This window comes from Pteropus medius, unplaced genomic scaffold (assembly GCF_902729225.1).
Source record: "Pteropus medius unplaced genomic scaffold, Ma_sr-lr_union100, whole genome shotgun sequence".
Classification (NCBI taxonomy): domain Eukaryota; kingdom Metazoa; phylum Chordata; class Mammalia; order Chiroptera; family Pteropodidae; genus Pteropus; species Pteropus medius.
Genome location: NW_024342644.1, coordinates 2,816,395 through 2,960,573, shown reverse-complemented (window position 1 = coordinate 2,960,573; position 144,179 = coordinate 2,816,395). Strand labels below are relative to the sequence as shown.

Sequence of the window (144,179 nt, the reverse complement as noted above, 5' to 3'; positions counted from 1 at the left end):
AAAAGGCCCAGGGCACTCCTAGACCTGAGGATACTTGAGGCTGCTCATAAGGCTCATAGGCTGAGGGAGTCTCAGGCAGTACACATGTTGACTTGGAGTCACCAGAATGGGAAAGTAATGTTCCCCAGATTGGTGCAGATTCAGATTTGTTGCCAGTGCTAAGCCTGTGGCAATTCACAAAAATCTCAGCTCTCACCAAGGCCAGCTCTCGCTTGGGCCCGCACACTTCGGCTAGGGCCAGTGCTGGTTGCCCGCTATGGAAAATGTCTCCAAAGGTGCACAAGTGGAGGCCTGTTGATTGCTGCTAAGGAACCTTCTTCTGAAAAAAATGGAGTGAGTCCGATTTCCCAATAGCCACCCAAATTGTCACTGGAAAATTTGGGAGTTGGGTGGGGTGGAGTCCTAGAGAATCACCAGGGTGGAGCTAGTAGATCACACCAGGCCAGTGAAGATTCAGTTTTAGCCTCCTTTGCAGGCTGCAAAGGAGGAGGGCTCAACAAAGGGACAATGGCTGCAATCCCTCCAGCCCTCACCGGAAGCTACACAACTCAGTCTTTCTTTGTATGTTTCTGGCACCTCCCAAGCTGCTGTCCCTCTGTTGGAGCCCAGGGTGAGTGCCTGCAAGCAAGTAGTTTTGTATGCAAGCCCTTTAAGGGTATGATGGATTTCCAGCAGCCCTCCATCTAACCCGGATGGCCAGAATTCCTACTGATTTTCACAGCCATATTTTGTAGAGACTCCTCTTCCTGGCACTGGAACCCTGTGCTAGGAAAATCTAGTGTGGGGCTGGAGCCCCTTGCTCCTTTTGAGTGGGGACCTGTGCAGCTGAGATAAATCTCTGAGGCTCAACCACCACACACGAATGTGGGACCAGCCCATTTCTTGTCTCTGCTCCTCCTACCAGTCTCAATGTAGTCTCCTCTTTACATTCCCAGTTATAAGAGTTTTGTTCAGCTAGTCTTCAAATCTGAAAATGTAATTTTTTAAAAATTGAAGCTCATCTATTCCCTTTCACAATCTCCCTTTTAATAGGTAGTGGGATAAAAGGGGGGAAAAAAACACTAACTCTCCAATCATGATGAAAATTAGTCCAATCTGATCATGTAAACAGTTCCTTTAGCTAAAACTCTGTTTCTTTTAGGAAAATTTCTGTTTCTAGATGGTTCCCTGTGAAAGTTAATTTTATATGTCAACTTGACTAGACCATGGGGTGCTCAAATATTTGGTCAAACATTATTCCGGATATGTCTGTGAGCGTGTTTCTGGGTGAAATTAATTTTAATCAGTAAACTAAGCAAAGCAGATTGCCCTCCCCAGCACAGGTGGACTCTTCATCCAATGCATGGAAGGCCTAACTAGAACAAAAAGTTCTGCCTGCCTGACTTCGAGCAGGGCTCCAGTTTTCTACCTTAAGACTCAGACAAAAACTGCATCATTGGCTTTCTTGGGTCTCCATCTTGCCAACCATAGAACTTGGGGCTTCTCAGCATCTATAATCATATGAGCCAATTTGATAGATACTGATGCACAATCAACACACGACCGACAGATGACTTCCTATTGGTTTTGTTTCTGTGGAGAATTCTAATATACTCCCTTTGTCCACTTCTCTTCCCCAGGTAGTGCCCAGGTGCATGAGCCGAGTGCTGTGTGTCATAGTACAGGGAAGAGCCAGGTCTTTGAAGGCCTTTTGGGTCTGGCCTCTGGGGTATTATTCACTCATCCCCCCAGATCCTAAGCCAACTCTGTTTCTAGGTGGCTGCTGGTCTTTTTCTCAACTTGCCCAGAGCTTGAGCTTGTTCCTGGCTGACTTGGGCTTACATGGGTTTCATAGACCAAAATATCCAACCAGTCTAAAGGTCCAGGGGCCTACCACAGCCTCTCTGGCTAAGTCATTTGACCCTACCTGGGAAAACTCCCAAAGCAGGCCTGCTGGACCTCCATCCAGTGTTGACCCTACATGAGAACTTGGAATCAGGTAACAAACCTCAGGCCTCCATTGGCCTAACTGCTCACCTTGAAACGGTACAACTGTATTCAGGCCTGGGTCAGGACTTCCTGAGAGGGGCACTCTTCCCGGGGTCATAAATAAGGAGTCAGAATAAAGGCTTCTTTCTGACTTCCATGTTACCCTCCCTTATGAAACACATCTCCCCATCTCAGGGCCTGAATCCAAGGCCATCAGAACAAAGTGGTCAGAGTCTTAATTGCCTCATTATTCTCCCTTAAGTTTCCTTCTCACCATCACCCAGGGCTAGAAAAAGGAAGTCTTTTTACTTTCCCTATCTCATATCTTCCTTTTGCCTATCAGTGCCAAATGTTGTGATGAGCAGGTTCCTCGAGGATATATTGAAGAGAGGATATATTGTGTTGATTGTGCATCAGTATCTTCCCTGTACCATGACACACAGAGGTTTCCTGGAAAATTCCCTTTTGAAACCATAGTTTGTTTACTGTCCTGATCTATAATCTATTTTTTATGTCAAGAGCTGGAAATTGCATTGTTCTTTCCTTTGTGTTCTTTTATTTTATTGAGATATAATTGACATATAACATCGTATTAGTTTTAAATGTTCAACACAATAATTCGATATTTGTGCACATTCCAAAGTGATTACTACAATAAGTTTAGTTAACACCCATTACCACAGTTACAATGTTTTTTCTTGTGATGAGAACTTTCCAAATATATAATACAATATTGTTAACTATGGTCACTATGCTATACATTACATCCCCCATGACTTACTTATTTCCTAACTGGAAGTTTGTGCCTTTTGACCCCTTCATCTATTTCGCCAACCTCACTATACCCTGCCTCTGGCAACCACCAATCTGTTCTCTGCATGAGCTCAGTTTCTTTTAAATTACATATATTAATGAGATCATACACTATTTGTCTTTCTCTAATTTATTTCACTTAGCATAATGCTCTTAAAGTCCATCAATGTTGTCACAAATGGCAGGATTTTCTTCTTTTTATGGTTGAATGATATTCCACTGTGCATATTTTTGCTTGTGTGTATTACATTTTCTTTATCCATTCATTCATCGATGGATATTTACATTATTTCTATGTCTTGACTGTTAAAAATAATGCTGAAATAAACATGGAGTTGAAAATATCTTTTCAAGATACAGATTTCATTTTCTTTAGATAAATACCCAGAATTGGAATTGCTAGATCATGTGGTAGTTCTATTTCTAATTTTTTGAGGAGCCTACATATTGTTTTTCATAATGACTGAACCAATTTACATTTCCACTAAGAGTGCACAAGAGTTCTCTTTTCTCCACATTGTCACCAACACTGGTTATTTCTTGTCTTTTTAATTGTCATTTCAACAGTTATGAAGCAATATCTCATTATGGTTTTGATTTGCGTTTCCCTGATGATGAGCAAGGTTGAGCACCTTTTCATATACCTGTTAGCCATTTGTATGTCTTCTTTGGAGAAATATCTGTTCAAATCCTTTGTCAATTTTTAATTGAATTTTTTTTCTCTTGAGTCATATGAGTTCTTCATATATTTTAGATATTAACCCCTTATCAGATATATTATTTGTAAATATTTTCTCCCATTCCATAGGTTGTCTTTTTCATTTTGTTGAGTTACCTTTGCTGTACAAAGCCTTTTTAGTTTGTTGTCCTATTTGTTTAGTTTGCTTTTGTTACCTTTGCATTTGGTGTCAAATCCAAAAAATCATTGATAAGATCTATGTGAAGCACCTTACCCCAACGTTTTCTTCTAAGAGTTTTATGGTTTCAAGTCTTACATTCAGTCCTTTAATTTTGAATTGATTTTTATGTATGGTATAAGATAATAGTCCAGTTTCTTTTTTTTTTTCTTTTTTCTTTTTGCATTTGGTTGTCCAGTTTTCCCAACACTATTAATTAAAGAGACTATCATTTTCTTGTAAACTAATTGACCATATGGGTGGGTTTATTTCTGGGCTCTCTATTCTGTTCCATTCATCTCTCTGTCTGTTTTTATGCCAATATCATACTATTTTACATACTGTAGCTTTGTAATATAGTTTGAACTCAGGAAGTATAATGCCTCCAGCTTTGTTATTCTTTCTCAAGATGTTTTTGGCTATTAGAGGTCTTTTGCAGCTCCACACAAATTATATGATTGTTTTCTGTAAAAAATGCCATTGGAATTTTGATAGGGATTACGTGGATTCTGTAGATCACTTTGGATTGTATAAACATTTTAGCAATATTCTTCTAATTCATGAGCACAGAATATATCTCTATTTATTTGTGTCTTCAATTTCTTTCAATAACGTCTTGTAGTTTTCAGCATAGAGGTCTTTCACCTTCTTGGTTAAATTTATTCCTAAATAATTCTTTTGACGCAATCGTAAATGGGATTATTTTCTTAATTTCTCTTTCTGATAGTTTATTAATGTATAGTAATGCAACTGATTTTTGTATATTGATTTTGTGTCCTGCAGCTTTACTGAATTCATTAATTAGTTCTAATATTTTTTGGGTAGAGTTTTTAGAGTTTCTATATATATAATTGTGTCATCTACAAATAGTGACAGTTTTACTTCTTTTCTCACTTGGATACATTTTATATCTATTTCTTCTTTAATTGTTCTGGCTAGGACTACTAATATTCTGTTAAATAAAAGTGGTGAGAGTGGGCATTCTGGTCTTGTTCCTGATCTTAGGGGAAGTTTTCAGATTTTCATCATTGAGTATATATTAGCTGTGGACATGTTGTATTATGCTTACATATGTTCCCTATATACCCAGTTTGTTTCTATACACCTAGTTTGTATTGAGAGTTTTTATCATGGATGAGTTGAATTTTGTCAAATGCTTTTTTTGCATCTATTAAGATGATCATATGATTTCATTCTGTTAATGTGTATTACATTGATGAATTTGCAAGTGTTGAACTATTCTTGCATCCTTGGAATAAATCCCACTTTATCATGGTATGTGATCTTTTAAATGTATTGTTGAATTCAGTTTCTTAATATTTTGTTGAGGATTTTTGCATTTGTATTCATTTGGAATATAGGCCTATAATAATCTTGTGGTGTCTGCCTGGTTTTGGTAATAGGCTAGTGCTGGCCTTTTAAAATTAATTTGGAAGTGTTTTTGACTCTTCTATTTTTCGGAAGAGTTTAAGAAGAATTGTATTAAATTTTTCTTTTAAATGTTTAGTAGAATTTAACAATGAAGCCATCTGGTCCTGGACTTTTGTTTGTTAGGTTTTTGATTACACATTCAATTTTCTAACTAGTAATTGGTCTGTTCAGATTTTCTATTTCTTCCTGATTCAGTTGGTAGATTGTATATTTCTAGGGATTTTTCCATTTTTTTCTAGGTTATCCAATTTGTTGGCATGTAATTGTTCGTAGTAATCGCTTATAATCCTGTGTGTTTCTGTAGTATCAGTTGCAACATTTCCTCATTTCTGATCTAATAGAATTGTCTTTTTTTCTCCCTTGGTGAGTCTGACTAGAAGTTTTTCTATTTTGTCTTTTTAAAAGACCAGTTTTTAGTTTCGTTGATCCTTTCTGTTGTCTTTTTAGTCTGTTTCTTTTATTTCCATTGTGATCTTTGTTTCCTTCCTTTTACTAATTTTGGGCCTAGTTCTTTTTCTGGTTCTTTGAGATGTAGAGTTAGGTTGTTTATTTGAGATCTTTCTTGTTTCTTAATGTAGGCAGTTATCACTACAACCTTCGCTCTTAGAACTGCTTTTGCTGACTCCCATAAGATTTGGTATGCTGTATTTCCATTTTCACTTGTCATAAGACATCTTTTGATTTTCCTTTTCATTTCTTCTTTGACCCATTGTTTGTTCAGAATAATGTGGTTTAATCTCCACATATTTGTAAATTTTCCAGTTTTCTCCTGATAATTGATTTTTAGTGTCATACTATTGTGGTCAACAAAGATGCTTGATATAATTTGAATCTTATTAAATTAAGACTTGTTTTGTTTCCTAACACATGATTTATCCTGGACAGTATTCCATGTTCACTTGAAGAATGTGTATTCTCTTGCTTTCGGATGATTTATTACATAAATGTCTGTTAAGTCCATCTGGTCTAAATTCCTTTTTTAAAAATCCTATATTTCCCCAAGGCAATAAAACATCTAGCGCAAACCTGAACAAAGGTCCTGAATTCATAAAACAGAAAAGAAAAGATACAATAATGATTCTAAAATATTAACTTGCTTCATATTTATATGTGCCTAGAGTCATATCTAAATGAATATTTATTAAAAGAATATGAGTAACTATTAATAGTATAATTCTGGTGGGTTTTTACTTCATTTTGCTGATAACATTTTAGGGGTCTATAGTTTGTTCTTTCATTAACAATAGGTACTGATAAACCACTATATCCTGGGCACTTTTCTAGGTTCTGGAAATACAGTGGTTGTTGGGAAAAGGAAGCCATCAGAGGTCCAACATGACCCAACTTATGTTTAGAAGGAATTTCTCCAGCTGCTTTGTGAATAGAGTAAAGCAGAGCATGGTACAAGAGTGGGAAATTAAAAAAAAAAAAACAGAACTATCAGGAATATCAGCTATTAGGCTACTGCAGTGTTCACAAACTTAACAGGATCCTGGGTGAGATTTGAAACATACACAGAGGGCAAGGAAAGACTGAAGATAGAGGCAGATCACTTCATATTGGTAGATGGCAGGTTTAGTAAGAAAGGAAACTTACATATGAGGCTTGTTTTGGATGGCCACAAGATGAGTACATCTCTGCCCACCGGCCAGAATCTTAAAAGTTTATATGGGGACCTTAACTGAGCTCAGGCACATATACTGTCCAGATGGTCTTAACAACACATTACTCTCTCAAGGCTATTTCCTTGAAAACGACTCCTACTGTGGAAAAAATGATCAGTACATACATTCCAAGGACAGGAAAAGGACTGAGGAGCTCCAATCACCCAGGTCCAGCTTACAGGCCAACCCATGGTCATGTCCTCTTGATGATTTCCTCCAACAGAGAGAGAGAATGGTGACTTGGCTGGCCCCCCACAGTTTAACCCCATTATTTAGTTTCCTACTGCTGTTATAATGAAGTACCATAAACACAGTGACTTCAAACAAAAGTATTACCTTACTGTTCTGTAAGTCAGAAGTTCAAAATGGTTTTCACTAGGATAAATCAAGATGTTAGGCAAGGTTGAGTTCCTTCTGGAGGCTCTAGGAGATATTCTGTTCTCTTGCCTTTTCTATGCTTCTAGAGACTGCCCAAATTGTTTGTCACATGTCCCCCTTCCATCCTCAAAGCCAGCAACAGCCAATGGAGTCTTTCTTACACAGCAATCATATGATTACCTTAGATTTATCCAGATAATCAGAATAACCTCCCTATTTAAGGTCAATGATTAGCAACCTTAATTCCACTTATAACCCTAATTTCACTTTGCCATGTAACATATTTAGACATTCTGAGGATTGGAATATGGATAACTTTTCAGGAGGTTGGAAAGAGAGGTGGCAATCATCCAGCCTACCACACCCTCGCTGGCCAAACTCTCTCGTTAGTTTTTTTTTTTTTTACAAGAAAACTTTTTTTATGGAGATATAATTTTTTTTGTTTTATTATTTGAGAAACTTTTTCCCAGTTTTATTAAGGTATAATTGACATGTAATATTGTGTAAGTTTAGGGTTCACAACTGTTTTGATTTGATACATTTATAAATTACAAAATGATTACCACCACAGTACTAGCTAACACCTCTATCCAGTTACAGTTACCATTCATTTTTTGTGCTGAGAACATTTAAGATCAATTTTCTTAGCAACATTCAAGTTTGTGATACAGTATTATTAGCTATAGTCATAATGCTATACAGTAGCATTATTTTGTTTATTTTTAAAATTTTTTAAATTACAGTTGACATTCAATATTAGTTTCAGGTGTACAGCATACTGGTTACACATTCGTATAACTTACAAAGTAATCCCCCTGGTAAGTCTAGTAACCACCTAACACCATATGTAGTTATTATAATATTATTGACTGTATTCCCTATACTGTACTTTATATCCCCATGACTATTTTGTAACTGCCAATTTGTACTTCTTAATCCCTTCAGCCTTTTTATTCAGTCTCCCAACCCACATCCCATCTGGCAACCATCAATTAGTTCTCTGTATCTATGGGTTTGTTTCTGTTTTGTTTATTCATTTTGTTTTTTAGATTCCACATATAAGTGAAATCATGCAGCATTTGTCTTTCTCTGTCTGACTTATTTCCCTTACTATACTATCCTCTATGTCCATCCATATTGTCACAAATGATGAGTTCATTCTTTTTTATACCTGCGTAATATTCCATTATATATATGTATAGAGATGGACACTTAGGTTTCTTCCATATCTTGGCTATTGTAAATAATGCTGCAGTGAACATAAGGGTGCATATATCTTTCTAAATTTCTTCCAATAAATAGCCAGAAGTGGGATTGCTGGGTCATATGGTAGTTCTATTAACTTTTTAGGGAAACTCCATACTGATACCATGGTAGCTGCACCAATTTAAAATCCCATCAACAATGTATAAGGGTCCCATTTTCTCCACATCTTTGCCAACACTTGTTTGTTGATTTATTGATGATAGCCATTCTGACAGGTGTGAGGTGATATTTCATTGTGATTTTAATTTGTATTTCCCTAATGATTAGTAATGTCAAGACATCTTTTTAGATGTCTATTGGCCATCTGTATGTCCTCTCTGGAAAAGTGTCTTTTCAGGTCTTCTGCCCATTTTTAAATTGGATTATGTTTTTTGGGTACTAAGTTATATGAATTTTTTATATATTTTGGATATTAACCCCTTATCAGATATATCATTGGCAAATATCTTCTCTTTTTCAATAGGTTGTCTTTTTGTTTTGTTGATAGTTTTTTGGGGTTTTTTTGTTTGTTGTTGTTGTTGTTGTTGTTGTTGTTGTTTTTGCTGTGCAAAACTTTTTAGTTTGATGTAGCCCAGTTTAATTTTCTTTCTTTTGTTTGCCTTGCCTAAGGAGACATACAAAAAAATATTACTAACAGTGCTGTCGAAGAATTACTGCCTGTGTTCTCTTGTAGGAATTTCATAGATTTGGGTCAGGTCTTACATTAAAGTCTTTAGTCCATTTTAAATTTATTCTTGTATATAGTGTACAAAAGTGTTCTAGTTTCTTTTTTTTTGTATATATCTCTCCAGTTTTCCCAATACCACTTATTGAAGAGATTGTCTTTACCCCATTGTATATTCCTGCCTACTTTGTCATAGATTAATTAAATGAGACATAGGTTTATTTCTGGGCTCTGTTGATTTATGTGTCTTGTTTTATGCTGGTAGCATGTTGTTTTCTATACTAGAGCCTTATAGTAATGTGTGATATCAGGTAGCATGATACTTCCAACTTTGCTCTTCTCCCTCAAGATTTCTTTGGCTATTCGAGGTCACTTTTAGTTCCGTATAAATTTTAGGACCATTTGTTCTAGTTCCATGAAAAATACCATTGGTATTTTAATAGATTGCATTTAACCTATAGATTGCTTTGGGTAGTATGGACATTTTAACGATGTTAATTATACCTATCCATGAGCACGGTATATGCTTCCATTTATTTGTATCTTCTTCAATGTCTTTCTTCAATGACTTATAATTTTCTGAGTACAGGTCTTTCACCTCCTTGGTTAAATTTATTCCTAGGTATTTTATTTTTTGATACAAAAAATCCCGTTTGTAAATGAGATTGTTTTCTTAATTTCTCTTTCTGATAGTTCATTCTTGGTGTATAAAAATATGACCAATTTCCAAATATTAATTTTGTATCCTGCTACTTCATTTATTAATTCTAATAGTTTTTGGTGGAATATTTAGGATTCTATATATAGTATTATGTCACCTGCAAATAATGACAGTTTTACTTTTTCCTTTCCTATTCAGATGCCTTTTATTTCTTGTCTGATTGCTGTGCCTGGGACTTCTAATATTATATTGACTAAAAGTGTTGAAAGTGGACATCTTTGTCTTGTTCCTGATCTTAAGGAAAACACTTAGCTTTTCACCATTGAATATGATGTTAGCTACAGGTTTGTTATATTGAGTTATGTTTCCTCTATTCCCAGTTTGCTGAGAGTTTTTATCATAAATGGATGTTGAATTTTTTCAAATGCTTTTTTTTTGCATCTGAGATGACCATGTGATTTCTATTTTTTTAATATGGTATATCACATTGATTAATTTGCAGATATTGAAGTATACTTGCAGCCCTGAAATAAATTCCACTTGATCATGGTATATGATCATTTTAATTTATTGTTGAATTTGGTTTGCTAAAATTTTTTCGAGGGTTTTTGCATCTCTCTGTATTCATAAGGAATATTGGCCTGTAATTTCCTTTTGTAGTTTCCTTTTCTGGTTTTGGTATTAGGGTAATTGTCCTTACAAAATGTATTTGGAAGTGTTCTCTCCTTTTCTATTTTTTGTAATAGTTAGTGAATTATTGATATTAATTCTTCTTTAAATGTTTGGTAGAATTTAGCAGTGAAACTGTCTAATCTGGACTTTTGTTGTTGGGAGGTTTTTGACTACTGGATCAATCTCCTTACTAGTAACCAGTCTGTTCAGAATTTCTATTTATTCATGATTTAGTCTTGCTAAGTGGTACATTTCTAGAAATTTATTTCTTCTCATTGTAAAATTTGTTGGTGTAGTATTGTTCATAGCAGTATCTTATGAGTCTCTGTATTTGTGTGGCATTGCCAAGAATCATGAGGAAATAATGTTTCCAATTGCATTTTATGCACTGTTAAAAGTATTATAATTTTTCTCCTTTTTGTAAGCATATTAATTATACTGGTTAGTTTTTTAATACTAGATGAAGTTGGTCTTCCCAAAATAAATCAATCTGAACAAGATTTGTTACATTTTTTATATATTGCTCAGTTCATTTAGTTAATATTTTCTTTAGGTTTTTTGAGTAGATTCTTATAATGTTTTTATTATATGTAGTTTTTCTTATAATGTTTGTGTTTTGGCATTGGATATTTAGCTATTGGGGATATTGTTTTGTTGTTGTTGTTCCTATTCTCTAAAAGAGCTGTAAAAGTTTAGCATTAATTTTTTCTTAAGTATTTGGAAGATTTCACCAGTGAAACTTGTGAGCCCGAAGTTTCCTTTACAAGAAGGTCATAAAAATTATAGATCCCATTTATTTACTATTATAATATTAAATATTTATAATCTGATTTTTCTGTTTCTTTTGTCAGTTTTGGTTAGTCACTTCTGGTATGTTTGAGAAATGTATCAGTTTCATCTAACTTATCAAACTCTGTTTAAAACTATTCATAATATACTTGTAATCTTTTAAAATTTTGCAGCAAGATTTATAGTGATGTCTTCTATTCCTCATATTCGTTATTTGTGTTTTCTACCTGTTTCCTTTTAATCAGTATATGCTAGAGTTTTTTAATTTTAGTAGTCTTTTCCAAGCAACAACTTTTAGCTTTATTGATTCTATTTATTGATTGTGTTCTATTTTATTAATTTTTTTTCTCTTACCTTTACTAATTCCTTCTTTCCATCTTTTGAGAGAGTTTAATTAGTTTTAATTCTAAATTTTTGAGATAAATGCTTAGCTTGTTTATTTTCAGATCTTGTTCTATACACATATATAAACTTAAGGGTCTAAACTTTAAGCATGGCTTTAACTGAATCTCACCAATCTGTTTTATTACTAGCAGTAGTACCTTTGTAGCTTTGTATGCATAAGCCTATTTTCTAATCACTTACTTTAAAAATATTAGATCTACTTTTACTTATATCCATCATAAGCCTCTAAACTATTTTAAGTTATATGTATATAAATTTTATATAAAGGGGGAGGGATTTTGAACTTTCTATTTTCTAGAGGACAGATGAAAAAGATGTACATACATGCCTATACTCTTCATTTGATCCCACCTTCAGTCTTCATTCTCCCTCCCCAAATCTCATCAGCCCTTGAAGTTCCTCCTCAGCAAGGATCTCCAATCTGTCCCTTCTCTGAACTCTTATAGTATTTGATATCCATTTTATTCATTTTGACTCTTAATAATAAGCTTTCTTATAGTGTTATTGTTTCAAGTCTGTATATATTTTAATTAGCCTATTGTCATAGGTAGAGATCCTATATTTAAATCTCTTTTTAAGAACCTTTAAATTTATTTTGTATCTCCCTCAGCAAGTTGCATGGTACTAGACATGTGACTCACTGTCAAAATAGAAATAGGGAGAACAGGAGTATCTGTAAAGCGGACATGATCAGTGCCTACCCACATACCCAGCACTTGCCTTTTCTGTGCATGCAGCAGCTTCTTATTATGGTCCCCTACCCCTCTCTCCTGGGCCCTGTCTGGCTACTGAGCATGCTTGGCCTGCTTGCAGGACATACCACAGTGCTAGGGAGCTGTCTCAACTACAATAAGAGTTAGTCCATTAGTACCTCAGCCTCCTCCTCTTGTGGGTGGAACAACTCTGAGGTGTGCTCTATTCTGTCTCCCAGGAGTCCCCAGTAGACTGAGCCCAGTTGCCCACAGGGATATCCTACTAATTAATGCACCTTGTATTAGTTTCCATTGCTTTCCTATCTCAAATCCTCATTTCAAATCTTATATCATTTCCTAAATAAACTACTGTTACTTCACATGAAATCCCCACCTCAGGGTCTACTTCTCGGAAGACACAACCCAAGATCATCTCTTGGCCTTTCTAAATCATCCCTCATTCAGAGATTAGCAAGGCTGAAAAAATAAATTCTAACCCCAATTCGTTTTAACTAATAGCACAAAAGTTTTTGATATAATTTTCAAAATAAACTTATACTGTTTAGCAATACCAGACCTAAGCCTAAGATTGCAGGCCAGGGTTCCAATGCTGATGTCATCACTCACAGGATATATATCCATAGAAGAGTTATTCATCTCTTCAGGCCTCAGTTTCCTAACTTAAAAATGGATAGTAATATCTGGTTTTACTGACTTGGCATTGTTGGTTTGAGAACCAAAGGAAAGACGGTATGGGAATGAGCTTAACAAAATGTGAATTACGAATAAAACATGGGGTAAAATGGAATATTATCTCTTTTCATGGGATACCGAAACTATGCTTGTGATGTTTAGAAAATAAATCGCAAGAAAGAAAAAGAGAAAGGGAGGGAGCAGGGAAAGAATAAACTTGCCTAAAAGATATGTCACTTTCTAGCATTTTTCTCCATGACAGTGAAGCATAAACTCAATTTGTGAATTTTACCCAAATGCACTATTTTGTTGAGTTGGGAAGGGAGATATAAAAAGAAATCATTTACTGTATTGCTCCTCCTAGTAGTCTTAGGCCAGAAGAGGTGGCTGCCTATGACTCACTCATGCGTGTGAACAGGCATTTACTGTGCCTGTTGGACACACAGGAGAGCTTTAAATATTTGCTAAAAAATGTTTACCTATTTCTTTCTAAGTTCAAAACTTGCCTAACTACCCAACCCGAAAACTGAAATGTCAATGATGAAAGATAACATATAAAATGACTATATTTTCCTTTAAAAATTAGTCACTCAGAATTTATTACTCCGGAAACAAAATACCCCACAGTTACAGGCCAAAAAATAAGTTAGCTTACACTGGCACGACCACAGTCTGGGGAGCTCACTACTAGAAATAAAGAGACTCAAAAAAATGTGAAGGAAAACATCAAATTATATAATGTTTGAAGCAGAAGCAACCTTGCTGGTCAGCTTGTTTTATATAAACCGTTTACGGATGAGAAAATTGATAACCAAAATGCTTGTGTGGCTTTATATCACGATGACTTAATTATTTCCACTATACCATCCATTTCAGAAATCTATCAGCTTAATAACTCACATTATAGTTTAATTTATTTTTAACCCCACAATTCACACCAGCAAGTATTAGTATTATTCTGCCTAAGAAGAAAATTGTACTCAGAGTTGGTTCACTTTCTCCATGGTCACATAACAAGAAGCAGAAATAAGCTTAAATAAAGTTATTTTGCCTCTAATATCTCTACTCCCACCTGTTTTTGTTGTTGTTGTTGTTGTTTTTCCTAAGGTAGAGAGAAGACAGGGCAGTATTTGACCTTACAAGAACATGGTCACTAAAGTCTGACCTTGATTCCAACAGACCATCACCTACTGTTTAAAAGGAACACTAGAGAGGTTAAAGTGGCAATTGCAAGGTATTCAGAATGTGAATGAATAATGAATGAATGAATGAACAAACCAGAGAACCATCAAGGAAAGATGGTCAGAGGAACAAACATATGAATGCTTGGCTTGTAATGCAGTATGAATTGCCAGCAGTTACCTTAAATGTCCACAGGATGTCACTACCTTACACCACTTCAGAAAAAACATTCACATTCAAATCAAGAATTTTGATCTTTGGACAGGGAAATATGATTTATCACTTGTAATTGAAAGAAGTTCAGTCATTTCTAATACCTTTGACTGCTTCCTTGTTTTCTCTTAAACCTACTTCAAAAGGTACTGCAAAATGTAGATTTTTAATAAAGCATGGGACTTAATGCTCTAATACTAGAAAACATTAACCAAGAAGTCACCCAGGCAAAGGAGTTGGCAGATTGCTCAGCAAAAACAAAGGGGGGGCTGGAGACCTTGCATTAAGCCCTTAACTTGCTCATTTGAAAAGCATCTCTCAGCACTTTTTTGTAATTCTACCACCCTCACTGTTTCAGTCACAGGGAACAGTGATTCAGCAACATCCAAAGGCAGCACACTGGGGCATTTAAACTGTACTTTCTTCTTGAAATATTTCTCACACTTTCTTTCACCAGGACTGAAGTTCAAGTGACTATAGTGAATTTATGTGTCTTATGTATGTGTTTAATACATATGCATACATAACATGCATATTCCAGTTCAGGGCTATCCTGTACTTATTGGTTTTTTGTTTTGTTTTGTTTTTGTTTTTTTCATGTATAATTAGAATCCAGTTTGCAAAGCATTATTTCAAGTTTTTACAAGTTTTATAAACACCAAAATTATGTTAGCCAGGTTCAATATTTTAATATCAGCTATATTTAGCATTGACAAACCTTAAATTTATTTCAATTTAAATATTTTATTCATGCGAATTCTACTAATGCAAAATATGCTTATAGGTCGCACATTTTTAAAGGTCCCAGAAAGTTTTGAGGTTTTGGGTACTTTATTAATGTTCTTTGCTAAGAGTCTTTCTCCTACTCTTTTTTATTGAAATTGGGATGAATATTCTTCATTAATGGCAATTCAAATTTGGTGAGCCTGAGAAGGCAATGGACTCATTCTGTCAGAAAAAGAAGCCACTTGGTAGGTTTTCAGAAGATCATTCTCCTTTATAGACCAAAAGAGATGTTTTGCTTTAAAAGCCCATGTTTCATGTACAAATATATCCTATTCACCAAGAGGCTAGTCACTTAGCAGGTGGTTAGTTAATGGCTCAGTGATGCAGGCCTCAATTTCCATGTTCTGATGGATTGTGAGATATGTCAAAATTATTTCTTAGTAAAAATAATTTAAAGAGCTAAAGTTAGCAATTGATTTATCTTTTAAAAAAAATTTCTAGACCACATTCAAACCAACCGCCATTATGACCTCACTGGTTTTCATTCCTTGATGTGCTCACTGGAGCAGAAAAGAAAGAGATGGAAGATTTAATGACATGGGGACACGCTCACACTGTAAAGTTAAATAAAAAATTCCAACCTCTATAAAAAAGTATTAGACTTCTGTAAAAATAAGTACCTATAAAAAGAGCTACAAAAATATTTTAAACTACAAAAGAAAAACTAGAAAAACAATAAAATGTCAATAGATACTAGGATTATGGATGCTTTATTCTTTTTATGAATTGTTAAATTTTCTGGAAGGCATTTTTTTAAATGAAGCAACATCAATACCCAACACTATGGCACATTCATTCACAGGATATTATGCAACCACTAATTAACAACTTTTAGGAAGTTTGTAATAATATAGAGAAATACTTTAGAGGGAGATCTACTTTTCTCTGTATATTTTTGCATTAATGAAATTGGCAAAATATAAAAGTCTGGTAATAACAAATATGATGAGAATGTAGACAGAGAACTGCTATACTATATACATTGAAGATGAGGGAACAATTCCTGTAACCACATAGAGAATAGTATCACTCAGGCAAGCTGAAGTCCATTTCTTTATTCAGGGATCCTGCAATTCTACTTCCCCATATCTACACTATTGTCCCATGTGTGCACAGAGAAATACAAAAGGATGTTTGCTGCAGAGTAGTTTATTACCATGGAAATAATCAGAACAACCTAAAGGTCTGTTATGGGCTGAATTGTGTCCTCCCAAAATGCTTATGTTGAAATCTTAACCTCAAGTTCCTCAGAATGTGAATGTATTTGGAAATATGGTCTTTAAAAACATAACTACGTTAAAATGAAGTAATTGGGGTTGGTCCTAATCCAATACGACTGGTGCCCTTATAAGAGGAGGAGATTAGGCATAGATATGTACAGAAGGAAGACCATGTAAAGACACAGGGAGAAGTACAAGCCAAAGAAAGAGGCCTCAGAGGAAACCAATCCTGCTAACACCTTGATCCCAGACTTCTGGCTTCCATAGCTGTGAGACAATATATTTCTGTTGTTTAAGCCACCGGTCCATGATATTTTGTTATGGCAATCCAAGTAGACGAATGCAAAGCCCATCAGCAGGGGATGGATAAATAAACCCTTGGCTATGCAGGCAATGAAACACTACATAGTCTTTAACAGAACCACTAACTACCTGAAGTTGTAAAAGATGAAGGTCCAGTCAATCTGGAATTCAGTGACTGGATAACCCCAGGATTAGTTCCAACATGCTGATTGTACTCCACCTGGACCCCAGTGGCCAGAAGAGCTAGATATCTAGCACCATATTCAAGGGAAGGCCTGGACACTAAAGGATGAGAAAATGTGGAGCCTTAGGTCATTTCTAGGGAAACGTATATGTCTGGTATCTAAATGCAGGGGCCAGAACCCCAAAGCCAACTTACCTCTCCAAGGTGCTTCCTCTCCCTCATTCCAGAGAGAGAATTCTGACAGTGAATGAAACTCATTCATTCACTCATTTATTCAACCAACACTGACTCTAGTAACTCTTCGAGTCAGGTCCTTGCTAAGAATGACAATATGAACACAACTTATAGTTATCAGGCAACTGACAGTCTGGTGTGGGGTAGATAAATGAAATCAATTCACTCACAAAACAAGGTGTTGGAGATCTGTGAGCAGAATCCAGAGGCGAAAGCCGTATCTTGTACATTATATTTTCTCTGCCTGTCTTTTTTGCCTTGGGAACTACCTACTCAAAAAAGGCAGGTTTTTCAGGCAGCATCAATAAAAGGTACAAAGGCACAGAGCCACAAACACCTTAAGCTGCTGGGGCAGAGCTCTAAGTGGAGCAGCTGCATTGCCAGGTAGGAGGGGTGGACACGGTGGAATAAGCCAGTTAGAGTTGGAAGGGAAGGGAATGGGTTTCATGCTGTGGACAACAGGAGCCAACAGAAGTTTTTATGAAGAAAACTGCCTGATGGGCTGTTCAGGAAGATTCTCTGGCAGCTAGGAGAAGGACTGGAGGGAGAAGGGACTGGTGACCAGGCAGAAAACTTGTTCCAGCATCTGAGGCTTTTTCCAGGCCAGTGTATACAGAGAAACTTGCAATATGTACCGCAGCTAGAAATGCTGAAAGGTCATTTTGTCTGCGAAACACAGGACAATAGAAAGAAGACCCGAATGAATGGACAACTGTAGCCAGTAACTGCTTAGACAGTGTATATTTTAATGTCAAAAGTGCTTATGCCATATGAATTTTCTTTGAAAACAAAAGGGGCCATTTGATCCTCAGAGTTATGTGGATCCAGAAAGGCATAGAGAAAAGTGCTGCCTGTCCAGAATAGTGCTCCCCATTGGCCTCCACTGGTTGGATCAGCAGTTTTGAAAAAAACTGTGAGGGGGCCTAGAAGCTGACAGGCTGCCACTCGTGTGGAGAACAGCTGGTGTGCACAGATCGAGATCTGTGGAAACATATCCACAAGCTCATCTAGACTCTCATTCTCAGGCCTTAGAGGGGCATGCTCATCTGAAAAATGCCATAGAAAATTTAGATGGTCCCTTGTAGTCCCATTTGTGCCCACAAAGTGCACTCCACTGGGTATTAAAGCAAAGAGGAATGTGTATCTGTGGGAAGTAAACACAGCTAAGTCAAGAGATTTCACCTCTACCCTCAGCTCCGCAACAAAAGAGTTTTGCGGTGCTTTGGGGAATCATTTAAACTCTCTGGCCTCAGTTTACTCAGATGTAAAAAAAAAAGATTAAGCCAGTAGTTTCCAAACCTGGCTGCATATCAGAATCATATGAGAATGAGTTAAAAATATTTATTCCTAGGCATAACTCCAGACAAACTAAATTAAAAAATATGGGGAGCGGGACCCTGCAGTCCATGCATAACCAAATATCTATTAAGGCATCTGTTATCTGTATATCCATCCTCAAGGTCTCCTGCTTTGTAAGCTGTCCCTGTACTTAGAAATTCAAATAGGAAACAGAGCACCACTCCCAACCATACAACCAATATTTTGGCCAGTATTTTGGGGGAATTCTCACAGGATGCTTAGATTACTACTGGGCATATCTTGCCCCAGTCTCTATCTTATCAGTCTGTTTGTTGTCTTTTCTCCCCTCATTACTAGCCCAAACTGGAACCAAGTCTACCCTTCTTTAAGATTAAAAGTATCAGTAGCTATGGCAGTAAGAGAGGGACATTCTCTAACAGCTCAATAGTCATACACCTTCCTATTCTTTTTAAAAATTTTTTCTTAGTTTTTTAATCACAGTTGACAGACAAGATTACATCAGTTTCAGGTTTAGAACATAGTGATTAGACAATTGTATAACTTACAAAGTGATCACCCTGGTAAGTCTAATATGAATTTGACACCATAAATAGCTATTACAATGTTATTGACTATATTCCCTATGCTGTACTTCATAACTCTTTGACCATTTTTATAACTGGCAATTTGTACTTCTTAATCTTCTCACCTTTTTCACCCAGGCCCCCAACACTCCTTCCGTTGGACAACAATCACTTTGCTTTCTGTATCTATAAATTTCTTTCCGTTTCAGTTTTTTTTAGATTCATATATAAGTAGAATCATCTGGAACTCATCTTCCTCTGTCTGACTTATTTCACTTAAAATAATACCCTCTAGTTTCATTCATGTTGTTGCAAATGGCAAGGTTTCATTCTTTTTTATGACTGAGTAATATTCCATTAGGTATGTATACCACAACTTCTTTATCCATTCACCTATCAATGGACACTTAGGTTGCTACCATATCTTGGCGATCATAAATAATGTGGTAGTGTTCGATTTAACAATAGTCATCCCACTTATCCATGGTTTAGCTTTCTGTGGTTTTAGCTACCCATGATCAACTGCAGTTCAAAAACATTGAATGTAAAATTTCAGAAATAAACAATTCATAAGTTTTAAATTATGCTCTTCTGAGTAGTGTGATGAAATCTTATGCCATCACGTTCCATCCCACCCAGGATCTGATTCATCTTTGTCCAGCATATTCACCACTCATTAGCCACTTAGTAGCTACCTCAGTTGTTAGATCAGTTATTGGACAGAGAGACCACATTCACATAACTTTTAACAGTATATTGTTCTAACTGTCCTATTTTATTATTATTAATCTCTTACTGTGCCTAATTTATAAATTAAACTTCATCATAGGTGTGTATGTATAGAAAAAAACATAATAATATATGTAAGGTTTGGTACTATTCAGGCATCCACTGGGGGGTCTTGGAACATATCTCCAGTGGATTAAGGGAGACTGATGTATTATAAGGTCCACCTACTCTGATTTAAGCCAAACTTTCCAAATGTAGCTTTCATCAGTAATAAAATTGATCCACCTATTTGACCCCTGCATCTAATTCTCAATTAGTTTCTAAATTGGGTAGAAAGAAAAGGCATTTATTTCCTAAACATTTAATAGCCAAGACTGATTTGAGGGAGAGGGAGAGGGAGAGGGATAGGGGGTGTGTGTGTGTAAAAATAATGTTGTAATGGACATAGGGATGCAAATACCTTTTCAAATTACTCTTCTGGGATTTCTTCGAATAAATAACCAGAAGTGGAATTGCTGGATTATATGGTAGTTCTATTTTTTAATTTTTTGAAGAAAATCCATACTGTTTTCCATACTGGCAGCATGAATTTACAATCCTACCAACAGTGCACAAGTGTTATTTGTTGATTTATTGATGAGAGCCATTATGACAGGTCTGAGGTGATATCTCATTGTGGTTTTAATTTGCATTTCTCTGATAATTAGTGATGTTGAGCTTCTTGTATCTGATTTCATGCCAGTACCATGCTGTTTTATATACTATGTTTTGTATACTATAGCCCCATAGGATAGGATATCAGGTAGCATATTATGTCTTTGTTCTGCTTTCTCAAGATTGCCTTGGCTATACAAGGTCTTTTGTGGTTCCACATAAATTTTAGGATTATTTGTTCTAGTTTTGTGAAAAATGCCTTTGGAATTTTGATAGGTATTACATTGAATCTGTAGATTGCTTTGGATAGTATGGACATTTTAACAATGTTAATTCTACCTATCCATGAGCACAGTATATCCTTCCATTGTATCTTCTTCAATTTCTTTCTTTAATATCTTATAGTTTTCTCTGAGTACAGGTCTTTTTAACTCTGTGATTAAAATTATTCCTTGGTATTTTATTCTTTTTGATACAATTATAAATGAATTGTTTTCTTAAATTCTTTTTTAAAATCATTTTTTAAATATTTTTCAATTACGTTTGACATACAATATTAGTTTCAGATGTACAACATAGTGATTAGACATTTACGACGTGATCACCCTGATAAATCTACTACCCATCTGACACCATATGTAGTTATTACAATATTAACTATATTCTTTATGGTATACATTACATCCCCATGACTATTTTATAAGTACCAATTTGTACTTCTTTATATCTTCCCCTTTTTCACTCTTCTTCCAACACCCCTCCCATCTGACAACCATCAAAATGTTCTCTGTATCTATCAATAAGTTTATTTATTTTACTTAGATTCATATATAAGTGAAATGATACGGTATTTGTCTTTCTCTGACTTATTTCACTTAACATAATACCCTCTAGGGCCATCCTTGTTATTGCAGATAGCAAGATTTCATTCTTTTATAGGTGAGTAATATTCCAATGTATGTATGTACTTCATCTTCTTTATCCATTCATCTATTAATGGACACATCTGTTGCATATATATTTGGGTTATTATAAATAATGCTGCAGTGAACATACTGATACATATGTCTTATCAAATTAGTGTTTTAGATTTCTTTGGATGAATACCCAGAAGTAGAATTACTGGATCCTTCTTTGTCTCTTGTTATAGCCTTTGTTTTAAAGTCTATTTTGCCTGGTATAAATATTGCTACCCCAGCTTATTTGTTTCCATTTCCATGAATCTTTTTCCATTTCTTTACTTTCAGTCTGTGTGTGTCTTTTGGATCTGCAGTGAGTCTCTTGTAGACAGCAAACGTAAGGGTCTTATTTTCTTATCCATTCAGCCACCCCATGTCTTTTGGTTGAAGCATTTTATTTACATTTAAAGTAATTGTTGATAGATATGTAATTATTCCCGTTTCATTATTCAGATTTTTTACCTTTTTTCTTTTGCTTTTTTTTTTTTTTAGGTGAAGCAACCCTTGATTGACCTCACAGATTGCAAGGAACTTGTCGTCTTACAATCCTTATTTATTTATTTATTTTTTTATTTATTTTTTTTATGCCTACAGCACCTGGTCTTCCTAGGTGGTCTCCCATCCAAGTACTAACCAGGCCCGACCCTGCTTAGCTTCTGAGATCAGACAGGATCAGGCTTGTTCAGGGTGGCATGGCCGTAGACCTTTTATTTTTTCTTAGAGAAGTCCTTTAACATTTCTTGTAATACCGATTTGGTGGTGATGAACTCTTTTCGCTTTTTCTTGTCTGTGACTTAAATTCTCTTTCTGATATTTCGTTACTGGTGTATAAAACTGCAAACAACTTCTGAATATTAATTTTGTATCCTGATACTTTACTGAATTCATGTATTAGTCTAATAGTTTTTTGGTGAAATCTTTAGGGTTCCCTATATATAATATCATGTCATCTGCAAATACTGACAGTTTTACTTCTTCCTCTCCAATTCGAATGCCTTTAATTTCCTTCTTGTCTGATGGCTTTGGCTAGGACTTTCAGTGCTCTATTGAATAAAAGTGGTGAAAAATTCTTGTCTTGTTCCTGATAGTGGTGAAAAGCTGAAAGCTTTTTCCTTAATGAGTATAATGTTAACTGTTTGTCATACATTGCCTTTATTACATTATGTTCCCTCTATCCCCACTATGCTGTGAGTTTTTATCATCAGTGAATGTTGAACTGTGTCAAATGCTCTTTCTGCATCTATTGATATGATCATATAAGTTTTAGCCTTCATTTTGTGTATGTGGTGTACGATGTTAATTGATTTGAGGATATTGAAACAATGTTGTGTCCAGGGAACAAATACAACTTGATCACAGTATATGATCTTTTTAATGTATTGCTGAATTCAGATTGCTAATATTTTGTTGAGAATTTTTGCCTCTATGTTCACTTGGGATATTGGCTTATAATTTTTATTCTTTGTAATGTCTGTGTCTGTTGTTGGTAGTTGGGTAATGCTGGCCTTGTAAAAGAGTTTGGGTACCTTCCCTCTTTAATTTTTTGGAATAGTTGAGAAGGACAGGTATTAATTCTCATTCAAATGTTTAGTAAAATTCACTCGTGAAGCCATCTGGTCCAGGACTTTTGGTTGTTGGGAGGTTTTTGGGGTTTTTTGTTTGGTTGTTTGGTTTTTTATTGCTGATTTGATTTAGTTATTAGTTGCTGGTCTGATCAGATTTTCTGTTTTTTCTTGATTCAGCCTTGAAGGAATGTTATGTTTTTAGCAAATTATCCATTTCTTACAGGTTGTCCAATACTATAATTATGACGAATAATTATAGTATTTCCTTATAATATTTCATATGTCTGTGGTGTTAGTTGTCACTTCTCCTCTTTCATTTTTAATTTTACTTATTTAGACCCTATTCTTTTTTCTTGATGAGTCTGGCTAAAGGTTTTCAATTTTACCTTTTCAAAGAACAAGCTCTTGGTTTCATTGATATTTTATATTGTTTTTTAGACTTTATTTCTGCTCTGATCTTTTCTTCCTTCTACTTACTTTGAGCTTTATTTGTTCTTTTCCTAGTTCCTTTACATGTAATTAAATCGACATTTTTCTTTTTATTTGAGGTAGGTTTGTATTGCTATAAATTTCTTAGAACTGCTTTGGCTGTATCCCATAGATTTTTGGGTGGTGGTTTTCATTTTTCTGAAGGTATCTTTAGATTTCTTCCTTGATCTTGTTGACCCATTCACTGTTTAGTAGCATGTTATTTAGCCTCCACGTTTGTGTTTTTCAATTTTTTGTTATCGATTTCTATTTTCATACCATTGTGATTGGAGATCTTAATATGATTTCAGTCTTCTTAGGTTTATTGAGACTTGTGACTTAACATGTGGTCTCTCCTGGAAAATGTTTCATGTATAGTCTGCTGCTTTTATGTAAGGTATCCTAAAAATATCAATTAAGTACATCTGCTCTAATTTTATTTAAGGCACATGTTTTTGTTGATTTTCTGTCTGGATGATCTATCCATTGATGTCAGTGAAAGTCTCCCTATTGACTGTATTGCTGTCCCTCTCTCCTTTTATGTCTGTCAGTATTTACTTTATATATTTAGATGCTCCTACTTTGGGTACCTAGATGTTTGAGAGTTATATCCTCTTATTTAATCCCTTTATCATAATGAAATGACCTTGTCTCTTGTTACAGCCCTTGTTTTAAGTTCTATTTTGTGTAATATAAGTATTGCTACCCCAGGTTTTGTTGTTGTTTCCATTTGTATGAAATATTTTTTCCATCCCTTTACTTTCAGTCTATGTCTTTTGATATGAAGAGGGTCTCTTGTAGGCAGCATCTGCATGGTCTTGTTGTGTTTCCCCTCTCCCCCATTAAGTAACCCTATGTCATTTTATTGGAGAATTTAGTCTATTTACATTTAAAGAAATTAGTGATAGGTATGTAGCTGTCATTTTATTAACTGTTTTCTGATTGTATTTGTAGTTCTCTGTTCTAATTCTCTTGCTCTCTTATATGTTGATGGCTTTCTATAGTTTGGATTCCTTTCTCTTAATTTCTTGTATATCTCTTGCAGATTTTTGGTTGGTGTTTACCATGTGCTTCCTATATACCAAGTTATATTTATAGAAGTCTATTTTAAGTTGATGGTCACTTCGGTTCAAACACATTCCAAAATCATTACAGTTTTTACTCACGCCCTCCCCACCTTTATGTTTTTGTCCTTATTTTTTACATTTTGTGTATATGTGTATGTTTTTGTATTAATTTATGGTTGTAATTACACATTTCTTTAAAAATTCAATGTCATGAAAATGTAGATAAATGGAAAATGAAAAATGTCATGTTTTCTTTGTTGAAGTTCTCGTTGAATTCATATATTCTTCCCCTAAATTCATTGAGCATCCTTATAACCAGGGTTTTTAACTATCTGGTAGATTGCTTGTCTCTATTTCATTTAGTTTTTTTATGTTTCATCCTGTGCTTTTCATTTAGAATATGTTTGTCTCCTTATTTTGGCAGTCTCTCTGTGTTTGTTTCTATGTGTTAGGTAGATCGGTTATGTCTCCCAGTCTTAGCAGAGTGATCTCCTACAGTCTCTTTGGCCACCTGAGTGGGTACTCTAGCAATTTCCCTTGTGTGGGTTGTGTGTGTCTTCCTGTTGTAGTTGTCTTGATTGCTGTTGGCACATCAGTGGGTGGGATCGACCCTCAGGCTGACTAGCTATGAGGGCCGGCCTAGTAGATGAGCTGTTGTTCATGGACTGTTCCCATGGAGTAGGAGTTACATTAGCAGGGCTCTGGTAACAGCAGAATTTTCCCTTTGCATATGTCATTTGTGGTGCTGCTTGGATGGTGCTCTGGTGTGATCTGCAGCAGGTCATCCTGTGTGTTGGTTTTGGAGGTTCTTAGTGCAGGCCAAGGTCCATCACCATTTGTGCCTGGCATGGGGCTACCTGGTGGGAGCTACAAATTGATCTGAGTTTCATTGACACTTGTACTAGGCTTGAATGCACTTCGGAGAGGCTTTGATGCAAACCAAAACCAGCTGCCACCAGTGCCTGGCTGCGGGTAGTTGGTGGGCATTATGATGTGAGCTAAGGCCAGGCTTGGGGTGAAATGATGGGATTTACAGCACAAGTCAAGACCAATTGCCACTTGTGCTGAGCTTGGTAAGCAACCAGGTACAGGGCACACCAAGGGCAGCCGCTGCTTGTTTAGGGTCTGTGAATGATTGAGAGATTTTAGGAAAGTCTACAGAGCAAACTGAGGCAGGCCGCTTGTGTGGAAAAGCCACTGGAAGCTGCTCAACTCAGTGTACGAGTTGGGTGGGGTCTCCAGAAATCCCCAGGGCAGAGCAAATCATGTTAACCAGGGTAATAGCAGAAATTTTGCGCCTGACTATGCCTGTAGCCTGGTTAGGAGGAGTGTTCAACAAAGGAACAATGATGCCTGCTAGCAATTCTGTCCAGAGACAGTTGCCCTGACTCCTACCCCTTCAACCCTTGCCCTGAATCTAGTCATTTAGTTTCTCCCCATATGTCCTTGGCATTTCTTGAGCTGCTGTCCCTGCACCGGAGCCCAGAGCAAATGAGTTCTGGTGAGAGGGCGGGGGGGGATCCATGCATGGGCCCCTCAAGACAAACACCTGAGACTCCAGCAGCTGTCTCACTGGGATGCAATCCCCACTGTTTTGCACAACCAGATGTTGTGGTGTTTTGGGCTAGGGATACAGGTGTGGGGCTGGGATCCCCTCACTCTTTTGGGGGTACCTCCACAGGTGAGATATCCCTCCTGATTCTTTATTGCCACACCATGTGGAACCTACCCGTTTTGTGCTTCCACCCCTCCTACCAGCCTCAACATTGCTTCTTCCTTATAGGACTTCTACTAGTCTTTAGGTGGTTCTCAGTGATAGTTGTTCTATAATTTCATTGTAATTTTGCTCTGGTTGTGGAAGATGAGCACAACATTTATGTACTCTGCCATCTTGACCGAAGTCTCCCTACAGCACTCTACACCTTCCTATTCTTAAAGGGTGCACCTTTAAGAATAGGAAGGTGCAGGGTGCATCCTATTCTTAATGATGCACCCTGACCAATGTGCACCCTCCGAAAATTCCCTCTCCTCGGGCCCTCAATTTCTGCAGTCTCCTTCTTCTGCTCCTGAGTATGTATGCCTAGGTCCCCCAAAGTTCTGCTCATTTATCCAGCAAAGCTGTTTATCTCAAGATACATCAAGTACTTACAGTCCAGGCCAACCTTTGCATATATCAAAATGTGCTCAGGATATTAAAGATCTTTTAGGAGCACCAGCACTGACAGAAGCTTCAAAATACCTCCTCTTGAACAAAACTAAATGAGTTAGCTTCGCTCCCACCTCACCAGTTTGCCCTTCTAACCAGCTAGGGTAAAAACAAGGCTACCACTACAATCCATCGATAGGAATTCTGCGGCTCCCCTTAGAGGATAAAAATAGTGGCAGTCAGCATTTTCTTTTCAAAATCAAATCTATTTATTTCCCCATTTTCTTTGCATATTTAATAAGCTCCCCAAGTGACAGAGCAAGCCAGACTGCATCTGGAAACCACTGGACCAGGTGAGTTGTAGAGTTATTTTGGCTGTAAAATTCCTTGTCTTTCTGAAAACAAAAGTACTTTTGCACCAGGCAGTGAGTTGGCCAGACCAGGATTCAAACCCCAGCTCCTCCACTGACTAGCTGGGTGCCCTCAGGCAAGTTACTTAAAGTCTCTGAGCCTTAATTTCCACAATTGCAAAAAGAGGATAACAGTACCACGTTCACAGGCTGTATTCAAAATACGTGTGAAGAAACTGTCAATGATGACTAGCGTTCTTCTTCTTAGCATCTGGCAGGTGGTCTTCTGCAAAGTTAGGGAGGTAAACAGAGCTCATGTGGGCCGGGCCTTCTCTCAGCAAATACCTTTTCTCCTGGGCCTCAGGAAGTCATTCAGAGCCTGGAAACTTCACTGAAGATCCTCTTGGATGGGGATTGGCCACCTGACTACCTCTGTGGGCAACCCATGAGAGCACAGCCTGCTCCTTTAGGCAGCTACTGCATTAGCTGGTACTGACATTTTACAACATCAGCATCCAATTTCAAGACAAGAGCAGGCTTAACTCGGAAAGGACTGGACATGAGTCTTGGACATGTGGCTGGAGAGCAGTGATAGTGCTGTCCTGGGTAACCTGAAGGCACTGTGAAAGGAGGTAGCCCCAAACTTAGAAGAAAACAAGAACACTGGGGTTCTCCTGGGCATTCCTACAGCACACACTCTGGATCATGTCTTTCTGGTCACACTGTGAGTTCTTCGAGGGCAGAGAATGAGTCTTCAGCATCTTTTACGAGCATTGTCTAACAGTGCCAGGTCCAAACTGGACATGACAACATTATTAAATAAGTGAATGCATTAATTAATGGATGGACAAACAAAGGCAGTTCAGACTGGTTCTGTAAACTGACTGCCTGCTTGGTTATTTCACATAATGTGCTTTCAGAATTCCCTAAGAACACAAGCCTTTGTTTCAAAAATTAATTCTGGAAAGATGTTTCTCAGTGCAAAGACAACTCCGTCGAAACTGTCAAGTGCAATGATGCATTAAACTAATTCATTCAATCCCTCATTCATTCAACAAACACTTACTGAATCTTCATTACATGCTGGGCACTATGCCAAAGGCTAGAGACAAGAAGAGAAATAAAATGTGGTTCCCCAAATGACTGGGCATCGATCAATTCTTTTTTTAAAACTTCCTATGGGGTTCTAACAAGGACTCAGGATGGAGAAGGGCTGCCCGAGAAGGCCTTCTGCTCACTGCCCAGGGCCTGCGCAATAATGGGGGGCACTCCCATCCCATTTCTGGAGACTATCCACCAACTCCTCTCTTCACCTTCCAGTTTCTGCCATTTTTCCCTTAACCAGTCAGAATCTCAGACTGAATTATTTATTGCTTTTTGCAAATACTAAGTAATCTTCCTCTTCCTTATGGTTACCTTAAAAAAAAAAAAACTAAAAATATTTTAAATTCAGCTCTTTCAAAACCATAAAGTATACTTCTCTTAAACTGAAAGCTCACCAATCCAATACCTATTTATTAAATGTGTATTATATTTAGAACAACTTGGATCTCTAAGGCAATAAAGTCTGGACCTATCTAAACTTTGTCTCTAAATGGAAACTTTTTTCTATGGGCAACATTCTCAGGGAAGAAATGGTGCTAATCATTCTTCTTTGTGTTATCCCTTTAGTGCTGAATATAAAGCCTCACAGTAAGAAAGATGTGCCCGTGTGCTGAGTCCCAGCACTAAGTCCGACACGTGGCATCTGTAAGCCCGGACTCCAACAGCTTGGCTTTGACTCCGTTCTACGGAAAGAAATTTAACTGAGTGTGAACACACAGTGCATATGACGTACACGTGAAACCTATATAACTTATTAAGCAATGTCACCCCAATCAATTCAATTTTAAAAAATAAAAGCATCCACTGTACAAATTATAAAAAATTTGATTCTGGGCAGTCACTAGGGGAACCAAAGGTCCCAGTCTGCCCAGAAGTGGCTGGCAAAGCCAGATGCTAGTCATTCCAGTGATCACCTTTCCTTTTGCTACCAACGTTCTCAGAACTGAAGATACTTAAATGCAGTAAAACCTAATCATATATCATATTGAAATGTGAAATACGTCATTGTGATATGGATTATCTCATACACTTTATGCCAATGGGGATATATACCAATTTTGCTTGTGTGCAAGATGTATGGGTTTTTTTGGTCTTGCGCCTCAAAATATTCCTGTTGGAAACAGACCCTGGCAGATTTTAGGAAACTATGTTCCCTCTTCGCTTACCCACTATCTAATAGTCATCCTGGACAGCAAAATAGGGTTGCCCCCAAATTTCCTGGTTAAATTGGGTGAGCCTCATACACTGGCCCAAACGTGTTACTTCTTACCTTCCACTATTTCACACAAAGACTACAGTTCAGATTCTAGTACATTCCCCCAGCACCAGGACCGTAGAAACTCTTTAAGGGACAAGCACATCGTTTCACATTTCATTGATCTAAGAGAAGTACCAGCAGGACACCTACCTCATGGAAAGACAGCTAATGGCTTTCTTGGGACAGGCTTGGATTCAAATCTCAGCTCTACCACTAACCCTGTGACTGTGGAGGTGGTTAGCAAACCTCTCCCTGATTCTGCTCCTCATCTTATTTGCAAAGCTGGGAATGAAGATTGGAAGTCACACCAAACCAAACCCATCCAAATGCCTGACATTGAGGAAAAACAGAACATGTTGTAACGCTCAAGTTTTAAACAAGAAAACCTTCAGTTTGCACATATTCGTTCACACATACACACACACACTCATACACCGGAATGTCAGGTCTCTACTGATACAAAAAACAATTTCCTATTCAGAAATATTCCCTTTATATAAACACAATTTTTATTTCGTAAGAAATTTTTAACCTTCTGATTTGAACAAACTCTCTCTCCTCCCAAGGCATTTGATTGACAGCACACCATTGTAGCATATAATTTATTATCATCATTATTTTCCACAACATTTAATACCATATTTTTCTCCTACGTAGAATATTACCCAATAGAAGTCCCCCAAAGAAGCCACGGCACATTCCTAGCAAAGATAGAAAATTGTCTTTCAATTTTTGCTTTCCAACGTGATAGTTCAACTAATACAAGGTCAGATTTAATTAGCTGTGAAAGTGGAAAATGAAAGTCAGCCTGTGTGTACTTCATGGCCATAAGCATGTACACCTCTATGAAAAGAGCAAAATATCTGCTGTTTTTTATCAAACTTCTATATAACTTTACTTTTTTAAAAAATGATTTTCTTAGAAGACATTCCACTTCCTCTGATGGTGCGAACTCTGGGGTGTTTTCTCAGGGTCAACCCTGCGCAAGCAGATGGCACATGTGAAATGAAAAAACATCTGGAAAATAGCAGCCCTTCCTAGACTCCTGGTATACATGTACAGGAGACTTTCTGATTTCCAATCTTGGCTCAGTTCAGAAGAAAAAAGGGAAGAGATAAATCCCTGGAAAAAAAAAATGCAGCCTACTTTAGGGCATGCCTGACTTTCAGTCCATTCAAGTGTTCACGGTGAGTCTTCCTGGCTCATAGGGTTTTCAGGACCCTGAAAAACATCCTCCATGACCCTGCTCCTCCATGGTCTTCTGAGTGCAGTTACTGTGTTCAAAACAGTATGTCACAAGTCAAAGGATTCAAAGCTTCCCAAGGAAAAACCATATATGTGGGTATGTTCTAATTTAAGAAACCTATGACAAGGCTTCTCAGCAATCACCTAACTTCTGGAGTCCCAACATCCAGATTTCAGTGGCTGGAAACCATGCCAGAAAAGCAAAGACCCAGCAGCCCAAAATGAACCTTTTCTGCAGCTCTGGCACATTCTCCACACACCTCCACACCACTCAAATGTCCTATAAAATAATAAAATGAATCAACTGGACATGGCCAATTTAATCATATAAAAAGGCATTATAAAAATACTCCCTGCACTTAAAAAAAAAAAAAAAAAAAGATGCATGTAAACGTTGCCTCAGTCACCGGAGAATCCTCGAGCCTTTTCATCTCATCTTTCCAATGTTTTGTGGTTTTCCGTGTCCAGCTTTTCTTGGAGGTATCAATCTGTTTTTTTCTTAACAGAGTTCAGAGTCTGAGGCCACCTTTGAATATGAGCTTGTGGTCTAACTGGCAGAAATAGTATTATCAGGAGACTTACGATGTGTAAATAAAAGTACATGGACCTAGGGATAAAAACACAAAAATTATATTTCAAATTAGTATATAAATAGGAAACGTCACATGAATGTAATTACACCTGCAGTCTGGAGAGTGAAAGCACCACTTTTGGAGGAACAGACATGTTTGTAATCAGGCTCATCACGATCCACCCCACATGTAACTCCCTTTGGTGGTGGTGCAAGCCAAGGTTAGACCGAAACTGCAAAACCCAGCAGAGCAAACCAACCAGCCCATTTGTGGACAGACGCATGGTACTGTCCCACTGACATAATACACAGACTAAGAGAATGAACCCCACAAAAGCCAGAACACCCCAATATTCAAAGTCTTAGGATGCACAGGACCAAATTCAAATGCAGTACTATGTTCCCTAAACACAAATGCAGCAACACTTTAGCTAATCTATTCAAGTGTAAAGGGATCTTCTTAGATGTATTAAGAGCCAGAGGAATACAGATTTTGAAAACCTAATCTGCAACTCTAAAAGTAACTTTCATCCAAGCTAATAAGAAACAAGATTTGCTTTTGAGGTTTGTGGACTTTTATTGCCTAAGTGTGGTATTCAGCACACTGAGTATAATGTAGACACGCAATAAATACTGGGGGCTGCATTTGCACAACTGTTCTATATCCATTTGGTCAAGCTGAACTTATACCTTCTCCAATGCTTTCTGAATATCAAAGGAAAATAATGTTAAAGGGGGGAAAAATCCCACCATTGATTTATGTATCATTCCTCAGCTTCTATGACAAGGTCAGGCACGTTAGAATAGATAACTCACATAACCCCTACACTTTCCTTTAGCAAGAGGAATGGCCTCCCTGAAAATATCTACAGAACAGTCAAGAGATCTAATAGAAGCAAACAAATCTTCACTCATTTACTCTTTCAACAAGGTTTTACTGTTTAGAATGTACCAGTGAATTAAACTGGAAACTACAAAAAGGCTGAGCTGCTGCCCCTTCCTTTTTGAGAAAAGAAAACGAGGCAAGTACAGGAGTACTTGTGTTTTGATGGTCACTAAATTTTTATTGTTATTCTCTTATATTCTGCCAGCCACTACATACACTGTGGTGGGTTGGATAATGTCCCTTTAACGATATCCACATGCTAATCCTGGGAACCTGTGAATAGATTGCCTTCTGTGACATAAGGGACTTATGTCACATTTAGGAACTTAAAATGGGGAGATCATCCTGGATTTATGGGTGAGCCCAATGTCATCACCTGGGTCCTTATAAGAAGGATGCAGGGCGAGTCAGAGAAAATGGAGATGTGATGATGGGATCAGAGCTTGAAGTGATGTGCTCTGAAAATTGAGGAAGGGTCCATGAATGCAGGAAAGCAGGCAGCTAGCTGATACATCTCCCTTACGAATTGTTAAGGAATTCCAGAAACTAACTTGGTTTAAAGAGAGCACCTTCCAAATGCTAGATGTAGCTTCTCATTGCTCTTGATGTTGCTACTTGAGAGAGGACTGGGTGCTTGTTTACTCTGCACCGATGTCACTGCTGCTCCAATTCCCAGCACGGGCCACAGGTGACGTGGACTTCTGCTCCACGGCTGTGGCTCCCTTAGCTTACATCATATGCTCAGACATCTCCTAGAACTGTACACACAGGCCACGGTGGTGGGTCCTGAATATATGCAAACTTAACCACAGTCCTTTCCAGAACCAACCAAACCAACTCTTAAGTGCCAGTTCTGACATAAGCCAACAACTCAGGTATGCATTCTACCCCCAACCCCCCAATTCAGATGAATTCCATCTGGGGGCCCTTTCTTTCCTTTAGCTACCATCCTGGCCCATAGTAACACAGCTTCTGATATTTGAGTGCAGTAAGAGGAGATCAATATTTTGTTCTTAAAACATTGAAAGTTTTATTCTCAAAGTCTGGATTTTTCATATATCAATATTTTCCCAATACTCCCTTCATACCAAGAAATACTGGAAAAGAGCAACTAAGTTAATGATCATATCAAACATTTCTGAGGACAACGATTACCTAGTCACCTTATATAACCTCCCATGAGAAAAATCTGTTCAAAGTTTACATACGTATCCATATAGATAAGACAGCTAACACAATTTTTAAAACTGTTCCTCACCAGACATTGTTTCACCTCCTCACTGGATTACATAGCTCTGATCTCTTTCTTTCTCTTTCTCTCTCTCTCTCAAAGCTGACTTTCCCTGTTACTCTTCAATGTCATATATTTAATTTTAAAAATGTTTTTCAGTTACATTGAAAATACAATATTATATTAGTTTCAGGTATACAACATAGTGATTAGACATTCATATAACTCACAAAGTGATCAACCTGATGAGGCTAGTACCCTCCTGATACTATACTTAGTTATTATAATATTATTGACTATATTCCCTATGCTGTACTTTACATCCCCATGACTTTTTATGAGTGGAAATTTGTACCATTTCTTTTACCTTTTTCATCCAGCAACCCAACAGGCCTCCCATTTGGCAACTATCAATTTGTTCTCTGTATCTTTGAGTTTGTTTCTATTTTAGCTGTTCGTTTGTTTTTTCAGATTCACATATAAGTGAAATCACATGGTATTTGTCTTTCTCTGACTGACAAGTCATATTTCATTTCACATAAAGTCCTCTAGGTCCATCCATGTTTTCAAAACTGGCGAGATTTCATTCTTTTTTATGGATGAGTAATATTCCATGTTATATATGTACCACCTCTTCTTATCCATTCATCATCTACCAATGGACACTTAGGTTGCTTTCACATCTTAGCTAGTGAAAATAACCCTGCAGTGAACACAGTGGTGCATATATCTTTTCAAATGAGTGTTTTGGATTTCTTTGGACAAATATCCAGAAGAGGGACTGCTGGGTCATATAGTAGTTTTATTTTTAATTTTTTAGGAAACTTCCATATTGTTTTCCATGTGGCTGCCCCAATTCGAAACCCCACCAACAATGCATGAGGGTTTTTTCTCCACATCCTCACCAACACTTGTTTTTTAATTTGTTGATGATAGCCATTCTGACAGGTGTGAGGTGATTATCTCATTGTGGTTTTGATTTGCATTCGTGATGCTGAACATCTTTTCATATGTCTACTGGCCATCTGTATGTCCTCTTTGGAGAAATGTCTATTCAGGTCCTCTGCCCATTTTTTAACTGAATTATTTGGGGGTTTTGGAGTGTTAAGTTGTATGAATTCCTTCTCTATTTTGGATATTAACCCCTTGCTGAATATATTATTATCTTCTCCCATTTAGTAGGCTGTCCTTTCAATTTGTTGAGTTTGCATTGCTGTGTAAAAACATTTTAGTTCAATATAGTCCTATTTGTTTATATTTTGTCCTGTTTTCCTTGCTGGAGGAGATGTAAAAAAGTTTACTGCTTATGTTTCCTTCCAAGAGTTTTATGGTTTGGGGTCTTAAGTCTTTAATTCATTTTGAATTTATTCTTGTATATGGTGTAAGAAAGTGATAGTTTCATTCTGTTGCATGTATCTGTCCAGTTTTCCCAACACCATTTATCAAAGAAACTGTCTTTACCCCATCGTTGTATGTTCTTGTCTCCTCTGTCATAGATTAAGTGACCATATAGGCATGGGTTATTTCTAGTCTCTCTATTCTGTTTGATTTGTTTTATGCCAGTGCCATGCTGTTTTAATTACTATAGCCATATACAGTTTGATATCAGGTAGCACGATACCTCAAACTTTGTTCTTTTCACAAGATTGCTTTGGCTTTCGGGGCCTTTTGTAATGGTTTCACAAAATTTTGGGATTATTTGTTCAAGTTCTGTGAAAAATGCCATTGGTAATATGATAGGAATTGCATTCAATCTGTTAATTGCTTTTGGTAGTATGGACATATTAACGTGTTAATTCTTCCATCCATGAGCACAATATATCCTTTAATTTATATCTTCGATTTCTTTCTTCAGTGTCTTATACTTTTCTGAGTACAGGTCTTTTATATTCTTGGTTAAGTTTATTCCTAGGCATTTTATTCTTTTCGATGCAATTGTAAATGAGATTGTTTTCTTAGTTTCTCTGATAGTTCATTATTGGTATGTAAAAATGTAACCGACTTCTGAATACTAATTTCACATCCTGCTATTTACGTAATTCACTTATTAGTTTTAATAGTTTTTTGGTGGAATCTTAGGGTGCTCTGTTTATAGTATGTCACCTGCAAATAATGAGTTTTACTTCCTTTCTAATTGGATGCATTTTATTTTTTTTTCTTGTCTGACTGCTGTGGCTAGGACTTCCAATACTATCTTGAATAAAAGTAGTGAAAGTGGGCAACCTTGTCTTATTCCTGATCTTGAAAAAGCTTTCAGCATTTCACCATTGAGTATGTTAGCTCTGGACTTGTTATATATTGTCTTTATTGTGTTATGTTCCCTCTATCCCCACTTTGCAAAGGGCTTTTATCCATAAATAGGTATTGGATTTTGTCAAATGACTTTTATTCATCTACTGATAGGATCATACAAGTTTTAGTCTTTGTGTATGTGGTTTATCATATTAATTTGCAGATACTAAACCAACCTTGCATCCTGGGAATAAATCCAACTTGATCATGGTGTATGATCTTTTTAATGTATTGCTGAATCTGGTTTGCTAATATTTTATTAGAGACTTTTGCATTTACGTTCATTGCGGATACTGGCCTATAATTTTCATTCTTTGTAATGTCTCTGTTACTGGTGTCAGGGTAATGCTGGCCTCATAAAAAGAGTTTGGGAGCCTTTCCTCCTCTTCGATTTTTTTGGAATAGTTTGATAAGAAGAGGTGTTAATTCTTTGAATGTTTGGTAAAATCTAGCTATGAAACCAACTGATCCAGCTGGAGCTTTTATGTATTAGGGGTTTTTTCATTGCTGATTCAATTTCTTTACTAGTAATCAAATTGTTGATATGTTTTTGTTTCTTCTTGATTCAGCCTTAGAACACTGTATGTTTCTAGGAATACATGTATTTCTTCCAGTTTGTTGGCATATAATTGTTCATAATATTTCCTTATAATCCTTTGTATTTCTGTGGTATCTGTTGTCACTTCTCTTTCATTTCTGATTTTATTAATTGGACCCTATTTTTTCTTGGAGTCTGGCTAAAGATACATCAATTTTGTTTCAAAGAACCAGCTCTTGGATTCATTGTTCTTTTCTATTTGATTTCTAGACTCTTTCATTTATTTCTCTCTGATCTTTATTCCTTCCTTCAGCTCATTTTAGGCTTTGTTCTTTTTCTAGTTCCTTTAGGTGTAAGGTTAAATTGAGAATTATCTTGTTTGAGGTAGCCCTGTATCGCTATAAATTTCTCTCATACAACTGCTTTGAGACCCATAGAATTTGCACCACTATGTTTTCATTTCATTTGTCTCAAGGTATCTTTTGATTTCTTCCTTAATCTCATTAACCCATGCATTATTTAGTAGCATGTTATTTAGCCTGCACATGTTTGTGTTTTTCAGTTTTCGTCCTGTAACTGATTTCTAGTTTCATCCATTTGTGGTTGGAGAAGATGCCTGACATAATTTCAAACTTCTAAAATTTACTGAGACTTGTTTTGCGTTCTAACATGTAGTCTATCCTGGAAAATGTTCCATGTGCACTTGAAAAGAATATATATTTTGCTGCTTTGGGGTAATGTGTCCTAAAAACTATCAGTTAAGTCCATTTGGTCTAATGTGGCATTTAAGGCCACTGTTTCTTTGTTGATTTATGTCTGGGTGATTTACCCACTGATGTCAGTGGGGTGTTAAAGTCTCCTATTATTATTGTTAATCTCTCCCTTTGTATCAGTCAATATTTGCTTTATATATTTAGGTGTTCCTATGATAGGTACATAAATGTTTGAGAGTTATATCCTTTAGTTGGAATGATCCTTTTATCATTATGAAATGTCCTTGTCTCTTGCTACATACAGCCCTTGTTTTAAGGTCTATTTTATCTAAGTACTGCTGCCCAGCTTTTTGTTTGTTTCCATTTGCATAGATTAACTTTTTTGATTCCTGTACTTTGTCTTTGTATGTCTTTTGATCTGAAAAGGGCCTCTCAAAAGCAACATACGTATGGGTCTTTTTTCCCCCATTCAGCTACCCTGTCTTTTTATTGGAGCATTTTAGTCCATTAGCATTTAAATTAATAGGTATATATTTTCATTTTGTTTTCTGATTGTATTTGTAGTTCTTTGTTCCTTATTCTCTTGCTCTCTTCTCTTGTATGTTGATGACTTTCTATAGTGTATTTGGATTTCTATTTCTTGAATATCTCATAGATTTTTGGTTTGTGGTTGCCATGTGATTCCTATATACCAAGCTATGTTTATAGTAGCGTATCTTAAGTTGATGGTTGTTTAAATTTGAATACATTCTAAAATTACTACAATTATACTCATCCTCTCCACCTTTGTTCTTGCCATTATTTTTTCTTTTATGTGGGTGTTTTTGTGTGTATCCCTTAATTGTCGTGATTACAGATGGTCTTCCTACACTTGCCTTTTAACCTTTGTACTAGCCTTATAGTTGGTTACTCTACTGCTTTTACTAAGTATTTCCCTTTGTCAATGAGAATTTTTCTTATTCTTGTATTTTGTTTTTCATATTTTTGGTCTTCTTAAAGAAGTCCCTTTAACTATTCTTGTAATATAACTTTAATGGTGATGAGCTCTTTTAGCTTTTTCTTGTCTGAGAAACTCTTTATATTTCCTTAAATTCTAAATAATAGCCTTGCTGGGTAATCACTGTAGGTCTTTGTTTTTCATCACTTTGAGTATTTTGTGCCACTCCCTTCTGGCCTGCAAAGTTTGTTGAGAAATCAGCTGACAGTCTTATGGGTGCTCCCTTGTACATAACAAACTGCTTTGCTCTTGCTACTTTTAAGATTCTTTGTCTTTAACCTTTGACATATTATGATGCATCTTGGTGTGGGCCTCTTGGGGTTCATATTGTTTGGGACTCTGCTCTTCTTGGACTGGTATGTCTATTTCCTTTGCCAGGTTAAGGAAATTTTCGGTCACTGCTTCTTCAGATAGGTTTTCGATCCCTTGCTCTCCTCCTTCTGGTATTCCTTTGATATAGTCCCAGAAGTCTTTACTGCTATTCCAATTGGGTGTTTTCTGATACCCCATCTTCCAGATTGCTAATTCATCTAATTGATCCTCTGCTTCATCTAATCTGTTGTTGATTCCCTCTAGTATATTATTCATTTCGGTTAATCTATTTTTCATGTCTGACTGGTTCTTTGTTTTCTACCTCTTTGTTGAAGTTCTTACTGAGTTTATCCTTTAAGTTCATTGAGCATTCTTATAACTAGTGTTTTGAACTCTGTAGCTGGTAGATTGCTTGTGTCCATTTCACTTAGTTCTTTTTCTGGAGTTTTGTCCTGTTCTTTCATTTGGAACAAGCTTCTTTGTCTCCTCATTTTGGCTGACTCCCTGTATTTGTTTCTGTGTGTTAGATCTGCTAAATATCCCAGCTTTGTGTAGTAGGTGTCTGAGGCCCTGTGGCAACATCTCCCTGGTTACTTGAGTCAGGTGCTCCAGGGGAGTCTCTTGCATGGATTGTGTGTGCCCTCCTGTTGTAGTTGAGCCTTGATTGCTGTATGCACATCCGTGGTTGGGATTAACCCTCAGGCTGACTGGCTGTGAGGACTGGCCATGACTATAGCATATAAGCTATTGTGTGGGGGCAGACTCCACAAAGCAGGAGTCACTTTAGTGGGGCCCTGGTGCCAGCTGAGTCTGCCCTTTGGTGGGCACACTATATGAGCTAAAGCCAGCTGCCACTTGTGCTGGGCTTGTGGCTGCTTAGTTGAAGCAATGTTCCAAGCCAACACTGCCTGCAGCTTATGTCAGGCGTGGGACCCCCTGATGGGAATTACAATGCAAGTTGAGTCCTGTTGCCTCTTATGCTGGACTTAGGGCACACTGAGGTCAGCTGCTGCTTGTTTGGAGAACTTTGAGAGATTTTAAGAAAGTCTACAGAACAAGCTGAGGCAGGCTGCTTGTATGGAAAACCTGCTAGAAGTGACTCAGGTTGGGTGTGCAAGTTGGGTGGGGCAAGGACTCCGGGAATTACCAGGATAGGGCAAATGGTGTTAGCCAGGTTAATGGAGAGCTCAGAGTTGGCACCCACCTTACCAGGATAGCTGGGTGGGGTTGCAAAGCTCCAGAGAGAAACAATGGCACCTTCCACTGCTGCCATTCCTGGAAAGAGCTGCCCTGACCCCTACCTTTGCCCTTTTCAGCCTTTGCCCTGAAATTAGTCAATTAAATTTCTCCCCATAGGTCCGTGGCACTTTTCAAGCTGCTGCCCCAGTACTGGAATCAAGAGTGAGTGAGTTTATGAGCAAGCAAGTCTGTGTGCGTGAGCCCTTTAAGAGGATGCCTGGGATGCCAGCAGCCCTTGGTCTCACTCAGTTTTCACAGCCAGATGGTGTGGGGACTCCTTTTCCTGGCACTGGAGGCCTGGGCTAGGGAGCCCAGCATGGGGCTGGGAACCCTCGCTCCTCAGCGGAGATCTCCTGAGATATGCCTCCCAGGTGCCAGTTTCCTGTCTCCGCACCCCCTAGTCTCATGTCTTCTTCATATCCTTAGTTATAGAACTTATGCTAGTGTTCAGATGGTTCTCAATGGTAGCTGTTATATAATTTAGTTGTGGTCAGGGGAAAAGGTGAGCACGGCATTTCCCAACTCCACCATCGTGACCAAAAGTCTTCAGAGTAGTAATAGTAATTTGACTAGAAGACAAAGAACCATCTGCAAGTGACCATCTAATGTATTATATATATTGGGACATTACTAAGTGAAAAAGCTCTACAGACTAGCTCGACCAGTGTAAGCCAGAGGTAGCTCGTTTTTAGCTACTCACCTAAAATACACTTTTTTCTTGTATTTGGCTTTAACTGTTCATATGTAGCCAAATGTACATTGGGGCAATTATGTTAGATTAAGACCAAATGTTTCAGGAATGAAAAGAAAAAGTTTTTCAGTCCTCTATTCTGACATTCTATATTTCTCTAAAATTTTACAGACTACATGTTTTCATTATGGAAAAGCTCAACTAAATTTATTGGGCATGCTAGGAACTGAACTAAGTACTCCAGATACACAGATGAATAAGGCATGGTTCTTAATGTCAGGAATTTTGCTAACTGCAAAAAGTTCTACCCAAATTCTAATATTCTTACACACTGAATTTCAAAAAGTGTTATTTAGTGAGTCATTGTATGAGGATTTGTCTTTCAAAACTATTTCATAGAAAGTTTCTGCTATGGACTGAATGTTTGTGTCCCTCCAGAATCCATTCTGAACTCCTGATGTGATGGTATTTGGAGGAGTGGCCTTCGGGAGATAATGTGGTTTAGATGAAGCCATGGGAGTGGGGCCCCCATGATGGGATTAGTGCCCTTATGTGATGAGAAAGAGAAACCAGAGTGCTCGTGAACTGTATCTTCCCTGTCTTTTACCTCTGTCTCAGTCTATCTGTCTTTGTTTCTTCACTGTATCCCTCTTCTCTCTCACTGCCTCTATCTCTCTGCCACTCTTCATCTCTTTCTCTGTCCTCTCCCTCTGCCATGTGAGGACACAGTGAGAAGACAGCCTTCTGCAAAAGCAGGAAGAAGGCTCTCACCAACTATAGGAAGTCAATGTCTGTTGTTTAGGTTACCCAGTCTGTTAGCCATAGCAGCCCCAACTAAGACAGGTTCTTTCATAATACAGTAGCCCTCCTCCCTTATCTGCTGTTTCAGTTACCTGTAGTCAACAATAGCCCCAAAACGGAAAATTTCAGAAATAGGTTTTAAATCACAGGCCATTCTGAGTAGTATGATGAAATCTTGTTCCATCCCACTCGGGATGTGAAGCATCCCTTTGTCCAGTGTCTCCACGCTGTAGACACTCCCCACCTGCTAGCCATTCAGTAGCCTTCTTGGATTAACTGTTGTGATATCGCAGTGCTTATTTTACTTATAATGGTCCCAAAACACAAGAATAGTGATTCTGGCAATTTGGATATGCCTAAGAAAAGCTGTAAAGTGCTTCTTTTAAGTGACAAGTTATGTATATATAGAAAAAACATAGAATACACAGGGTTTGCTACTCTCCATAGTTTTAGGCATCCACTTGGGGTCTTGGAAATATGTTCTGTAGATAAGAGAAACTACTATACATTTAAGTGTTCACTTGGGGCTCATTTACAACTTCAAGAAGAAAAAATTACACTGAGAAATTTAAAGCTGAGATTTGAAGTCACTATAGATTAAAAACCGACTAGACATAAAAATGAAGCACATCTGAAATTTAAATGTTAAGCAGTGAAGGATAGACTGAAAAATGAATATGCATGAAATTGTGGTTCAATACCGGTTACTGAAATTAGCCCCAAGGAAGGAAAAGATACAGAATGCAACCAAATCCACCCCTACTAAAAGACCACGCAGTTTTCTTTTATCAGACTCCATGAGTCTCTTAAGAGATCATGAAAACTTTTTCGAGATGCAATCTGTTAATAGCCATTGGCAATATGTGGCTCCTTAAATTCAAATTAGATAAAATTAGATAAAATTGACATTTCAGTTTCTCAGTCATACTAGCCAGGTTTCAAATACTCAATGGCCAGTGGTTCATGTATTAGACAGTATTTGTCATTGTAGAAACTTAAACAGAGCTGATCTAGATAAGGGATTCAAATTATATATATGGGCATACCTTGGAGATAGTGTAGGTTCACTTTGGCCCACTACAATAAAGCAAATATTGCAATAAAGTCACAAATTTTTTGGTGCCCAGTACATATAAAAGTTATGTTTACACTGTAGTCTAATAACATGTCTAAAAACAATGTATATACCTTAATTAAAAAATACAAAAAATACTTTCTTGCTAAAAAATACAAATCATCACCTGAGCCTTCAGTGAGTCATAATCTTTTTGCTTTTGGTAGAAGGTCTTGCCTTCAATGTGTAAAATATGCAGTATCTGTGAAGCACAATAAAATGAGGTATGCCTGTGTGACTATGATAACACATTAGGTTGAATCATTTGAAATTAACAAATTTGACAGAAGTGTCAATTTTACCCTAAACGAGGGTAATATTCTAGATCACTTTTGGAAAGAAATGGAAATTATTTAAGAGTGATCTGGATTGCTAACTATTTGAAATTAGCATACTTTAGTTGGTGAAATGTGTCATCCCAAACAAATCACCATTTAACATGATCCCAAAGCAGTAATTTTCTTCCAAAGTAACTTCTACAGAACTTTTTAGAAACTGTACTATTGATCTTGCTGTTAAAGGAACTCTGTGAAACTCGAGTTAGGCACTTACTTGCTACGTTAGTTTCGTTAAATCACTCATCCTCTCTGAGTCTCTGCTTCCTCATGATAAACAGGAACAACTACCCAACTTCTCAGCTCACCTGGGATTCTGTGTTCTGCCCACAGTCATGTTTCTTGGATCTTCAGAGCAAGGAGCTTTCTCCCATCATAAGGGGGCTTTTCTCTGCTGTTCCCTGCATTTGGAGTACGGTCCACAGTGCTCCACTTTACCCACCGCCCTCACACACACTATGCCTGCTTTACTCCTACTACGCAGCCTCCAGGACTTAGCTCGAATGCCACTTCCTCCTCAAAGTTGTCCTGGATGCCCAATCTGAGTCAGACTCCTGTTACATGTTAAGTCTTCGTACTATTCACTCAGAGTACGATCTCAGTGTATATTTATAAATTTGACAATTACTGCCTGTCCCTTCCAACAAGTTATCCCCTCTATGACAGCAGGAATGATTTTTATATTTTGCTCACCATTTTTATCCCTAGCTTCTAGAACACTGCCCAGCACATTGTAGCTGTTAAATGTATTGAGTTGAATATAGCATTTCTGCTATAACATAATACATATTTTCCTGAAAAATCTCATATTTGGCAATATCCTGTGCTTAAAATACCAGGGCTCATGGGGGAAAATCATGTGAGAAACAGACAACTCAAAAGCTATGAGACTTTTAACCAGAACAACGAGCACCTAAGCTAACCACTTGGACAGCCCAGGCAGAGAGCCGCTCAGTAGAGCTAAAGGCTGCTGAGATGGTATAATGCAGGAGACAATGCCAGAGGGAGGGAAGGAAAAAGGAGCTGTGAGCAAGTGGAGATGCCCTGAGGGTGGCACTGAGGAGGTAAAACCAGCTGAGAGCCAGGATGGTGAGGCGGGGGTGCCTCTCATGGAGCCCAGTGAAGCGGTGCTCAATTTCAAGTTTCTTAAAGCTGAGTGGCTCCTATCTCTGCAGCGGCTGAACTGGGGGTTTTTGCAAGAGATTACAATTCTCTTCCTACTAGATTGGCATCTCTTATCTAGAAAAATTTATGTATTAATAAAAACCAGCTCAACTTCCATGTTATACTGACATAACTCCTATGACCTAATGGGTATTATAGAAACAGATTTTACCTGTATAGCTTTATAGTTCCCTCTACCATGTTTTCCTATAACCTAAAAAATCATCCTACTTATAGACATTGACACCTGTACTGAATAGTAAAACTGTCTGGATCATTCTGACCGGTACATCAATGATAAGAAATCCCCATTTACAAATAAGGCATGTTTGCATTGTTTATTTCTAAGTCACTTTCTGACCACAGATAAGCTCCAAGGTTAATCTACAAAAGCCTATGCAAACCATTACATAGTACAGGTTAGCATCTGAAAACAGACTATATGTCAGGCACTGGGTTGAGCCCTTTGCATATATACCTTATTCAATCCTAACACAGGTGATTTGAAGTGGATTCTAGTCTTAGCCTCATTTTACAGTTGAGAAAACTCAGATGAAAGAGGCTAGTTACTTGCTAAAGGTCACATGACCAGTTTACAAGAGCAGAGAAATTCAACTAATTCAACGAGTGAGACAATAAGAGTAAGCAAGAATAGGTTTGCAGTTCAGCGGGAACACTGGTGTTTGAATATAAGGTCCTGACACCCTCTCCCTAAAGGTCTCTGGTATGAACCATTTCCAGGATGACCATCTCTGCCTAAATCTATGGACATTTCCACATTGAAGCTATATATAGAAATTGTTAGTACTGGTTAATTCAATTTACCAACTCCAAAGAGTGAAAAAACAGACGAGTTTACTGAACAGCAATGGAACTTACTTGTATAAACTGATGGTCGGTTCAACTGCCAGCATAACAAAGGGTGCCACCGTGTATGAGACGGCCAGCTGAGTGACAGCCCAGGTGACCAAATCATAAACAAACTTGAGGGCTTTTGAAGAAAGGAAGTAATGTCTGTAGTTATTCCTCACCTGCAAGCCAAGGAAAGCAAAGGAGCGGGTAAAAACAAATCTTTTACACTGCATGCAAGTAGCATACCTCAGGAACACAGGCTATCAAAAACACCTACCAGCTGAGTTCTATTTTCAACTAAAAATATCATTATGGTGTTTCTTATTATATATAAAAAAAAAGTTCACTATAGAAAACTGTTTAAAGAACTAAAAACAGATATTTTTTTTCCTTTTTAACATCTCCTAGAGAAAAGCACTATTTCAAAACTTGGCACATATCCTTCCAAGCCTTTCTCTAGTCATACATACCCACATTAATATTTCCAATGGCATCAATATATTCTTTAGCCTGTTTTTTCATTTAGTTAATACACCACGAATTTTTTTCCACATCAGTTAAGTATTAATCACCAATACAATTTTAAGTCAATTATGGAAAAGTTAGTGCGTCTCCCACCCCCTGCGATTGTAAACAATTCTGTGATGCATGCCTTGGTAGATAAGACCCTGCACTCTTCCCTAATTATTTCCTTTGAATAACAATAAAATAACATTAGTAATAAGAGCAGCTACCATTTATTGAGTGCTTATTCTGTGCCAAGCCTTTGCTAATGCTTTACTTGTGCCATCTCTATTGATTCCCCAACAAGCCTATCATGGAAGCATCATTATGCCCATTTTACAGACAAGGAAACTGAGAAATTCTTATAGGTCTTTTAACACACATGACTAGATCCGCCTCCAGAAAGACGCCTAATTTCCAGATTGAAGAACCAAAGGCAGAGCTGAAACAATGGCTGGCTTATAGGTAGGTCAAAGCAGGAAAGGCTTCCCAGTGCTGTCTGGTAAGCTGACTCCTCTCCTTAGCCCTGAGTTCCTCAGGACAGAAGCTAGAGGTCCAACCATGGTGGGATTGGGGGCAGCATGTGCAGTATTGGGAAGCATGTAAGGGATTTTATTAAGTAACTTCCCAGGCCTAAGACACTTCATGACTATTTGAGGACATTCTCCTTTCAAAAAAAAAAAATGGGAATACTGCTCTATCGGTCCTCTCCTCTCTCCACTCCCTACCTAAATCATTTGTAAAATGATTTACAAAAGGTCACCCAAAAAAAGGGCTTTGTATAAGTCAATGTTTTTATGCCAGTTGAGATCAACTGAAGACATTTTAAGAAATAATATGCTGAATATAGTAACAAAATTCGGACCTTTGTTTCTTAATGTGTCCTGGCCTCTGTTTTTCAGTTTTCTTTTATAATTCCAGGAGGTATGTGAATGAGAAAATGCCTTCCCTATTTTCTGTGCACAAATATGTACAATATATACTTTATTTTTAAAATGTGCTAATCAGCATGAATAGTAATCAATTATCCATCTTTTTCACAAATAAATGCCAACAAATTTTCATCTAACTAAACGAAAAACTCCATGAGGGACTCTTGCCTTGTTCACGACGGTGGCCCAGCACCTAAGAAGCCGACTACATATAGTAGGGCTCTGAAATATTCATACATAGGAGAGGTGAATTACAGAATAAGTGAGTAGCTATGCTGGAGCTCCTAAATCCACATCCAAAACACAGTTCAACAAATGTCATTAAATGCTCTTGGCACCTTTGAATAAGAAAGCCCACAATCATTATCAAAGACTGAAATGAAATCAACTATGTACAAACTCTATATTTGACAATTAGAGCACATTGAATTGTAACTACTTATATTCATCTCATTCTTTGAGGGCAGGCATATTTTTTATTCCTTTATAATCCTGCTCTACATCCAACAAATAGTAGGAACAGTCTAGGACAAACTGAAGACTACCCGAAAAACCTAGAGAACCAAATTTATAAAATTCACCAGGGATTTTATACAAACTAATGCAATCGGATCAGACATGAGAGGTTAAAGCAATCTCTAACAACACAGTTCTCATGGCTGCCATTTTACTGGCTGCTCACAAACTCTGAATTATTTCTAGGCTTAGGATAATGAAATGAGGAATGAAGTGAAATATAAGCAAAGTGAAGTCTTATGAAGCCCACATTAATTAATAATCATCATCACCTGTGATTAATAGGTTGTATATATTTACAGCCCTTCGTGATTAAAAATGTTTCATCTCTTAAGTTACTAAACATTGCTCCTAAAATTCCTTTTGTTTTACAAACACCGTCTGTAAATAATATGTAAATAATATGAAAAATGGTTAACCATTTTATGACCACAAATTGCTATTTGCTTAAGTATTTCTCTAATGAGAAGACTGTTTGCTTTTTCAAAACATCACTCCTACCCCCTCATTCTCAGACTCCTGATAGGACTAAATGACAACAAATATACAGGCATCAGATTACTAAGAAAAAGACCCCATAACCAAAGGAAGCTTACCGTTCTGGCTGCTAGTGTGACAAGGGTTCCAGTTAAGAAGGTGAAATAGTACCCAGGATAGACACCATGCCACAGGGCAGACAGGATGAAAGTGAGCACTGTAGGGTACCAGGGGACCCGCTCGTAGCACACTCTGTAAAAAGAGGCAGGTCCAATGAGCCACAGGTCAAACACACCAGAAACTTCCAGCTACACTGGCATCTTTTTGGATCTGACCCGAAGAAATCATGTGTTCCATGCCTGATGCCCTGCCTGCCTGACCCTCTTTAGGGACTTGCAATGGATTCCAAGTAGTCTGAACTCTAGCTTTCTTGAACACTACTAGAGAAGCAATTTGCAGCTCCATCTTTGTGGGAGAGTATGATTTTTTTAACCTCCATAGAACTAAATGTTCTAGACCCCATCATCCTATGTCTAATAGAAATCTAAGTGGTCACTCTCTACTCAGCAAGAGCTTCTGCCACCAATGGCCTAAAACAGCAGGGACACTTATAAATGTGATTGACACTAAAAATTTTGGAATCAGGATATGGGCCTTTTGAAATGGATATACTCATTTAGTCAAAGTTAATTTATCTTTTCAACCTGGCCCCTATGCCTTCTAATACTGCAGTCCTCTTCATCTCTTTTGGCAATGACTCCAGCACAAAATAAATGTCAGTTATATGAACGTTTCAGCTCTCACTGTGTCCATCAGATTTCAATCCACGAATTTGCCTTAAAGGGTGATATAGTGTGGTTCTAGAAACTGTCAGCAAAATACTCTGGAGATCTCTGGCTCCTTGGTTATTAAAATAAAGTGATATGGGGCTTTCTCCCAAATCAAGTCTATGAATTACCAATGGCACCATAAGGAAGCCACTACATGGTTTACTAAATGAGAGGACCCCAATAGAAAATAAAATAGAAATTCAAACTGTTAACATCAATCCAGCACTGTATGGGTTGTCAAAAGTAACTGATTTAAATCCAAACTAAAGATTATGGCTCCTTCTTCCTAAGAAGAAAATGTATTTGGGGGGAAAAACATGGGACCAGGAACACCCCACTTATAATGTTTCTTTTTGAAATGAGAGGTAGTTTGCATATGTATTTCTTACCTTCTGTATCTTTTTCTATGAATAAAATATTACATTTTCAAACATGTTTTTTTTTAATATTCTTTCATTGTTTATGTATGTTCAATCATATTAGAACATAAACTTTTAATGGAGACTGTAGACTTCGGGTATATTGGGATTACTCAATATACAGAAATAGAGGTTTATAGTAAAATTATTTGCAAAATTAACAGCAATATTATTAAGGGCAAATTTTCAAAAATTGCATGTTTGGATCAATTTTCAGACAACACTATTGAGTTTACTTTAGGGAAATTACTATACATTTTCTTTTTTACTCCAATGTTTTCACCTAAGAAAAACACTACTTATCAAAAACAGAATCTACAGCTTAATATTTTTATACTCTCCCTGCACTCATGATAGCAATATTTACTAGTTTCAGGGATAGCGTATTATTGGTTTCATTAAAAATGATATTTCTAATTTTGGAATTTTGTAGGGATTGACCTGAGAATTAAATGAGTAGTAGCTGGTGCACAGGCAAGGCAGGATTAAGTGTCTGATGTATTAAAATAAATATGCTACATTGTGAACCTCAAACCAATATATTTCTACTTTTGCATTTACAAGGCAGAGATATTAATACAAAAGTGTCCGATGACATTACTGCTGACAGACTATTGCTATTCATCTAACAACACCCATCTAAACATATCCCAGTGCCATGAGCAATGAGGTCGTTTTTGTTTTTCTTACCGCTTTAGCCAAGTAGCTGTCTGAATATTCCAGTTTTCTAAGTACATTTTGAAACTTGTGGCAGTCTAGAAAGAAAAAAATAACACCTATCATTAGTTTTAAAAATACCCCGAGTAATGGAAAGTCCTCTCCAGAATTTCCCTGGCGGCAGATTAGATGTGCTATTTCAATAGTGATTACTCGGTCAAGACTATATCAGCTGTTCCATCATACGCAGTAAAATTCTGGTGTTTATAAAATTCACTTCGCTTGCAAAGTCTCAATTTTTCTCAATTTAATTTCAAATTACAGGAAAACTGAAGGAATGTTTTGTGGGTTTTCCTTCCACTCTGATTAAAAAAAAATTTTAGATCATCTAAATTTTAAAATAAATACTCCAAAAGGGGATTTACCATAGGAAAAGTTTAATCATGTTAATTTAGTGCCTTTATGGAGATAGATTGAACTTAATTGTCATCTTTTCACTATGTGGCCATCTATAAACTAGGTCAGTCCTGTGACATTACAAGCAGCTGCACAGGTTCAAATGCTTCCAATTGTATCTAGAATAGTAAGAGATTTTATGCATAAAGGAGTCACAATACAAAAGAGAAAACAAATATCCAACTGGCAATGACACAGGTAATCAACCACTGAGGAAGAGACAGTCCAAAATGAGCCATCAACTAGGTTTCCTCATTCAAAAAAAAAAAAATCTTTTCCAAGTCTGGTGGTAGAATGCGTTATACAAACATTCAAGAACCAGAATGCCTAAGGAAGGTGGAAAGTTCAAGAGTCACTTTTTTCTGTTTCAACCATAAAACCTCAGGCCGCACCTTGGCCTAATGTGTGGAAAAGAGAGGGAGAGAAGGAGGGAGATAATAGACAGATGGAAGATGACAGATGATAGACTGTGTATTATGAGTTTTTCTTTCAAAACCCTAAGTTTTATTTATACATGTCTTCCACAGCTAATAAAATGCTCTATGTACAGCCTCAAGGTACCTTCACTAAAACAGATTTCCTTGGTTTCTTTAGCTCTGTCTATAACAACTCTATAGAAAATGCACACTTTCTTCTTCTGGTTTTCCTCTATGATGAATATGTAACTAGCTCTTTACCCTGAACTTACGACCCCAGTGAAAGGACTCTGTTTTGTGGTGCCTAGCTGATGGCACTGATGGGCAGCAAAAGGTCAAGGGGAGACACTGTAAAGGACATTTGCCCACAGCCCTCCAAGGCGGCCAGCAATGGTCCAAGAGTTCTGAGGGAGAGAAGAGTTTTAGTAAGAAAAAGGAGGAAAGTTATAACATATTTGTACTCATTCTGACATCATCTACACAGAAAAGCAAAGCTTGTAGATTTTCTACATTGCTTTTCTAAATATGAGGAAGGTGGTTCTGGAGGCTGGAGCTGTCCATGTAAGATGAGAAAGGCCTCCAGTGTCAAGAAGGTGGATGGTATCCCCCCAACCCCCATGACTTCTTGTGGCCCAGTGTCCACCTAACTTGGGTGGCAGGTGGTCAGTCTCCACATCCCTGGCTTCTCAGTCAACACGCACATCTCTTTCTGCCCAAACTCTCTAATGGCACTCTGTCTGCCCTGTGGTGGGTGGAAGATCTCAACAAACAGTAAACACGAGTCACCTGGCTAAAGAACCAATACTCCTGTATGCTGAGAACCATGCCCTTCCTCCTGTCCTACTGCAAGGAGGAAAAGATCTGAGATTTGGTGTTCCTATCTGCTCCGAGTGCTGACAATGCCAAGGAAACCAAGAGTGTGGCCCCAAAGAGACCACCTTTGATGATGAGGACATATCAGAATTATGGTCCAAGAACTAAACCAGAGAAAGAAGAAAACCACATTGATTCTAGTGACTGAAAGCTGTGCACCATGACACTTCTTCTTAAAAGGAAACAGATTACATTTCCAAAGGAACCACAGCGAACACTTAAGATATTGAAATCTAAATACAAGAGCTTCCAGTCTGTGTTCCTGACCGAAGAAAGTAGAATGTGAACAAAAGAAAATGACATCTGTACCTCCTAGTTGAAAGAACAGAAATGTAAACCACAAAAAAGATTTTCCTGGCTTTTTCAAATTTTTATCATTATTCTTTGAATGATTAAAAATATCAAGAAAGGAGGTATCTTAAAAAAAAATAAAAGAGAGAGAGAGAAACACAATTCAAGATACAAAATGTCCAGGAGGTTGCTGGACTTGGCATTCCCTGATAGCAGCTTTTCCTTGGGCACTGATGAAGATCCCTGGACAATGCAATCGAAGCAAACCATTTGCTTTATTCACTATGGCAGCTTAATTCAGAAGCACAGTAGACTCACCTCAATTTTCCAGATGTTTAGATTAGAAAGCAGATCCCAACAGAAATTTCCATTCTTATCCACTCCGCTGAACCCAAAGCCAGCTGCATTATTCACTGCATCAGCTATGGTTTTTAAAACAACACATTAGGATATGGAACAAAAGTCATATTGCTACTTTGAAAGATACCAATATCTGTTTAGCTTTAGGATGGGGAAATGGAGATATGCAGTAGCTTCCTTGGAAAAGGAACCAAAAAAAATTTAAAGAAGCTGGTACCATTGTGTCTCAGAGAAACATTATTGGCTTTGGTGACCTCAATTTTTATTCATTTATTTTTATTCTTTCACTAGCATTTAGTGAGCACCTGCTAAGAAGTCGCTAGATACTCAAAGAATACAAAATGAGAATAAAAGAGAAAGAACCCAAACAAAGCAATAAAATGGAGGATTTAGTGACCAACTTGTCATAAGAGAAAGAGAAGTTAAAAATGCACATAAGCACAGAAGCAAAGACCAGAAGAAACAAGGGACCCCGTAGAAGTCCAAGAGCTGACATGTAAGATGGCAGGACATTAACTGGTAAGATCGCATTAAGTCAGGAAGAGAACCAGCTCTGAATGAGAAAATGGAGCTCTTTCTGAACGGATTAAGTACGACATGTCAGTAGGATATCGGCTGGGGCTGCCAAGCTGCAGTTAGAAAAGTCTGGAATGTAAGAAAAGGAAAAGAGTTAGAGATGTGAATTGGGGGGCAGCTGCCATAGAAGCCACATGTGGACACAATACCAAAGCCATCCTATCCATAAAGCCAGTCTAAAAACTCCTGTCGCCAACTTTGACTTCACTGAATGACAAGAAAATGTCCCCCTGCAGTGAGTATTACCTTTCTAATGAGCTCCTTAATGAAATTTTTGTAAACAAATATAGACCTGATAAAATCAGTATACTTTTACTATGATGACAAAGGGGCTAATTTTTCTCTTTTCATTTATCTTATTTCAAGTTATTAGAAGATTTTCTTTAAAAATAATCAAACTAATTAAATCACAGCATGGTAAAGTCTTAGATCGGAGATCTTGGAGAACTCTTTCTTTGCCGTAGCTGTATTCATTCAGGTTCCACAGGAGTTCAAGCCCAACTCGAGATGGACTTCAGAAGGACTAAAGGAAAACAGCCTGTTCTATGTCTGTCTCCTTTACTTCTGGCATAGTGGATAGTTTGTTGTTTATCTTACACATGGCTTCACTGTAAAATGATATGGTTTCTTTTAGAAGAAATAGTGAAAAGTACTGAGTCCTTCTACGCCATTCTCCCAAGCTGACTGGATGAAAACTCAGTGGGAAAAAAAAAGAAAAAGAAAAACAAGTGAGAGTGTGCCAGTTAAGAGACAAATTGTTTTAAATGTGTGGGCAAAATCTGTGAATGACAGGTCATTCACTGAACTGGAAGAAGAGCCCTTGAGGTCTCTGTTGACAACTAAAAACAGGGCTGGACTGACCATGCTGGGACCAGCATAGCAATCCCTGAATCCTTTCTCCCATCTCCAGCTTCAGCTATGACTGACCTGGCCAGATCTTAAAAAACAAACAAACAAAAATAATAATTATTGTGCGCACGTGCATTTATTATCTTTTAGGATTCTGTAAATTACAGGCATTTCTCATTTAACGTTTACAGTGGTGTAAAGATAGTCATTAAGGGGCGGGCTCTGGAGGCAGATCTCCTTGGTTCCTATCTCCACTTGGCAACAGAATAAATGCATGGTCTTGAGAGAGTTGTGTAACTTCTAGAAACCTATTCGTTTGAGTATAAAATGGCCATAATATGGTACCTATTTTAAAGGCATGTTGAAGAGATTAACTGGATTTATATTGTTCATGGCTCTAATATATTATTACAGATAAAATGATTTGGACACCCATATTGTGGAGTTTGTGATCTTTAGAACACAACCTGGGCCAAAGTTTAGTCTAACTAGTAGCGGAAAAACAACCAGAATTATATGCCAAGTCCAAAGAAAATTGCTGTATTATTTCAATATAAACAGTAACTAGAACTAAGCTATCACAGTACAGCTCAGCTGAGATTCATCAAGAGGCCAACTTTAAGGATTAAATTTATAATCATGGATAATTACTACATCAATTATATGTAAATGGTGTTTTAAGGAGCTGAATAAAACAATTATTTGGTTAAGTAGTTTAACTGTTCCCTGTTATACTATTCACTGCTTCTTTATTCATAAATAATACACAGGTTAATTTCAGATCAGCCCATGAAATCTAAACTGTAACGAACTTCAAATTGAGGCCATACAAATTAATGAAGTGCATCTACCGAAGCTACCAAAAAAAGATAGAGGAGTAATAAAGAGCCAAGTCCACAGAGAAAGCTATTCACAGAAAGGTTATTTCTATACTCCAAAAAGCTGGGATATTCCCCCAAAAAGCAGAACAATGCCAGATACCCCCAATTTCCTGCGACTCCCCCACCCCACTCAGGTCCCCTGCAGCACAACCCACCTCGTGTCAGATTTTCCCTATGAGGCCATGGAATAGCCTTTCCTCCTTAAATCAAGAGCTGATTTAGTCCAGAAGCCAGCCCATAAACCCTGGGATACAGAATATGGGAGCGGAAAGGTAGGGAGAGGGGAAGAGAAAAGGAGGATAAGTGAGGAAGAAGAAGATAGTAAAAGGAGTGATTCTCTCAATCTCTCTCACACACACACACACACATACACACTCAGGTTAAAGCAAAGTGAAAATACTAATGCACACGGAAAAATATGCCTGGTGTTCCAAGTAGGGTTCCAACCACAGCAGGTATAATGCCTACTCACTAAGGAAATTGTTTTGAAATAATATGGCAACTGCAGAAAAAGGAATAAGATACAAGGAGATTTTTGAAGGCTTCTCCAATAACCAGTCCATGTTTGTCGTCATCTTTGTATTCCCACCCTGGGACAGCTCTTGATGCGTACTGCCTAGTTGGTATGAACATACAGAGTGTAACAGTCTTGAGGGCAGAGAAGATGTCCTAACTTTGAATTCCTCATAGCACAGAACCTGGTACTCAACTGAATGTGACCAGAAAACAAAATCTCTCACACTGCAAATTTTAGAAGAACTCTAATTCAGACCTCTCTGGCTGTTACATAAATACCACGTTGGACTGAACTTATCCTTGAACACTTTGACCCTTAAAAATAATTTGGACCGGGAAGTGGGAGAGGTTGGAATGGTGAGTTATTACTGTTTAATGGATACAGTTTCTGTTTGGGGTGATGGAAAAAGTTCTGGAGTTGGAGGGTGGTGATGGCTGCACGACCACATGAATAAACTTAATGCTACTAAACCGTACACTATTGATGGTTAAAATGATAAATTTTGTTATTTATATTTTACCACAATAAAAAAGAAACATGAAAGAAATAATTTAGTAGCCACAAACTAATTTGGGGCGAAAGCCTTGGATTATGAAATGAGAAAAGAAGAACTCATTAAATGTTATGCCCTCACCCATGGAATATGGGCCAATAAGCACTAGAATCTGAGTTTAATAATCTATCCGACTGAATAGTCACTGCTCTGTGACATCAAGCCCTCGGTCTCTTTCAGCTAAGATGTTAAACTCCCATTCTTGGAAGGGTTCCAAATGTGAAATACAGCTGCCGTGCCATATCAAAATCCTTTACCATTCTTGATATGTAGAAGGGTTTATTGGTTTATTGTTCACTTTAGCAAAGCTTTAAACTTTTCTGGTCTAAAACTGTTTGCAAGGAAAGAGAAAACTTAATATTGACTAAGTTACCTCGTAAGAAAAAAAATGTGATAAAACCAAATTTAGTTGAACTCTCTACCTTAAAAAAAAAAAATCACTTGACGTCAGCTTCTAAGGCAGGCATAACAATTTCTTAAAGAAAAAAATACAACCTAAATTAGTACACGTGTTATTAAAAATTAATGTGCATCCTCTCTTACGCACAACCCCCAAAATTATCAGAAAGTCAGATCATTCCAGAATTTTTCCATAACTTTTCGAGGCACTAAATAGCCATTTGATTGGTGGAAGAAGCTTCCAGGGTTGGACGTCTGTTAATAATGCTAAGTTAATACAACAGCTAGGATTGCTTTTCTCTTTATCACACATAACTGAGTTTATGGACAGCAGGAAAGAGGAGTGCTATGTTGGGAAGCAAAAAATGACACCGGTTCAGCTGCTTTCCATTATGTATTGGGCTTTTTTTGGTTAGGTGATCCAAGCAGTCATTTTTTCCTCATTCAGTTAGGGCCACTCCATCGAACTTACCTAACGTCCAAGCAAAGTAATATTTGGGCTTTGAGGCTTGCATGACAACATATAAGTAGCAAAGTCGAGTCGGAAAGTTTGCTTTATGAACAAACCAGTCATCAACCAGGCAGGTGACAGGGAAGGTCTTCGTGAGTGTCAAAAACAAGAGGAGGGACACCAAGGTCATGCACAACTTACGTATCACAGCTCCCTGAAAGTGGAGAGAAATAAATCAGTTTAACTATTCAGAAGACTCCAGTCAGAAGAAGACAATTTTGGCAAGGGCACATGAGGAACAAGGCTGTTCCAATAGCTCCTTTGGCAATGTTCCCTAGAAGGAGTAACAACAGGCATTCTTTCTCATGACACAAATGCCATGATGGGCTTATGTGCTATATTTAGATGCAGAATATACCCCTGACACTTGAGGACTGAATGTATCTAAAATGGAAAAAAACTTTCACCAGCAAATACTACCAGGAAAGAGTAGGTGGTTTTGTTACCCAAAACATAAGAAAAATAGATAATATTACATGGTAGTAACTTCATCAGAAAGAAAAAAACATTTGCCTTCCACTTCTATAGCCAGCAGAGCCAAGAAAATGAGTTTGAATCGCCAGCAAAGAGGACAGAGGCTTAGTTAAGGAGGGACCTGGGCATTTGATTAAATGTCTGCACCAAGACATGGCAGGTTAATAGAAAGCTTTAGAAACCTTCCAGGATGGATAAATGTAGCCTGCTCTGTGGTTAAGATGTACTGACATTTTAAATTCCTCAGGATGGAGTGATTTTGCCCAGTTCCCCTGGCATTCCAGGGAATGTCATTTAACACCAACACAATTATAGTTCCTAACTTTATAAAAACAGACTACTTTTATTTGTAATATAGGGATAGCACTGGCACCTCCCCCAGAGGGTGGCTTGGGGTTTAAGAGAATATTTACAAGGTACTAAGAATGGTGCCTGGCTTCCAGTTAAATGTTCACCACAATTAGCCACTGAAGGGGCACCAACTCATGGGTGCCAGACCCCTCCCATCAATGTGTATTTAGCCAAAAGGCAACCTCACCACTTCAGTTTCTCTGCACATAAAAATGCAAGAATCTCCTTGGAGAGTGATGTTAATTAAGACTCTCTAATAATATTTTCTAAATAAAAGCATGTAACACACGAAAGCACTACTGTGACAGACACTGCCTAGAAACACTTGTGGTTACTTTGATGTCTCATAGCAATGGTGACTTCACTCCTAGATTGTTTCAATAATGCAGTCGGAACTGAAACATTTTTCTAACCATAAAGTGCTGAGAGGAGCCAACTGTGTCAAAACTATCTGAAAATTCATGCTTAATTAAAAAATCACTTAAATTTTCAAATACTTAATTTGCCTAGCCTTTAACTACCATTTATGAAATATTTAATTATCTTCATTTTCTCTCTTATCCAATTTTCCCCATTCCTTCAATGACAAATTTCCCTTAAATATAGGATATGATCTAAATAAATTTAGCAAATTTGTAAAGTTCAGTAAATTATCCTATTGTAGACTAACTGGAGATTAATAAAATTCAGATTAAAATTAAAATATTATTTCTAAAAACCATATTAAAGCTAAGCAGGGTCGGGCCTGGTTGGTACCTGGATGGGAGACCACCTAGGAAGACCAGGTGCTGTAGGCGTAAAAAATAAGGGATTGTAAACTGACAAGGTTCTTGCAATCTGTGAGGTCAACCAAGGGTTGACTCGCCTGAAAAATAAGTAAATACATACATACATACATACATACAAACCATATTAAACTCTCCCAAAGTCAATAAAACCAAGCTTTGGGCATGCCAGGGTAAAACCGGTTTTACCCTGCAATAAGCAGGCTCTGCAATAAAAAACATATTTATTCTGATTCCCACTTCCTCCCCCTCCACCTTTTATGACATATTACCTTTGGCCAAACGTGAAATTCTATTCATAAAGACAAACACTCGAAATTGAATGTGTTAACTAGTACAGTGCCGAGCACATCATAGGCACTAAATATTGGCTGGTTGATTAATGGATTGATTGCTTTAATCTCCCAGCCAATGAGCTCCTCTGGGAAATAAATATCTGCTGCTCTAACACAGAGAGCAAATAAAATACTGATACTGGTATTTTAAACAAACGGGGGACGGTGGGAGCAGGGGTTATTGGACAAATTTTCTGGTAAACTATTTGGCTTTCTAAATTAGAACAATTATTAGTGAGAGTCAGCCCTGGCAGCAAAACTATTTTCTGGACCTCTGGGTAAATCTCGGCACTAAAAACTTACAGTGGGAGAAGGTTCTGGCAGGCTGTGGAAATCTTTTTGCTTCCAGTTCACCTCTAGCAACTTCATATGTGTATGTCTCCCCTCAATGAAGGCTATATAGTCCTTGAAATTGTTACAAGGGCCAGCTATGACACTCATGAAGTTGAGAAGGTAGCTTAAGTATTCCAAAAAAGAGGGTTTTACTCTGTGAAAATAAAAGTAAAAAGTTAAAATGTCTCCAGTATTTAATTTTTCTTCCATACTTGCAAATAAGCAAATCATAAACACAGGTGTTATCTTTATAGTTTTATTAAACGTAACATGATCTTGTTCTGTTTCTCTAAAAATCTGCTTGAGCGAAATCTTAAATCTTGTTGAAAGTAAGTTAATGAGACCAGTGGCTCCGAGAAGGTGCAGCATTCCGTGGCGCCCTCTGCTGGCCAATCACTACTATACACACAGAGGGTGGGGTCTAGGGCAAAGGCAACTCTGAGGCTAGGAAATGCTTTCTCATCAACCTTAGCTGTCTACAGGAGAAAATGAAGGTAAATATCAGGCAGTGTGGGAACCTGACCTATTGTTAGTTGATTGAGATGCTTTGAAACGGGAAAACTACCTCCTGAATGCCAAAATAAATGCAAAACAAATGATGGGTGGAACCAGTTTCCACTTGAAGAGGCCACACAAACTACCGCTGTAGAGTCTCATCTGTTTTGGCATCCAGACACGAGGTCCTGAACAACAGACTAGAGTGGTGGCAGGGAAGAAATTCGGTAGAAACCAGATCTGTGTAGTGTTTTAATGGCATTTTAGGGGGCACGTTCTTCCAGCAGGCTAGAATTGTGGGGAAAGGCTTCCTAAAATCCCATGGAAATTACGCCCTAATAGCATTTACACTCCCATAATGCTTAACAAAGAAATTGATTCATTAGACTCTTCCAATGGTTCTCCATTGCTCCAAGTCCCAATTCCTTAATGAAGGAATGAAGTTCTCAATCTCCTTGCCTCCTGGGACCCACCCTCTTCCCAGTTATCTTCTACTACTCTCCAGTAGGAACCCTTTTCCATGGCTGCAGCACCATCCTCAGTATGCTGCCCCATATGCCATTTCCATTCTCATGTTATTTTCCTACTTTGTATAGGCTCCCTTCCTCTCCAACACCCACCCTCTTTCTACTACACATCATCACTGGCCCAAGGCCACCTTCGACCTTCAGCCTTCCTCCTTCCTCCTTCCTATTTCCAGCCTGTATCTTTTATATCGCCAGCTCTATTTCCTATCATTTTTTTCATGCCAGCATTTAATCATACTGATATGTATGTATCTAATTGTTTCTTGAGGACCCAAAGACACATCCCAATAAAAATAATTCTGGAATAAATATAATAACCCCAGTGAAGGAGAATCCTACAAAACTAATAAAATTACAGATCCATTTACTCTTTGGCCCAGTAAGCAATCCCACTTCTTGGAATCTATCCTGTACCTATGCCCAAACCCATTTAAAATGACCTGTGGATAAGGTTATTCACAGCTTACCATTTGCCAAGCCAAAGACTGTTAGACAAACCAAGTGTCCATCAATAGGAGATTCGTTAAACAAACAATACTGCATTCATATAATGGAGCTTATATGCATATATTAAAAATGAGGAAGATCTCTAGATACTGATATACAAAAGGCTTGAGAAGAGATTGTTAAACTTACTTTACAGCAAGTCGATGTTGCTCAGCAGAGAGGTCTTCAGCTCTTTGACCTAGTCCTATAGAAAAGAAAAAATTTAGAAATGAGATGTTTAAAGTGAAGTAGATAACTAATTCTAAAGGACTTATAAAGCTCCTTCAAAAAAGTTGATTGATTTTTGTTTCATAAATCATAAAGGATTCCCGTATTCCATTTTTTAATAAACGCCCTGATCAAAGGGCTACCCGTAAGTACAACATGTGAGAAAGTCTCTCCAGATTCTTATGGAGAGAGAAGAATTCATGGGTTACTCTGATTTAATTCGCACAGTATAGCATGGATCCCAGAGAACCCTCCACATCTGCTATAATCCTTACAACGCTGTATATGTTTCTGTTCCTACATGAGAGAAGTAAGCCTGCCTTTGCAGCCTGCATCAGCGTAAATACCGCTCTGATAATGCTCGGTGCAGACACCTGGTACAAGCTAAGAGCATGGGTGTAAAATGTAATGCGGAAAGGAATAGGGGCTTTCCTCTTCCAAAACCCAGGAAAAGTAACCCTGAATGCAGGGAAGACAAAAAAGAATTATCAGGAGATTTTCTTCTTTTAAAACTCATCCATGCCAGACAAACTCCCAACCAAATCACATTTGTGCTGCCCATAATATGTATTTGTTAACTTAGCATCAAAGAAACTGAAGTGTTATTTCATAAGCGTTAGAAGTCAACTTTAAAACTGTATGTTCAGCTAAGACTGATACGGTCACAAATCATAAAGTCAACTCAAAAACATGCCTAAGAGAAGGCAGAGTGGTTCAGGAATTTACTTCCTCCTTCCACACACAGGAAGAAAAGACAAAGGCAAATAAACATTTTGCTGCATGTAAGGGATGTTCCAGAAAACAGGGTAAACTGAGAATGCTTACAAAGGTAAATTTAGGCAAAAAGCCTTTCAAAAAATTTTTTAAATAACCAAAAGGCACTATTAAAAAAAACACACACATTTTTCTAAAATCTCATCAAATAGTACATCTCTGGAAATCCCAGAAATTACTTTTAGCTATTGATTTATGTCGCTAATGTTAGTCTACAACCACAATACTGCGAGTGACTTTTCAGATACAAAAACATCGACCAAATCACCCCAGCCTGCCCAGGACTTTCCCAATTTCTACAGTGAAAGTCTCACATCCTGGGGAACCTCTCAATTCTGGGCAAACCAGGACAGTCGACCACCCTAGAAAGACTCCATCCTTGGTATAAAATTACCCGATTCTCTACAGAATGACTGAGTCACCAAGAATGAACTAAGAATACACCAGGTCACAATGAAATTAAATCAGTTTCCAAGCTTTAAGGAAAAACAAAAAGACTAACAGAGGTTGTAAATCTTCTCAACCTGTCAACACATAAAGAAGTTTCACCAGTCAGAAAGCATTTGCCAGAAAAGCACAAATCCCCAGAATATACTTTTAGGAATTGCACCTGCCTCCCCCGGAACCCAGTTTTAAAAGTGGAAATCACCCTTTCTGGCCATTTTCAGGAAGGGCCTAAATAAAGAAAATGTTCAGTTTTAATACAAACAGAAGATCCTTTCTTCTTTCAGCTTTTTATAGATTATTTTCTAAACCAAAACAAAACAAAACAAAAAAACAAACCTAGCATCCAAAAATGGTTAACTAGCCAATGTTGCTTTTTATTACCTCATGAGTTCCTCAGAGATTAAACCAATGAAAAGATGCCATTTTTTCTTAACAGATTCCAAATAAAGAGCAAAGCGCACCGTAAATTAACTTAAATTTAAAACATTGTAAAAGTAAACAGGAAACCTACTGTTCTCAATGCACATATTTCAGCAAATGTAAGCTACAGATTCAGGAGGGAAGCAATAAATAATAGCTGGGAAAGTAAAAAGCTATGATTAAAAAGGCCTGCAAATTTTGGACAAGATATAGCAAGATCCGCCAGCGCTGTCTAAACTGGGGACTGTGTCTAGTGTATAAAACAAAGTCAGGCTCACACACTTGGAACAAAAAGAAGGGTCGTTTTTCTTACCATCATGAATTTGGAATGCCAAGGTTGTGATCTTCTGAGTGACAATCATCAGAGGCCTAAAAGGAAGAAAGAAAATAATCAAGATTGGCAGAAGTGCCACTGGAAAAAAACTTTTATTCCATTTCTTTGCATGATGATTTTTCCTTTTAGATTATTAAGTAAAATACAAAAACATTGAATTCAACATAAACAATTTTTACTTTCCTTCCAAATCACTTGAAATAAGTAGATATAACAAAACTGAACAACAAGATCACACTAGAAAGTCCCTCTTGAGCTGTCACTCAAAGCATAAGTTCCAGGACTGTCCCCATCAGCATGGCCAGCAGACTGTTAGAAATGCAGGATCTCACATTCCATTCCAAAACCAGAAATTAAGAATCTACATTTTAGCAAGATCTCCAGGGATTATGAATGCACATTAAACTGTGAGCAGCACTGGTTTGGGGTACATAATCCAGTGTCCTGTTTCCACCTGGATGAGATATGTATTTTGGCTCTAATATGCTCTGTTCTAATAAAGGTGATTCTTCCATGCACACATGGTAAAAGATACACTGGTAAAATGCAGCTGCCTGTAAATAAACCACTGAGTGACTAAAATATAACACCAACCTCAATTTGAAAAAAGCCAACATGGTTTTCTTGATATAACACCAAAAGTACAAGTAACAGGTATCATTAAAAATTTTTCGTACTCCAAAGAACACACACACATCAAGTGAAAAGACATTTCACGGAATGCATGAAAACATGTACAAATCATACATCTGTAAGAGACATGTACTAGAATATACAAAGAACTCTTACAACTCAAAAATAAAGACAAATAACCCAATTGAAAAATAGCCAAAAGATCTAAAAGGTCATTTCTCCAAAAAGATATACAAATGGTGAACAAGCACATGAAAAGATGCTCAACAGCAATCGTTCATCAGAGAAATGCAAATCAGAACCAAAGAGATACCACATCTCAAGCAATAGGATAACGAGAATCCAAAAAAAAAAAAACAAAAAACAAAAAACAACTATTGGCCAGGAGGTGGAGTACTGGAGTGGCGGAACCCTCATTCATTATTCGTAGAAATATTAAATGGTGCAGCTGCTTTAGAAACAGTCTGGCAGTTTCTTGAAAGGCTAAATATAGAGTTACCATATGACCTGGACCTTGAAGAAGCCAGACACAAAAGACCACATATTGTGTGATTCCATTTGTATGAAATGTCTAGAATGGGCAAATCCACAGAGGAATGAAGTAGACTGCTCGTTGCCTAAGGCTGGGGGGATTAGGAGGAAATGAGGAACGACAGCTAATTCATACATGTTTCTTTTAAGGGTGATGAAAATGTTGTAAAATTAATTGTAGTGCATGGCTGTACTCTGTAAATTTACTCTGTGAATTATATTAAAAACCACTGAATTGTATACTAAAATGGGTGAAATGTACAGTATGTGAATTGTATGTCTAATAAAGCTGCAATTTTTAAAATACACCTGTTTTTCCAATTGCCTACCTTAGTTTAGTGCCTTTAGTAGCTCTATTCTTGCCCAAAAAGACAAGATAAAATCCCATGGCTCTACCTACCATATTTTCCTTCAAACCTACTGGTTTTCTGATCTCCATTTTTTTATGGCTTCTTACTGAATTTGCCATTTCTGATCTGTATGAACTGATAGCTCATTTAAATGGAATACTGAGGCTTTGATCAATGTTCTATGGAGGTGTGCCTGGGATGACCCCAGGATGCCACACAGCATCTGTGCCCTGAGCTGAGGCCAGGTCCAAGTGTGTGGGAGGATGAGATCGGACACAAACCATCTTTAGGTCAAGTCTGATGTGTATTAATTGCACTTAGCTACTTCTTTGTGAGTCCATTTTCCTCTTTAATTCCTCTCTTAATTCCGATTTTCCATCTCTTTAAAAAAATAAGCACATAATTTCTTAAACTATCAACATAAGTTAACAAGATAAAGTATTTTAAAGTACCAACAAATACCCTTCAAAATCTGAACACCTACAACAAATTGTATATCTTACTTGCAAAAGCCCAGTGGCCAGTGGCATCGCTTGAAATAAGATTCCAAATGTTGTGTGAGGCTAAGAGAAGGGGAAATGAGTATGACTGCAAAAGGAAAGGGCACCTGCCAGGACGAGAGAGAAGTAAATGTGGCAAACAAGGAGCCTCCGAGGCGGTCATTCTAGAGCAGCAAGACATGCTCATAGCTAACAGTAACGTGACTACGCTCTTTCACATTGAAATAAATAACTGCTCTTCCAGAACACTGAGGTTTGGGTCCTAGAAATAAGGACTACATGGAAGCTTTCTATAAGACCAAGTTGGATATACCCTTGCAGCTCACCTTCTCAATACTGGCCAAGATCTCCGACCCATAATGCATAATAGATGCCAAGCGCTCTTTTTCTTGAAAGGGATTGCTCTAAGCATCACATTCAAGGTAGTTTCAAGGATGACTTTCAAAGCCATTCTTTCAAAGAATAGTTTTCTCTCCAAAGACTTTTTGCCTTCTTCCTCCCCCCACCGCCCTCCACTGAAAGTCCTAGGAATCAGTAATAGGACCTCGGCTCCCAGTCTCCCTTACACAAATGTCAAGTATAGAGTTTTTAAAATTTGAGGCACACTCTCTGGTGACTACACGATTTGCAAACCAAGTAAGTTTGCAATTTAATTCAATTTAATTCATAACTTCATTTTTAAAGGGCCTAAAAAATCAATATATCAACAAAGACCAAAAAAAATGTGTCATGGAATTCGCCTACCCTTCTGTCTCTATAGAAATATAGCATTTGTTTCCTCTATCTGGGGTTGGATTTAATATATTCTATAATTAGGCACACGTTCAGCAAAGCATTTGGTAAGCGATATTCACACATGCAGTGGCCATAAGAACACACCTCTCAAATTGGTTCTGAGGGAGCATAACTAACTGGCTCCAGCTGCGCCCTCTGATTCTACCACCTCATTTGCACTGAGCCCATGCCTCTAAGCTAATGACTGAACACAGCAGGGGACCCAGGCAGGACCCTCTCTACAAAGAGTGGTACTGCTATACCAGGGGAATTTTAGCTCAAAGACTTTCCCATTGAACTTGCCAAAACTTTCTTAGAACTGCATTGCAGTCAAGACCTCTCTTCCTTCCGTCCCCCTCTCGTCTCAGGGGTCAGACATGTATTCCAACCAATGGCTCTCCCACCCTCATCCAGGTATTTGCCTCCTGGTTTTCCCTCACAGGCATTTCACTCAACAAATCTCTTATACTTCTGCTCTCATCTTGGCATCCGCTTCTCAGAGAACTCAGACTAATGCAAGACATAATACTGACTATCTAGATCAATGCCCATAAATAACAATTATTCAATATGAAATCTGCAACACTGAGTCGATGTAAAAATTAAGTCTTTAGGAAAAAATGTCCCTTTTTGGAACGAAAATATTAGCAGCTATTGATCAAATATTGTTACATCATCATCCAGACTATACATTCAACAATACACTGCTTCTGTTTTAAACATCTAAAAAGGTTTCTAGCAACCTAAGAAACAACTCACACATAACATCGTGGCTTTATAAAACACAATACACTAATAACTTATGAAAAAGCAGATCTAAAATCCACAAACTAGAACTAGAACCCATTCACTGAAAGGAAAGAAGTTATAATTCTCCAACATTCTTACTTTTCCAGGGGCATTAGGAGGAGCACTCCGGGCCTTTGCTCTTGTTCAAAGTCTAAGATACTTTTTCACTGATCAATTTATTTAAACTTATGGCTAGATCAGATGCCAAACTGAGATCGCACAAGTTACTGAGATTCGAGAGTCAAATCTGTAGAGTTACTGACTTAAGATAAAACACAAATTCGTGTTGTATTTAAATCAAAACATAATATAATCTAATACATGTCTGTTGGTTTGTGGGTGGAGCTCATGCTTTCTTTTTGTGAAAATGCAAACCCAGCATACACAAGCACACACTACCAGCACAGGAAGGACACAAGAGGCTCCTTGATGCAGCCAAAGAACTTCCTTAGGACAATGAGGCCTCTGAACTTGAGCTACACTCAGATTTTCCACCTCCTGAGAAGTATGCCCTCTATCCTCAGATTTGTACATGCCCGCTGTCATGGGCCCTTTACTTGAATCCATGGAAAACATCTGACCAATCTGAAATAAGGGTTGAGTTCAGCATGGCTGAGGTAGGGCCACTCTGTTTTTGTCCTATGAATTTTTTTCGTAATTTAAAAAAAAAAGGCCAAAGAAAATCTTTTTTCTTCCTGCACCTATAATCATTAGTTGAATTTGGATAAGGAAATATAGGGGGAAATGAAATAAGTAGAACAGGCAGTTGGAGATGTGTTTAGAATCACAAGAAAGACAGAACAATGTCATCCCTCCCACTCCCACCCCAACACACACACAAAATCAATGCCTTCTGATACAGACTTTGGGCAATGTACCAGAAGTGGTACTCTTTATCCATTTCAATTCCCCATATCAACTCTCAACAAAAAAATAATCTGTCTTTAAAAAAATCAAACAAAACTCAGTTCTGAGCAATATTCCAAGGAGACCTACCTGTTTTACCTTAATCTTTGGACCTAAAGTGGTTAAGTTCTCTGTCCTGGTAAAGCTAGGATGGAACAATGAGATAATTCAGTCATCAAAAGAGCCAACTGATCATAGAGCTGGCTGGCCAGCTTCAAGCTAGATCTAACATTCAAGGATCTTATTTTCCCCAACCAGTCATTTTAGATCCAAAAAATGAGACTTTATATTTGTATTACTTCTTTGTCTACAATACAAATCCACATGTAATCATACTAGGAAAGTAAAGAGTCCTGCAAGCATGAAGTTTGGCAGGCTGGGAGAATATGAGCGAGAACAACAAACTTCCAATCAGCTGCAACCTAGGCTGGGACTGCCATCTTGCAGAATAACCAGAGGTGCCAAAGATACAATGCTAATTGTGCAACCCGTAGCTGTGACCCAGCCATGAAGGAACAGAGGAGTACCTCCGCACTCACTCTGCTTCTGCCCTGCTGTACCCCCTGCTTCCTGGATTAATGAAGAGGCAGGTGATGATATTACAACTTTAGGGCAACGTTCTCAAACTCCTATCAACTGTGCCAACCTTGGAGAAGAAAACAAGGAATTCCAAGAGTCACAGCAAAGGATGCTCTTAGCTCCATCAGGCTTCCTAGGGCTGCACCTAAAGGCAGTGGGAAGTCCTCTGGACTCAGAGTTCGTAGTATCTGTTCAGAACCATCCAGTGGTCAATCCGAGTAGAATGGGCTTTTCGTCTTTCCACTTATCTTTTCAAGGATTTCATCTCTATACTTGGCCCTCAACAACAAAATCACCAGTTCTCCATTTTAACAGAACCCATCAAATATACTTCAAATAACTTATACTTGTCTTCAAAATTAAACTCAAAGTGACTATGCTAATTATTGAAAAGCTGGCAGCAGCCTAACAGAGAAACATGAAATAAGCTAATCTTAAAATCTCTTTGCAATATTTTTTTTCCATCTTACAGAACACAATTATTTACACATACTGAGCTGGTTAGATGGAGTGATCAGAATGTCGTAACAGAGAAAAACATTTCCCATGGAACTAACAATACAGCAAATGATCACCACCACTAGCAAAAGAGTGCAGGCAATTGATTTCTATTTTGAGTAACAAAAAAACACAATAGAGGAACAGGGAACACAAACTTCTGTAAGCTACAGTTCACCATAATATGCATGCAAATATATTTAAATAACATTTAGGATTTCTCATTATAATCATATAAAAGAACAATTATTAAAATCACCAATAAAGCACCCCCTACAAAACCAGTCTTAGCATCTTTATTATTTCCTTCCACTCTTTTTCTACACGTCCTTATTCATAAAAATGTAATCTCAATACATGTATTTGTTTTGTGGTTTTGATTTTCCTTTCTCTTGTAAGCATTTTCCAGTGTCATTATTTGAAGACATCTTTTTCAATGGATGCATTTAAGTACCACCATTTAATCATTCACCTCTTTTGGACCGTTTAAGATGCTTCCAGTTTTTCCCTAATATTGACAACAGTTGAACATATTTATGAATAAATTTCCTTAAGGTCACTAGGTTCCTAGGATTTTATCCTATTATAGGATATGAACGTTTAAAAAATTCTTTTGCATGTGGCTTTCTACTTTTTCCAGCACCATTTACTGAAGATTTCTTTTCTCCATTGTATGTTTTTGGCTCCTTTGTCAAAAATTATTTGCCCATATATATGTGGGTTTATTTCTGGGCTCTCAATTCTGTTCAATTGGTCTGTGTCTTTCCTTTGAATTTCTGTAAAATCCACTGTAACTTCTCTTTTATTTCTGATTTTGTCTGTCTGTTCTCTTTTTTCCTCAGTGAGTTTAGCCAGAGATTTATCAATTAGAATGAAACTAGATTGCCATCTGTCACCATACACCAAAATTAACTCAAAATGGATTAAGGACCTGAATATAAGACCTGAAACAATAAATTGCATAGAAGAAAACATAGGTACTAAACTCATGCACCTTGGACTTAAACAGGATTTTATAAATTTGATCTCAAAGGCAAGAGAAGTAAAAGAATAAATGAATGGCACTATATCAAACTAAAAAGCTTCTGCAGAGCAAAAGAAACCGTCAACAAGGCAAAGAGGCAACCAACTGAAGATATTTGCAAACAACACCTCCAGTAAGGGGTTAATATCCAAAATATATTAAGAACTCATACAACGCAACAAATTCAGTTAAAAAATGGTCAGAGGACCTGAACAGAAACTTCTCCCAAGAAGACATACAAACGGCCAACAGACACATAAAAAATTGCTCAACTTCACTAGCTATTAGGGAAATACAAATCAAAACCACAGTGAGATACCACCTCACATCTGTTTAAATGGCTGTTATCAATAAGACCAGTAATAACAAATGTTGGAGAGGCTGTGGGGGAAAAAGGAACCCACATATACTACTGGTAGGAATGTAAACTGGTACAGCCACTATGGAAAACAGTATGGAGTTTCCTCAAAAAGTTAAGAATAGAATTACCATATGATCCAGCAATCCCTCTTCTGGGTATCTACCCCAAAAATTTGAAAACATTTATCTGTTTAAATTGCATCATTATTCACGGTGGCCAAGACACAGAAACAAGGAAAGTGTCCTTCGATAGATGATCAGACAAAGAAGATGTGGTACGTACAGACCATGGAATATTACTCAGCCATAAGATGAAATACTGCCATTTGTGACAACATGGATGAATCTTGAGATAATCATGCTCAGTAAAAGAAGTCAAAGTTGAGAGCCATATGACTTCAAGCTGTATGTGGCATATGAAACTGAAAGCAACAAATGAACAAGACAAACAAAAACTCATAGACACAGACGATTTAGTGGTTACCAGAAGGAAAGATGGGGAGGTAGAAAAGGGTAAAGGGGGTCAAATACATGGTGATGAAAGTAGATTTCACTTTGGGTGGTGAATATGCACTGCAATATACAGATGTATTATGGAATTACACATTTTAAACCCATATAATTTTATTAACCAATGTCACTACAATAAATTTAATTTTAAAAAATGTACTAGGCCACAAAAAATATCAATTGTTTAAAATGTATAGCTCAACTGCCTTCCAGAGGGTTGTACCAATTTATCCTCCCACTAGCAGTATATAAGAGTTCTCATTTCATAATGTTTTCAAAAACACATGGGCAACTCAAATTGCCAACATGATGGGAGAGAAATTATCTGCCTGAATCTGGCCTAGACTGCAAAAAGGAAGAGTTCTTGCTGCTCCCCTCAAAAGAGACTCGATTTGCTCCCTCTGTGAGAAAAAAAAAGAATCAGTTCAGTATCACGAACTTAAAAGGAATCAGGTACCAACTTTATTACAAGCAATTGTTGAGCTTCCTCCAGAAAAACGATACATGTTCTAATATCTTTAATAGTCCACATTCACAAAGAGAACATGGAGGACATTCACCACTACATGTACTGATATAAATTGTATTAGCAGCACTAATAAAAATGTATCTCTGTGCTATCCTCATCATTAACACCAGTCTAGCCCATGAAAACTTGATTACTTTCATAAAAACTTTCAAGCACCAAAATAAAGTACAAAGTTGTGTTCCTCCAAATTAAAAACGTGTGTGTGTGTGTATATATATAGTTTAACATAAACACTAATCTAATCTCACTCCATTCAATTCCTATGTTCTTATTCTAAAGGTGTATAACATATGCTAGCACTTAGGTTTGCATGCATGGTCAAAAGAGAATAACTACCACATCGGACTGCTTTAAAACACTAGGTTCAATTTCAGAATACTACTTTATTCTTCAACAGAATCCTAAATATTTTTATCCTGAAATAAATAGCAGTGTTAAATTCCATTCTGAAGGAGAACCTGTGGTTGCTTATATGCTTGCAATGAGAACAGACTGGTAAAGAATCTCTTTAATTGAAATTTGTAATTTAAAACATCTTGCCAATTTCAGGTTGTATGTACCTCTCCAGTTATGTTAACAGACATTGTCCAAGAAGATGGATTGACTTCAGTGAGGCACTGTGCATTTATGGTGGCAGAGGGAAATGCTGCTTAATAAGGCCCTATAATTTAAACAAACAAACAAACAAAAAACCACACATACCTCTAAGAATGTACAAAATGGCCACACAGCAATTACAGAACTAAATCACATGCAATTTACAGGTAGAAGATTTTTTTTTTTTGTATGCTTTTCCTAACAACAGTGTCCTTTCTAGTTTAAATAGTCAACCGTTTTGTGGGTAAATCAGAGATTTCTTAGCACAAGGAGATCCAAAAATGCCAGAGAACAAACATCACTTGAGGAAATTTATGACTGTGCTGCTGAAAGTAAAGTTGACAGGAACCGATATCCATCGTCCCCTAATGTCAAACCCCAAATCCACCATGTTCACAAACATTACTATTAACCACAAATGCCCTTTATTTTTCTCTTTGGTAACTTTCCACAATTGCGATTATACTAAAAATGGTGTAACAATCATTCAAAAGTTTATGGTTTTATTAATAAAACCAATGGAGAAGGTATGACAAGAGCAGGGAGAGATGTGACCAAAAGAGGCACCTTCACTCTGCATGATCAGGAGTAGGGGACAGTTGTTAGCTCATCACAGATATACAATCATGAAACAATGTGTATTAGTGTCCTACAGCTGCCATAACAGATTACCACAAGCTACGTAGCTTAAAACCAGAAACTTACTGCCCCACAGTTCTGGAGGCTGAAGTCTGAAATCAAGGTGTTGGCAGAATTGGTTCATTCTGGAGGTGCTGAGGGAGGATTTGTTCTGTGCCTCTTCCTGACTTCCTAGCTGACAGCAACCTCTGGAGTTCCTTGGCTTATAGCCAAAAACTCTCATCTCTGCCTCCATCTTTACATGGCCTTCTTCCCTCTATGTCTGTATCTCTCATGGTCTTCTTATAAAGACACCAGTCAGAATGAATTTAGGGCCCACCTTAATCTAGGTGTGTCCTCATCTAGTTACATCTGTAAAGATGCTATTTCTGAACAGGGACATATTCTGAGGTTCCGGGGGAATACTAATTAAACCAGTACATGATGATATGCTTACATCTGAACTTTCTATATAAATTTGAAATAGATAACTGTACATTCATTCTACAGTCTTTGCTCACACCTATCTCCTCTGTGTCAATACACAGGGTTCTTAATCGATGTCTGCTGAATGATGAATGAATGAACCTTTGGATGCCGGACCAAAGCCTTGGAGTGTGGATCTACTGAATGATAGCATCTCTCTTACATAAATCCCCATCCACTCTCTCCAGTCATTTCCTCTAACATGAACTGAGAAGGTAAAAGTAAAGTTACTTGCAAAACGATCCAAGTGCAAAACTTAATTTTTATAATCCTCCCCCACATCCTTTCAGCATTCTCACCCACATTTAATTCAACAGCTATTAATTTTAATATACTAACTTGTTTTGGTGGCTTTCCGAAGGACCCAACTTAGATTCAGAGAAACCATTTTCTCCCCTTTCATATATAATCAGTATATACACACACACACACACACTGTAATAAACAAGTTTGGAAATAAACACATACGACACTAGTTAAGCATACAAATGAATTGATGAAAGCAGAAGTTCCCATTTCTGCCAACTACAAACACTCCATGCACCAGGGTCTCAGTGAGTATGATTTAAAAGGCAGCTGGCAGCACCAGCCATTGAAAGCCAAGTGCAAAGTCCTAAATGCAGTAACTGGAGGTCGAGGAAGGGGATTGGGGAGGGGGTGGTGGCAATCAGGGAAAGCTTTGTAAAGCAGTAATCTTTTAGCTGGCTTTTGGAAAATGAAGTAAAAGATTTCCACCTAGACAAGGATGATAAATGCTCCTCTAATCAGTGGAATGAATAAGGCAGAGGCAAAGAGACATGGACTAACCTAGCATGTGTGTGGACCACAATGTTTTGGCATTGCCGCCATCTGCAGTGCAGAGTGGGAGGAGGAGACAGATGAGGCAGCTCCAACTCATGATGGAGTTTTTTTGATATTTTAGAACCTCATTCTGGTTGGTATAGAGACCAGAGGCCGGAAAAGGGGTAAGAAAAAGGATGGCCAGTTAGGAAGGTTACAGACATGTGGTGGTCCAGGGTGGTGGCAGTGGGCACATGTAGCAATGGATGGAGCATAGTGACAGCCAGCCTACAGACCTGATAGGACCTGGTGACATAGGATGTGGGTGGTAAGAGAGGGTGCTTTCTGGGACCTCCATAGGCACCTGTCTCACATTCTTGTGCTCTTGCAGAGCTGTATCCTCTGCCTGAATATCTTTCCTCCTGCCTAAATGTCTGTGGCACCTGGCATTGTACCTACCATACTGGGGACTCAAAAATTGTTGCAGAAATGAATGAATATATACTTTTGTGCCCTAAAAAGAAAAGACGATATAGATGAGAAATAAGTAATAATCTACTTTGGGCTAAAGTCAACATTTTTTGTTCAATATCCCAACCAATTATGACTGAGGAGCTGTTTGAGGCTTCTAGAAACACTGAATAAGAACTGAAATACTAAAGTATTTAATTCATTCATTTATTGAACACCTATTTAATGCCAGGAACTAAGTATTGGGGTGGAGGGCATGGCTCTGAGGTGAAACCCAAAAAATAAAGTTATGATCATCATTTAAATTACTTTTAAAGCTATAACTTCCCAGCTATATTATTATCTCTGTTGGGCCCATATTTTCCATATTTTGCTAGCAACACACCTTATTAAAAAATAAGTTTGTGAACTTATTTCAGAAAAATTGAAAAACTGCTCCACAACCTAGGGGAAAGGAATGTAGAAAAGAAACAACCCAAAGAGGAATAAGTAACATCCAGAGGCCTAAAGGTAAGAAGAACAGATACAGGAAAAGCCAGTCTGAGGCCAAACCATGGTCATGGGAATTTTGATGCAACAGTCTTTGTGTCCCAGAGCAACATTCTCTTGCCTTCCACAACTTGCAAAGTTCACAGAAATGAGCTGTGAGGTGTAAACTCTGTTTTTTACTGCCAATTCTCCAATAACTCATCCAATGAAATGTAGTTCAACCCGAGGGGAGAAGTCAGGTTCTCCCTGACCCTGGAGAACAGAACAGAACTCTTAAGAAAGTAATGTGGATAATATACAATGTGTTATGAGGAAAAACTCTGCTTTAGTATCCATTCCTCAAGACTCATGAAAAGTTGTTATTGAACAAACATCAACAAGACACAGAATTTTCACTGATCCATCCACAGTCTTCACCAAGGTGACCAATCAGGAAAAGGCTGGCCCATTAGGTTAAGGCCTGGTGACAGAGAACATGTTTACAACTAGTACCGACACCCCCACTGTGCCAGGCATCGCCTTCCAGTCACTGGGAGTCTCGCAGATGCAGGGAGAGCAGCCAGGAGGCACTCGAGAGAGTGGGGTAGCAGCTAGGATAGAAAAATTTCTGTATTATTAACTAGTAAAAGATAAACACCAGCCTTGTGTAAGGACCTTAGAATAGGGGTCAGCAAACTTTTTCTTTAAAGAGCAAGATAGTAAATATTTTAGGCTTTGCACAGGTCATATGGTTTCTGTTCACAATCACTCTGCCGCTGTTGTGTAAAAACAGCCAGAGAACACAGATAAATAAGTACCTGGTTGTGTTGCAATGTAACTACAAAAACAAGTAGTAGAAGAAACACGGCTCACAAGCTGTAGTTTGCTACCCTGCCTAACACAGCAGAGCTCATAACACAGTCCTAGACAGCAATCAAATCTTCACCCTTAACCTCATTACCGCAGTCTCACCAACTGATTTAAACAGCTACCCATGATTCTGATGTGCACACTTGATCTTTACAGACCCCAAGAGAATGCATCAATGCTGGCAGCCAGACCCGCCACCCCCCCCTTCCCCCGCACACACACACACATTAAGATACTCACCCAGAAAAATCTGTAGTGAGAATTCCATAGTGAAAGATGTATATTCTGCTGATGTGGCATATCGTAAGGTATCCCATTGCTACAAAAAAGGAGTATCTGAAAGCAAAAACACAGGGGATCAGATTATTATGCATGACAATATACTCAATTTTGTCTACTTCCCCTCCCTCACTCCCTCACAAAGTCCTGTCTGGTCTACGTACAGCCTAATCCAGCCCTCGCCTCACCTTCCCACCAGCTGCTCTGAGCCGTTCATCTCCTCACCTGAACCACTGCAGTACTTCTTAGCTTTGGCAGAATGGAATCACCTGAGGATCATTACAAACTACAGATGTCTGGGCCCCACTCCCAGATATTCAGGTTTAATTGGTACAGGGTGAACCTGGCAGATGTAATTCCAATGTGCTGCCAGAGTTGAGAACCACCAACCTATAAGGTCTTGCCCTCAGATTCTCTTCACAAACTGTATTTACAGGATGATCTTCATAAATGCAAGTCATCATCATGTGCCAACCACTCCCTTCCTGAAACATTTTGTTCTCTTGGCTTCCATTCTTTTTTTCTTCCCACTTCTCTAGTTAATTCTTCCAAGGCTCCAGCACAGCATATCTTCCTCCACCTCCTGGAGTTGGCTTTCCCAGTGGTCTGTCCAGAACCGTCCTTGTCCATGCCTGAGGCTTCAATTATCACCTACTCCATTATCACTACTCCCTACCTTCCTTCACAGACCACCCTGACCAGCCTATAGTATAAACGAGCAACATATGTACATATACATGTACACACACATATACATACACACCCACACACACACATGTCATTCAGAACATTCATCAATTTGTAATTATAAAGATATGTGATAATCTGATTAACCACTGTCTCCTTTGCTAGACTGAAAGTTCCACGAAGGCAAGAATAATCACGTGTGTTTTACCATAGCCACCTCCTGTGTGTCGAATGAACAAAACTAAATAAATGTTATTTGTCTCAAAAGTCTCCAATGGATCCCACTATCTAGTCACATCAAACTCCTAAACACAGCATGCAAGGTGCTTCCCACATTAAGCTCTACCTCACCCTTCTGGCCTCACCTCCAGCCACACTCCACATCCACCTTATGTTTCAACTACACAGGACTGCTCGCTTTCCATAATTATATCCTACATTTTCAGGCCAGATGTCTTTCTGCAAGCTCCTTCCTCTGCCTACAACTCCTTTCACCATTCCAGAGTCTATCTGAGAGCTGCCTAATTGCCAGATAAGGCGGCTGCAATGTCATCTGGCTTGGTCTTGCTCCAGATACCCCACCCCCCACTCCCAGCAAAATTCATTGCTCCAGTGCCTGTATTTCTCTAGGGCTACCTACTAGCATATATAATTATTACTAAAATGTGTGTGTGTATGTGTGTGTGTGTGTGTGTGTACACACATGTATATATATATATATACACACACACACATTTTATATATGTGTATATATATACAGATATATATACACACACACACACATACATATACATACATACATATATATATATGTGTATGTATATATCTGTTTCCCCACTCACTGTGACCTTGGGCATCCCAACACTTGACCGGACACACAAGAGGGGTTCACTACTATTAGTTGAAATGAACTGAAATGACTACATTAAGCATTTTCAATGGTTCAAGAGCCCATCAGAAACATGCATTCAGAAAGTATAACTTTTAAGCATATGTCATAAAACAGGAAAGATATGTATTGATATTAAATTATGTTGAAATTCGCAAATTCACATTAAAACAACTCATGAAGACTAGATCAACCTAAGAAACAGTAAATAATATAGATAATAAAAATTTATTTAAGTAACAAGAGAGAGCCAGATAATGAGTGCGAAAGAGTTCTGTAAGCTCTAAAGCACTATATAACTTTAGTTCTCTTTACCAATATTTGCAAACAAAGATGTTACTACACAACAGATTTTTCCATACCCTGAGTTCATCCTTAACCTTTCTCAAACCAGGAATATGGTGAACAAAGCAAATGGCTAAGAAAAAAACAACTCCCTCAACAGCTAAGCAGAATGGAGTCAGGCTGTTTTGCCTCCAGCACCTATTCCCTTTCTCCAGCCGGTTCATGAGGGTCAAGGCAGAAGCACAAACCAGTCAAAAGACAGATTCTTCCAGGACCATTTCAAATGCAGCCATACCTGCTACTGCTTCCGTTTTAATAGGAGCTAGACTCATACCTTCCCCTCCCCTACCCCACCCAGAGAGAAAAGTAAGTTCAATTCAATCGTTATAACATGATCCACCCATCAAGGATGGTGCCAAGTACTATGTCCCAATGCAACAGGGCAATGCATTCATGCCCTGGACAAATCTGAAGAATCTAAGGAATCCAGAAGTAGTAGAACATGTATTCTGGAGACAGACCAGCATGAGTTCAAATCTCAGCACTAGTGAAACTAATCTGCAGTGTGAAAAATTGGGATTTTAGGAAGGAGGGCTGTGGTAGAGAGTGGGACATTTGTAATGGTAATAGTCCCCTTATTGACCTGGGTGGTGGGCACATGTGTGTATTCACTTTGTGAAAATTCATCCAACTGGATACTTATTTACCTCTCTGAGCTTTCATGTCCTCATCTCAGAAAAAAAAAAAAATCTATCCCACTGAGTTGTCCTAAAAAGAATATATTTGCAACAGTAACTAACAATATATTAAATGATATACTAAATAAGTTTATACATTTAAAATAATGAAATATATTCTAAAGAGGTTGGCCTGGCACTGGGCACAAAACAGACACTCCAAAACTGGTGACTGCATCACCAAGTTCTCACACAAGGCCTTCTGTCCTAAGAGATACGAACTATATTCTGTTCCATTTGGCTAATTTATGGTAAATGAATGCCTGTTGTGTCTGCCCAGCATAGGGGCTTGGGAAGGAAACAGTTGGTGCCCCAAAGACTCTAGACCAATCTTGAATAACAATGGTCAGTCCAAAAATGGGTTAGTTCCACATGGCAGCAAATACTAACCTTCCCCTCCTCTTCCCAGCCATATGACAGGACCCTCATAACTGGCTCAGTGAAGGGAAGAGAACTCACAAAGATTCATGAAGTCCTGGTCTTGAAAAGAACTTAAGTTCAAACTACCACAAATACCACATTTGAGAGGTGGGAAACCTGATATACAAAGAAGCTGTGACTTGTCTGAATTCTGAATTCGCACAGATAGAGGCAGATTTCTTTACTCCTGGTTGTTCTTTCCTGCATCAACAAGAGACAACCTCCATCCACTGGGAACGGAACCACTCCCTACTTTTGCAACCACACAAGCTAAAAAAGAGGGGAAAAACTTGCTCTGGCGTCCTTTCTTTTTGGTCTTATGACACGGCTCTCTGCTACCACAATATTATTGTCTGCCTGTAAACTATTCAGCTCTGCCAAGGCTGGAGTATTCCATTCCCAGTCAGATACTAACACAGCAATCCTGGGCCTGGCACAGAATGAGTGTGCATGTCAGTCCTTCGCCCTCTGAAAAATAAACCACACCCCATCAGCATCACACAAGTATGGGGAGAGCTGACAAATTATTTGTAAGAAAATGTGCTAGAGAGATGCAACATTTCTATTAATCATTTCACTGCTTCCAAAATTAAGTTTGGGGAAAGCCAGCCATTTTTACTCCCCGCCCCCACCAACACATACACACAATTAAAAAAGGGGGGGAGGTGGATTTTTGTCATAAAAGAAAGCATTTCCAAAACCCATTCTTTCCCAAGTAGAAATGTGGATGTCCTACTTCCCTTCTGAATGACATGGTCCCCTTCAAGGAGAGCACTTAGAAGAGAGATGATTAGAATTGAAATTCTCAGAGCTCATTTGGATACTAAGTTGAATAACTACCAAATTTCAAAGCATGCAAAAATATTTTCCCTTGAAAATCAGAAATTTATCTGCAGTAATTATGACACACTGAAAATTTAATTTCGATGCTTTTAAGAAGGAAAACTATTGTGCTAATAGTCTTAATAATGAAAGAGCTCTCTGAAGCCAAAATAAGTCATCTGCTTTTTCAGAGATAACATCAGAAAAGAAGTCATAAAAGGATAAATGTCTTTTCAAAGATATTCAGTCATTCATCCATAAGTAATTATTGAGCCTTTATTTGTGCCAGGTATTGTTCCAGGCTCTGAGGCTAAAATAGTGAACTAGAGTGAAAGGTCTTTGTTTCCACAGAGTTTATATCTCCGTGTTACTGAACGGTGGAATACTTAGGGTTCAGAAATGCCATGGAAAATGGACACAACGCGAAACATATCCCAGGTATCTTACTTGATGATCTAAATAGGTAGCCTTAAAGGTAGAATGAAATTACTTCTGTACTTTGAAATGAAAATATTGTAAAAATATTTCTTCCTTAGGTTTCAGTGTACCTAAAGCATATAAAGTTCTCTCTCTCTCTCTCTCTCTCTCTCTCACACACACACACACACACACACACACCACCACCACCCACAGCCCAGCCAAATTCAAGATAACAGACATACACATCTATCATCCCCTAAGTTTCTCCATGCCTCTTTGGGATCCCTGTTACCTCTCCATGCACCACCCCAGCACTAGAAACCTCTGATCTGATTTCTGTCACCATAGATTAGTTTGTCTTTTCAAGAATAGAATCTGTGTGGCTTCCTTCACTCAGCATATTTATTTAAGATTCATCGATGTCATTGTGTAGATCATTCATTCATTCCTTTTTATTGCTGAGTAGTACTCCACAGTAGTGAACATTTGAGTTGTTTCCAGCGTGGGGCTATCACAAATAGAGCTGCCTAATTCTGATATCCTCTCTTTCCTCTGAGGCTCCACTTGCATCCTACCCTTTTTCATAAAGATTTCTCTGAAGACTCCCAGCATTTAGGGCCCCCAAGCTATCCTTCTTATATTTAAGGGAACCTGGGGTATGCACATCTGGCAAATAGGGAAAGTACCCTTTACCCTGTAAATACATGTCAAAGATCATGAATAACCAACCTCACCTTGCACTATTCATTCCCAGGGTCTTACCTGTGAATATTGGATATGCTTGCAGTGACCATGATTCCATAGCACATTAACACCAGCACAAACAGGTGTACAGAGTACCTTTAAGACATTGCAGGGGTGGGAGGGAGAACAGTGAATATATTTCATATTAGCATATCTACTGGCTACCCATACTGCTACTGCACCTCCACCCCATCAAAAAGCAAGCAATCACTTAACATGTTATGTAAGAGAAAAAAATCAAGTATTTTTGTTCTGTGGAATTAAGAACTCTATTATGAAATGATACTAGGAAGTCATGACACGGTCTGCCAACTTGTAGCACTAGCAATGTCAGGAATCCATAAATGGGATGCTTACACTTTTTTTTTTTTCCACATATACAATTGAGAGTCTGAAGAAGAGTTCTTTCTTCAGGATTTGTGATTTTATGTTAAAAGTACCAGGACCAAAACTGAGCAGCCCCTGACACCAAGACTTTTACCTATCTTGGTGGCTAATTCAAAATACTCATCCATCTTTCTCAAATTTTTTGTTGAAACTGGAGGAGCAGTATTCTAGTGCCCTGAACAAATTCACAAATTTCCTTTAGGTATAATTCTAGAAATGTTGGTTCTTAAAGCTTCTTCCCCAAGAACTGCCACTGCCAGGGTATTTGTCTGGCAGTGGCAGTTTATCTAATCTACAGGCTTTCTTAAAGAATGATTCGCACTCCCTAAGACCAGCACTAAAACCATTCTACTCTAAAAGCAGGACTAACACCAATATCTCCAACAACAGTGCAAGAAAAATACTGATATCTACAATAGTTAGGAAAGGTTCCTTGTCAGGAAATTAAACCTTAAAAAAATCCATTTACATGACCAAGGAAAAATCGGAAGTCTTAACTTTAAGAAAAATTCACCAAATTGACTTTCAGTGGGTAGTCGAGTTTATTAATTCCAGGTTCTTACAGTAAATGGAAATTTCTGTAATAAATCTCCATTATTTCACAATAAGAGTAAAGATATATTTCTTTCCTTAGTACCTAGCAAATGCCGAGAACATTGCTACGAAACACCCCGATGATAAATATTAGAATTTATGAAGCTCATACTCACCATCCAAAACAGAAGATGACAAAATAGATGCCAAAAATGGTGGCAAATGCATGCCGGGCCTCGGGACTGGTTTTACCAGGACTTAAGTAGATACGAAACCAGAAAGCGGCAAACAAAGCAACGAGCTGGCATGCCACAAAATTCACCTGTACGGGGGTGGGGAAAAAAGAAAGAAAACCTTTACTCTTTTGGCCTGTGTGAGAATGGTCTCGACTCTTTTCAGATTTCCACATCAAGGTGCATCTCAGGCTTGGATTTGGATTCTTCCACAGTGGAGTGTTTGTTTGGGGAAGTGAAGGACTGAAAAGAGAACCCGTGCCCTCCTCAACTGGTATAAGAAGTGAGGAGCCCAACACAGGCATATCTCATTTTATGGTGTTTCACAGGTGTCGCAATTTTTGCTAACTGAAGGCAAGACCCCTCACCAACTAAAAGATTCTGCCTCCCTTTACTCCCTTTACTCACTTTATTATGGCGGTCTGGAGCAGAACCTGCCATATCTCTGTAGTTTCTTTTCCAATCTTTTAATACTAGCCAAGTTTGCTTTCCCACACACAAAAAGGAGACTTATTAATATAAAGCCCTTAGCAGACTGTGAGGTCAGTTTGCTAGGTCTCTTCCTCCTTTCCCCTCCAGCACTATCCTTAGATAAAGAATGTATTCAGAGATGCAAATGAATCAAATTAAAGAGGCTTCCCTCATCTAGTACCTAAGAAATCAAATGCTTCTCCAAAGTAATCAGCTGTTTTCTGACTCTAATTTTTCTCATTTTAAATTAACAGCAAATAAACAAGAGCATTGCTCAAATTCAAGGTTTGACACAAAAAAAGAAACAGCCCTGCATTAAACTTTCAGTTCCAACACTGTCCAGTTATGGAAAGCAAGCACCAAATTTCCTTAGAAAAATTGCAGTGATCTATCTCTCGAAAATGTTTTATCCAAAAGAAAACATAATTCCCTGACACTCATAGGAAAGACTGATTTAACACAAAATCAAAATACATTAAGTGGTTTAACTGTTAATGAAAACTGGGAAAGCAGTGTAATCTTTTCAGAATATTCAGAACGAAAACCTCACTATCAATTTGTTTTTACAGCACCCTTAAATGAGAAGGGATTGAGGATATAAATATCTGAATAGACCCTCAACTTCAGCCTCGGCAGTGTTTCACGCTACAAAAAGATGTAGCTCTTAGTAAAACTTCATGAGGGCTCGGCTCACAGGTAGCACTCATAAGTAGCAGGCACCAGCTCTCCCTTTTGGTTTCCCAATTAAAAAAAATATATTTTGGATCCCTTATAATTTATATAAAAAATAACACTTTCAGAGTATTTTTTGCTTTGCTTTTAAAAATTGACCGTGCTATCTCTCCTCTATTTGGAGATCATTCTTCACCAGTCTTTTCAAAAATGTATCCCCACTACTGCCCACCCTCACTTTATACCCTGAAAGGCATAGGGGAGGTGAGCTGTGATCCTATCCTGCATGATTTGGTCATATCTTTTTATACAGCCTAAATACACAACCACCACCACCACACACACACACACACACACACACACACACAGAGGAAAATAACCATCTTAGCAAGGTTCAAAATATAAAGAAATTGGCAACTGGAAAGTCAAAGTTGTGATCATCTGTAGGTGATCATTAACACGTTCTTTCATTCTTTCAACTCAGGGTCCAGCCTGCAGCCACAATGGAACATAGTTACTCAGGAGAGAACCAAAGGGAAATTTGCTCCATTCTTTTTGGTTGCCCAGTAATTACTGAGCATCCCTGAACCTGAGGATAGAGCAGAGTGTAGTCCCTGGACTATCAGCAGCGGCACCACCTGGAAACTATTTAGAAATGCAAATTCTCAGGCCCCACGCAAGACCTACTAAATTAGATGCCCCCACGGTAGGTCCAGCGATCTGTTTTAAGAGGCCCCCCAACTAACTGTGATGCACACTCAAATTTGAGATCCACTGGGATAGAGGAGAGAGAAGGTATGTCCCTGCCTTCAGGAGCTTACGATCTAACTGGGGAAAGAATACAAATAACTTACAAGGAATTGGAAATTAACATTAATATTGTGTGAACTTATTACATTATATGTCCTTTAGATCCGAAGTAAATGACAAGAGTTTCATGGTTAAGGAGGGATGAGACTCAGGCAGACAATAAGGAAAACTGTTGAAATAGGTAAAGATTGAGAGGGTAGTTAAAAACACTCAAAATACTGCTGCCTGAGTCCTATCCCCAACCGTTCTGATTTAATTGGTCTGGCATTAGAACTTTTCAAAGCATTCAGGTGACTCTAATATACAGGCAAGATGGAGACCTCCTGGTTTGGAAATAAAAAGACAGAGGCCTAGAGAGGTATCCAGGAGGAACTGAGCTTTCCCAGAATGAAAACACGAATAAAGGACAGGGGTATTGGACTGTGAAAGCTTTAGGGATGGGATGAGAAGGAAGAGATTTAGGTAGAGAAAGGCCTGAAGGACATCACTCAGCCAGCACAGGCCTGCTCAGGCTGCTGGCCATTTCCTGAACTGGGTTTATCTTCTATAAGACCCCTTTAAACCTACCTCCAAGGAAGACAGACCCTTATCATAGGAAAACTACACCTGCTCTTGTCACCCAAGAGACTGAGAAAGGAAAAGAAGACTCACTGGGTTGCTGAAGCCATCAGCCATTTTTTAGTCACCATAACATAATGTGTAGCCAACTCAATGCCCTAGTTCTGACACTAAGATAGATGTCACCTGGGCAGCCTTAGATGATTCATTGATTAATTCCACAAACATTTACTGGTTAACTCTATATGCCAGATACTGGGGACAGTGAGCAAGACACTGTCACTACCCTCAAGTCAAGAAGAGGAGACTTACATGCTTTGGGTTTCAATTCCTTTCTTTCTCCCGCCCCCGCAAAAAATGTGTATTTGGGAGAACTGGTCTCCAATGTCTCTTCCAACTCTAATGGCCTCTGATTCTGTATCTAACCCAAATTCTTTCCCTTAACTGTTAATGGTAAATACCCAAATGCAAGACTTCATTATGGATTAAAAGCTTCCCCCTACACACAGACACAACTTACTCCCCCACTCTCTTCCCAGGAGTGAGTCATGGATGGCTAGCTCAATGTTCCACAGCAAAAGTGGAAACACACAACAGCACCACTTAGGCCTAACAGGAGGGTTCTAACAGAATTGCTTTTCAATGATCAATCTTAAAGGGTACAGGCTGAACCATAATTAGATACCACTTCACACCCATTAGAATGGCTATTGTTTAAACAAAATAATAAGTGTTGGCAAGGGTGTAGAGAAATTAGAACCCTTGTACACTGCCGGTGGGGATGTAAAATGGTACAGCTGCTGTGAAAAACAGTATGGCAGATCTTCAAAAAATTTAAAATAGGGGACGACTCCATAGTGTGGTGGTTAGCACGTCTGCTTTACACACATAAGGTCCTGGGTTCGCGCCCCAAGTGGAGCCGTGGACCATACCCCAGGTGCACCAGGCCCCAGGTGCACACCATGAGTGTGTGGGAGGAGATGCCCCGCCTTCAGAGATCCAGTTCTTAAGGGGAAATGGCAACTTCCATAGGTCAGGGGTGGAAGGAGGGGATGGGAATAAAGAGGTGGAAAACAAATTTTAAATATACAAAGAATGGAAAGCAGGATGTAGAAGAAATATTTGTCCACTCATGTTCATAGCAGCATTATTCACAATAGCCAAAAGTGTAAACAACACAAATGTCCATCAATGGATGTGGATAAACAAAATTTGGCATATATATATATATATATATATATATATATATATACACACACACAATGGAATATTATTCAACTTTAAAATGGGTGAAATCCTGACATGCTACAACATAGATGAACCTTGAGGATACTATGCTACGTGAAACAAGCCAGTCACAAAAGGACAAACAGTGTGTATGATTCCACTAATATGAGGTACCTAGAATAGTTGAATTCACAGAGACTGAAAGCAGAATGGTGGTTGCCAGAGACTACATGGTGAAGCAAATGGGATTATTATTTAATGGGTACAAAGTTTCAATTTTGCAAGATGAAAAGAGTTCTGGAGATGGATGGTGGTGGCTACACAACCACGTGAATATACTTAATGCCACTGAATTGTACTGTATGCTTAAAAATGGTTAAAATGGAAAACTGTATATTATACATATTTTACCACGATTAAAAAGTACAGACTAGACTATGATACCAATTTCTTTGTGTTTGCTAGCTCATGTCAACAATAGCAGCTGATAGAAACTATGACTATTTCCATGGCCAAAACTGGCTGGCTGCCATGACAACTCATATAGGAACAGACTTAGATCTTTGCTTTTTTCCTAAGAGCCAACAAAATGGGAGGCATTATATTATAGAAATACATCCCAAAATGGGTTGATTTGATATATGGAATCTCCTTCCAAATAATCTTGAAGGGATGGGGAGAGTGGCGTGAGTATAAATCAGTGACTCTCAACTGGGGATGATTTGCCTTCCAGGGGACATTTTTGGTTGTCATAACCACAACGCGGGGGGGGAGGAGGGGTTGACAGGCATCTGACTGGTAGAGGCCAAGGATACTGCTAAATATCCTAGAAGGCTCTGGACACTCTCCCACAACAAAGAATTTTCCAGCCCAAAATGTTAGTAATATAAAGGTTAAAAAATCTGGTATGGATAAAACAAGATTGGCCATGAGTTAAAAACTGTTGAAACCGAGCACATGAAAGCTCCCTGTAACTATCTCTTCACTTTTGTGTATATTTGAACTCTCCCATAAAAATAAAAATAAAATAAATAAACAGGTTTTGAAAATTATACAACTCTAGAAAGAAAGCAAATCACTGGCCTGAGATGATATAGATATTAACCTCTGGTGACTGCAGGCAGTTGAAACTGCAAAGGTTTCTTTATACACATCGGAGAAATACCTAGGTTAGGAAAGTAACACATGTGAGCATAGAAACAAATCTAAACAATAAAGGGACACTTTCTTCCTAAATAGAAGAAGAATCACCTTTTATGAAATGATCACACTCCCCAAAAAAGAAAATCAAATTATAAGAATCACAAAAGAAAAAGATCTATCTTCAATAATTATCCTACTTGTGACCTCCCATGACCAGCAATAGATCTAGTGGTTACCCACAGAGTCAACACTGAGCCAGACTACCCGCTGCAAGACCCAGCTCCACCACCTACTGCTTGAAGAATTACAAAAGCTCACCACATGTTACTTCCTGGTCCACGTGATGGAAGCAAGAGTACTACTTTATGGGATTGTTCTGAAGACCGAAGAAGTTAATATGTAAAAATACTTGAAACAGTGCCTAGTACTGATTAGTATCTGCTATTAATATTATTCTACATTTACTAAATTGACACACAGATTGTGCATAGAATAATCTTAATATACGGTAACTACTGTTGAGCTGTTGAGATCTGGCTTCTCCATCTCCTCCCCGCTGCCCTGGCACTGACTCCTCTTCCCACCCAACGTGCGACAGCTGCAGGACTTCCCCATGTGTCCTGTCTTCCACAGGGAGAGGCAATGCAGCTTGGGACAAAGAGTCAATCTCTGGGTTTTCTAGCTCCTGCATAGAGTTTATCTAAAGCAGAGATAAATCCAAAACATCCAAATGATCTCTGGAAATTTAGGAAAGATATATATTTTTTTTAATTCTAAAAACTTGTCTTCATAGATCAAGAGCAAAGCAAAATAACTTAAAGCATGGAGTTTCTACCACATCACAGAGGGAAGAAAAACTCTTAATGATGTAACAGCTCTTTTTCCACACAAAAATTGAGAAAAGATTGAGGAGAATGCTGAGTGTGAACCTACCACTTCGAGCCATGGAAGGGGCTGCAGGGGACAGCTGGTGATGCAGCGGCAAGAGGCCAATACCCTAGAGTACAATGATGGACTCCTCCGGAGCAGAGGCCAGCAGGGTTCCAATGGCACTGGGACCCGATGCCCTCACCAAAACCTCAAAAGTCTGTAAGGCCCCTTAGGGCTTAGCTCATTCCCAGGTGTAGAGGTAGACAAACCTTTGATGTAACCAGCCTTAAACAGGAAGAGAGTTTCCTAAAACTGGCAATTTAGTTCAAATAGTAAATTAAGTTTAACAAAAAGAAATTAAACAGAAGTTAATTTTTTTTGTATATATATCTATGTCTGTGGGCTGTAAATTTTAAACCCACTATTACGGCCACTATAAGAAATGTGCATAAAAAATTTGTACAAGAAATATTCATATCAGTATTATTTCTAGTAGCCAAACAGGAATCAGAAAGTTCAATAATTAGTAAAGGCATGTAGTAAAGACTAAAGGATGTGCTCCGCATTATAATCCTTTTCAAAGGGAATCTGTTCATGCTTGCTATAAGCCATACTTTTGACCAATTCCTAGAAATTTATTCACTGGACGATAAAAAGCTAAATGCTGAAAAAAATGTTGAGACATTATTTACAAGACAAAATAAAGTAAAATATACTTAAATACAGGACAGTAGAGATAGTAATTAATGGTAAATCCAGTCAATAGTATTATAAATGGACATTATGAAGTGCCTATAACAAAATGAAAAACATTTGCTATAATAAAAAGAATATAAAACTGTGTATATGTTTATAATTATGTTTTAAAAAGTAGCACATGAGAAAAGGCGAAGATAACACGTAAAACTGAATATCGCTATTTTACCAAGGTGACAAGAATCTAGGCAAATTTTTTGTAATTTTTTTTTTACAACCAGTAATTGTAAATTTCATGTGGAATTTTCCATACACTGACCTCCACCCGCCCCCGCCCGCCACACACACACATCCCATCAGGGTACTCTAAGAGACTCATAAAAAAAAAATCCTTATTTAATTCTACTAACTCTATTCTCAGAGTTGCATTTATTAGCACCTACCTACTATAAAGTTTAGGGAGGAGTTAGGCATACCTGGAAGAAGTCAACCTGTAAAAAGTTTCATCTTAAAGAAAAACACATTTTTCATAAGCAGCAACAAAATGTCAAAAGTAACAATGTGGATGGCCAAAGAGATTGAATACATACACCACAAAGCTCTGAAATAAATGCTTCACATTTAAAAGGAACATGTGCAAAGGTTTTGCTTTTCTACCGCTCCACTCCCTCTAGAACAGCAAAGAAAGCAGCACTTTCGTTTGTGATCTCCAACGATATGCATTCCACAATTAAAGTATTGTGTGGGCCCTTATGCATAAGGAAACAGTAGAGCACAGCTGTTCTGATCAGACTTTTAAACACCAGCAAGACTGACATAACTCGGATTCAGCAAGAGCTCAATTTCCACAGCTCTTGCAAGATTTCAAACTCAATGCAAAAAAATAAAACAAGGGTTTGACTTCTTATGTCACCAAAGCACAAACTGTGCTGAAATTTTCAGATGTAAGTCTTAAACCTTTCTGCTCTAATGTGCTGCTAGAAAAGCATTGTTTGGGAATTTCTGTTCTATGGCCTTCATATTCTTCCAAGAAAAAAATGAACTTTACCAGAAGTAAAAAACATTGCCTTCCTCCTAATCAAGAAATGCAAGCAATCTATTTTTAACAAACAGCAAATATTAACAGTCCAAAATGATTTCCTCTACTACAGTGATTTACCAGTGGCTCACCACTGACACACAGGCAACTGTCCAGGCCTGGAATGTTTTCCTCAGCAACGCTGCTTTATGTGCACCAAGACAAAACCCATCTAATTAAACAATTCCTTATTTAAAAGCAAGCCAATCCTCCTCCACCAACAGCACTCTTTTGCATTGCCTCCTACAAATAAATGTGGCTGGAGAAGAGTACAAAAAATGCTATTCCTTTCTGTACCACGAAACAAAAAGTGTTTGTACCATACTCTAGCTACTGTGCACTTTCAAAGAGATCCTTGTTATAATTTCATTCCAAACTCCTTGGAATGTCAGCAAGAAATGCTTTTAAATCTGTAATGAGCCAACTTTTTTCCAGGCTTGTAGACAACCAAATATTATTGAAGACTGATAATCAATGTGTGTGATTTATAGCCTAACAAACTCTTAATTGATATTTCATCTCATAACAATAACTGCATTTACGGAGTGCTGACTCAGCGTCAGGCACAGTGATAAACCTTACATAAATAATTTAACTTAAGCTTTACAATAACTTTATGAAGTAGTTTACTCCCCTTTTACGTATGAGGAAAGTGAAGAATAAAAATGTTAAGTACGGTGGCTGAATTCATAAAGCTACTGAATGGTAGAGCTGGAGTTTAAAACCTGGCCTGAGTTTTCAATCATATTATAATGCTTCCCCTCAACTCCCAACATTCTCCCCTGAAATATTATCTCTCAGGGAGAATTTAGTAGCTGCCTGTATCACTTTGCTCAGGTTGCCATAACAAAGTAACACAGACCCAGGGGGATGGGAGCACGGTGCTTAAACAACAGAACTTTATTGTCTCACAGTTCTGGAGGTTACAAGTCTGAATTCAAGGTACCAGCAGGGTTGGTTTCTTCTGAGGCCTCTCTCCATGGCTTGTAAGTGGCCATCTTCTCCCTATGTCTTCACATTGTCTTCTTTCTGTGCATGTCTGTGTCTAAATTTCCTTTTTTTATAAGGACACCAATCATAGCAGATTAGGGCCCACCTATATGACCTCACTGTAAGTTAATTATTACCTCTTTAAAGAGACTATCTCCAAATAGTCATTCTGAGGTACTGGGGGTTAAGACTTCAACATAGGAATTGGGGGAAACACAAGTCAGCCCATAACACTGCCCAATAAAAATCCTCTACTCAAACATACAAAATGAAACACCCTTTTTTTCCTTGCTCCTACGGATGCAAAGTAAGCAAGCCATAAACCAAAGTCTGTGGGGAAGGAAAGCTGAGTCTTAGCATAAACTGGAGCCTCCTGATCATCTGAAGGTCCCTCTCTCAGCCTACTACAAACGGCTTATGAGAGGGAATTCTCAGCTGCTGCCCCTCCCTCCATGCTCCTACCTCTGTCAGAAGCTCATTAGCCTATAATGGATTTACCCATGTTTAGGAAGTGCAGTATTCCTTAGCCTTTGTTTCAAACACACAAGTTTTAAGTAACAGAAATCAGCATTTATTTATTGAGCATGTATGTTCACAAAGCTCAAAGAACACTGGTTGTTTTTCTAAATGCCTCATATCCATTATCTCATTGAATCTTCCTATCACCCTCAATGTCCTACTGAGGAAACTAAGACACAAAGAACACAGCCCTAAAACACTCAGCTACAGGGCAGCACCATGAGTTACACTGCGATGCTTAGTCCTGGCCCGCAATTGCCTCCCAAGAGCTCTATCTTGTAGAGGGGGACATTTGAATTAAGCTGCCAGGCTCAAAGTCCTTTCCACAGCTCTTCTTTGAGGCTTACACAAACCTTCCCTCTGGACTTTGTACACTCACATAGCAAATCTCCTTCCACCAGTCAGAGTAAGTCATCCAGTCCCTCCGGGATGAAATAATACCTCTCAATTCCCAATAGAAGAATCCTATATACTTCATTAGAGCTTAAATTGTACAGAAAGACAATTATCATATCCTGTAAATATCATTTCATGGATTAGTTATGATTTAGAATTAAAACTCTTTAAAAACTGACTCCAATGGATATAATGGAAAAAAATATTTATGCTGTCTCTTCAGCCATGATAAAGAAAAATCTTGAAATATATAGGTGATAGCTTTCGAAAATCTGCCTCCAGCTTGCCACCCACCCCATAAGCTGCAGCCTTATAATTCTTGGCCAGTATGCAGGGAAGGCTTAATAGAATTCAGGACTATTTAAGGAATCCTAAAAAACACTGTCAATAAACATGCTGCCATCACCTCCAATGAAGATACACTCTCCCCATCAGAATGAATTCCATTGTTATCCAGGTAAAAGTGTTTAATAACAATAACAATAATAATAATAATAATAATAGCAGTTAGCATTGAGAGTGTTTGCTATATCCCACGCACGGCTCTAAGTTCTTTTGCCTATATAATTCCTTTAATATTCACAACTTTTTGAGGCTCTTTGAGGCATTCATTTTATAAATGAATAAATTAGGTCACATAAAAGTTAAGAAATTTTCCCCAAAATCATACACCTAGTTAGGGGGAATGCTGGAATTTAAACTCAGGGACTCTTGAGGTTCCAGAGTCCATCTGCTTAGTCACTACGTGATGATTGATTCAATTCAACCTTCTCGTGTATTTCCAACATCTCGTTTTCCAGATGAAGAATGTAGAGCCCAGAGACTGTCAATGACTCAGCCTGGTCACACAGCCACCAAGCCTCCGAGTTGGGACTAAAACTAATGTGTCCTGATTCCGGTCTATCCAGCACGCCTTCCTGCAATTTCCCACCAGCCTCGGAGATGGGATGGAAGTAAAACAGTACAGGGGGTCAGACAGGCCCATCTAGAAATAAGGTCTGTCTGAGCAAGGAACCCTGGGCTGCCAAAGGGAGGGAAGGACACGCACTGCTGTAAGAAACACCACTGAATAAAGAAGTGCAACAGTTGATGGACTTTGTAATCTTGACCAGGACCTGGGTATGTCAAGTCTTACATACAGATGGAGATCACCAGCAGCAGCAGGGTGTGTGTGTGTGTGTGTGTGTGTGTGTGTGTGTGTGTGTGTGTGTGTGTGTGTGTGTAAAATTTTTCATGTGATCCAAGTCCACCCAGCTGGGCCTGAAACCACCTTCTCTCAATCTGGTTCCACAGTGGAAAGTAACCTCAACTAAGAGTCTCCCACCACTTACAAGGTTATATAGATTAATAAAATCATCAGCTTCACAAGACTGTAATGAGCACCAAGTAGACTTATGGAAGACTTTGTAAACTATCAGACTCCACAAGTACAGCAGGTCCTCGAACAATGTCATTTTGTTCAAGTCATTTCATTGTAATGTAGGAACTAAACTCTTATTTATATTAGCTTACAGTAAAATTAATTTTGTTACATACCATTTTGTTTAAAATTATAGAACTTATCAATAATGTTAAGTGAGGACTTACTATATTAGGTTAGCCACAAACTGTCAAGTGAACTAACAAGCTGCTACACAGACTCCTCAATGCAGCATCACATGCTAGTTAGCTATCACACAGGACCCTCTAAGACAAGTGCCCTCAGTCCTGAACACTGGAATCAACCAGGGAGCTATAAAAACATTAAAAATAAAAAGAACTGATCCGAGGGCCCCACTTTGATTTGGGGCAGATGGGCTGGGGGGAGGCCAGACGTCTTTTTTTTTAAGGTCCCCAAGTAATTCTAATCTGCATCCAGGGCCGAGAATGACAGCTTCAACTTCTCACACTGCTATCTGGGAGGTAAGAGGTAGATTGACGTGCATATTTTTAGAATAAAGATTTTAAATCAAGCATAGAATAGACAAGAGAATCATAGGCTATCAGCAGTTATCTGGTCCATGCCCCTTATCTTGTGGGTAAAGAAACTGGTCCACAGAGACAGAAGTCATAGGTAGCCTATGGCCAGAGTCTAACTGTGCAGATGGATCTGCTTCCGCCTTACAAATGGATTCAAAACCTCATGCCCAAAGTGAACTATGTGGTCCTTATTCTTTTTTGACATACGTGCTGGCTAATTAACTCTGACTACACTTTGTCTAACACTCACTACTCCATCACACCTGCTTTGTGAACTGGCAGAAGAGCAATGAAAAAGGTTTAGCACACGGCATCCCTAACTTTCTACAGAAGGTTTAAAAATGAATAGGGAAACCAACTGATTCATAAAGAACAGGTGAAAAGTCAGTCACATAAGCTAATCCAACTATTAATCCTCTTATATTTATAGGACTGAATGTAACATAAAAGTTTCAGGTCCTTCTTCCAGGCATCTAGTAAAACTGTACCTAAATGAAGTCAATCAAAAGAATCCATAGAGGGTTTTTTTAAATCTAATTTTTTAAGGAACTTTCCAGCTTTATTGAAATATAACAGACAATTAGTTGCTTGTATTTACATTGTACAATTCAATAAGTTTTTTTCAATTTTAATTGGCATACAATAATATACCAGTTTCAGTTGTATAGCATAGTGATCAGAGATCCACACAACTCACAAAGCGATCACCCCACTAATTCTTGTAACCCTCTTCCCCCTTACATATTTATTACAACTATTAACCATCTTCCCCCTGCTACACTCTACATCTCCATGTCTATTCTGCAACTATCCATTTGTACCTCTTAATCCCTTTGCCTTTCATTTTGCCATTCCCTCCAACTCCCCACCCATGTAGTAGCCCTCAAAATATTCTCTGTATCTATGAGTTTATTTCCACTTCCGTTGTTGTTTATTTTGTTCTTTAGGTTCCACATGTACGTGAAATCAGATGCCAGTCTTATAGGTGCTCCCTTGTAAGTAACTTAACTGCTTTTCTCTTGCTGCTTTTAAGATTCTCTCTTTGTATTTAACCTTTGGCATTTTAGTTATGATGTGTCTTGGTGTGGGTGTCTTTGGGTTCATCTTTTTGGGGACTCTCTGAGCTTCCTGGGGTTGAATGTCTACTTCCTTCATCAGGTGAGGGAAGTTTTCCATCATTATTTCTTCAAACAGCTCTTCAACATCTTGTTTTCCCTTCAGTAGTAGTGTCCCATAGGCTCCTTAAATTATTATTATAGTCTTGGCTTCTTTTTTCTTGCCATTTTGATTAAGTGTCCTCGGCTTCCCCATCCTCTATATCAGTAGTTCGCTCCTCTTCTTTATTCACTCTGTTTATTCCATTTAATATACTTTTCATCTCATATAATGTGTTCTTCATTTCTGACTGGTTCCCTTTTATAATTTCTCTTTCCATTTTTATGGTTTTTATCTCTTTGTTAAAGTTCTCACTAATTTCATCTACTCTTCCCTTAAGTTCATTGAGCATCTTTATAACCAGTCTTTTGAACTCTGCATTTGCTGGATTGCTTGACTCCATTATTTCTGGATCTCTGTTCTGTTCTCTCATATGGTTTCTGCTTCTTTGTCTTTCCATTTTGGCTGCCTTTCTGTGTCTGTTTCTATGAACTCAGGAAAGCTCCTAAGTCTCTCGGTCTTATTAGTTCGGCTTTGTGTAGTAGGTGTCTAGTGGCTCAGTCCTTAGAGGGGTTCAGCTGAAGGCCAAGTTTAGCCCCAGTCTGTGCCCCTCCAGGGCCACCCATTAAGATTCAGCAAGCAATCCACAGATGCTATGCTTATAGTTGCCTCAAGAGGCCACACTAGACACTGCGGTCAACTGCCACCAGTCAGCAAGGAGCACCTGACTCGCCAAGGATACACCTGGATGTAGCTTGGGTGGGGCCGTGAGTCAAGGGAGGTGGAGTCTCAGGGAATCCTCTGGGCAGAGCGACCTCTGTTATCCAGTTTGATGATGTCACTGCTCTGGTGGCACTGAGTCCGCTCACTTGGAGGCAGGAGGGCTCAACAGGAACGACAGACACCACCAGCACTTCTCTCTTGGAGAAAGATCCACCTCTGGTCCTCACTCCGACAACTCTGTCCTCTTCTAAGTCCTTGGTGCCTTCAGAGAGGCAAATCCAGTGCTTGTGCTCAGAGCGAGCAGGTCCGTCACCACGAAAATCCGCTCAGGGGCCCCTTTAAAGAGGCATCTGCAGCTGCCGCAGCCTCTGTCCCACTCAGCTGCTTGGGACCGGGCAGCCTCACATCTTTGCCTGTCCTACCTTCTACCATTGCAGGTTGATTAATTATTTCTCTCCCTAGTTATAATGCTTCTATTCCTCTAAATCCCAGGAGACTTTCCTTGCTGTTTGCTTCATGTTTCTGTTATAACTTAGATTTGGTCGAAAGAGAGATGAACAGAGCCTCTATCATCTAGGCCATCTTTTCCTCTCTCTAACTTATATTTATTATAAAATTAATCTATGCTCATTTAAACAAATTGAACAATACAAAAAAGTGCAGTGAACAAAAACATATAGTCCCTCCATCCCCAACCTTCTAAAAACACCAACCACCATTCTTCTAAGTTTATATAAAAATTGACACAAGTACTAAAACATATACTCCAATTTCTTTTTTTGTTTAATATAATCATGGTATAAAAATTATCCAGTAACTCCATTTTTCACTTAAAATGTCATAGACATCTTTTCATGTTTATTCATTCTTAGCTAATTTATACTTTTTAAAGCTGACTAATATTTCATAATGTGTGTTAAAATCCACTTCTTAGATTTCGATAAGGGTAAAATAATTTTCATTCCATTCCCCAAGAGGGAAAATGTGAAAGGAGAATTTCCACATTCCCTTCACTTTGTGCCCCTCACTCCCTCCTCCCCAGGGATGTGGTCAATCAGCTTTATCATTAATAAAGACTACATTTTTGATCTCCCTGTGTCTATCTCTTGGATCCTATTTTCAAACTGGTTTTACATCTAGGAGGAAAAGAAAAGAGTTTAGTTTGTTAGTTCTCAAAACTCCAGTATTATGTCTGTGACATATTTCCTCAAGCATTCTCCAACTTCCAAATGGTTTCCAGGTTTTTTACCATTACAAATAGCACCATTAAAAGAAAAAAAATCCTTGTACATATATCCTTATGTACTGGCGATTTTACGTCTATAAATTCCTAGGTGTTCAAATTGCACATGTATTGAAAATTTTAATAAATACAGCCATATACTTTATCTAAAATTTGAAGCTATTTTTTACTCTCACCAGTCACATAGGAGTATGTGTTCTTTTCCTTTCACCCTTGCCAGCTTTGGATGCTATGAATTTATTTAACTTTTTCAATCAAGATGGTAGAATAAAAAAACTGGTATTGCATTAATTTTAATTTGTATTCTTCCTGACTATGGGTTGAGCACCTTTTTGCTTATTATCTTAAGCCAAAGAGTTCACTGGCCACTAGACTAACATTTTCAAGTATTTACTATTAAGAGTTACACAAATGAATTAAGCACACATATTTAATCAATAGTAATAAATCTAGTTTAGTAAAGAGTGTGAGCTCTGAAGTCATACTGCTAGAGATGGAACCCCAGTCTAACTCACTCCCAGACTGTACGAGCTTAGCCAAGTTATTTAACCTGTGTCCCAAATTTTTCTATAAAATAAAGATAATAATACAGCTACCTTCATCAAATTGAGTTAATACATGTAAAGTGATTAGTACGGTGCCTGTCCGGCATGAAAGGCTCAATGCATGCTAGATATTACCTCTTTTTTCCATCAAGCTGTTTACCCAATATAGTAGCAAGAAAAAAGCTCAAAGGTACGAATTAGAGTTGACAAATTTCTCTTTAGTAGAAAGCATATATGATAAACTGCCCCTACTTCCAAATCACTGATGGCTTACCAAATACATAATAAGATCCTATATAGTAAAAGAACTATCTTAAATATAAAAATACAATTAGCCTGTCTTCTTTCCCAAAAGAGATTTAAATTTATGACTGTGTTTTAAAAAGGCCACAGTCATTACTCTAAATCTTGTTATTTGTTTTAATATTCTTAGACATATGCATTTGAAATTACAGAATTAATAAAGAACTACAAGCCCAACCAGCATGGAGCATGAATAAATTACGCTAGGATACTACAATGTCATCTTTCTTATTTAAAAAAAAGTAACTACACACACACTGTATTTGGTTGTTTCATACTACTAAAGAGGCAGTAAATATAAATATCATCCATGTTTTCCCAGTGGGTAAAACCGAGAGGTTAAACAAGGTTATTTAACGAAAGAGAGAAATATACTCCCAGATTGCCTCTTTCCCCAACAACCTATGTTGCCTCCCAAACAAAAAACCTGACTTGAACAGTTTCTTTCCTGGTGGACTTAAGTAAAAACTTCATCACTCCAAAGAAAGTGTCTTCCGTGGGCATATACACTTTTCTATCACCAATAATACTATGTACTATTTAAGATGCTACTATGAGTCAGATCTTTGGGGACAATGGAAAATGTAGAACCAGAGCTATATTTTCTTATGCAACACCCGAGGGTGTGACCAATTATCTCAGAGTGTGTTTTAAAATTCTCAAAAGTCTCAAAACAGAATTAATTTCAATTTAGTTTAAGTTGAGAATAAAACATAACACCAGTTTGCTTTTATAAAACAAGAGATCCTGTGGGGCCAGATGGGATACACACAACTTCAAGAGTAGAAAGACCCGAGAACTGGTAGCATTACACAGCAAAGGATCATCAAAATAAGAATAAATGTGATTATGCCTGGTCCCTAGGAACTGAGCTATTTTCAGCTCCTATTATGTAACCACTTTCTCTAAAATACATGTTTATAATAAAAAGGAAACTCTGATGTGGACCAAAAGTCAAAGTAACTGTGCAACTCTGATTAATAAAAACCTTAGCCTACTCAACGGCAAACTAAACAATGTTTTCCAAAGGCAGAAAACAAATCACCAACTATAGGTTTAAAAAAATTTCACGTAAGCAAGTTTTTCTTTGGTGCCTACTAATTCTCCCACCTATGGAGTCATAAGAGAAAGGGAAGGATGACAGGATTTGTTTTTAAAATTTTCATTCCAGAGAATGTCTAAAGTTATATTCCATTTCTTAATCTTGCTGTTATGCCATGAAACATGGCACATCCCTAACACTGCACAACAACTGATCTGACCATGTCACCCAACTATCTCCATGTTTGTTGAAGCCAATGAACCATATCCAGTCTCTGCCTGCCATGAGCTCTTGGAGACATTTGACACTATGCATCATTCTCTGCTCTTTCTTCTTGACTCCCTGATACCATATTCTCTTGTCATCTGTACTTTTCTGATCACTCTTTACCCCTCTTCTTTAAGAGGTAATCCTCTGCCACCTGCCCCTTCTAAAGTGGTGCCCTTCTGGGGGCCATCCCAGGCCAGCTTCTTTTCTCATGCCACATTATATGCCAAGGGATCCCTCTTTCTCCTGTGCCTCCAAATATCAGCTGATGACTTCCAAATATTCTTCTCCAGCCCATATGTCTCTCTTGAATCCCCAAATACTCCCATATCTACTGGAATCCTCAACAGGATAAACCACAGACACCTAAATTTCACTCTGTCCATAACAGAGTGCATCATCTTCCCCCTCACTTAGTCCTCTTACTAGGTCTCTTATTGAAAGGTAGGGCCCTTCAACAATCCAGTTGTTCAGGCAGGAAACCAGAGAACTGCACCTCTCTCTTACACCCACCTAAATAGAATTGATCTCCTCCATTTATTAATTCTACCTCCTGAGTCTTTCTTAAATCCATTCATTTCCCTCTCTGCATCTAAGTTCAGGCCGCCATTCATTTCACCTGGACAACTTCAAAAGCCATTTAACTAATATCCCTGCCTCTGACCTTGCCCAACCCTCCCTCCCCTCCTCCTCACCCCTGATCTCAGCTCAAAAGTCACCTCCTCCAGAAAACCTTCCCTTCGGCTGCTCCCATTGCACTCTCAGCTTCTGCAATCACAGCACTTCTCGCACTGTGCTGTAAAGATCTCATTACCTGGGCAAATTGCTTCAAGAAGGCAGAGGCCATGTCTATCCTTTTGATCACTGTATCCACAGGGCCTGCTATACATTAGGCCTTCAATACGGAGTGAATGAATGACTACTAAAGAAATGAATGAATGGTATGTTCAGGAGCAAGAGAGGTTGGTCAGTACGTTTAGGAAATAGGAAAAGGTAGATAAAGGAAAGGCAGGGAAGAGATCATGCAATCGCAGTCACTGAAGGTCATGCTTACTCTTTATTCTGTAAGAACTACAGTTCCAGGCTTTCACTGGGCATTCAGAAAGTGTTTACTGAAGGGCTGGTGTGCCAGAGCAGACTGTTTTGATTTCATCAAAAGTGTTCTTTGAGTTACAAGTGCCACTTCTTTTAATTATCAAAGTTATTTCATGTATATCTATTTAGATGTAATTAATGCAAACCATATCTAATTATCACTTTCAAATCTAATCCTCACTCCCAACCAACTTCAACAGAAAACATTACAGTTAACCCCCCTAATCCAACTCCAGCAGCATCACTGACAGCAGGAAAACCTTTTACCTTCTTTAACAGAAGGAAAATAAACAAAAAAAGATAATACATATGCTGTGGTATAAAAACTGCCATGAGAAACTGATTCCCAGGGCTGGCTAAATGTTCCTGTACTGTACCCACAAAATCAAAAGAGGTCCACTGCCTTACTCTCTCAACTCCTGCTCTTAATACCAAGCAGAACATGAAGTCAAACTTTCCAAACCTTTCCAAACCTGTAGTCAGCAAATGCCCTGTATGCCTAAGTTTTTGTTACAAGAAAAGTTAATTCCCAGGAGAACTACAATACAAAGTCCTGCAAACACACAAATGTAAAATATATATATATATATATTTCCTTGATATAGATCTAGAGATCAATAGTATGCTTAGTAAACATTTCATCTCAATAAAATGCACAAAAATGTAGGGAAAAAAGGCAACAAGGACAGCAGCATATGAAAGTGCTTTAGCTTCCCCGGACGGACTCTGTGAAGAAAAGGAAAGATCTCACCTACGTCACACAAAATAAGAAATGTGCGGTCTCTGAGTAATAGATACTAGTATTTACTAGACCTCTGCTCCCATAAAATAAAAAACTTCTGAATGTTAATCTACAATTTAAATCTTAAAATTCTATAAAATAATCATAGAGGTTAAAACAGATTTTTAAAAATACCACAATTTAATGGAAACATTTCATCAGAAATGACCGATGACTCATTTTGGAAAATACCTGAAATAGAGTCAAAATACATGAGGCTTTTGTGAATAAGAAGACACAAAAAGAGATTTAATATTTTGTTTGACTTAGCAAGAGAGAGACCAGAAATCAGACACCTTTTAAAATCTGAGTTCTGCATGCAGAGTTAGTCAGTGCTGGTAAATATTTAGGTTAAAGTACAGAGAAAGGATAAAGAAAAAAATGTTGGAGAAGGGAAATAAACGAGAAGGGAGAAGACAAAAAGGATATGGTAACAGTTGCTTCTTACAAAACTAGTATAAAACTCAGATGAAGTCTCAGAATTGACAGCAGAGCATAAATGATAAAAGCTCTTGACAAAGTCTAATTTTTTTCCAATAGAACGTGACATAAACTCAGCGGCTCATTAATCTTTGATCCCTGGCACCTAGCACAGTGCCTAGCACATAGTATTTAATCTCTGCAGATGAATGTATGGGAAAAGGCGTAAAGATGAAAGCTAAAGAAAATCCAAGAGAAAAAGAGTACTAAGTCAGTCACAATAGGTGTTAGCATCCACAATTGATGGTTCCAAAGAATGACCCCAACTGGTTCCTCTTCTTTATTTACAGCAAGTACATGCAATGCGAGTAAAGGTAACTTTATACTCAGGCTTTACAGACTGAAAGGCTGATTTTCCTTTGTTCTTTAGAGTTGAAAAATGAAGGTATATATAACCTGATTTTCTCACCACTCCACTCACCTCTTCTTAGCATCCAAGGAACCAGTCCTACACAACTACAGTGTGGACCAGGCTGAGGAGCATTGGCTCCTTCTCCATCCTGTGGGTCAAGGTCCACAGGCTACCTGGCTGGCCTCTATAACCTTGGGCCAGCCGCTTCCTGGGGCCTCTGGACTCAAATGAAAAACAGGATTAATAATAACTGTCAAGTCTTTTACAAAGGTTAGCATGTTTTTGTAAAACAAAGGGTTTGAAGAAACCTTAAAAATGATAGCACAGTAAACAAATCTGTGACAGTTCTAATTGCGATTCTTGTCATACATTTCGGAATCATCATGGTCCAAGAAAAATGTATACAGACAACAAAAACATACCAATGGACCCTCTGTCCACCCTCCAGGTGGTGAGGTTGTATTTGTTCTTGTCTCAGAGTGAAAACTGAGCCCCATAGTATGGTTATTAGTTCGTTAGTATGCTCTAATGGGAAAAATTGAGACATCTAATGGCAAAAAAAACATCAGGTGTCCAGGTGGCCAAGCAACACTGCTCAACTCCGGGCAGCCATTCCTGGAGTCACACACAGCACAACCTGTGTGCAATAGTGTGGGGGCCATAGGAAGGAATAGGGGCCCAAGAAAGAAGCTGCTTCTTTTGAGTAGCTTGAAGAAATCATGAGAGCTTGAAAACAGTTCCGCTGATGAGATTTGCAATGAATAAAAATTTATATCAAGTAACCAATTATGGAGAGGAATTTTCAAAGCAAAAAGTTAGTTACCATTTCTTAAATTCTTTTAATTTCAACTTTCATGTCTGACATTAGGGGTACATGCCAGAAGAGGGGCAGTGATATCCATGAAAGGCAAATTAACTCACCCTGGAGATATCATTTAATAAGACAGTCAAGAAAGAGAGTTCACTGTTTAGAAAGTTCTAAATGCAGAATGAAGACTTCTGTGGGCAAGCAGAGGAAACAGAGAGAAGCATCAGAAACATATTCCCTCTCCTAAAGGCTGGTCCCTTTTAAGAGCCCACAAAAACATTTATTTTTAGTGAATAAAAATAATATAGCCAAAAAGCCCAAGGAGAGCAATTACCTTTAGCACAGACACTGCTTCTTCCTAAGTGTAAATTTTAAGCTTGGGTTCTTAAAAGAAATTTGTATTTTTCTCTTCAAGAGAAATTCAAGAAAATAATATTATCTGTTGAAAAAGATATATATAATTGCAACACATATCAAGTAGTCCAATAGCATCGTAAGGGTTGTCTGCAAAGCAATATTTAGAGCTTGATGGTGAGAGAGTGTGCATTTTTGGTTCAGTTTGTTTTAGAATTAATACAGCACAGTGTGGTAGTTAAAAGCACAGAATCTGGAGTCTGCATGAATCCAAATCTTGGACCCACCCACTAACTTACCTTCTTCATCTATAAAAGATGTAAGCCCTTAGGGTGGTTGTAAGGCTTAATTAATATATGTAAAATATTAATATTTAGAATATTAATTAGTGCCGGCAAAGAACTCTTTAGGTATTTGTTATTATCATATTATAAATTATTTTTATGTCAGAAACAGCTCATTTTTTTTTAAAGCTGAGGCTTTACACAGTTCCAAAGTAAGACCAAGAGGAAACTGTGTCATTTAGTATCAGTTTTTACTCCATTTCAAAGATAACAAAGCGGTCTAGCCTCATAAAGATGGGTAGAACTAGGTTGTTTACAAAGCTATTTCATACATATTAGAAATGCTAACATTTTTTTAACTGTCTAACCTACCACAGTCACCACCTGGATGAAAACATTAGGCGTTTCAACAATAACACAGGCTGGTGCTTAGTCACCTTTACCCGTGAGTTACTTTTATCTTCAGGAAGTTATTATATTAAGCAGCAAACACAAGAGCTCAGACCTGCTTTGGGGATGCTATAATAACAAATATGTCTATTAAAAATTCACAAAAATATGCAGATATGGACAATAAAGTGAGGCACAGCACTGTGATTTCTTGCGAAACTTGGCAACTGCTTCTGAGGTATTATCATCCTAAAATGTCTATTTTCTCTAAAGCTTTATGTTTATTTTCTCACTTTTGTTTCTCCCCCAAAGCTCAGCCTGTCTGTCGCCATCTCTCATTTCCCACCTCTCCTTTATTCTGACTCCAGTTTCTCTAAACCCGGATGGCAGAATGAATGGCAACTGGGCAGATTAGCTCGCATCGAGTGTCACTCTCAAGACTCACATCTTACAGTTGCCTAAAAGGTTATCTAATGAGCCATTAAGCATTAAAGCTACTCTATCTCAATGTGGAGGGAAAAGTCCTTTGGGTTTTTTTATGTAATTCCTTAGTCCTAAAGAGTATATAATTTAATTTTTTCAATATGTAAGCTTTAAAAGAAAAAAAATAATCTACTCAACCCAGAACCCCACTAAGTCAAGATGCAACTTCCTTTCTCTTACTGTTTTTTTTTTTCTTTCTGTATTACATTGGAATTGGACCATTCCCCCAGTACCAGGCAGAAGTTACTCTCTGATGCAACTAGTTCCCGGGGCTCTAAATTCTATGAGAAGAGGAGGAGGCAGAGGGGCACCTATACATAATGGAAGAGGAAAGTCCCTATAATTAGTACATAATGCGCACATAGTCCTGACTTGTTTATTCAATGAATGAACATCTTGGCCACCCCACACGACACCATTTCCCTTTACAGCAAAAATAGGCTTCCTATGGCTACCTCCTACTATGATGATTCCATCTTGCAATTGTATCAAGTAGCTAATGCCACAGAAATATACCAGTGAGAGAAAAGTATTATGGAATTCTGGGAAATAAATATTTAAAAATTAATAGTTGTTCTTTTAGATGTGATGGGCCTTCCAAGAATACCTGGAGTCAAAGTGAAGATATCTATTCCCTAATCCAGGACCAGACACTGACTAGCTCTCTGACAGGCTCAATGTGGGCTGTCAGTCAACATCTATTATGAATTAGACATCAGACAACTCATCTAGCCACTGAGGGCCTAAGCTTTGTAACTGGGGAAAGCAGGAGCCCCTATCAACGATCCATAGGACCTTTTCTAATCCAAAAATTCTTATAAATGTTTTTAATGCTTTGGCTGAGAGAAAGTGACTGAGCCCAGGGGAGCAAGCAAACTGCCATTGGACAGCTAATGATTAACTGATTCACTTGATATAAAGTCACTGACGATGCCACAGACAGCATAGGAAGTAAATATACAGTACTGGCAGCAATATAATGGAAGGAGCTCGGCTATCCCACCATATGGCCACTCTTCCTCAAAGTTCAGCTCACCAAACATACACTGGGTATCTAGTCGTGTCAAGGACTTGCCAAGAATTTTAAAAAAACAAAAAACAAAATAAAACAATAATTTCCATCAAAGAACTGGGAAAAAGAAAGCACTGAATCTCTGCCTCCCTTCGGTGACCCTGCAACTGGCCTTTGCCAGACATCTGTACCCGCCGCACATTGCCTTGTTCCCTAAGTGTCTGCGTACAGGTCACCTCCATTACTAGACTGTATTTTCCTTGACGAGAGAAACCCTCCCAGCTATGCATGGCCCAGAAAGTAAACAATTCTTGGGTTCTTTTCAACAAACCTCTGAGGTAGGATGGTGTACTCCGACCTGCTTTAATTCCCCCCTCATTCCTTTTTCCAACCACTTCCAATACCGTTGCTCTTACCTCTTGCCATTTTCATATGTTCCCCAAGTTCCTGCCCATCTTTCCCCACACTGGCCCTGCCATTTTCCATCTTTTGCTCATCCTGCCACTTCCCAAGGCCTCCCCACTGTGGACTCTAAGATAGGCCTCATGGCCAGCTAACTTCTTTCTTACTTCAATAAACACACGTGGCCCTTGGATCGCTGACATCCCACTCTCTGACCCTCAAAGAATCAACTGCTTTGATTTTTTGCTGACTAAACTCAAGGGTTGTCTGCTTAGTGAATCTGCCAACAAAATTTCACTTTGAACTGCCCTGAACATTATTTGAATTTCTGGCCTTAAAATATGACACTCACTCTCCTTTTTACCACTTAATGAATACCAACTATTTGTTACTCTTCTTTTAATTTAAAAACATACCATCATCCATGGACAAGTGAATTAATGAAAACTTTCATTTCATCGTGACATCTCTTATGTAAACTTGTAATACGTTTTCAAATTGGAGGTACATAAAGCCTTAATTAGAACTTAAAATTTAAGAATTAAAGAAAGTTAAATGATCAGAGAACAGTTTAACGAGACATATAGTTAAAATAGAAATAGTAGCAAATGATTACCTAGAACCAATCGGTTTTAGGCAGTGCTAACAACAGGCTAAAAATAGAAACCAGATGCTTTAATCTTCTCAGCTGCCAAAGTACTTGCCTGTTGAGGGCATTTCTTGTCTGGGTGGCTGCAATGTGGAGTGATGAATTATAAATGACACTCTGGCCACAAAAGAGGCCACATTGGCCACTGAGATGGTGACACCTCCACCAAGTACCACCACAAGACAAGGGTGGTCAGAGCCACTCAGTAAGGGTTAGAACAATCTCAGGGGGAGGAAGCACTACATCCTGGGCCACTTCAATGCCTGCTGTGACTTCCCTTTTCTTCTCCTTTTTAAAATTTCTTGTCTTCCGCCTTCTTATTACCATCACTCTTCTGCCCTCTCCTTCATCCCGCTGCCACTTTATTCTATTTTTCCCTGCTGGCCTTTTCTCTCCGTCCAGTTTTCTTCTCTCTTGAACTCTAAAGTGGATGAAAAGTAGTCACTTAAATTTATTCAGTTAAATAAGTATTCCCAGAAAGCTTGAGTTCAGGCATGTGCTACAGGAAATATATGGACAAAAACGACAGGCACTTTGGTGCCCACCCACCTTGTAGAGAAAGGGGTGAAGCAAGCACAACAGACTGCTAAACACGGGGCATCCTCGGTCCTCACATGCGAGAGACAGGAACTCATGGGCATCCAGAGGAGAGAGCTCACGGCTGTATGGGGACCACATGATAAAGGATCATCCTAGATGGAAACTGTGCTTCCTCTATGGAGCATAACTAAGGTCTGTATATTTATGATCTAGTACCTCAGATGACAGAGAGTATTTTACACCTACAGTAAACTTAAGGAAGGGACAGCAGCACACACATTTTCTCATAGGCGGCCTGGGCTTTGGAGCCAGGGGAACTTGGGTTTATGTTCCTTCTCTCCTACACAGATCTGGATGACCCTGGACAAATTACTCAAATTCCTCAGTTATAAAGTGGGAGCACAGTGCCCACTTCCAAAGTTGTTAGGAGAATTTGAGTAATGCCTGGTTACTCAAACAAAAGGTTACTCAAACTTAACAAGCTATTAACCTTTCCTCCTGGATCCACATAGTCAAGGACTTCTCATCTCTGGAACACTGGGAAGAAACTCTCCTCCATGTTCTCTCCCTCCTCACTCAGTCTGCCCGATTAAAGCTATGACTGACATCGGAATGACCCTTCCTTCCTCCAGAGGAAGGGAGCAACGTGTTGAGGCTCCAAAATACGGCCTTCTCTCCTGACATGCCTGCCCAAAGGCTGCTGGGTCTCCCCCGCCCCTCCCCCCACAAGGGGCAACCCTGGAGGCAGCACTGTGAGGCTGCTCTGCCTCCCACAGCTGGATATAAATCAGCTCAATTCAGGTGGCAGGAGCTCCTACCTTAGCCCCGGGTCCAAATCGCCATCTCTGTTTTTAGCTTTCCCAGTATCAGAGCTCACATCTGGAACCCTAGCTGAGACCAGTGCATATTTCTCAATTGATTCACTCACTGAGTCATAGGAGGGAATGAAAATGGAGCCCTCAAACTCTGACAGTTATTATTATAACTATGAAAAATGATGGAGAATTTTCCACTGATTGAGGAAAATTCAGAAAACACAATGGAAAGGATTGGTATTACATTTATAAAAAGAACAAGTTGACATACAGTGCTCTTCAGACATTAAAACTCCTCACCTTCTCTCTCATTCTTCTCCAGAGAGGCGAGGCTATGACTAGGACCAAAGGAAATTCCCTGTCCTGGGCTCTCTTTTGTTCCTCTCTCACTCAAGGTACATGGTAGGCTACCCTGTCCTCAAGGCTGGAAGGTGACTAAAATAAACTGTAATCTAATCCATGGCACTATGATCTACCTGGAAAAGATGTCTTAACAGAAAAAGGGGGATCCACAAGGATTCTATTAAAGAAAAAAAAAAAAAGAAAAGTTGACAATGTGAGCACCCAATCTAAAGATGAACGGGTGCCACAACCAGTTGACCCAGGTACAGCCAGCTGTATGATGCAACGAGGTCCATCTGACCAGCATCGTTCAATCACCGTGACCATGACGCCCACCCAGCTGACTCCCTTTACTTCCGATTAGACTTTGAATTAGCAGGGAAAGTCTCCTTTATGATATATAAATGGAATGACTACCCAACAATAGTATTTCCATCCTGCCTATCAGTTGTATTAGTCACAGCGAATGAATAAAGTGACATTCTGTTTGGTTGGGGTCCATTCCTGAGCCCCATCCAGTGGAAGTCCACTGACAAAAATCAAGACTCCAGACTAATCAGCAAAGCTAAGAACAGGACCCTGAACAGTTGCGACTCTACCAAGTTATTGCTGTCAACAAGGCCCTGCCCAAAAGGCTTACCACCCAGCTCCAAAATCTTTGACGTCACTTCCCCTTAGGTTGAACAGTATCTTAGCAATCCAGGGGTCTCAAGCCAGTAACTCACAGAAAGATAGGCAGGAAGAAGCAGAGATCCAGTGTCAGGCCCACTCACAAAGGGAGTACATGGGAGACCATGCAAATGCTGGTGCTGCTGAGGAAATCCAGCCTGGCTGGCAAAGCCAGCTCCGATGATCACAGTGTCCCTGGCCACTGAGCAGATGGTGAGGGTGGGGGACAGGAGGAGGACAGGACATGGTCTGTGGTGATGGCATTGACAACAGATGGGGAAAGAATAGTTGATGACAACCTGGAGTAGGATAGACCATACTGGAAGCCCACACTGACAGGCAAGTGGACAAGGGTGAGCAATTACCCTTGGAGAGCAGGACCCCAATCACTAAGCAATGGCTGAGAGGCCTCAATCTCTGGAAGGAGGACTAGCCCCTGTGTGTCTAGAAACACCCCAAATTTTCTGATAAATAATCGTCTGTACTTCCTCAAACCATCCTCCACTGAATGAACTAAGGAGAACACAATCCAGTCATGTCTCTTCCAGGCTTAAAGCCCTTCAGCTCCACCCCCACCCCCTACCTATCACCCTTCTCTCAGAAACTGGCTCCTCATTCCCACACCTGGACACACATACACACTGGCCTAGGCATCTGCCCCGTGTGACCACTGTTCCACCTATACATTTTATTTGCCACACATTAATTGCAATTATTTTGCATGTGTACGTGTGTCTGCATTCTAAGTTTGAGTTCTCTGTATGCAGGGAACGAGTTTTACTCATCTTTGTAAGCCTAGCACCCAGAACAGTGCCCAACGCATGATAATAAAAATTAACTTTATTCTCTATGATCCAAGCATTCTATAGTTTTTCATTTCATCCTCTTAACAAACCTATGAGGCAAGTATTATTATCTCCACTTAACAGATGAAAAGACTAAAACTCAGAGTTAGTGACTTGTCCAAGGCCTTGCAGGTATTTAACACCAGCTCTACCTGACTGTCTGCGTGTAAGTACTGCTTCGCATGAATAGACCACCGGAAGGATGGAAATGGGGGTAAGAGGGCTGGAATTTGCTGAAAGTTTCAGTTATGTCTTTATCTGCAGGTATTCCATCTTTTTTGTCCCCCTGGAAACAAGGCTGGGACTTTTCAATGTGATTGTGGGCATTTCCACACATCCTAAAAATTTTCTTTCCAGCTTTATTGAGATACAATTGACCTATAAACATTTGTGTAAGTTTAAGGTTACAATGTGGTGATTTGATAGGCATATATGTTGTGAAATGATTATCACAACAGGGTTAACATATCCATCACCTCCTATAGTTAACTTTATTTTTTGTGTTCATACATAAGATCTACTCTCAGCAACTTTCAAGTATATAACATAGTATTGCTAACTAAGTCATCATGCTGTACATTAGATTCCCAGAGCTTATTTATTCTATAACTCGAAGTTTCTACCATCTGACCAACATCTCCCCATCCCTCCCCTCCCCCCAACATACACACCCTAGTAACCAACATTCTACTTTTCATTTCTGAGTTTGGCTTTTCTAGAATCCACATATAAGTGAGATCATATTGTATCGTGTTTCTCTATCCAACTTATTACACTCAGGATAATACTCCCAAGGTTCATTTGCATTGTCACAAATGGCAGGATATCTTTTTTATTCTGGCTGAATAATATCCCACTGTGTGTGTGTCTGTGTGTGTGTCTCATATTTTCTATATCTACTCTCCATCAAAGAGCATAAACACTCTATTGTGTGAAGGTTTGAGGTTTGAACATCCTTTAGGGACTTGAATAACACTGCAATGAACATGGGGGTGTAGACATCTCTTGGAGACAGTGATTTGATTCATTTTGTGTGTGTGTGTGTGTGTGTGTGTGTGTGTGTGTGTGTGTGTAGTGGAATTGCTGAATCATATGGTAGTTCTGATTTTAGTTTGTGAGGAAACTCCACGTCAGTTTCCATAATGACTGTACCAACAAGTAGTCCACTTTCAACAATGTTCCTGGCATACCCATTTCCTGTGTCCTCTCTCTCTAGGTCCAAGCACTTAAAAACTCATGTGTCTTGCATTTCATCACACTTCCTAAAGCCCAGGGTGAAGAAATGAGAAACAGAAATAGAAGTGATAGTGTGACCCTGTGTAATGGGTAAGAACTTGCTGTTTGAATCAAGTTTATTGGGCAAGTCTTCCCTGAGGGTTTCTGGGTCTAAATGTGGAGAGTCAACAAGATCAGCCTGAAATGCCATTTCTTTGGAGCAGAGCCCTAGGGAGCCTTTGAAGAAGAAGCACAAATAGAATATTCTATCAAAGGCACACCTTGAACAAGTAAAAGGGCAAAAACTATATGGGTGTCTGGAGCTTAGGAAAACCACATGAGAAAGAAAATATCTACTTCTGAAAGTAAATAAATTAACCAGAAATTCAGAAGAAAAACCACAGAGCCTTGGGTCAATCCCAATGATCAATTTCTAGTTAATTTAACACGTTCCAAACTCTGACATGTGGAAAGCAAAGCATAAGCCAGTCAGCTTTAGGCAAAACCTGCAGCCTGTAAATACAATCATAAAACTATTTACCGAGTTGGCTGGAAACATTTATTTCAAACATCTTCAGGATAAAAATAACCTTCTATGTTTATTCCTCTAAAACATATTTGACTACCACAACTTGCTCATTCAGATATTAATATTAAATCCTCTTGAGGACATGAGAGAAGATTCCTAGGCTGCCTAAGATGTTTAAACAACAACAGTGGCAACTCCGTTTGTTCTAACCATTTAATTCTAAAGTCTCGCCTTCTTACCATGGCCACATTTTATTACTTCTGAAGATCTGAGCAAAGTAGTTAGCAAAGTGCCATAGTGGAAAAAGCATGGACTCTGCTGTCAGACAGCCAGTGTACCACTGGCTACCTGGGTGGCCCTGAACAAGTGATCTAATCTCGGCAAGCCTGGATCTTGTCTGTAAAATGTGAAGGGAATAAGATTGTTATGATAATTCTGAAAATTCCATAAGAAAATATGTGTAACACATCTAGCACAAGCATCTAGATGGCTCTTCCACATGTACTTAATGGGAAGTGTTCTCCAGGGCAAGTTTCTACTATGGTCCCAAAGAGCTCAGCTCCCTTTCTTCTCTCCACTTCTTCCCCTGTGAAAATAGATCTAAATTCTTAGTTTACAAATTTAAAACAATTTGTGAAACCAGGAGAAATTCAACAATATTTTTGACAAAGAAGAGAAAGAATAAAAGAGAGTCACATCACTAAGAGACTCCTGGATTAATTAATATGAAAGAGAAGTAGAATAATAATAATTTCCTTTGGTCGGGTCAAGAAAAGAAGAAACTTTCAACAGAGCAGTGGTTTTCTGCCGACGTTTAAAAGCACAATGGAAACACTCCACGGGGCATGCACAAAAGGCAGCCCTGTGAACTGGAATGGCACCCAGAGAAAAAGATTCCAGGGTGCTCGGGACGTGCCTCGGTCTTCATTGGAACAACACATGGTAGGCTAAGTAAGCATGGCAAACAACAAAACACGTACCCACACAAACCAAGGCTGACTCAGTCTTGGAAATAGCAAGTAGCCTAATCTACATGAGAGACTTGAAATTCCCAAGAGAGCAAAAATTTAGATCAAGTCCCTAAAGGATGTTCAAACCTTCACACAATCCTTAGAGTATTTATGCTCTAGAAAGTCATGGTTCCTGTTAAAGACCCCCGAGCATATCCCAGGCAGCTTGTGAGGGCAGATGGAGTCTTTAGATTTTCTAAGAGTCTTAGACTGAGACTTCTTAGGAAATTCTGACTGAGAAAGATTAGGGCTGAGTCCTAGGAATCCCTATGTTGAAACAGCTGCCCAGGTGATTGTGCCAGTCACAGAGTGCTGTAAATCAAGGACACTTTGAGGCACCTTTGGTCCTTTGGACATGTTGAGCTCATCCCACCTTTTTGATCATTCTCATCTACTTGGCTCTTTCTGAAGAAAAAACACGAGTAAATTAATTTTCACATTTTCACAGGCAGTCTTCAGTTGAATGACAAACCAAAGTCAATGCTATATAGCAGGAGCACCCCACATTTCTTCCGGTCTCTACCATGAAGTGAATTGGGCCTGCCCCCATCCTTCAGGGTGGAGAGGGGACCTTCTCCAGATGTCCTCAGTTGATCAAGTGCCGGATCCCATCCCCTCACATTTAATCCATTCTGTACCAACAAGTCTCTGTCAGATTCTTCTCCAGGGTTTTGTGATTTCTTCATTTCTGTCTTCAAATATGGACAACTACCATCTATCTTTAAAAACAAAAACAAACCTCCCCATGGCCCTGCCTGCCATTGCCTCTTGTCTCTCTTCTTTGAAGTCATCAGATTTCTCTTGTGAGCTGTCTATGCTATGCCCATTTCCCCCTACCTCATTCTCTCCTACTAAACTCTGCAGTTTGCCCTCTTCACCACTTTTCTAAAACTGCCTTCTCCACCATCCCCAGAAACTATTTTTTCAAAAAATTTCAACCCCCTTCCTCCATTCAGGGCCCTGAAACATCCCAACCACCCCATTTCGATGCTCATACTCTAAATTATCTTTCTAATGCTGCCCTCTCTTTGGGCTCCTCCAAGCACACTCAACAGGGAGTGTTCACCAGAGCAGTCTCTGCTGTGGTCTCTGCTCATCTCCTCCCTAAGTTCATTTCTTTTCTATCCACCCCCAAATGCAGATGATTTCCAAATCTCCATTTCCTCAATTCTCTGATCTCTCAAGTCTCATACTGCCTTCTGGGCATTTTTTTTTTTTTTTTTTTGAAATCCTGCTCAAGCAGATGTCATTATTTCATCTCCTTAGTCAACCTGTTTCTAGTTTCCCCATTCCTGTCAAAGTCCCTTTTGCCAAGATATTCAGGATGCCAAGTTTGTAAAACTCTATCTTCTCTCTCTTCTTATATGTCCTTCTGCAACTCTATTGGCTTTCAGACTGGGATGGCCCCAGACCACCTGATAGTTTGTACAAGTACTTCATACCTTTAGGTCTTGAAGTTCTTTCAAGTTTTTAAATACCAAAATACCATGTTAATTTTTAAAAAATACGGATGTGAAAATCAAAAAGTTAAAGTTTTCTTCAAGCTCCCCAGTAATTTGGGTAATTGTTAAAAGGGTTAAGGCCACTGTGACTGCTAGCTACACTTTGGTATCATTCCATAACTAGATAAATAGATAGAGCATTTTTTAAATTTAAATAGGAGCATAATATACACACTGTTCTGCAATATGCTCTTTTACTCAATATGATTTACATCTTTCAAGTGATCTCATTTTCTCTAATACCTGTGTATGATTCCATAGCTTGAATTTACCACAATTTAATCTAACGATTCCTCTACTGCTTAACATTTAGGGATCTTTTTATCTTTAAATGCTCATTAAGAAAGGCTGCTCCTTAAACCACTGACCTATTTGTCAGTTAATACTAAAATAACAATCGGTGTGGACTGGCTGTTGCAGGAAGCGACACCCAATGGAGGAATTTGGATGCTCAGACAAATTTGTTAGAGGAAGGAGAATTTATTGCCAGCGGAGCACGTGGGGCTTATCAACACCAAAGCATGAATTCCCCTTGGTTAGATTTCTTACAGCTTATATACCTCTGCAGTGTCCTGTGATTCCTTTGTCTGAGGTTCTACGTGCACCTCCTGACTCAGAATGGGGAGGGGGAGTTTCGGGTCGGGGCTGCAAGTGGGTAGGAATTCCAGGACCACCAGTCCTATCTATTTACAGATCGTTTCTCTTGTAGGTGTGACAAGAGTTTCCAGAAGGCCATTCAGAGATCCGTAGGATGTAGTTAATCTATAACTGAATGTATCGGTCATTTCTGTAAGCCTTTCTCTTTGCATTTCTCAGATGCCTCCTCTCCTATGGCTGTTAGATGAGGAACAGAACTCAAGGCACAGGTAGGGACATCAGGAAGGAAGAGGGTCATTGGGAATCATTACCATACAGCTTCTGCTTGAAAACCGCCAGGGATGGGGTACTCATGAGCTGCAAGGGTGACCAATTCTTTTATCTCCAAAACTCTCATCAATAAGGAACTTTATAATGGATTGAAACCTATTTCCCTAAAGTTTCTGTCTGTTGAGGACACAGCATAATTATACTCTTCAAATATCTGAAAACTATCATAGTATCTCTAAAGCTTTTCTTAAGTTAAACACTTCCTCTTCCTTCAACAATTTCTCCTTCTATACACTAGGTTCAAGGCTGCATACTTTACTGTTCACCTTCTTTCAGCTATACTTCAGTTTGCTAATGTCCCTCTTAAAAGCTGACACCCAGCACTAAACACTTGGGAAGTTGTGACTTGCCCAACACAGAGTAGACTGCTATCACCACCTACCCTTCCACAGCATCACCTGCTACGGACAGGAGAGCAAAATACATTCCCTGGCTCATTTTACCACATTGGACAAGCCAGACGGCAGATGCAAAACTGCTTTGTATTATGGTTTATTCCCAGATTTAACCAAATATTCTTGGAATCATCCCTACTTTGAGGCTGCACTTGATGCCCTTAAGCATAAAATACAAGAGTAGATAAATAGTCCAGGGTGGGAACCCAAAATACTGGGTCCATATCCTGGCTCAACCGCTGGCCAGCCATGGGATCCTACACAAGTGTTTAAGAGTCCCAGTTTTTTTACAGGGGAATATTATTTCTTACCACGTAGGGTTGTTGTGTGGCTTAGATGATTCATATGGAGTGTTTAGTACAGTATATAGGAAGTACTCATTATAGAAATTTTTATTTATAGCTCAATTAGCACTATGACCAGAAGTTGAAGGTCATATGACCAGAAATACTGTCATATGATAGAATAAATAAAGACACCTATGGCCCATAACTCCTCAAGAATTAAGCTGTATTTTCCTTTTCATTGGAAGAGACAGAAAGAAGTTACATCTTTTATATACCCAACTGGCTGATTAATAAAAAAAAAAAAAAGTCTCAATTTCTGCTACAGAAGACAGCTGATTTTTTAAAAGTGGTCCCACAGGCAAAACCACTCTGGTGGCTGTGAACACACCCAAAGTAACAACCCCAGCACTTCAGGCGATAAGAAGCAATGTTTACCTGATAAAAAGAATCATTCCTTTGCAAGGTTCTTGCACACTTCCCAGGTACACTAAACTTACTTGCAATTCAGCTTAGATCTCCATCCTCCCATTTCACTACAGTCAGTAAAAGTTTTCTTTCATTCTGTGTCCATGTCTTTACTTACTGTCTTCTTCTACTGTCTTTTCCTGAAGTATCCTACCTAACTCCCTTCATCCCCTAGCATCCCCAAAGTCAGAGTTTTTTCTTTCTCTTCACCATATGCTAACTGAAAACCCAACTTCCCCTCCACAAACCACCCACACCCACCCGATTGCTCAAGTATCCATTCATTATGGTAGTCCCAAGAACATGTTTAAACCCAAGATGTTTCAATGGAGTAAGATAGTTGCTCGGCTTAGACCACTAGAAAGTAAACTTCTGCAAGACAGAAAATGCACATTGCTTAAGTTCAGCACTATAACAATGAAGCCCTTTTCCCAATCGGCTTCAAAAATGTGATGGGGCTGACGATGAGGAAATAATAGCAAACAATATCTACATGGTTACTAAATAGTTTACTAAAATCTCCCCCATGGATCACCTACCTCATTTGATATTCACAACTACCACTTAACATAGGTATTTATTATCTCACTTTATAAATAAGGAATCAGGCTCGGAAAGTTTAAATAGCTTGTCCAAGGTCACACAGCTAATAAACACTGGCTCTAAGCCTAGAATCCCGCTTTTCTCAATCCTATTCCAGAATTCTTCCCAGAGTGAGTTCACAGGACAGATCTCAGAAGGAAACCCAATGTCAATTACACAGCCTGGGTCTGAAATTTGGTCTACTTTAAAAGTATACGGCTAGTGCTCCAGCATTCCTTACAAGCAGATTTTTTCATGGATTCTTATGGATTACACAACATGCACTTAGAATTGTTCTGTTAAGTGGAGAACTGAAAGGCAGAATAGCATTTCCAAAGGTCAAAACTTAATGAGGAAATATCTCAGTGCACAGTGGTAAATGAATGGAGGAGGGTGGTTCTACTGTTCGATGTTATGGGGAGAGAAATATCTAACTTATTAAACAACTATTCATTCATGAAAATTACCTGATGAAGAGCCTGAGGATTCAGGGTGAACCAAAAGTCTTTTACAATTTTACTGAAAGTGACTTAGATGCATGCAAAAATTTTAATAAATCAAACTTCCGAGCAAAAAGTAAATTCTAAAGCATGAACACATACTAGTGTAATTATATGTTTTCTTTCCATTCCTCTGACTAGAAATTTCTCTAAAAACATACTCATCCCAACGTCCATTTCTGACAATATGGTATGCTCGAGCTCCACAGATACAGCACAACTAATGATCCTAGATGAAAATTAAAAGGCGTCAGTTTTTAAGTAAACTTTACTTTTTAAAAGTTTTAGATTTACAGAAAAATTGCAAAGATAGTAGAGTCCTCATATAGTCCACAGTTTCCTCTTACATCTCATCGTTCATTTGCCACAGTTAATGAACCAGTGTTGATACACCAGTATTAATTAAAGCCCATACTTTTTTCAGATTTCCTTAGTTTTTACCTAACGCCCTTTTTCTGTTCCGAGATCCCATCCAGGATACCATCTTACATTTAGTTGTCATGTCTCCTTAGGCTCCTGTTGGTTACGACGTTTTCTTAGACTTTACTTATTTCGATGACCTTGAGAATTTTGAGAAGTACTGGTCAGATATTCTGTGTATACTCTCTCACTGGGATTTGTCTGATGCTTTTTCAAAATTAGACAGAGATTACAGGTTTGGAGGAGGAAGATCACAGAAGTGTCCTTTTCACCACATTGTATTAAGGGTAATACACTATCAATATAATTTTCGCTGTTGATGTTGACCTTGATCATTTGACTGAGGTCATATTTGTTAGATTCCTCCACTGTCATTACTCTCCCCACCTTCCCTTTTCTACACTGTCCTCTTTGGAAGGAAGTCTTGAACGCACAGCTCACATTTAAGGAATGGAGAGTTATGGTTTGCCTCCTTGAAGGAGGAGTATCTACATGAATTATTTGGAATTCTTGTACAGGTAGATTTGTCTATATTTCTCCATTTATTTACTTATTCAATTACTTATTTATAATAGTGTGAACTCATGGATGTTATTTTATACCCTGGCTTATAATCTAATACTTTTATAATCTATAGACTATAAATCTATAATTTATACTTCTTTAATCTATACTTCTATAATCTAACACTATTTTAATGCTCAAATTGTTCCAGCTCTGGCCATTGGAAGCTCTTTCACTTGGCTCCTATGTCCATTTGACACACTCTCATTATTATGAGTTGCTGTTCTTATTTTTGTTTTTGTACTTCTTTACTTTCTGGAACTACAAAATACTGCAGGCTCATTTTTGTATATTTCCTGCCCCTGTCCCAGAATCAGCCATTTCTCCAAGGGGCCTTAGAAACTTTTATTGGAGAAAGGTATAAGAAACCAAGATCTAAATGTAGGTGTATTCATTACTAATGGAATGTCACTCCTTATAGACCCTCTCAGCTGACAGAGCAAGGAATTATACGTGCGTATATTAATCCTTGAATATACACATATCTATAAATACTCCCACATGTAATCACCTATATCTATATAAGATAAACATGAGTTTATATTGATATGCTTGATTATTTTCATGTATATCTAAACTGTTGGAAAAGTAAGAAAATTTCTCAGAAGTTAGAAATGCAAGAAAGCAGAAATCAGAGATGCAAGCGCCCCGGAGCTGGTATTTGCCCTGGGACATACGCCCATCCAGGTAGACTAGAACTTGGGCAATAGATACAAAACAGGCCGGGAAAAGGAGAGGTATAAGGAAGAATTAGAGTAAAGCTGTGTGTAAAGCTAAGACGTGTCTTGAAGCCAGGACCCCTTCTAAACTTCTGAAAGGCATCACCTCACTAGGGAAAAAGGCCCTCCCCACAGACAGAGACAGTGGGATATGTGTTTACATGGCCCTTGGCTCTGGGAAGAGAGACAAAATGTACAAAGACTCCCCTGAGAATGAGAGTTTGGAGGCCTGCGTTCACATGCCCTGTATGGCCAAAACACAGGGGGAAAAAATACAAAGCAGAAAATGCAATTTCAGCAAGCCTGGTTGAGAGTACAAGTGCCCCAGCAGGAGGAAAGGCAAACTCTCTCTAAAGCCTTGTGCTTTAAATCCAGGTCTCTAAATATTCCCACAGATAAAGCACAACGGCATGAGCACCCGACTGAAAATTACCAAAGAGAAAATAGATTAGTTGTTGCCAGGTCTGGGGGCAGGGGGAGAAGGAGGCAGGTGGGATTTGAGGAGAAGTGGGAACTACTAATAGTCCAAGGTTTCTTTCAGGGGGGACAAAAATATTCTGGAGTTAGTGTGTGACAACCTTGTAGATATACTAAAAAAACACTAAATTGTACACTTTAGATGGGTGAATTGTAAGGTACGGGACCCTAAAATAGAAAGAGAACATTAATAGGAAAATTGGTGAAATACAAAAAGTCTGCAATTTATTTAATAGCTAAATATCGGTGTTGATTTTTAGTTTTAGTGTTGACAAATACACCATGGTAAGATGTTGACATCGGGGGAAACTGGGTGAGGCATGTATAACTACTCTTAATACTATCATTACAACTTTTCTGTAAATCTTAAATTATTCCAAAATAAAAGGGTTTTTTTTTCTTAATTATCAAAGAATGTGACCTATCTATTATGAAACAAAAGGCAGTCTTTAAAAGATGTGTAAGTTGTTTCTGAAAATGCTGGGGAGACCCTTGGTATTTTCACTTGCACTAAGGAGGGCTAATTACAAAATAACACAACAAAGGAACTTTCCAGGACCCTCGAGTTCAAGGCCTTCTTCAGGAAATGAGATGTATCGGCTGCTACCTCATTTATGGTTACCTAACCAGCATTTTACGGTACTCATTGCTGGCTACATCTTTAGTCAACTCTTTTATTCAAGTGCATTTACTTTTGTTTAGCAATCTACAGTGTAGCTGCTCTTATAACCATTTTTCTTGTTCTTTTTTAACTTCTCCAATTTTTCTAGAAACTGGCAACAGAGAATCAAATCTAGACACATATTACTCTAATAAATGTTTGACGGTTGCTAAGTACACAAGAGATAGCTTTCCAGCCCTCACAGACACTCATAAGTGGCTAATTTCTAAATCATTTTACAATCCTCTACCTGCCTTCAAATTCTCTCTGCAATTTCAATTAGCTAAGACGCACAGTTGTAATTCATTATGCGTTACTTTGATGAAATAGAGCCCCACCTTAAATCTTGATGAGATGATTTTTTTTTTAGTTTACAGCTTCATTCTGCCCTTCTTCTAAACTAAGATAACAGAACTGGCCATCAGATAAAGATATATAAAAAGACACTCTAAATACTTCAGTAGAAAGATAAAAAACACATAAGTCAACTTATCTTTTGAAACTCAATAAAGCTAACTAACTATAAAACTGAGGTAAATGTTAACTCGATATGGCTGAGATTACAAAAATAAATGTTATAATAGTCTTATACTATTATACCTTTTTTGTAAACTCCACCTCCAGGCCTCAAAGATTAAAAAAAAAAACCATTTTGTCTTTCTCTCAACATTTGTATAAAATGGCTCTCTGAATACAGTTTCATATAAATGTTGATTTGCTTCCCTTTTGCTAAATAGCCTGCAGGCAAGTTAACACATTGTTTGGAGAAGAATGGGCAATTATCTTTTAGAGAAAGGAGTAAAAACACCTCAACAACCCTAGTAGACAAGAAATAGAAGCTCTTCTCTATGTGGTCTTTTTTCCAGAATAAAGCACCCAAATTCTGATCTTACTCCAATAAGGAGGGGGGTGAAAGAAGAGAGAAGATTCCAGAGCCCCGAAGATAAAATCACTTCAGACAACAAGCAGCAAATGCACACATTTCATTGGAAAAAAAAACAAGAAAGTAAAATCAGACACAACCCTTTTAGCTATGAAAAGTGGAAAGGAGTCATGGTTTCTGGGCTTTCCCCTCAAAAGGTGTTTCTTTACAATCAAAAATCAAACCTTCTTTGCTGCTTAGAATCACAGAATTTTAGAGCCAAATAAGTCTCAAAGAGCATCTTTTCCACCAGATGTGGACACCAAGAATTCTGGAGACCAAGCTAGTTAGAGGCAGAGCTACTTTCTTTCACCCCTGAGACAGAGGGGACGTGGTAATCTTTAATGTCTTCATGCCTAAGCCAGAGTGTACTTCTCTTCATCAGAGGGGAAACTGGGAACAAACCCCAGTCTATGCCTCCCAGAGCTCAGTGCTAAACCCCCCATATATGCCATGGTGACACCCCCTGCCCTCTGTATTCCTGGGGAATGTGAACAGAGGAGGCGGTGCCATCATAGGAAGACCCCTTTCCAGTCCCCCAACCCACCACCAGCAGCATTTTCGGCTTTCGCTAAATGACAAGGCAGTTCCTAGAAGCACAGAAAGAGAGCTCCCAGGAAAGGCAGAGAGGAAGTCAAATGTCACAAGAGCTCTGTGCAGATATGAATCAATCCCTAAGAGACGCTGTTAAGTTTACCAAATAAAAAAAAAAAAAGGCGAGGAATAGAACCACACACTATCACTCGTGTTACAAAAAAGACAAAACAATTCTGTTTGCACGTGTGCATAGCCTATTGCTAAAAGGATGCCATTGGATTCCACTGAGGAGGGGATATGGGCATCGGGGAGAAAGTGGAGGAAGAGACTGGCCTTTCATTATATCCCCTTTTCTGTCCCCTTTTCTGTCTTGTGATTTTGATTCTAAGTAAATAAGCTACTTGTCAGAAAAAAATAATCTTTTAAATTGTATTTATACAAAATAAAAACCAAAAATTTTAATTTTTTTAAATTTTAAATTAAAATAGGTAAATAAAAATTTTAAATAAATAAAATAAAATAAAAACAAAGACAGAGCAAAAATAACACCAGGAGAAAAAAGTCTTTGGAACAAACCTGTCTCAACCCAGTGACACTCACAGTTAAACCACTTCAAGAAATTTCACAAAATGACTTTTGAATTTAGCAACTTCCTGTATGCCTTAGCAACCTTTTGCTGTGTACTTTGGTTGACTGTTTCGAATTGGAGATACAGAACGATGAATGAGACAAAAGGGAAAGGTGTGGAGGTAATAAAACAAACCACCGCCTTTTTAAATTACTTGTTTGAAATAAGAATTTAGAACCACCTGAACCAAAACTTTTCAAATGTACCCTTGCTCTTTTTCAACTCGACTAGAACCTGAGCTCTGTGTTGTTATTATGGTAAATAAACCTGAGAATGGAATATTTGTAATGGTATGATGGCTGGGAAATTCCAGCTCTATGGGCCCAGATATCTTTATTCAACACTAAAACTGCCTTAATGTTCTGTGAACTTTCAAAACCATTACTGCAAAATCAGATCAGTGGTAACTCATAAAAGACTAACCACTGATATTTTTAAAAAGTTATAAGCAGAGCTCCACTAGTACAAAGTCGGTAAATGCTTCACCAAGTACACAGTTTCTGGATAACTAAAACACACATTACAAATGGGTTAATGTATAAATGAGTTCATCTGTGGTAGATGGTGACGTTTCTTAAGCCCAAAGGGATAGCAGTTTTTTAATAAAGCATATGTTTAATCAGTATAAACTACTTGAAGTTACTTTCCCAACTGATTACTCTCCAGCCTTGTGCTATTCTGGCAAAACTACCAGAAATTGTTATTAAGACTGAAGCAAGTTTTCCCTTTATCTTGTATACTAAAAGGGTTGACTTACTTAAAACAGAAAGCTTCTGAAAATCATGCAACCAAACACTGTTATTAAATTACACATTCTGAATTTTTTTAACAAGTTGCTGCTACAAAATATATTTCCAGAATGTATCTCCTTAAATATAATCTTTTCACGAAATTTTCTTCATAAGTGCAATTTGGAGGCCCTGCTGCACAGTACTCAGGAGGGCTTGGATACATGGCACCTTGTATATGTGTTGACTTTCAACTGCTAAAGGAAATTTCTGCATGTCGTTCACATAAACCTGAGACAATTGGTCCAAAAATGATATTAATATCTGCACTTATAACTGCATGTGATGAATACATCAACTCCACATAATAAAAATGGGAATGGGTTAATATTTAAACAACACAAGATTAACATTTAGCTATCAGAAATTGGACAATTAACTTTCAAATCAGAAATTAGAACTATTCAATCTGTAATGCAAGTTCCATAATAAACAGGTCTAACCAGTTAATAAAAAGAACTGTCTCCCAATTTTATCTTAATTTAGTCATTCATTTCAACGCAAGAATGTAAATTAAATTCCATTTCAATCCAACAAACATTAATTTAGTTCCTACTTCGTACTAAACATACAAACATAACTCAAATTCATCCTTAGTCACTACCCACAAAGAATGTTCATCTCTTCTCCAGTCTCAGTACCTTTGTTCAAACAGCTTCCTCTTCCTGGAATATTCTGCCTGTCCTGCCTGGCCCCACCCCAGCACTTTCCCCTTCTCCTTCTAAAGCAGCAGCTCCCAGGAAGTCTTCCCAGCACCCTCCCAGGACAGGCCCGCAGGTGCTGAGGCCCTGTGTCCTCAGACAATGGCATGTGCACATGTCCACAGGCGCATCGAGCATGTATAATACCAGGTTTACAGGTAATACGATAGTTAATCAGTGCTTACAGGTTTATCTCCCAGAAGGCACAGATCCTCATTAATCTCTGTATCCCCATTCTAGCTCAATATTTGGCATACAGTGTTCAATAAGCAAATACAGTCATGCACCATGTACCAATGAGGACCCATTCTGAGAAACGCATTGTTAGGTGATTTCTCCGTTGTGCGAACATCGTAGAGTGCACTTACACAACCCTAGACTATGTGGTATAGCCTAGTGCTCTTAGGCTACAAGTCTGTACAGCACGTTACTGTACAGCACGAGGTTGAATCAAGCACAAGAAAAATGATGCACTCAAGAGATATGATAAACACAATGTGGATGAGGCATACCGTTCTACAGCAAGCTTTTTCTTTACAAGTAGAAAAGTACACTCTAAAGTAACAATAAGTGCAGTATATTAAATACATAAACCAGTTAACACTGTAGTTTATTATCATTATCAAATAGTATGTACTGTATATAATTGTACGTGCTGTACTTGTATATGACTGGCATCGCAGTAGGTTTCTTTATTCTGGAATCACAACACGTGAGTAATACATTACACTATGACATTACAATGGCTACAAAGTCACTAGGAGATAGGAATTTGGGGGCTCCATTATAATCTTATAAGACCACGGCCGTTGACACCAAAACCTCAGTATGTGGCACATGACTGTAGATGAGATAATGTATGCAGTGTAGCTGTCTGAGTGCCTGATAGCATAAGCATTCAATACATAGAAGTTTGGGTATCAATAAACCAAACAGGTAAACTGAGGCCAAGTTGTGAAGGGCACCTCTTGCTCCACAACAGGAAGGCTAAAGCTACAGGACCCACTAGGCTTCTGCTTGAAATGCCAGGAAGTATAGGGCTACACTTCCACTTTCTCTGCCCTCCCTTCAATTACTGCCAAATCAAGCCACCAGATCGTGACACCAGGGAGCACTTTCCAGACGGGCTGGAATCATCCAGGGTCTACTAGAATGGAGACTGCTCATCCTCTTGTTCTCTGTGCACGAGTCTTACAGAGCTGGCCTAAGGGACGGTCCCCAACTCCACCAGCCCTTTCCTCTCAATTCTGTGGAATTTGGGGTTTATATCTCACACATCTTACCCTTCGATGTTGTGTGGCCCCAGGAAAGACCAAAATGCCTGTGGCCTTATCAGATCTCTGCGACCCCAGGGGATGCACCCCTACCTGCCTAGAACCCTCCCACTCATCCCAGACTCTCAGGGCCAGCATGCCAGGTCCACTTCTCAACTTGCAGCCATGTGCGGCTCCTGACTTTCTACTCCTCCATGCTGACTCATCTTCCCACTGCTGACCTTCTCTAAGCCCTCCCACTGCTGCACTCAAAAACATCAGAGCCTTCCCAACTCTCTCCTTTCATTCTTAGCTTAGTAGGAGAACTGTTGGCCTCTAGGCATTTTCTTTCACATTTTATCATTCAGCAGGGGGCAGGGCAAGTAGAGAGAAGAAAGTCACTGCTTTCCCCGACTCCCCATTGCTGCTTTGGAACATGTTTCTTCCACCATCCTTATATAAAACCTTCCCTCCTTCCTGATTCTACCCAGACTCCTTACATTGAGATGCTGCCTGCAGAGCAGCTGGCTGTGTGCCTCCTAGCGGGTCACACCCTCTCTGGTCCTTCGCGTTGTCAGAATCTACCAACTACACCGGCCTAGAGAGCTTAGGTACCACACAATTTTTTTCTCTGTCACCTCACATCCTCAAATTCAACGGGGAAGCTTCACTGTTTAGGAGAACAGTCTATCAAACCTCCAGTTCCTTGGCTTGCTAAACCAAACTGACTTTCATCCCAACTCCCATAGCCAAATCCTGACTTTCCCCATCTCCCAGAAAAGCTTCACTGGGAATATTCAACATCCAAGTCCCCAGGTCTCTCATTTCCTCTGCACCTGCTCCTCAAAGTCCCTCAGTCTCTGAATCTCCCTTTTCACTTCCATCACTTCCAACTTCTTGTCAGCATTTTTCAACACCCTTACTTCTTAACTTTCCAACAACCTTCTCTGGAAACATCCAACTGTCTGTTTTACTTTTGTTCCTAAAAGGAGTTGCTGAACAAGAAAAAGCGCATATTGATATAAATTCATGCCTCGAACAGTCTATGATTTTCAGCGGCCTCTAAGAGTCTATGATTTTCAGTGAGTTGATTTCACTCAGCCACCCATTAAGCTGCTCCAATCAGTTCTTTCTCCACGCTCCCACTCCATCCCGTAAAGACTACTCTAAACCTTCATTCATCCTCAAAACCCCCGCTCCTACTTATCCCTGCATCCTTTAGCCATGACCTCCTGCACCACTTCACAAAATGAAAACCGTAGCACAACCTAAACCCTTGACCACCTTTTCTTTGGTGGTAGCAGTGGCTCTAAACTTTAGTTGTCACAAAAATCAGCCGAGGACCACTCCACCCTAATATCTGGATTCACTTGGTCTGGGACAGATCCCAGCAACACGCATGGCAATAGATTCTAATGGATCATAGTCTGTGAATCAAATTTTGAAGAAAATTAGTCTATAGCAAGGGTCTACACTCTCTGGCCCTCTAGTTAAATCCGGCCCGCTGTCTATGATTGTGTGGCTGGCGTATTAAAAACGTGTTTTACATTTTTAAAAAGTTGAAAAAAACTCAAAAGAAGAAATTTTCACAACATATGAACATTATATGAAATTCACATTGCAGTGTCCATAAATAAAGTTCCACTGAGAACACAGCCACGCCCATTTATTTACATCTTACCTGTGGCTGCTTTGATGCTATAACGGCAGAGTTGAGTAGCTGTGACAAAGATTGTACGGTCTTCAAAGCCGAAAATATTTACTGTCTGGCCCTGACAGCAAATGTTTGCCAACCCCTGACCTGCAGAATAAAGTGTAAATACCTCACCAGAGCATTTCAGCTTCCTGGTGATGTGATTCCTGCTTACTTCTCCAACCTAGTGTCTTACCGTCCACACAACTGCAGCCCACTCACCATCCAATTCGGTGGACTCTCAATTTCTTGAATTAAAACACACAATTTCACACTCCACACCTCTTCACGTGCTATTCTTTCTAATCACTTTGCCTGACAAATTCTTCTTCATCTTTCAAGACCCAAGTGCTCCCCCTCACCTGAGATGCTCTATGATAACCATGCCTCATCCCCTTCCACTATGCTTCATTAATCTGTATCCCACTTATCTGTCTAAAGCAGTGGTTCTCAAATTTTCAGGCACAACAGCACCAACTGGAGGGCTCATTAAATCACCTGCGGCTGAGCCTGTCCCCGGAGTAGCAGATGGGGTACCGGGCTGAGAATGTACTTTTTCTAACAGGTTTCCATGCTGATGCTGCTGGTCCAGGGACTACAATTAGCAACGCCACTGGTTGATATATGTGTCCTCCACCCGACAATGAGTTTTTGGATGATGGGCCCTATTTTGTTCATGTTTGAATCATCACAGCTTAGCAGAGCCCCAGGAATTCCTGGAACACAGAGAAACTCAATACTTGTTGTTTTTGGTTTAACCAAATTATCTTCCTCCCTGGAGGTGAATCATTTTCATTATCATACAATAAAGAGGAAATTAAGTCCGAAGAGGAGGCCTGACATTGCAGGAAGTGAAAAGAAGTGGCTCTCTGCTAGACTGATGTCCTGTGGCCTGCCATATGCATCCTAAACTGGGGTGAACCAGAAAGCCCCAGGGGGAAGAGTGGGTACAGCCAGGGGGCAGCATCATTCAGGGAGGATTGGGGAGTTAGGTGCAGGACCCTTCCTCCCACAAAGGCCAGTCTACTGTCCACTTTAAAAACAAGGCTCTACATAATGAAGTTTGATAATGTACATCAGAAACAGTGGCATATATTGTTCCTACATTTACTGAGTACCCACTATTTCCTTGGAATACAAGGAGGGATAAAACCTGGACCTCAAAGAGACTTGAAACTAGTTTGAAATTCAGCATATAAACCAGCAAGATAACTAGCAATATAAGGTAATATTTACTAAATGTCACATGTAAGCCAAGTCAAAGATCAACATAAATTCCACAGGACTCCTATATGTCCTATGGCTTCCCTCCACCAGGGTTCCATCTACAAACCTCTATTGGCACTTCACAGGTCTGTCATGGCACTGCACTTGTACACTTATATGGGTTCCTTGTCTTCTCTGCTGGTATATAAGCTCTTCTAGAATGAGGAAGATTTTGACCTTGATTGTTTTGTCCTTATATTTCTACCACCTGGCCAGGTACCTGGCACTAATAGCATTAAATAAACATTTAATTGATTTAATCATGACCGTGGAATGTGAGCTGAGCTTTTAAGGAAGGGCAACACTTAGACAAGAAAAGAAGTAAAGGTTGGGCTTTCCAAGAATGGACAAGGGAACAAACCAGGTGACTAAAAGCTCCAGGCAGGTAAAGAAACTTTGTGGTCACAGGCCCTGGTGGAATAATCAACCTTATAAACTGTATCACGAGCTTACATTAATAGTCTTTAATTAATTTCTAATGCTTTAATCTCAAAATCATTCCCTGAATTCTTATGTCCTTTCTATTTTTCCCTTGCCCTATATTCTGCTGATTAAATTAGGGAGGAAGGAATGGAGGTTGGGGGTAGGGAAGGAGGGGAGAGAGAGAGAAAAGAATATATATCCCAAAGAATCCAAATTTAACACTGAATTGATATTTTATGCAAACACAAAATCTGTGGATACCAGTCAGTAAAAATAGCCTTAGCACCCAGAACTCTCCACCACCAAAGTGGAAATGCCTTAAAGCCAAGAAAGTTTCTTTCTCACCTTTCACAGCTCCTAGGACACAACCGTGCACCACACAAATTAATAAGGTCAATATGGCATCCATTCTAGTAGCTCAGTTGCTCTTGCAAACTTAGAATGCTCTGGTTAAAGACAGACAGCGTCACACTCCACAACCAAAACAAAGTGGACGGAGCATGAGAAGATGATTTAAACAAGAAATAAAATAAAACATTCATCCTCCATTCCTTGATTCCCCCCTTAATGGGAAAAAGAAGTTCTTACCTAACTTATTCTGGGTAAGTGAAGCTTTGTATCTGAATAATCCTACTAATTGTCGGAACTCCGTATTTGCTGGACAGAGACTCACTATTTTTTTTTTTTTTTGGCAATATACTTGGAAGCTATTTTATTTTATTTTATTATTTTTTTATTTTAGTTTTTTTATGGTGACATTGGTTAATGAAATCCAATAAGTTTCAACTGTACACTTTAACAGTAAGGTATATATATATTTACACTGTGTGTTCACCTCCTGTAGTTAGATTTCTGTCACTACATATCTGACCCCCCTTTACCCTATCTACCTCCCCCTCCCTCCTGCCCTCTGGTAACCACTAGTCTATAGCCCATGAGACTCACTAATTTAGAAATGCAGTTTCAACAAACTCATCTTTGAGGTACCTATGGAGGCTCCTAAGTCATCAGCCATTTCCTATGCTCTATCTGAATCTCTGTGCTCTATTTGTTTCTACTTAAATAAGATGATTTTATATTTAACATCTTTCTTTAGGAGGAGATCAGACTAGTAAAAGTCCCTGGAAACTAAAACCATAGATTTTTTTCCTCAGAATTGTCACAGTTGTATACAGGCTTCCCCCAGGAGTTAACGGAACAGGTAAATGGATTATCAGGTGAAAAGTAATAAAAAAGTTATTCACTCTCATAGTAGAATGCTCAACGGATATTACAGTTTTTGTTACTTAACACATGGACACCTATAAGCCAAAGATATTCTCAGAAGTGCGCTCAATTCAAATATTACAAATGTATGTGTGAAATGTTAAGACATTCATTAGGAAAAAAAATCAGTGTCTTTATGTGGCATAGGAAGAACTATTTGGGTAACTTGAGGTATATGTTTTATAATTTTTAGCATATCACAGGCCAATAAAAAAATCGCTCTTTAATGGGACAGGAGCAAATGTTTATCAAGGACTGAACTCTTACCCTTGGATTCTCCTCCAGGTCTGTCTAGACCTTTCCCTTCCTCATTCTGTGCCCTTGGACCCCTGCAGACTGCATTATCCAGGTGCCCCAGGCCAGCCACCCTTGGGGTGCCTGACCACTGTAGGGCACCTGGCAAGAGATAAAAGGACTGTGAGGTAGGAGAAGGGCTGAGGTTCTCTCCAGGCACAGGTTGGGTGCAGCTCTCACTGGGCAGTTGCAACAGGACTTCCAAACCTTTCCCTTCAGTGCCCAGGTCTTGGTACCCGATCATCCTTTGTCAGTTCCCTTAATGTTGCCCACATTCCTCTAAGTAGTTCATCAAAGTTTCTTCATTGCAACCCATTGAGTTGAATTCTGTTTCCTGCCAGAATCCTGTCTGATACAAGGATCTCCCTAATGTGGGGCATTTTATGTCTATAAAATTTCTCAGCTCCAAAACGTAGGTCTTATTGCCATCTCTCCTTTTACATATGAGGATGCTGAGGCTCTGAGAGGGTAGAGTATCAGCCATGGTCACAAAAGGAAGTCTCCTGGCAGAGCAGGAATTACACCCAGGTCAGTCTGACATCTAAGATCTTAAAAAGCCCTTGAAAGAAACATCGAGTTTGCAAACTCTCAATCCACAATTTAGCCTCAAACCACATTATTTATGGTCTGGGATTTTCCCTGAGTCTAAAATAAGCTAGCTGGCACACTGCCCTATATGTGCTTCTTCCACCAAAAGTCATTCAGATTCGACCCTGCTGGACAGTGGATGGGCTGTCCTAAGATCTAAGAGATAACAGGTGCTCCCTCCTTGCCCATTACCCACATTCTTCCTTCAGTTCATCCCAGAAATCCCTACCTCTCCACCTTAAATGCCCCTAAAGCTCCTTCGCTCTCTCTTACACATTAAAAACAAGGTTCCTTTAACAGAAATCCAGGAGATTGGGGATGCAGTTAAAAAACAATAACATCATACAAGCACCTCCCAGCTGTAACTCACCAGTTTCCATTAACAGTCTATCTTTTTTCATACACAAGGCCCTCCCTGGATTCCTCTCTCTAGCTGTGCAGAATAGCTTAAAAAAGAAAATGCAATTAAAATAAATTCAGGGGGTGGGGAGTGGGGTTAAGAACAAAACAAACTCCCCTTATGAGTTACATTCATTTCAGGGCTAAAGACTTAAGCTCTTATTTCTGTCTTTGCCTAGGTTCCTGGATCTCTCCCATCATCACTACACACAAAAGAGTAATTTATAAAAGCAGGAGTTAGCATCTGATACCTCTCCCAAGTCCTTAACTTTCTAGATTTAGCAACTAACTGATAAGAAGACAACAGTGAGATGAGAGGTACTGAATCAGATCCTCAGAGGGAGCCAGGTAAATGGTTGGCTCAGTAAATAGTATCTGAGTAGGGAAACTGGCCAGCTTTCACTTCTCCATTGCTGAAAGAATGTGAGTGGAAAGAGCAGCAGGTATGCTCTTGTTTGAGAAACAAACAAACAAAAAAATTATGTAAATATAAAATTACATATATAAATATCACTAGTGAGAGGTGAGGAAGAAACCTAGGCAAAAACTGAGCCATGAAACAGGCAAGAGTGCAGTGGGCCCTCCAGCAGGCCACAACCCGATTCCATTTAAATCAACCCACATTTACTGACTCACATTTACTAAATACATGGCAGATCAAGCCTGCAGCACCTAAAGGGGACATGGAAAGGAGTAAGACGGCCTCAACTTTCAGGAAGATTTCTTACCAGAAATTACTGTTCTTTATTTCCATTTTCAATTTTAACGGTAGCAGACAGCACCGGACAGTCCAAATAACCTCGACAGCAACCCTCTTGTCCCACTAAAACTGCCCTTCTCCGGAGCCTGGAACCTCAAGGATAAAGGAATAAACTAAGGTCCTCGGACAACGATAGTGTCCAGCGTCCCTCCTCCTTTGCCGATGGACATCACACATGGTATAAAATAAGTGTCACCCTAATTTGACAAGTCTCACTGTTTAAGCTAAAACCAGATCTCTCATTCGAAAGCTAAATAGGCTGTAATAGGCCTCTAGATTAATCAGGAGTATTTTTAAAATTGGATCATCTATATTAAAAATAATAAAGACTTGACTCCACTGATGGAAGAAATTGATTCATCAATCAGAAGACTTTAGAACTTAATAATAGGAAACAAGGCAACCCAAAACTTTTAAAAAAGTTCATTCGAACTTGTCGTACAAGGTATCTTTTTTTCTCCCCCCACCTCGACACTTAACAGGAGAAAAACATAAACTTCCCCCACACTTACAGGAGAAAAACATAACTCAAAAAAAAAAGAAAAGAAAGAGCCCACCTGTCTAGTTTGCAGCTGTAACATCTGCTATGGGGGCGGGGGCAGAGGGAGATAACGTTTCCCGGGTAGGCTCCGCGCCCGGACTTGAGGAGGGGTCCTGCCTCCCCTCCGCACTCACCTGGTCGAGCGGGATGCCTAGGAGCTGGCTGAGCGGGTGCAGGCAGGTGGAGCCCGTGGTGCGGTAGGAGAGGCTGGACGGCGGCTCGGTTGCCATCCCGCATCTTCGAGAGGCTGCTGCCCCCGCCCCGGCCCGCGCCACTCTACTGGGCGTCCTCCCGCCCGAGTGCTCGTGGGTGGCCACCCCGAGGGGCGCGCGGCCGCCTCACTCCCGGGGACCTAGGTGCGAGGAGGCGGGGGGACGCGACCCGACACCAACTCCAGGGGCGCAAACTTAGCGTTGGCGCTGCGGCCCGGGCGCCGTGGGAGGGCCTCGCCGAGCGCGCCGCTTCCCGCTCCCTCCTCTCTGCGCTCATTGGCCCGGCCGCCGGGACGCCCGGGAGGAGGGAGGGAGGCAGGAAAGTGGGGACGCGGAGCCCGGCCCCGAGCGCCACCCGGCCCGCCCAGCCGGGCCTGAACTCGGGCGGCGGGGAGACGGAAAGCGACGCGGGCGGGAGTGCTGGTGGAGCGCGGCCCCTGGGGCGGGGAGGCGCCTCTCGTCCTCCTCCGAGCTGGACGCCCCGTCTCTTCAGCACACGACGCGACCTCCAACCCGAGTCACCCAGGCGGGCGCCTTTCTCTAGAGCGCACCCCTTGCCCCACCCCGGTCCCCGCCCGGGCTAAGATTTCCTGCGCTTTCCTTTAGAGCTTTCTCCCTTGCACTCCTTGCGGCAGAGGGTTAATCTGACAGTGGCTAGAGCCCAGAGAGACCCCCCTGGGCTGCTATACCCCAGCACCCACACTCCCTCTTTTTTGAGTTTCATCACCAACAAACTCCCCTGAACTTTAAATGGCCTGGTCGGAGTTTCTCAACCCAAGAGCAAGAAAGTCCCTATCACCACCCCTTGTCCCTATGGAGATTTTATAGGTGAGGTCTGGAGATTGACCAGAATTAAAATTACTGAAATTATTGACCAGAATAAATTCCTCAGCTTGAGCAAGATGACAGCTGTAAGTGAGGTGTTTGAAGGCAGAAGGGGCCTGAAAACACTTTTTAAAAATCAACACACTTAGATATAAAATGCCACAAAAGTTCTACTGTTACTGTAATACAATCAATGTTAAAAGAAGTATTAAATGACAAAGTATCAAGAAAACAAATCAGTTACACTATATATTAATTAAATAGGCTTCTGGGGGACCAGATATGATTCTAAGATTTATAAGAGCTTGTGGACATAAGAAACATCCAAACCTGTAGAGAATTTTTATAAGTTTATTTGAACCAAACTGACACCTATGTTGCCAGGAGCAAGATCTCAAATGCTCTGCAGAATGACAGTTTTGCAGTTTCTTTTACACATTGGAAATTAAGGAGGGGCCATAAGGAAGACTGGAGAAAGCAAGACAGGTTTGGATGACAGGATAGTTAACAAGGTTATGTGCTCTCTTGAGGGTTAATACCCCCTTGGAGGAGTATTACACTGGCATTTCAAAGGTGCGTTAACCTAGATGCGCAAGAACATACACAGGGCTGGCTTAAAACCTTTCACTAAGGAAGTTATATCCATGGGGCGTGGCCACCCACCATGACCTGCCTAGGTAGGAATTTATGATCAGATCACCCTGCAAGGTTACTTTTCATAGAACAGCCTTCCTTTTTTTTTGGTCCACAGGCCACATATGGCTCTCTTTTCCTTTCCCTTTATCTTTTTCCATCCTCTATTAATTGTAGATCCTTAATAATTATGTTAGCTATAACTTTATAAAAGTGTTTCATTTACCAGCGACAATACCCCATGTGGTAATTATAATCCCTATTTACAGATGAGAAAACCGGGGTTTAGAGAGCTTAAGTAACTTGGGTTTATTTAGGGAGGTTAAGTAAAACACATCTGATTCCAGAGCCTGGGCTCTGACTTATTATGCCACATTGCCTCCATTCTCTCTTCAGCAAGAGGCCCACCCACATGCCTGACACAGGCCTATCATTCCTGTGGACAGGCATTATATTTACTGTTCAAAATGAGGTGGCAAGAGAGATGCTACAGGCATTCTGTCTCGCCTGTTTTCTATCTGCAGTAGAATGAGGTTTGATGTCAGGTTTTTAATCTCCCTTATGGAACCATGCTCACAGTGTGAAGTCATCCAGAAGATCCAGTGCCCATCCCGATGACTGGTCTAAAATTAAAGGCCAGACCAAAGGTCTTGAGAAGGCTTCTGGCATGTTTCAGGAAGGCAGCATGATCCTATGGACTGATGTAAACTCAGCACTAGTCATATGCCAGTCTAGACCCAGCCAAAAATACTCAAACAAAACTGAATTAAAACAGTCCTCAAAGTTCTCAATGGTATAACCCCTCAAGAAGATAAAATTCTAATGATATAATCAGTCTAGAGTCAACCAAAGATAATCATCAACAAAACTAAATTAAAACTATCAACAATAATATAACCCATGTAAAAATAAGATTGCCATTTTAATAATACTATATATTTATGTAACAATGCTGTATACTCACAGAGCATATTCATTTACATCATCCCTTTGATCCTCCCAACAACTCTATGAGGTTGGAAGGTATTATCATTTTTATTATACCATCATCATCTCCACTTTTATGTATAAGATTACTAATTTCTGATAATTTGCAGCTAGCTTATACAGCTAGTAAACAGAAAAAGTAGGATTCAAAACTTGGCTATTGTTCTTTTTATTATACAGAAATCTTTTTATTATGCTAGGAGTCCACCTTCAGGAAAACAGCAGAAATTGTTGCCTGTAAAGTACATTAAATTCCATGCTTAACAGTTGATAGCTGATCTGCATAATGGTCTAAATTGACCTACAGTGGGTATTCATTCTTGCTTTTTAAACAGTTTCTTTAAGCATTATCCACAAAACCTTAGAGAATTTAGATTTTGCAATCAGTGCTCAGTTTTTTAGCATTTTAGCTCAACCACTCTGTTTACTTAGAACATATCATGCCATCGACCTGCCTAACATTGTTTAAGATTGAGATCACAGTTAAACGTTTTTATATTTGTACGTGTTCAGCAAATGAAGAAATTAATATAACTGAACACCTACCAGATTTAGCTATTACTGCTAAGTAATAGCATATTTCCCTAAGAATATTCAAGATCAATCAACACAAATCAGCTCAGCATGTTAACTTATGTGCATCGTACAACAGGGAAACGCTGATATGGCTAAAGACAAAAGAATCCAAAATAATATACTAACCTCTGAAAGAAACCAGTTATAAGAAATACAAAGCAGAAATTAGTCATCGATAACTGAACATAGAATAAAGCTTGCTAACAAAACTCCATTAACTAAAAATACTCAGAAAGATATTGATAAATATGATTTTGTACAACTGCTGAGTGGTTGGAACTGGTGCCTAAAACCTAGAATAGGAACAGATAATGAAAATCTAAAGAACCCAGTCTTTAGACCTAAAGAAAACTGGATCCGAAAGCCAGTGCTGCCTTTTACTGGTTTTGTGACTGAGCAAATCAATTAACTTCCTCAAGCCTAACTTTCTCCTCTATAAAGTAGGAATAAGGATTATGATCCCTTGTGGCTGGTATAAGGACTGAAGGAATCCCTACATATTTCAATGGAGTTAGTGATCATAATTGAATGTTTAGTGATGAGTCAGGCGTTATTGTAAACAAGAAGCCATGCTACAAATTCTTGGAGTGCATCGATGTGTCAAGAGTTTGTCCTTGCCCTAAACTACACCCAAAGAGGTAAACTTTCTCCGTTACTGTATCTACTTTCTACTTTCGATCTCCTCTTTGGCTCTCATATTTCAGTTGTTTGCCTGCTATTTTGGTTCTCCTATGATCTGGGGAACGCTACAGATTTCCTTAGAAGCACTAGGCTTTGAAAGCTGAGTGCCTAAGGAGTTCTTGAAGAAGTACTTCAATTTTAAGTAAACTCTATGCTGTCTATCTTGGTTATTCACAGGTGCTTTTCTTACTTCCTGCTTCTTTGACTATGTTCCAAATACTCTTGCCAAAGAAGTATCCTGTATAATAAAGTGTGATTAAAGATAATATTTGAGAATATAGAGATAAATAAAAACCTATCTACTTATACTGCCAGGATAAGTTTACTGGTTGACGGCAGTAAAAAAAAAGAAAAAAAGAATTCAAAAAGCAAGGTAGGGCCCAGCCTGGTGCCCCTGGAGCCTGTGATGTCCTGAGATGCTTGTCTCTCACCCTCTCCCTCCCCCGACTGTGGGTGTTGCTAATGAGGCCACCATCATCTTAGGCTTCAAAGAGCTCCAAAGCATCAACCCTTTACTCCAGACCTTATATTCGTCTTGGAGATCACTTGGAATCTTCTTCAACTCTTATATTTTTATCTTATTCTTCATTCTCTGTTCTGTAGCCTAGCCCCGTGCTAGTGGCAAGTATAACAATTTTTCAGAATGAATGGATGGATGGCAATCAATGCAGCCAAAGAGACTCATGACTGCCTCTTCTCCTCTCACTTAAGTCCTGGTGATCCAGCTTGTTGTTCAGAGCTATTGTGGCCTTTCGTCAGCACATTAGGCTGGCCAGCCCCAAACGCTGAGTGCACAGTCTGTTATTTATAGAACTAAAGTAGGTATTTGCCCCTATTCCTTGGTTCTTTTCCTATACTCCGAATGGGAACTTTTATCTATTTGTAAACATTTTTCAATCATTATTGGTCAATTCTCTCAAAGTACCCTGCAACACAAGCTTAGATTTTTACAAAAATATACTACTGGGTACTCATGTCAATTGCCAAGCTCCAAGAAAGGGACATCAAGCTTAGTCAACCACAGGACCTAAGACAGGAGTAGACCTGGCAGACTGGCCAGAAAGGATAGAGAAGAGTGAATGAGGGGAGAGAGGGAGGAGATGGACCATCAAGAGAAGGGGGGTCAGCATATAGGGACCTTGGAGACCCTTATAACAATTTTGGCTGCTCTTCTGATTGCAATGGAGCATCACTGCAGAGATTTGAGCAGAAGAATGTCTATGCTCTTTAAACTACTCTGCTTTTTTCCTCCCCCTAGTCTCTGGTAACCACCATTCCGCTTCCTGTTTCTATGAATTTGGCTACTATAGATACCATATATAAGTCAGCAGTCCCCAACCTTTTTGGCACCAGGGACCGGTGCTCCTATAAGAATCTAATGCCTGGTGATCTGAGGTGGAGCTGAGGCAGTGATGCTAACTCTGGGGAGCAGCTGCAAATACAGATGAAGCTCAGCTAGCTTAAACGCCACTCACCTCCTGCTATGTGGTCTAGTTCCTAACAGGCTCTGGACTGATACCTGTCCACGACCTGGGGGTTGGGGACCCTTGATATAAGTGGAACATAAAGTATGTATTTTGATTACTCGCTTATTTCATGTAGCATAATGTCCTCAAGTTTCATCCATATTGTCACGTGTGACAGGGTTTACTTCCTTTTTAATGCTGTATTATATTTCAGTGTATGTATATACCACATTTTGTTTATCCATTTATCCATTGATAGACACTTGAATTGCTTCCATCACTTTATTATTGTGAGTAGTGCTGCTGTGAAAATGAGTGTGCAAATATCTCTTTGAGACTGTTTTCAATTCTTTTGGATATATACCCAGAAGTGGGATTGCTGGATCATATGGTAGTTCTATTTTTAATTTTTTGTTTTCCACAGCAGTTGTGACATTTTACAGTCCCAACAACAGTGCACAAAGCTTCCAATTTCTCCACATACTGGCCAACACTTGTTATTTACTGTTTGTTTTTTTGTTATAGTAGCTGTCCTAATGATGAGGTGATATCTCATTGTGGTTTTGATTTGCATTTCTCTGATGATTAGTGATGCTGATCATCTTTTCATATGCTTGTTGGCCATTTGTATATCTTTTGAAAAAGGTCTTTTCAAGTCTTTTGCCTTGAATCAGGTTGATTTTTTTTTATTGTTGTGTTGTAGAAATTCTCTTATATTCTGGATATTAACCCCTTATCAGATATATGATGTACAAATATTTTCTTCCATTCTATAGGTTGCCTTTTCATTTCTTCCATTCTATAGGTGTCCTTTAAGTTTGATGTAGTCCCACTTGTCTCTTTTCACTTTTGTTGCTTGTGCTTTTGGTCTAATATCCAAGAAATCATTGCCAAGTCCAACATCATGAAATAGTTCCCCTATGTTTTTTCGTAAGAGTTTTCTAGTTTTAGATTTTACGTTTAGGACTTTAATCCTTATTGAGTTAATTTTGGGGTATGGTGTTAGATAAGGGTCCGACGGCATTCTTTTGTATGCAGCTATCCAGTTTTCCCAGCACCATTTGTTGAACAGGCTAACCTTTCCCCATGCTCTTGACACCCATGTCGAAGATCATTTCACCATGTATGTGAAGGTTCATCTGAATTCCTTCTTTCTTTAATGTAAAACTATTAAGCTATTTATTTGCTTACCAAGCTCTTTAAAATTCAGCCCATTAAAGGGCTTATCATTTTCCTACATAAAGACAGCTTTCTCCCTGAGCGGAATTCTCCTGTCAACTGTGAAAGTTTTACATTTTCCCCCAGCTGTCACACCTGTTATTCCAGTCTTCCTGGGCTGCAGTTTCCATGTGTGTGAGAGACATAAAATTGCCCTGCAGATATTGTATATTTCTAAAGCTATATTTATTGAGATACATCATATGTGTTTAAGTGTATAAGATACATAATTTAAATAAAACTACTAAGATAAAGCAGATATGCATATGCCCACAACCCATTTTAAGAAATAGAACATCAGGAATACCATCAACAGTGCTCCTCAAACCAAGGTTTTTCACTCCCTTGCCTCTCCTTACCCCCGCTCAGGTACATAAGGACTTTCTGGGGGGTATATAAGTATCTACCAGTTTAAGGAAGTCAATCTTTAGATACCCAAATTTCTTACATACTCTTCCTAAACCCAATTTGCCTGAGAACTCTTGAGTTCTCAATAGTCCTTTCACTTAACCAAAACACCCATTGCGAATTTCACTGTAGCCAGGACCCTGGGATGTGAACCCTCTCATCTCCAGATAGGCCAGTTCTTCTGAAGGATTAAGCAAGGAACTGTAAACACACAAGTTTTTCTTTGTTTTCTATTTTATGCATATTTCTGTTAAGAGTAAAGCGTGAATTTTATTTATTTATTTTTAAATATTTATTTTTTATTTTATTTTTTTTTTACCGCCTACAGCACCTGGTATTCCTAGGTGGTCTCCCATCCAAGTACTAACCAAGCCCGACCCTGCTTAGCTTCTGAGTTCAGACGAGATCAGGCATGTTCAGGGTGGCATGGCCGTAGTATAGATTTTAGAATTGAGTATTTTGGCTCCTGTTAAAATGTTCCGAAATCAGATCTATGGAGATGATAAGGATGGGGTGACAATGACAATTTTCACCTCCTTCTTCCCCAACTCATTTTTAAAGAATAAGGACAAGTCCTGAGAGAGCAAACCAAGGAGAACATGGGCAAGAAATATTCAACACATGGGCTTTTTCCATATTTTTAAAAACAAGCATTTCTTTACAGTTATTCTCAATACTCTTTCCTAGGGTGTATTATTTGCTGGAAATAAAAACATCTTGATCAGCTGAAGAAGCAGAATGATTCTGATTCTTTTCAATATAACTGGAATGTTTTCTGGATCTGCCAAATTTTTCAGGATAATTTTGGATAAAACCCTAAGATAAAACTTTCACGTAACTTCTTTCCATTTTGGCATGTGGTGTTTAATATAGTATTTAAAACCTATTTTATCACTTTATGAAATTTTTGTAATTACAGTGATTCCTCATTTTATTTCATCCTATAAAATGCTTACCATTTTACATGTCCTATTAATAAAAAGTTTAATGAAATGCTAGTCTCACCATTCATACCAGTAGAAAATTTTCTTTTTATTAAAAGCATAGAAGACCATGACTCTTCTAATAAAGAATATATTTCCAACAAATTTTATTCTTTATGTTTAATAATTATTTATCAACACTTATAGTATATTTAAGGAGTTTTGATCAAGTGTATACTGATGATAGTTATAAACATAACGATCTAGAAGAATTTTTTTTAAATCTTAGAGCCTTATATAATATCAGGAAATGAGATGTTATGAATTACATTTATATGCATATTTTATTTTGGATAGGTATGATAGGGTAATCAATAGAACTCTTTCAAGCACAAAAATGTATCAAGACAAAAGTTTGTTAAAGAAATAGAAGTATGATTCAAATAGAAAAAGGAAAGATTTATGTATTATTAATGTTAAATAGCTTGTTTGTATATGTTTTAAATGGTTCTTTGGTGATAGTATCAAATTTTTATAATTTTATGTTCTACTAAATACTTTTAAAAGTGAGAGATGACAGTATTATTTTAGATGTCATATTTATAACATGCTAGAAATTACATTCTCTGTAACTATTTCAACTGAAAATAAAAAATTCTAAATATTAACTTTAAAATGTATAAGCAAATACATGGTTTTTCACAATTCTTTAAAGGAATAAGTAAACAAAGTATTTGTTATGTATTTGCTTCTTTTTGTAGACTTACCACATATGTATAGATCTTTAAGCACATATTGTTAGATTTAGCTGGTTTCGACCTCTGTATAAGAATTCTCTCATTTCTTGTGGGTTTTTTCACTCGATGTTTTCAAGATTCATCCAAATAGAGATGTGTTAAAACAGTTTAATTATTTTCAGTGCTGTATAATAGTCCTTTACATTAAATGTACCACAATTTATTTAGTAATTACATGGTCCATTTGACATCTGAAAAGAATTGATTCCAGATTTTTGCTTTTGAAAACACTAACATAACAATGCTGTTACGAATGTTTGTGAGCCCTGGTAAACATGTATAAGAATGTCTCTGCAGCGTAGACATAGAAACAGAGTGAATATTGCTGGCTCATAAGCTATATGCACATTCAACCTTCCAAGGTAAGGCCAAGTAATTTCACAAAGTGGTTGTACCAACTTGCCCTCCCTCCTGCAGCGTATGAGACTCCCAACACTCCACATCCTCACTAATACTTGGTATTGGCAGTCTTTTTAATTTTTGTCAAACTAGGGAGGCTGAGGTACTTTTTTTTTTCTCATTAGTAATGAAATCAAGCATATTTTTATTTGCTGAGCACCATTCATGTGTCTTTTTCTCTGAAATAACTATTCAAGCTTTTTGCCTATCTATCTGTATTGTTTTGTGTTTTACCTATTTTTTAGAAGTATTTTATATGTTCTGGATACTAGTACTGAATATTTATCAATCATAATTGATATCAATAATAATCTTCTCCCAGCCTGCAGCTTATGTTTCACTCTATGGTATTTTTAAATAAATAATCTTAATTTAAATTTAGTTAAACTTATCCATCTTTTTCTTGTTATGCATCTTACTTAGGAAATTCATCTTACCTGGAATTCACAAACTTATTCTCTATTGTCTCCTAATTTTTTAATACATTTCTTTCTCTTTTTTTTGCAGGGGGGCAGTTTTAGGTTTACAAAAAAATTCATTGGAAAGTTCAAACAGTTACCCCTCCACCTCCACAGTTTCCTCTATTATTTTCATCTTGTATTAGTGTGGTACATTTGGTACAGTTGATGGGCCAATACTGATACATTACTATTAAGTATAGTTTATAGTATACAGTAGAGTTCACTCTTTTGTTGCACATCCTATGTTTTTTTAAATTTTATTAAAATAGAGCTAACATTATATTAGTTTCAAGTATACACCATAGTTATTCAATATTTATATACCTAAAGAAGTGATCACCATAATAAGTCTAGGAACCATCTGACACCATACATTACTACAATATTATTGACTATGTTTCCTATGCTATACATTATATGACTTATTTACAGCTGGAAATTTGAAACTTTTATTCCACTTCACCTTTCTCCACACCTTTTTTAAAGTTTCAATTTCAGTTGATATTCAATATTATTTTATATTAGTTTCAGGTGTACAGCACTGTGGTTAGACATTTATATAATTTACAAAATGATCTCCCAGATTAGTCTAGTGCCCACCTGGCACCATACATACAATATTATTGACCATATTCTCTATGATGTACTTTACACTCCATGACTATTTTGTAACTACCAATTTGTACTTTTTAATCCCTTCACTTTTTTCACCCAGCTCCCCAACCCCACTCCCATCTGGCAACCATCAGTTTGTTCTCTGTATCTATGTCTTTTTCTGTTTTGTATGTTCATTTATTTTGTTCTTTATATAAGTGGTTCCACATATAAGTGAGATCATCTAGTATTTGTCTTTCTCTGTTTGACTTATTTCACTTAGCATAATACCCTCTAGGTCTATCCATGTTGTCCCACTATGAGTTTTGACAAATGTATAATGATATGTATCCATCATCACTGTGTCAAACAGGAAATATAGTTTCACTGTTCTAAATGTATTCTGTGCTCCAATTATCCATCCCTCGCTCCCTGCCTCTCCCCCTCCATCCTCTGCCTCTATAGTTTTGCCCATCTCCAGAATGTCATATAATTGAATTCATACACTATGTAGTCTTTTTCAGTTGGCTCTTTTCATTTAGCAATGTGCTTCTAAGGTTTCGCTATGTTTTTTCATGGCTTGACAACTCCTTTCATCACTGAATAATATTCTATTGTATGAATGTACTACAGTTGTTTCTATATTCACCACTGAAGGACATTTTGGTTGCCTAAAAAATTTTAAAGCTTAGTTTTTATACTGAAGTACTTGTCTAATCTGTAATTAATTCCTGGGTATGATATGAAAGAAAAATAGATTTTATAACCCATATGGATTATCGGATATTCCAGAACTTTTTATTATCTTGTCCCTCTTTTTCCCACTTATCCAGCTCTATCATATATTAAGTTTTCATTTTTGCATTAATCTGTTTCTAAGCTCACAATTTTATTCCACTGGTTTATCTGTCTACCCTCAGCCAATACCACAATAATTACAATACATGTGTTACATAGAAATTTCAGAACCAGTTTGTTGATTCCATAATAAACTCCATTGAAATTTGGTTTGGGTATTGATTCCACCCCTTAATTTGTGAAGAAATTCTCAATTTGTAGAGAGCTGATATCTTTATGCTCCATGAGTGCAGTATTTCTTTCTACTTATTTATATATTATTAAGGCTTTTAATAAAGTTTTATCATTTTATATGTAAATGTGGTGATCATTTTTATTAGATTTATTCCAGGCATTTTATATTTTCTTTTCCATTTGCAAATATTCTTTTTTAAAATAAACACTTTTTTACATTACATGTTTTGTTTGTTGCAATTGACTTTTGGAATTGATTTATCTTATATGTAGCAAATTTTTAAACTTGTATTATTAATTTTATCTGTATATAGATTCTTTTGAGTTTTCTAAGAAAATCATATCATCTTCTTAAAAAGGTTATAATTTATTTCCTCTTTCCTAATTCTTACATTGTTATTTCCTTTTCTTATCCTATTGAGCTGGCTAGAACCTCTTGTACTTTCATACAGAGTTTGATAAGACATAGTCTTCTCTTTGAAGTGTTTTATTGGGAGAACTAAACATCAGTATGATCAGTATGATAAGACATAGAAATAGTTTATACAAAGTGTATGAAAATTAAATAAGGCCACATATAATTTCTCTTTAAAAGATAAAGGTCAGGTGCTGCCATGTGTTTACATTTTAGCTTAAAAGTATAAATCAATATTTTGCTCAATATTGATTTGTATAAATCAATATTGACCGAGGTCAATTATATAACCATTCACAAAATCTTAAGACAGGTAGGACATTGTTTTGGGAGTGAAAAGATAGATTTTAAAAACTATCAATCATTCTATTCATATATTTATTTAGCATACATTTATAATGCTCTTACCCAACATTGACCCAGACCACATAATGATGTACATAAAACACAATCAGCTCTCAGTTATTAACTGAGGGAGGGAGAGAGACTCTGCTTACATAGTGAAACATTTCTGTGTCAGCTGGTTCTTTAGGAAATAACCAACAAGTGGGGCTCATATGTAATCCATGACAGTCACTGTAGAAAGAACATAGTGGTTAAAAATTTTGTTCATATTGACTTAAAATCTGCCTTCTGAAACTCCTAACCACTATTCCTAGTTCTGCCAAAGAAAATAAGATGATGAAATAAAATATATTTTCTTTCAATTGACAGTAGGTAAAGGCTGTGAAACATTGCTCTCTCTTCTAAGCCTTCACTTGTCTTGGCTAAACTTCTATTCCTTCAATAAGTGTGATTTTAAGATTCCATATCATCCTAGTCACCCTCCTCTTAAGAACCTATTGTTTGTCTCTGTCTCTCTCAAAAACCATTATGCAAAATTGAAAATAATTTTCCAAGCAAGAAACATCAGTGCAGTATAGATGGAGACTATCATCAGCTGTTTCCAGAAGTTAAACATATCCTTCCCGAAACTTTACATTAAGTAAATTTACATTATTTCATCAGGTTCCTTGATATAGAATTAAAACCTATTGTTATGTATTTCAGGAAATCAGATTTCAACTTAATATGAATAAGAATTTCTATTAAGAGCCTTTTCTATGCGAATAGCTATCAGGCTGTGTCTCCTCAATTCCATACTTATTATCTAGCTTTGTGATCATGTTTTCATTGTTGTTGTTGTTTTTTTAGTTGCAAATGACAGAAATTCAATTTGAAGTATCCTTAGACAATTCTTTAAAAGAAGACAGATTTATTGGCTTACATAACTAACTAATCAGATACCTGAAAAGTTCAAGAGTATTTGCACTTTTTGATCCAAGGTCTCCATATTTTCAAAATTGGTCTTTTGCCAACTCTAGACTTTGCTTTCCTCTGTGATGGCTCCATTCTCATGCAATGATCCCCTTAAGATGGCAAGATGACTGCCTACAGTTCCAGGATAATATCCTATCCTCTCAGTAACCAGAATGAGTCTGTCCTCCCAACAGAGATCACTGGCTCTGGATGTGTCATGTGCCCATCTCCGAACCAAGAAAGGATGCGCCACTCTGACTGGCCAGGCCTGGAGCACATGCCCATGCATGGAGCTGGGAAATGAATTCGCTCAGCCCAATCCTCTTGAACTTAAAATGGGGGAGGAGCAATTTTCCAAGAATAAAAATAGGATTCTTATGAAAAAAGGGGGGAATAGATGTCAGGTTTTCAATAAAAACAAATGTCCACTTGAGCTCTAAATTTCAGATGTATTTATCCCTGTTGAATTGAATTCATTTTTTCTAATTCTAGTGTTTACATCTTCACTAGCTAGCAACATGGTTTTGGTTTAATCACTTAACCCCTTTGAGTTTATTTATTCTAGAAAATGAAGGAAGTGGACTAATCACCACAGCTATTTTCACTCTTAATTCCCTCATTTTATGATATATATGTTAAATGAGTGGCATAAAACAGGACTTTAACATATATTCTCAAATGAAAGCAACGATAAAATTAAAATTCCTGTGACTATAAGGTTTATCAAGTATGCTAGCTCCCTTGGAACCCCTAAATTAAATTCTAAAAATAATCATTGAGTGCCTACTATCAATTAATCAGCAAGTACTCCTCTAAATGGAAAAGGGCTCTTGGGAAGTATTCAAGAGAGGAATTCTGATTTCATAATTGCAAATGATTACCAAAAAGTGGAGGAAGGATCTAGAGAAGTAGTTTCAATTGCAGGCTCTATTTAACTCAGACTTTTAAAAAGATATCCATGAAAGGTAGAAGGAAGGAAACAACTAAGCACAAGCAAAATATGATATTGACCTATAAGAAATAATAGAAAGTCCAAAATCCAGAATTATTTGAGGCTTGTCTCGTGAGACGTGGCTAGGTATAGAGAAGGAAAACAGGGGCTTGATTTCACTATGTGCTAGCTTTGGGAATGTGAGCAACTTACTAACCCATCTGAGTTTATTTTCCAATGTGTAAAATGGATATAATGATATTTCCTCAAGAGAATGGAATTATATCAAATAAAGTTGTAGGCACCAAGTAGTCGCTCAATAGATTCCCCTACTTTCTCCAACGGGCCTGACCTTACACACGTTTTTATCAATGACTTGTCCAAAATCAGGGAGACATTCACTTAGTATCATAAATGATATGACACTAAAAAAGTAGAACTTATAGGAGATGAAAGTCAGAGTTCAGAAAGGTTTCCCACTACCTTGCTATATGATCTTTGGCGTTTATTAAACAATTTGAACCTCAGTAGCCTCATCTATAAAATTAAGATAATTACATTTACTTGTTTTACAGACTACTGTAAAGAACAAAGTAGATCACTTGTGAAAACTTGTTAAGATGTAAAGCACTGTATAAATCAGTGGTCACTTGGTTCCAAGCTTAGATGTGCATGTGGTGCACTGCACAAAGAGATTCATTTAAGGGGGCACCACTCACTTCACAGACATCATACATTTGTATATCCAGTGCAACAATTTTCTGACTGGTGGCAACAAAGTGCCTTGTGCTATGAAATTGGTACATTATAACAATTTTCCAACAGAAAAATGTAGAGTGCCTTGAAAAGGGGGAGCTTTTTTTTCTAATTTGCACAAAAGCACTTTATAGGCTAGCAGTACCCCTGTGGCTATTATTCCAATTAATTCCAAATGACAGAATGAAAACTAGTACATAAACACTATGGAGAAGAATGTAACAATTATAACTTTGAAGACAAAATAAGTGGAGTGAGCTCCCTGTCCTTTGGGGTATTCAAGAAAAGACTG

General features: G+C 38.4%; 1 protein-coding gene and 2 non-coding genes across 8 annotated transcripts; all 3 read right to left on the bottom strand.

The window, feature by feature from the left end:
- Window positions 1-21,924: 21,924 nt before the first annotated feature.
- On the bottom strand, window positions 21,925-22,043 carry LOC120605621 (5S ribosomal RNA). The gene has a single exon (XR_005653666.1). It is a non-coding gene; the product is annotated as a 5S ribosomal RNA (ribosomal RNA).
- Window positions 22,044-29,783: 7,740 nt separating this feature from the next.
- On the bottom strand, window positions 29,784-129,718 carry MBOAT1 (membrane bound glycerophospholipid O-acyltransferase 1). 6 transcript variants are annotated; one of them, XM_039866467.1, is made up of 14 exons: window positions 129,409-129,421; window positions 104,301-104,412; window positions 79,938-80,083; window positions 78,859-78,936; window positions 73,798-73,893; window positions 61,264-61,319; window positions 59,232-59,286; window positions 57,544-57,727; window positions 55,257-55,449; window positions 50,968-51,071; window positions 48,647-48,711; window positions 46,827-46,959; window positions 44,306-44,457; window positions 29,784-31,149 (listed from the first exon to the last, which is right to left on the bottom strand). In XM_039866467.1, exons 4-14 carry the CDS (start codon window positions 78,903-78,905, stop codon window positions 31,026-31,028), a joined length of 1,209 nt encoding a protein of 402 aa, XP_039722401.1. In that variant the 5' UTR covers window positions 78,906-78,936; window positions 79,938-80,083; window positions 104,301-104,412; window positions 129,409-129,421; the 3' UTR covers window positions 29,784-31,025. The 6 variants fall into 6 exon arrangements, with proteins under 6 accessions (XP_039722401.1, XP_039722400.1, XP_039722396.1 ...); XM_039866466.1 differs by lacking the exon at window positions 129,409-129,421 and adding an exon at window positions 105,110-105,258; XM_039866462.1 differs by lacking the exon at window positions 104,301-104,412 and having other exon boundaries at window positions 129,409-129,718.
- A 6,881-nt stretch (window positions 129,719-136,599) lies between these two features.
- On the bottom strand, window positions 136,600-136,718 carry LOC120605648 (5S ribosomal RNA). The gene has a single exon (XR_005653674.1). It is a non-coding gene; the product is annotated as a 5S ribosomal RNA (ribosomal RNA).
- Window positions 136,719-144,179: the final 7,461 nt, after the last annotated feature.

Bases quoted from the DNA above. Each gene is read 5' to 3' on its own strand.
- MBOAT1 (XM_039866462.1), bottom strand. From the start codon at position 129,504: ATGGCAACCGAGCCGCCGTCCAGCCTCTCCTACCGCACCACGGGCTCC. The intron at 59,287-61,263 runs GTAAGAAAAACG...TCTTTTCTATAG, and splicing joins GGCATTCCAAATTCATGATG to GACTAGGTCAAAGAGCTGAA. The intron at 46,960-48,646 runs GTAAGAAAAACA...CTCTTTTTACAG, and splicing joins ACAGCTACTTGGCTAAAGCG to AGTGTGCTACGAGCGGGTCC.